The 111,588-nt window shown below is 37.1% G+C and overlaps 15 protein-coding genes and 2 pseudogenes across 15 annotated transcripts; 9 read left to right on the forward strand and 8 right to left on the reverse strand.

Annotated features, from left to right (window-relative positions):
• The first annotated feature begins 2,089 nt into the window (after positions 1-2,089).
• Positions 2,090-4,818, forward strand: LOC103941020 (bidirectional sugar transporter N3). The gene is made up of 6 exons (XM_009351206.3): positions 2,090-2,368; positions 3,165-3,201; positions 3,305-3,515; positions 3,614-3,775; positions 3,999-4,118; positions 4,210-4,818. The coding sequence occupies exons 1-6, from the start codon at positions 2,314-2,316 to the stop codon at positions 4,540-4,542; spliced, it is 918 nt and encodes a 305-aa protein (XP_009349481.2). The 5' UTR covers positions 2,090-2,313; the 3' UTR covers positions 4,543-4,818.
• A 4,767-nt stretch (positions 4,819-9,585) lies between these two features.
• LOC103941019 (serine/threonine-protein kinase PBS1) lies at positions 9,586-13,058 on the reverse strand. Its single transcript, XM_009351204.3, has 5 exons — positions 12,872-13,058; positions 12,025-12,242; positions 11,369-11,558; positions 10,462-10,853; positions 9,586-10,324 (listed from the first exon to the last, which is right to left on the reverse strand). Exons 1-5 carry the CDS (start codon positions 12,993-12,995, stop codon positions 9,860-9,862), a joined length of 1,389 nt encoding a protein of 462 aa, XP_009349479.2. The 5' UTR covers positions 12,996-13,058; the 3' UTR covers positions 9,586-9,859.
• A 6,500-nt stretch (positions 13,059-19,558) lies between these two features.
• On the forward strand, positions 19,559-22,474 carry LOC103941024 (annotated as a pseudogene).
• A 6,500-nt stretch (positions 22,475-28,974) lies between these two features.
• On the forward strand, positions 28,975-29,610 carry LOC103941018 (glutaredoxin-C1-like). The gene has a single exon (XM_009351203.3). The coding sequence runs from the start codon at positions 29,115-29,117 to the stop codon at positions 29,496-29,498; it is 384 nt and encodes a 127-aa protein (XP_009349478.2). The 5' UTR covers positions 28,975-29,114; the 3' UTR covers positions 29,499-29,610.
• A 6,418-nt stretch (positions 29,611-36,028) lies between these two features.
• Positions 36,029-36,601, forward strand: LOC125472822 (formin-2-like). The gene has a single exon (XM_048574709.1). The coding sequence runs from the start codon at positions 36,029-36,031 to the stop codon at positions 36,599-36,601; it is 573 nt and encodes a 190-aa protein (XP_048430666.1).
• A 156-nt stretch (positions 36,602-36,757) lies between these two features.
• Positions 36,758-40,079, reverse strand: LOC108866746 (annotated as a pseudogene).
• Positions 40,080-42,757: 2,678 nt separating this feature from the next.
• LOC103941017 (indole-3-acetic acid-induced protein ARG7-like) lies at positions 42,758-43,922 on the forward strand. The gene has a single exon (XM_009351202.3). It carries the CDS (start codon positions 43,210-43,212, stop codon positions 43,669-43,671), a length of 462 nt encoding a protein of 153 aa, XP_009349477.2. The 5' UTR covers positions 42,758-43,209; the 3' UTR covers positions 43,672-43,922.
• Positions 43,923-48,220: 4,298 nt separating this feature from the next.
• LOC125472834 (5-methylthioadenosine/S-adenosylhomocysteine deaminase-like) lies at positions 48,221-52,512 on the forward strand. The gene is made up of 10 exons (XM_048574747.1): positions 48,221-49,675; positions 49,783-49,955; positions 50,081-50,239; positions 50,333-50,482; positions 50,577-50,720; positions 50,919-51,075; positions 51,185-51,357; positions 51,517-51,572; positions 51,927-52,029; positions 52,140-52,512. The coding sequence occupies exons 1-10, from the start codon at positions 49,462-49,464 to the stop codon at positions 52,227-52,229; spliced, it is 1,419 nt and encodes a 472-aa protein (XP_048430704.1). The 5' UTR covers positions 48,221-49,461; the 3' UTR covers positions 52,230-52,512.
• A 326-nt stretch (positions 52,513-52,838) lies between these two features.
• On the reverse strand, positions 52,839-53,366 carry LOC125472823 (pre-rRNA-processing protein ESF2-like). Its single transcript, XM_048574710.1, has one exon. The coding sequence runs from the start codon at positions 53,364-53,366 to the stop codon at positions 52,839-52,841; it is 528 nt and encodes a 175-aa protein (XP_048430667.1).
• A 3,273-nt stretch (positions 53,367-56,639) lies between these two features.
• On the forward strand, positions 56,640-57,562 carry LOC125472827 (BAG family molecular chaperone regulator 5, mitochondrial-like). Its single transcript, XM_048574725.1, has one exon. The coding sequence runs from the start codon at positions 56,762-56,764 to the stop codon at positions 57,458-57,460; it is 699 nt and encodes a 232-aa protein (XP_048430682.1). The 5' UTR covers positions 56,640-56,761; the 3' UTR covers positions 57,461-57,562.
• A 719-nt stretch (positions 57,563-58,281) lies between these two features.
• On the forward strand, positions 58,282-65,684 carry LOC125472828 (protein ESSENTIAL FOR POTEXVIRUS ACCUMULATION 1-like). The gene is made up of 11 exons (XM_048574727.1): positions 58,282-58,563; positions 59,529-59,591; positions 59,730-59,800; positions 60,114-60,962; positions 61,060-61,153; positions 61,234-61,383; positions 61,486-62,241; positions 62,336-64,504; positions 64,614-64,674; positions 64,792-64,934; positions 65,121-65,684. The coding sequence occupies exons 1-11, from the start codon at positions 58,488-58,490 to the stop codon at positions 65,447-65,449; spliced, it is 4,761 nt and encodes a 1,586-aa protein (XP_048430684.1). The 5' UTR covers positions 58,282-58,487; the 3' UTR covers positions 65,450-65,684.
• LOC103961499 lies at positions 65,605-68,245 on the reverse strand. Its single transcript, XM_048574726.1, has 10 exons — positions 68,021-68,245; positions 67,843-67,914; positions 67,658-67,737; positions 67,096-67,195; positions 66,949-67,002; positions 66,754-66,831; positions 66,498-66,595; positions 66,348-66,405; positions 66,004-66,125; positions 65,605-65,900 (listed from the first exon to the last, which is right to left on the reverse strand). The coding sequence occupies exons 1-10, from the start codon at positions 68,228-68,230 to the stop codon at positions 65,747-65,749; spliced, it is 1,026 nt and encodes a 341-aa protein (XP_048430683.1). The 5' UTR covers positions 68,231-68,245; the 3' UTR covers positions 65,605-65,746.
• Positions 68,246-68,892: 647 nt separating this feature from the next.
• LOC103961426 (photosynthetic NDH subunit of lumenal location 5, chloroplastic) lies at positions 68,893-71,567 on the forward strand. The gene is made up of 7 exons (XM_009373967.3): positions 68,893-69,054; positions 69,155-69,376; positions 69,490-69,640; positions 69,744-69,832; positions 70,597-70,651; positions 70,887-70,972; positions 71,203-71,567. The coding sequence occupies exons 1-7, from the start codon at positions 69,031-69,033 to the stop codon at positions 71,353-71,355; spliced, it is 780 nt and encodes a 259-aa protein (XP_009372242.1). The 5' UTR covers positions 68,893-69,030; the 3' UTR covers positions 71,356-71,567.
• A 3,013-nt stretch (positions 71,568-74,580) lies between these two features.
• LOC103961427 (ACT domain-containing protein ACR4) lies at positions 74,581-77,383 on the reverse strand. The gene is made up of 7 exons (XM_009373968.3): positions 77,129-77,383; positions 76,908-76,953; positions 76,667-76,781; positions 76,501-76,568; positions 75,430-76,029; positions 75,188-75,292; positions 74,581-75,101 (listed from the first exon to the last, which is right to left on the reverse strand). The coding sequence occupies exons 1-7, from the start codon at positions 77,200-77,202 to the stop codon at positions 74,757-74,759; spliced, it is 1,353 nt and encodes a 450-aa protein (XP_009372243.1). The 5' UTR covers positions 77,203-77,383; the 3' UTR covers positions 74,581-74,756.
• Positions 77,384-83,748: 6,365 nt separating this feature from the next.
• Positions 83,749-86,874, reverse strand: LOC103961428 (glucose-6-phosphate 1-dehydrogenase, chloroplastic). Its single transcript, XM_009373969.3, has 8 exons — positions 86,567-86,874; positions 86,180-86,403; positions 85,989-86,083; positions 85,714-85,828; positions 85,017-85,493; positions 84,697-84,926; positions 84,404-84,601; positions 83,749-84,229 (listed from the first exon to the last, which is right to left on the reverse strand). Exons 1-8 carry the CDS (start codon positions 86,772-86,774, stop codon positions 83,980-83,982), a joined length of 1,797 nt encoding a protein of 598 aa, XP_009372244.2. The 5' UTR covers positions 86,775-86,874; the 3' UTR covers positions 83,749-83,979.
• Positions 86,875-90,657: 3,783 nt separating this feature from the next.
• Positions 90,658-91,596, reverse strand: LOC103961430 (X-linked retinitis pigmentosa GTPase regulator-interacting protein 1-like). The gene is made up of 2 exons (XM_048574764.1): positions 91,450-91,596; positions 90,658-91,263 (listed from the first exon to the last, which is right to left on the reverse strand). Exons 1-2 carry the CDS (start codon positions 91,517-91,519, stop codon positions 90,794-90,796), a joined length of 540 nt encoding a protein of 179 aa, XP_048430721.1. The 5' UTR covers positions 91,520-91,596; the 3' UTR covers positions 90,658-90,793.
• Positions 91,597-105,952: 14,356 nt separating this feature from the next.
• LOC103961431 lies at positions 105,953-108,695 on the reverse strand. The gene is made up of 4 exons (XM_009373971.3): positions 107,933-108,695; positions 107,315-107,555; positions 106,557-106,674; positions 105,953-106,449 (listed from the first exon to the last, which is right to left on the reverse strand). The coding sequence occupies exons 1-4, from the start codon at positions 108,547-108,549 to the stop codon at positions 106,358-106,360; spliced, it is 1,068 nt and encodes a 355-aa protein (XP_009372246.1). The 5' UTR covers positions 108,550-108,695; the 3' UTR covers positions 105,953-106,357.
• Positions 108,696-111,588: the final 2,893 nt, after the last annotated feature.

Here is a 111,588-nt window from a genome sequence, read left to right on the forward strand (position 1 = left end):
ATTGATGTAATTTAACCATCACCGTTCAAATAGGAGGGAAGGAAAGAAGAGAAAACAAAAGATAGGAGAGAATCATACTTTCCTTTCAATGATCATGAAATAGAAAGCCCAAATCATTTCAGGAGGGCTAAGGACTATAACGTCATAAAGTCAGCACACTCTCCTATACTTGGCTTTTGGGTGATATAAAGAAGAGAATTTAAAGAAAAGTTTGTGATACTATTTATTTTAACGAAAAATCATATTTTTATACTAAAAATTAATTTTGATAGTATTTATTTTTTCTTTTACTTTGTCTTTATCGTTAAAACTCAAAGTTTTCAAGCCATTTTCATCAGTTTTCCTTAAAAAGAAAGGGGTGTGTCATCCACACACCCGTTCATACACACCCTCTTAATTTGCGACCATTGAATCGACTGAATTAAAAAAGATCAAAATAAAAAAATTAACAAAATATGTGTGAGAAGTGAAAAATGATGTGTGGATAACACACTCCAAAAAAAACTTCTCTTTCTCGAATTTGGCAAAATATCAATATCTAGCTAGATTACTAATCAAACACAATTTTGTTTACGGCTCAAATTAAAAGTTTGAAAACTTAACGTACATACTAACTAGCTTTTAGTTTAGTTGAATTTTTCTTTCTAAAATTAGAAGGTGGCATTTCTTTTTATTTTCTCATTCATCAATGACGAGTTGCTGCAATTATAAAACTTGTTCCAATTTTATTGCACGTACAACGCGTTTTCACTGATGAATGACGAGTTGTTAGTCTAATATTTTTAAAATAACATAGCTTATAAAGGATGTGAACTCCAAAAAAGAAAAGATGCCAATCAAATCACATATAATGAACGTCGTTGGAACTTGGAAATGGCCATGTACATGGCAATCTGTCCAAAGGCTCCCATTGTATCCACCTAGCATTCTTGAATCCCAACCAATAATAGAGACAAGAACGAGCAACAACATCATGATTGTCTTGTGGCTCATATTTAATTAAATTCTTTTGTCCGAACTTATTAGTTCCCTCCCTCTTCCCATCTCATAACCGCAAAAAATATAAAAAAAAGGTGGCCAGCCTGCTTGGATTGTGGAATTTGATTACTTGAAGAAGAAAAAAGTCAGTGAGACGATCCCCCGATGCACACGAGACCCTGTAAATATTGCATGAAAAGTTAAGCACTACCAAACAAATATTCAACGGCATGGAACATAAGCTTTGTGAATGTGAATACTTTTTTGTTAGGCTTGAAGATTTTGTTCGTTGTATGTATAATACCGCATGTCATATTATTATTCTATTAAAATTATGACATGTGTATTTATTTTTTAGATTTAATCATATCAATATTGTCATATACTCTTATGTAACACGTCAAATGTTACACTTTGTGGGAAGTGTTCAGCGTACATATGCAAATTAATTTCTTATCTGTGTGACTCGTGAGAATTTACAAGTTACAACTAGGGCTGACGCGGCAAGGCGTGTTTCATTTAGGGCTTTTGAAGATGGAGAGAAACGGCTCGAATCGCCAATGGCCATAAAGCATGCAGTAGTGCTTGGAATTAGAGATAGAGAAATCACGTGAATCGGGCTCTACTATCATCAGGACGGCTTTGCGTTGCGAGAAAGAGTAACGTAAAAATCATACTCATATTTTAGTAGGAAGAAGCCGCTAGTTTTTTTAAGGAGCGTGGAATCCATGTTTTATTAGAAAAACTCATAAAACATTTAGTAAATTACTGCCGATTAACCATAACTAAGCTATAACTCTTTCTAATTCGTTTTATGGTGAGATTAATTATTTGATTAATTATGGTGATGATTTGGATCCTAATTCTTATCCAAAGTAGTGTCAAGAAGTATGGTGAATGCTCTAGCTTTTTTTTTATTGCCGTTGGACGGAGGTAACGGGCACGCGATGGTGGGGCACGTGGGACTTAAAATTTGTGGCTCAGTGAATGAGTTTATGGTACACCACCTACTAATCCTCCATCTGTCATGCAACATGAATGAGTTCAATACGCACACCCTAATTCTTTTTCTCACACTTTGTGTATATAAATTAACACGCTGCGTAAACCCATCGACCATCCTCGGCTAGTCTTCCTTTAATTTTCTCTGCATGATAAGTTGAGAGGAAGAGATAGAGAGAGCTCTAGGGTTTCTCATCACCAACTGAGTCCTCCTCCTTAGCTTCTTCTACATAAATATCACCCTCTTAATTTCCGTTGAGAGAGAGAGAGAGAGAGAGAGAGATATTATCAGTTTGAGTTTTCTTAGTTAGGGTTTACAGATCTAGAGAGATTATGGCTATAGTAGCAGACAGTCACCATCCCTTGGCATTTACATTTGGAATTCTAGGTAAACAAAAGATGCATATGTAGGTGTACATTACTCATTGAGATTTTTTTTTTTTTTTTTTAATTTTTGTTACATTAGAGAGTTTCGAACTCTGTACTTAACATACATCTACCGATCACCCTATTCATCCTTTCCACTAAATTAACTGCGAGTGGCTTGTTAAATACTAGTTGTTTCCATGAAATTTTTTATTTGAAGAAGGTGAGTTATTGTGATGGGAACTAGCTAGCTGGGTGTACCAAATGAAAGAGCAGAACAAACACGATATAGTGCCACATACGTGTAGTGTCATTTTTGGTGTTCGATCATATGTATTTGTTTGAGTGCCACATACGTGATCTTGTTTGTTATTGTCATATTCTTCTCTCAGTTATGACACCTTTGAAACCTAGTTGGCCCGCATTTGTTATCTAATCTTGGTCATCATCTTGGCCATATTCTTTTTCGGATCCGTTTGTGAATTGTCTGAAATGACCACTTTTTCTTTACAGAAAAGCCTAGCTAAATACATATATTTACAAACCATGCGACAATAAATTTTCTTTGTATGTACACTATTCAAAGATTAGTTGTCCAATTTTTACTTGTTAATTTGTAGGTAAGTTTTTATGTTAAGTAACATTGTAAATCAGTGTGATCTTTGATGATCAACCTTCCTCACCACTATATATTATGTTACCCACTAATAAATATATAGAGAATGAAAGTGTTATTTATTTTAATTAAAAGTTTTTGGTAGTTAAGAAAGTTCCATCTGAATGACCACTACTAATATTATTTCTTTTGATGATGCCAGGAAATCTAATATCAGCCATGGTTTACTTATCCCCAGTGTAAGTGATACACACATTTTTTTTTATTTTTGATAAAAGGAATATATATATTGTGTGTGTGTATAGAGAGACATATAACCAACTTGTTAATTATTAAATGCAGGCCGACATTTTATCGAATTTACAGGAAAAAATCAACGGAAGGATTCCACTCGGTGCCATATCTGGTAGCATTGTTCAGTTCCATGCTTTGGTTCTACTATGCGTTGGTAAAAACGAATGCTATGATGCTCATCACCATTAACTCATTCGGAAGTTTTGTAGAGATCATCTACATCGTCATGTTCGTTGTTTATGCACCAAAGGAAGCTAGGGTTCGTATATTTCATGTTTAATATTTATTTTTCTCTCTATATATGCATATATATATATATATATTTATGTTCTAATTCCATAAATTTACTGAGTGCAGAAGTTGACAGTGAAACTATTTGGTATTATGAATGTGGGACTTTTCACCATGATCCTTATCGTTTCTCACTTTCTAGTGGGGAGTGCATACCGGGTCCCAATTCTTGGATGGATTAATGTTGCCATTTCTACCGGTGTTTTTGTTGCGCCCTTAAGCATTGTGGTAAGTGAATCAATCATGCATACACATGACCCTATTGTTTGTTAGTGTTCCTTTTCTTCACATTCTCAGTTTATTATTTTATATTATTTTTTAAGTGTATTAAGATAATAAAATACTAAATTTAGGTGCAATATGAACCGTAACAGTTTATAATTAATTTTACTTGCATCCCTAGCGCATATCTATAACTACATATTCATTCAATTTATTATTTGTATTGCAGGCACAGGTTATCCGAACAAGAAGTGTGGAATTTATGCCATTTGGCTTGTCATTTTTCCTCACATTGAGTGCCGTTATGTGGTTTGCATATGGATTGCTCCTCAAGGACATATGTGTTGTAGTAAGTATACGTACACTAAATTAAATCCTTTTTCAAATCAATCATCCCTATATAATAACAGTATTAACCACAATTAATTTGTCACTTGTAGATTCCAAACGTTCTGGGTTTTGTGTTGGGACTGCTTCAGATTCTGCTGTATGGGATATGCCGAAACCGAGAACAGGTGATAATAGACGATCATGAGAAAAAGCTACCGGCTGCTACACATGAGAACGTGAAAAACATTGTGATCATAGCCACATTAGCAGCTTCCGAGGTTCATCCGGTGGATGATCAACCGAACAATTGTAACAATGACACCGATGTTAATAATAACGCCGCCGTTAGAGACGCAAAGGAGCATGAACGAACGGATGATCATCGTCATGTGGAAAATGCTTCCGTCGAGCTTCAGCCTAATGAAACATCATCTGCAGTGTGATGCTGGCAAAGTCGTATGTCGTACTTCTCGGAAAGAAAAAAACTACGATCAATCGAGCGCCGTTTGATGTGTAGCAGCAGCAGACGCTTTATCACGCCAAGATGTTATCTGATCTTGTTATATTATGTTTTTTGGTTAATTGTCCCTTAATTAATTATTAAATGGCAGTTCCATGCGTGGGGACTCTGGCGGTTCTCAGCGATGTAAAGTAATTGTGGGCTGGAAAGCTACATCTATCTGCGCTTGGCTTTGAATAATACTCATTATTAATATCAATTGACGTATGCTTAATTTATGTCCTTTATTTCCCTGGTAATATTTGGGTTTATTTGAAATACTGTTTCACACAAATTATTACACGTATATTTATTTATATTAGTAGTCTTAAAAGTGAAACATATATCAAGTCCACTCATATTATAATACTTGAAATAGTCAAGTATTAAGAATATACAGAGTCTCACATATCAAAATTCACAAAATAAATTACAATTTAATTGAATGATTCAACTTCTAATTGTACAAAGACATTTTGTGAAAAAAAATCCGACAAGACGATTAGTAGTTGGTCACTAGCTCGAATATGAAATCTTGACTTAGACGATGGGCGAGTGTTGAAGAATAGATTTCCACATTGAAAACTTCATAGAATATATTACAAATTATATCAAATGATTCCACTTTTAATTGTACCAATGCCTTTATGATAAAACCTAATATTGTTAGATATATAACTCTTTAAAATATAAGTGTTTAGGTTGAGGTAATGTTAGTGTAATTAAGAATGATCATAAACCGATTCTAAAATCTTGACATGACAATGTTCCCAATACACATAATAGGTTTCTCATATTTCTTATATGTTAATTTCGTATTTTCCTAATTAATTGATTGCCGCAATCGATCGAAATAATTGGGCTCAAAGTTGAGATATGAGCGCCAGATTGCAGTTGGAGAAGCCAATGGTGGAGTTTGCGTGAAGGCCTTTGACACAATTATCTCACGGGTTGTGAGGGTGCATATATATTTCCGAATATCCTGCGGATTGGCAAGAAACTTTGTTGCTTACGCGTTAAGATTGATATTAAGTTTGAAATTTAGTGCATAGATCGGTAAAGTGAGGATGTCAAACATCATAGGACAACAGAAACCATGCTCTACGGTTCACATTTTTAGAACATTATTATCAAATTATGCAATAGATGATGTATCAATTTCCAGCTTGTCACACAATAATTGATATGTAATAAGCAAGTAGGCTACTTCTATGTATGATATTGGTTACTGTTCGGGCAAAGATTTCTCCGGAGAGGGCTCATCGTCTCTCAGCACAACTCCCCAAGGGACTGGCACTTTGGATGTGTAGTCGGGCTCTTGCCTGCTGATGTGCTGCAAGAAGAGGACAAAGTTAGTTTTGAAAGGTGCCTTTGTGGGGCCTTAGGTGTAGGCCTTGAGGCTCGCAATCAAAATTAACTAAGTGCTAGGCATGCCACTGCTATCTCAGTATAGCAGATGTAGAACACAATTGTGTTTGGTCGATTACTTGCGCCCCAAGTTACTCAGACTTCTTGTTATCAAAGGATTGTCGTGGATGGGTTAAGTCCACATTAAGTTCCTTTTCTTGCCTTGTGACCAAGGACTTTCAATTCATAGTCTTGTATATTTGAATGAGGGGAGTCCAGATCCCTTAAGTCATTTGTTTGGTTCTTGATTGGTTTTAAATGAAAGCATGTCCGTTAAGCTGACCAGATCCAGATACAAATAAGGCTTTTTAAAGTAGGAAAACAGGCGGAAATTACTTGAATACATGCTGGAGAATACATTAAGCAGTAGATCTATTATCTTAGAAAACACACAAAGAACTTTAAGCAAGATTTCACCTTATCGGGCAAGGTTGAACTTCTTGCAATCAAATCTCTTTGAGTTTATAGAGGTTTTTATGCCAAAAAGGGATGGTAAACCAGTTTACACGAGGGAATCGATATTACGCCATTAAGGGTGATAGCAAAGCTTCTAAACAAGACAAAAGATAGCTTTTGTAAGGGAGATACCTGAAAATGACTGAGAACTGGGCTGATTATAGCTTTTAGATGCAAATTTGGCTTAAGGGTAAAGTTTGTATGTTTGTTTGTTTGATTGGTTGAGTGTCTTTATCTCTGGGGCCTCTTCCTCCTTTTATAGGCAGATTAGCCCAATTGTAATAACTTTGCTCTTACCCGAAAACGCTTAGATGGTAGTGAGTCATTAGGTTTTTACTTGTATTGCCATTGAAAAGTGTTTTTTGGCTGATTGTGAGTTAGTCCCCATCACTTGACATTTAAATCATAGACACATGGCCTATGCATTAATGGGAAGACGCCAATTTGTCTCTGGGCTTGATGCTGGACTTCGGGCAAGTCTTCTCTTAATTGGCACCTCTAAGCTTTCACACACTTGCAGCCCAACGTTCAAATATTAACCCAAACAGTTACGGTACGATTTACTATACCAAAATCATGCTTTAATAAACAGACTACAATTGTGTTGATCAATATGAGAGAGATGTGAACATGAATGTCTTATAACTATGGAGAAATTTAAATAAGGAGTTAGAAAATATATTTTACTTCAATATGAGTTATATTAAATCGTTGTAAACCTTATAATGTAATAGGGTAATTATAAATTTGCCTCATTAACTTTTTACCGCACAGAATTTTTATTAAGAGCTTGTTATCATAGACTATGATGACAATGCACCAAAACCAACCGTAAAGAAGATAAATCAACACACAAGCAAAAATAACAATCATAAGAACTCAAGTGATAAGATTTTTACCACCGGCATAATTAGGTTAAAATAACATAGAAATATTTAGAAGAGAACAAGGCAATTATAGTATAAACGACTCAAGTAAGGTCGTTCTCCTCAATGACTATTATGAAAAATAATAAGTGCAAATAAGTAAAAGTATTGATACCAACAATAATGAAAATAAGAAAACAAATTTATAAAAATCAATTTTAGAGAATTAAGACTAAGAAGCACTAAGGTTTTACCGTCACCATTAACAATTATATATAGTTCTTTGAGTTAACACATACGAGCTTTGAAGGTTAGATTTTCCTAGTGCATACTGGTAGAAAAATCTGAAATTTTGACACAATCATCTTGAAAGACACACGAACATTCTCCAATTGGAATTACTCTAAAATTTGTCTGTTTGAATACTTTTTACTCAAGAGGATGTCGAGTGTCCTACATTGAAAATATACTTAAAAGTATCAAAATTCTACCAAAATAACCAATAAATTATAACTAAGAATAAGGTAAAATATATATATATATATATATATATAGCATAACATCGACTCATCACATATTCTACTTTTGATATTCAAGCTAGAACGTATATCTAACATGCAATCTGTCCGTGATATTCAGATCAAATATAAACATGCAAGAATAATTAAGTTTTGTGAAAACCCTTTGAAAAATAATGTAACCCTTAAGAGCTTGATATTCGCCTTAAGTGACTTACAGTTCCCAACGACAAGAAGCTTTAACCAATTTCAGGGTGATATTCCAACAAAAATTACATACAGTTACTTGTCTAAACATCCTAATGGTAGCTAAGCATTAAGACATAGATAATTTAAAATCAGTGATTGACAATTCAAAGCAAGTATGCATAACATCATAAGCAAATTGAAAGAAAAAAAACTACATATCCATTTTAAGGCTTGCGGCCTCACCGTGGTAAATGAAAATTATTTATGCCTAGTCATAATTGAATATCAAAATATTATTAAGATGAAAAGTTAAGGAAAAACACCCTTGTGAAATCAAGTATAAATCGTCAAGTCTCAAAACCGAGTTCTCCCAAGCAAAGCTGTTCCTGAGAAACTCTATGGCTGAAATCGGTGCAGTGTCTTTCTCTCTTGTATATCCCTGCACTGCTCGGTTTTATGTGACTTGCTTGTTGTTTGCCTCGATGTAGGCTTTTAGTGTTTTATTGACATCTTTGCTCAGTAATGAATTTCCAGTTTCTAAAAAATAAATAAATAACTAAATCGTCTGTAAATAGTAGATCAATTCAAATCCTATCTAAAATAGGTCTCCCAACAAATCTGGAAAACCAAATAAAACAATAAAATAAAGATTTCTAATCTAATGCGGATTTGGACTGCTCAAAAAATTAACCTTTTGACCGACCAAATCAGTATGAATTCGGTCCAGAGATATCAATGGAAAGCTTGAAACGTCATTTTCAACTTCGTAGAAGGAACGTTTCTCCAAACATAATCTTTACTGATCTAATGTCCAAACACTCTCAAAACATCAATCTACCAACTGCACAATCTGCCTTCATTTAATTGCCACGATCGAACGGCTAAAAATTAACGGTGGACAATTTGATACAACCAACTTGAACGACTTGCGAATCTACCCCAATTTTTGACACTTCAAAATTCCATCATTTCATCACTTTTCAAGCAAAGTAAATTTCACATGTCTTAAATCAAAACGTAAAAGAAATATCAAAATTCTCCCAAAATCAACAAGTATATATATAGTGATCCAGCTAACTGTGCTTGCATCCAATTTGGTGATCTTCTTTGAAAAATTTCACTAGAAAATAGTAAAAATAACTATGGGTACAACAATAACCCCCTAACCCCTTCAAACCATAGGTCTTAAATCTCTCTCACATCCTTCGGCTCAAAACACTTTGATGCCCCTTCTCTGTTCGTTCCAATTTTATAGGACGTCCCGAAGTGACCACTTTGATCTTGATGCCCCTTAAACTTAATCAAGAGAAATAATTTGATGAGTGGACGAGAAAGACACCCCATTTTGCAGCAGGAAAAAAGGGCAAACCGCAAGTTGATCCCGTTTCCTTGATAACGAAAGAGAAAGTACTCGAACATGTATGAACACGTTACCAAAGAAACGTGTGAAAACACTCGATAATAATAAGGTTGAATAAGACAGGAGCAGGGACAACAGATTTTTTTGTTTTGTTCCAAATATGCTAAAGTACAGCAGGCAGAAGAATCGTATAGCATTTAACCAGACGTTTTTACTCTCAAAAATTTTCAATACATCCACTTTCTTCTGTTCTCCTTCAATCTTCTAGAAGATAATGTACAATTTCCATTTATGGATTCTTCTTCTTCAGTGTTCGGAGAAGAGGAAAAGAAAAAAGGTTAAATCACGACACACGTTCGTCTGCACCAACTCTCCGTTACATTGGACACCCCAAACAAACCAGTCTGCGAAAAAACGAGGGTAGGAGCTGAGGTTGAAGAAGACGGTGCATTGTGCACTACAGCACTAGTTGGTGCCATCAAAACTGCCTTGTGCACTCTGTCGTCTTTTCTCTCGCCAATTCTCTCCCCACATCTTGGCCTCAGCAACCGCTCGTTCCCTATCCAACATCCTTGCAGTTTCCTTTGGGGAATCGTCCTTCTCGGAACCATCTAACCCCCAGCTCCGTCCGGATCCTCCCCCTTCCTCATTCTTCAATATCCTTCCACCATCCCTGTGCCTTTTCTCATTTTTTTCTCCCGAACCTCTGTGGCCATTACCTGAAGCTGAGTTAGGGTCATAAGAGTGGTTGGCTAGGTACGACAGAGCAGTAACCACATCCCCAATGAGAGGTCGTGTGGCAGCCTGTTCGTGGATGCACATGGATGCCACGGCTAGAGCTTGGTAGAGACCCCGCATTGGATACCGACCCTGCAGTCTTGGGTCTGCCAATTTCGCGACCTTCCTTCGATCATTGAACAATGGACGTGCCTGCATAGACATAAAACCACTGCCATTTAATTATTGCACAAACATAGAACCCATGCTTGCGAGACCCACAAGGCCTGCACAACAAGAAGATAAGTTTCTTAGAGCATTTCTACTACAAGAAACAAAGTGAAAATTACCCAAGTTATAAGGTTCTGTTCTCCATGGGGCCGGTTGCTATCTATGGCCTTACGTCCAGTAATCAGCTCCAGAAACACTACCCCAAAACTGTATACGTCTGACTTTACCGTCAATTGACCAGTCATTGCATATTCAGGAGCACAATAACCGTAAGTGCCCATAACTCTTGTGGACACATGGGACTTGTCTCCGGTGGGACCAAGCTTTGCAAGCCCAAAATCTGAAAGCTTAGGGTGAAATTCTTCTTCCAGCAATATGTTGGATGATTTGAAGTCCCTGTAAATAACCGGAGGGTTTGCCTTGTCGTGCAGGTATTCCAATCCTTTGGCTGCACCGGAAGCTATTTTCATTCGTGTGTTCCAATCCAATGGTTCCTTATCAGGTGGAAGATCTGCAGAGGGATCAACAAACCATTATAGGTGATTCATTAACGATCACTTGGATTAACTGTTAGGGAAACTAACGGTCCAATAACACAGGAAAAACAGAAGTTGCGTGCACTGTGTTTATAATTTATTAAGTCATCAAATTTTATTTGGAGACAACGCCCCCGAAAGGAAATGTTTCTTTTTCCTTTTCTCCATTTTACCATGGGTTTTTTTTGATATAAGAAAATACTTCTATTACCGTATGCAAAACATCAAACTTCATCATTCATTCCAATTCTGTAAATATATCCCTTCAAGGTTGAAAAATCACTTCAGCATAGCATGCATCAAATGTATTTGTCATATTTGCAGAACAGGAAGTGTTCATATATAACATAACTGAAAACTACAAGGTGATTTTCCATGATCACTATCCACTAGCTGACATTAATGGAAGAAATTATAAAGTAAAAAGTTCCTAATTAGAGAAACAGACAATAAGACAAGAGAAGAAGGGGAAACGAAGAGGAAAAGTTACCGTGAAGGTGATCTTCCAATGATCCTAAGGGCATAAATTCATAAACAAGAAGCCGCTGGTCTCCATCAGCACAGTACCCAATAAGATTCACTAGATTAGGGTGATGCAGAAGACTGAGCATGAGAACCTCAACAAGAAATTCTCTGTTGCCCTGAAGTCCATTCCTATCCAATTGTTTAACAGCAACCACCTGTGAATGGCGATACAAAGTCAAGAATTCAAAATCGCCTCAACCATGCCTGAAGTTAGTTCTGCGAAATCGTTCTGCAGAGCAATGACCTTTTCGAAATGTAATAATTAACAATGGATATCATAAACATCCTATAACCTTATAACCTTGATGTCTTACATGGAGAGATGGACTGGAAAGTACGATACAGAATCAAGAATTATTACACTCTAAATACTGTATGGACTTTAACAACCATCATTATGAGTAATGATGTTGATATGTAAGTCTACAATTCTCGCTCACGATATAGCAGTGCCGTTATTTAGTTCTCATTATTGTTGAAATCACAAAACAAAATATAGCATTCTTGATAGCTATACAGTTACAGCATCTAATATGCTAATATTCGTTTCAATTCAAATACTCATCCTGTAATTCCTGTTCTCTGTATAAATAATAGATCGTGCAACAGCAAAAGAACTACCTGACCAGTGCTTTCGAGTCGCCCCTTGTATACACGCCCAAATCCCCCTTCCCCTATGAAAGACTCTGGCCTGAAGTTCTTTGTTGCAGTCGCGAGTTCACGGAAAGTGAAAGTTTGAGCAGCAATTTGCCCCCCCGGTACAACATCTTTGGGCTCAGGCAATTTGGGCAGCTCCCCCCTGGACCCTCCATTGCTTCTTGATCTCAGTCTGTCTACTCCTGCATATACGACCATATCAAATTACTACAGATCACCAAGTATCAATGATCATCAACCATCTCCGTCTCAACTCCAAATCCTTGATCAAATAGGACCTTGAGTTAAGCTAAACACCGGAAACCGAAAATCAATTGGATTTGCAAAAAAACTCAATAAACCATAACCCCAATACGAAAAAACCTATTACGCATACTCGAAATTGACATCTTCTAAACTATAGAAAGCACAACTGTACTAAATTCAGTTATACTGTAATCAGTTGGATCAAATTATGTATATCTATCTTAGTTCTTCAATTAATTATGAAACAATCCACAGCTTTGGACACCATTGATTATCAATCAGATTGATCTTGAGAAATCAAAGTTATCATGAGATCAATTTTTACAAAAGAAAGACACATTCTTTTATGTCAATGAATTGTGGGGTCTACCTAAAACCTCTCAAATTTAGAGCTCACAAACTCAATGAAGTAATCAATCATGTAGTAACACACACACCCAAATGACTAAAACAAACAATTAAGTTTAAATTCGGAAAAAAAAAAAAAACCAGATCAGATCGAGCAATAACACATTTAAATTACCAAACAATAAGGATTGATAAACAGAAGCAATCAAGAACTCACCAGAAGGCAATCTTGAAATGTTATTAGAGACCGTTGGTTGAACCTGCTTTCTGTCATCAATTTCTGCCGCTGGATTGTTCAGCTTCTCCTCCTCCTTCGAATCGAAACAAGGAAAACAACCCATTTCCCCAAATCCAATTAAAACCTTATTTTAATTGTTTACCAATACAAAAGATTGAAACTTTATTAAAATCCCAGATGAACCCAAAGCTCAATCAGAGGAGAGGAGGCTGCTCTTCCAATCTTCCAATCCCAGTTTTTACAACCACCTCATCATCTGAGGGCCATCCAAACGGCAACTCTCTCGCCTCCCTCTCTCTCTTGGCGTTTGTTGAAGCGATCAGGGCAAGCAGATGCAGACGATATAACTAAAGGGGACAAAAGCAAAACGAATCCAAGTCCACAAACACCATAAACGATAACAAAGAGGAAGCAAAAAGAAATATCCTTTTGGGTGCCAAAAAAGAATCTGTGATTAAATGGGGCAGTGAACCGGAGCAGCTCAAATAAAAGAGAGCCGGCTTTGCCTTCCTCTCTCTCTCCTCTTCTCTCTCTAACTTTGGAAAGACTTTGACCAAAAATTTAAAGGGATAACTTGATATAGATCCAATTTTGTGAGCCATTAGTAGAATTAGTCCACTTCATTGAAATATGTCCAATAATTGAGATTCCATGTATGTTTATTTATGGTTTGTACCATATTTACCCCTTAGGCTTACGAATTGTAGTAAATACACAAAATTTCTTAATTATGAGATAATTTGTGGTTTAACTAATCCCTTAATTGTAGGATTAGTTATAGCCGTATAATCACCTCAACCCCCAGTCTGTTTCATCCCTCCTTTTTTCCTTCTTCCAAACAATTCCTTCTATCAATCCTCCTCTTTTTTGTCTCTTCTTTTCATGTGTGATATTTTTGTGTTATTCCCTCTAAATCCGTTCCTTTAATGGAGGTATATTATATCATATTTATATTTTTATGTTCCGCCATGTAGGTTGCCAGCATTTTTCTTCCAATACAATAGGTAGTTTATTTTTGTTTTGCAGGTAGATTATATCTACTTTGTAGGTATAAAACATTTTCTTCCTATACAATAGGTAGGTAGTTACTAGATTATATCGGTCTTGTTTTCTTCATAAATAGTAGGTAGTTACTAGATAATATTTAAGTTTGAGTATTTAAATATTCAAAATTTAAAAACTGAATAAATGATAAAAAAAATTAAAGAATTTAAATATTTTTATCTGAAAGAGTAAAATTGATATCAAAATATGTAATTGGATAACTGGACTCGGTCCCAAAAACTATCTATGTTTTTGGACCTAGATCCAAAAGCCCCAAATTTAAATGGCAACTCTGTATTAGAGTTTAGCAAAAAGTCTGATTTTTAACCGAGTGAGGTAAATCCAACGTTTCTGTACCTTTTTAACTTCTCACGCTCGGATGTTAAGTTTTATTCGTTAAATTTATTCAATTCTTTTAATCTGATGTCAAAAAACAAAAAAATATATGAAAAGTAAAAATAAACGAGTAGCACCATCCGAGTTGAAAAATGTGATTGGACAAGTGGTGTGGAATGAAAAGAGATATTTTTCAAATCTCTTTCACCAAAATCACCGGATCAAATGATTCAGATTTTTAAAGTTTCATCCAACTGTCCACTTGTTTTGATCCCTTAAAAGGTGTAAAAAAATTTTATCGTTTGATGAAACTTCAAATACCCGAATCACTTAATTCGGTAGCCTTTAGTGGAAGAGATCCGGAGAGTATCTTGGGATAATGGGATTGAACCGGTAAGCACAAAAACGTGTCAAACAGCGGGATTGGCGGACCATACGAAGGAGGAGGGAGGACTGGAGGGAGGCCCTGTGCACCAAATGGGTCCGGTCGTGGATTGGCCCACCCTACGTGGCACTATGCTTGTCCTCCGTGGATATATATAATGCTACGCACCAAAGTACCAACTTGAGGTTTTCACCCAATGCCATTTGAGCAATTAAAACATGTTGAACTCTATTCAATTTTTGTAACAACTTGTTACTTTTGGGAATGTGTTGTTTAAACGATCAACTTGAAGTTTTTAATTTTGTTCTAAGTTTTTGGTGTTTGTTTTAAGTTTTAATTTTAAGTAAGCATATTGGATTTGTAGTGGCATAAATGATATTTTATGTCTGATAAACGAAGAAAGACATTGTATTTCGTAAGCTATTGATTTAACCTCTTATACATTTTTAATGAGTATTCAATTAGGGCTGATGGTGGATCAAATTGGACAAGAATGGGTTCATATGTTACATGGTTTTAACAAATTATTGCATGAGTTGTTATAGAAGTTCTTAGCATCTTGGGATTTAGCAACGTGGCAATTCATGATATTTACTAAGTAGTTATCTTTTGATACTAAAATACCCTATACATTTCATTTGAGAGGTTTTATTAGCACTCTAACATAGTCATTTTGAAATCTCTTAATTCACTAATGAACTGTATAAGATGACTATTTCAAAGTGCATTTAACAACTCCTTTTCGTTTTCTGATCAATACTTCGGGAACTTGCATAGTTTACTACTCAATGTACTCATATCTCCATTAGTCTTCATTAATGTCACTGCATATCTATAATTAAATACCTTAATGATAGCACTTCAACAAATACAAAATCTTAATCTCCACTTATACATGTGCTAATGGAAATGGGAGACTAGTTTGGCCAAGTTGGAGTTTTATATTTTCTTGAAGTCTCTTTGGATTGAGAACTTCTTGGATTTTTTTCAAAAGATCTTTGTTAATATTTGTGTAAGTTTTTATTATTATAATAAAACCGCTATCTTTTCGTTAAAAAAAAAAATAGAATCTAGGGCAGATCGATTATTTGATCGTTCATGGTTGTAGTTGAGATTACATCTAGAAAATACTTAAGTGTGTGGAGAGTAATTTTTCTTCAATCTTTCATACACGAGAGTTTGAGTTATTGGAAATAGCTAGCGTTAGCACCGACGATATTCCAAAGCCATGCATTGCAGACCCAAAAATGGGGGTGGAGATCAGAGATTGGAGGCAGGCAGCCTTTAACTAGATTCTAAAACTTTGATATTCCAATTTTTGCCGTGCTTGTCAGACTCTACAGCGAAGGTTCCTTTGCGACGTTGTCACTCTACAGTGGAGATTCCTTTGCGACGTTGTGACCAATACATTGGTTCGGCGTTTTACTTTTCGGTTCGGTTTATAGACAAAAGCATTTTTCTTTCGGGATTAACGTTAGGACAAAAACTTTAGTATGCTCAGATATATAGCATGTATCGAAGTAGTTAAATGTCAAGTAAATGACTCAACGATTTCAACGTTTGAGGATTTTAACGTACAATATACACCAGTGCATACTTAAACATTCTTCAATAAGATACTTTCACCAATAAGTCAAACATGTTACTTATTTTTCGGTTAAATGCATCACTGGATTGCGACGCGTATCATTGGCAGCCCTAGGATTATTGCAGGTGCAGATTTGACAATACAATGTTATTTCGGGAACCCAGTGTGGCTGAGAACTCCAAACAGAGATCCAAATTGCAGTTTCAGATATTAGCCCAGGCCCTCAGGCCTTCAATTTGTGCATTGGGCCTATGCTTCATAACTGAACCAATATGTAAATAGTATGGTTTGGTTGGAGTTTGCTTGGCAGGAAATCGTTTACATAATTTCTTTTTTTTTTTTTTCTTTCAACAAAAAAAAACAAAAATTTATCAGTTTTTGGCACTTTGATATTTTCTTATGGGTAATCACTAGGATAATAATTGTATTGGAGAACTTACTTGTCCCTTTACTTATGATTAACATATCTTCACTATATGAACTTCATGGATGGGCTGAGTGCACCTGCCCGGTGGCCCCAGTCCTGTTTTCTTGTCAAGCCACTTGCCACTTCTCTCATGTGTAATTCATGCACCGGGTAGAAAAAATATAAAAAGGTGGCAGACGCTAGGCTGACGATAGATCCACTCAGTATGTAGATTAGGCAATTCTAGCCCATGTGTGGAGTCGAGCTCTCCTAGAGCCCAATTAATTGGGTAAGGCTGGAGTGGTTTTCAAGAGGTTGGGGGATTGAATTGCCTAATAGGCGAAGCTATTTTCTTGGGGTGGAATTGCTCTAAACAAAATGAGATAATGACATTCATAATGATGGAAGAAGTTGAGGTGGCAAAGCTTAAAATTAGTGGTGGGCACGGACTGGCCGAGTTCAAAATTAGAGGCAGTTCAATATTGGTGCGCATCGGTGGTCGATATAATGCATTAGCGTTACTATTGCTCATAGGATAAGTCACATAGTTGTAAGACTTCTTCATAAAGCACGAAAGAAGCTTTTTTCTCATCAGTCATATTCGCAAACTACCCATTACTTGTTCCCAGTGATAAAGCCACATGAGGGCGAGGAGTGGTAGCCGCCACTCCCCTCGTCCAAAAAATATGCCTGAAGGGTTGGTTCAGCCCCTCCCCTTGACGGAAACTCGACTAGTTTTCACCCCATCCTTTTTTTTTTTTTTTTTTAACATCAAGGCCAAAACGACGTCGTTTTAGACCTAGTTAAAAAAAAACAAAACAAAACCAAAACGGCGCCGTTTTGATAAGTTTGAAAGAAGAAAAAAAATATATAGGGGGAATGCGTGTCCCTCTTCTCTCCTCAGACACTTTGCCTTTGCCAATCAGAGAGCAAAGCGGTGTTCAAAAAAAAAAAAAAAAAAAAAAAATCAGAGAGCAAAGCTTGCCCCACCAACCCCCCCCCCCCCCCCCCCAAAAAAAATCCCAGCAGTTGCGCAGCAACTTGGCAGCCAGCGGACGGAAAACCAGCCACTCTCCAAGCTCTAATCAATCTCCAGCCACTCTCCAGCAACGTCTTGCAGCCTTCAAAGCCATTCTTTAGTAAATTTTTTAATTCCTAAATTTATAATCCTTAACCCTAATTAATTATTTAATACGAATGAGTTTTAATTGGTATAGAATCATATGGTAATGCACTAATATGGTTATTGGTTATTGATTATTGATATGATTCTATGATTATTTATATTAAATTATGAAATTATTTTTTAGGGTGAAAATTAAAATTTGAATTCTTGATTCTTGATTAATTAATTGAATTATTCCATAATGTATACAATTATTCTCATTCACATGCTTAGTTGAATTCAATTTTTATTTATTGAATAATTTGTATGCTTATTGAGTTATTGGTATTGATTAATTGAATTCTTGGTTGGATTAGTTATTCTGCATATTAGGGGTAATTATTTGGAGCTTATGCAATTGGTTGGATTGGTTGAAGTGTTGATTGGATTGGTTATTATGCATATTAGTGTAGTGTACTCTAGGATTAAGAGTTTAAGATTTTTTTTCTTTCCATTTTATAGTTACGTAATGGAACAAACGATACTATAAGAGGCTAATCTTCCTGCAGACCCTGGACATAGACGTCGAATGCTTGATTATCCACCTAATAATCGTAAAGCAATTCGTAGACACTATCTCCAAAATGATCCTTGTCAACCTAGAGACCACATCATGGAAGACATTAATTATGGAAGACATTACTATATAAAAAAAATTTAGTCGTTGCCATTTTTCTTTAATCTTGCATGCTTTTAAGTTCGCTCCTGCCCCCGAGAAATTCTGGCTTCGCCACTGCTTATTCCATAATTAGTTTAAATCGAACCAAACTGCACCGCTTAATGGTTGATTAACTTAATCAAGATTTGAGAGCTGAATCAAACTAAACTTATGCTTTGAATTCAAAGGCTACTATGTGACAAACATTTTTTTAACCTTTGTGTTTGAAACATGTGACAAACATTGAAAATTAGAAAACAACACAACGTGACCACTCCTCTCCAATTAAACAATCAGATTTAGCGCCAAATTAAACATGAGGATGCACGATTGGATTGCTCTCATGATCTTCATATACAAAGCCTCAATTATATAGTTGTGTTGCAGAAAGAGTGGAATAGTCGTGGGAAGCACAAATGACAGGTCAACGGTCAACAAGCCAATCTCCACCTCCCCAAAGAAGATAAACGTCCCAAACAACAAAACTAGGGTGCAGGTTGACTGATGTTTCCAATTTAGATGGTAAAACTTTCGAATCAGACCAAAAACTTCCGAATTTGAATATTTTTCGAAATTAGGAATGTAAATTAGAAGGTGTTTAGAGATTTCGAAAATTAGAAATTTTCAATTGATGATCATGTTTTCGAAGTGGTCCGAACTTATTCTAATAAAAAACTTTCAAAATATTCTCATCTTTATAGTTGTTTACTCAAACTATATAATTTGTGGTGAACTTTTGTATTTTTATTGTTAGTTTTTTATGTATTTTGTGCATATTTTTTATATTAGATGTCCACTTATATAATAAAAAATTATAAACATAACAAAATTAATTAAATTTATACATAAGCATATATCAAATATTAAGAAAAAATAATAATTTCATATGTGAAAAAGTTAGAAGAATATTAGAAAACTTATAAAATACATGATTTCGAATTATGTTTACGAGATTTGAAATTTTCAAGATTACCTGATTTCAAGACCTTTGAATATGTGAAAACACGTTGTTTTTTTTTTTTTTGTCAAATAATAGATTTTAATAGATTAGTTGTTAGATTAGTCACCGACTGCATTTTGAACTCACGCCGTCATTTAAGGGCTCAACAATTTTCCAACACTATGGTAAATGCCACTTTCGAATATGTGAAAACTTTCAAATTAAAAATTTGTGATCAATTCTTTGTCCAAAAAACCAAAAAAAAAAGTGATCAAATTTGATTGCAAATTTAAAACAAAATTAGAAACGTTGTTTCCGATCCTGTTCTTCCAAAAACACCCTGACACAAAACAAATCAAAATTAGCTCAAAACAAAAATACTGAAAAACAAAATCAAAATCCGTTCCTATCGTCCCTTTCATTTTCCCATCTCCCTCGGAAAAATTCTCCTTCACTCGTTTCCCTTCCCCGTTGTGGATCCCCTCATTCTTCCACTTTCTCCCATTTCCCGAAATTCCTCATTTTCTTGCCCGGAAAAATTAATTAACTTTTTCTTTTTGCTTGAAATTTGATTAGAGGTTAACTAAATTGATCAAGGGCTAATCGAAAGTGAGTACTGGGAGGAACGGAACGGACTTGATGGAGAAAAACGCGGCAGCGCCTGAAAAGTCCGTCAGCTTTCAAAGACGTTCCAGCAACAAGAATCTCTTCTCGAGTCCCGCCACCCCAAGGCAGCGATACGAGACCATCGATGAGGATGCCCCACCAGAATCCGGCGCCCAGGATCGTCCCGATGGCCCCAACAATTCCTCCAATCCTGCGGCAGAGTTGAGCTTTCAGGAAATTCTGGACGACGTCGATCGCTTCCTAGAAACCTTTTCCGAATCTAAAGAAAAATGGACTCCGCCGGAGGTGGTCCCCGCATCGGTGGAGTCGCTATCCAAAGCCGTCGACTCCATGACAGCAAAATACGGCAGGGGCCTGGCCCGGTTCGGCGAGAACGAGGAAGACGACGCGCCGTTCGTCGAATCCGTGACGCGCATTTCCAAAATTGCTACGGTGTTGGAGGAATTCCCGTCCAATTCCACGACCACCACAGGGTTCAATCGCACCAGCACCGTCCTGCAACGTGCCATGGCCTTGTTGGACGAGGAGTTCCGCAACCTTCTCAGCCTCGATCAACAGGATCCGAGCACTGCCAAGCCGGATAATAACCCGGACCAGAGCTTTTCGAGTCGGATCACCTCGAAGCTCTCCTCCTTCAACAGCAACAGCAGCTCCGCTCACGATTCGTGTCTGTTCATACAAACACAGCCACCCGAATCCGAACCCGACAAATTATACAAGTTTCCTTCGTTTTCGGATGAAAGCATCACCATTATGAACAAAATCGCCTCCACGATGATCGCCGCCGGCTACGAGAACGAGTGCTGCATGGTCTACAGCATTTCGCGGCGGAACGCGTTCAAATTGGCGCTCAACAATCTCGGATACGAGAACATTTCCATCGACGAGGTCCAGAGAATGCAGTGGGAGTCTCTGGAAGGGGAGATCGCCACGTGGATCAGCGTCGTCAAGCTATGCTCCTCCGTCCACTTCTCCGGCGAGCGGAAGCTCTGCGACGCCGTGTTCGCCGGCCACAGGTCGTTGTCCGAGTCCCTGTTCTGCAACCTCGGCCCGCGCCGTCGCGATCCAGCTCTTCAACTTCGCCGACGCCGTCGTCTTGACGAAGCGGTCGCCGGAGAAGCTGTTCAAGATGCTCGACATGTACGAGACGCTTCGGGATCTGGTCCCGGCAATCCGCGACTCGTACCCAGAGGAGATCGGAAAAGAGCTAGTGATGGAAGCCGAGGCAGCACGGAACCGCATCGGCCAGACCGCAGTCAGCATCTTCTGCGATCTCGAAAACTCGATCAAAAGCGACAATGGAAAAACCCCGGTCCCCAGTGGCGCGGTGCACCCGTTGACGCGCTATGTCATGAATTATCTAAAATACGCCTGCGAGTACAAGGACTCGTTGGAGCAAGTGTTCCTGGAGTACGAAAAAACGAACGGCATGCCTGGAACGATGTCGTCGCCGTTCCAAATTCAGTTACTAACCGTTATGGACATGTTGGATGCCAACCTGGACATGAGGTCCAAGCTGTACAGGGACCCGGCGTTGCGGTTTATCTTCTTGATGAACAACGGGCGGTACATCATGCAGAAAGTGAAGGGGTCCACAGAGATTCACCAACTGATGGGCGACACGTGGTGCAGGAAGCGGTCGACGGACTTGAGGGGGTACCATAAGAACTACCAGCGGGAGACGTGGGGTAGGATTTTGCATTGCCTGAACCACGAGGGTTTGCAGGTGAACGGGAAGGTCTCGAAGACGGTGATCAAGGAGCGGTTTAAGTGCTTCAACACGTTGTTCGACGAGATACACAAGACGCAGAGCACGTGGGTGGTGAGCGACGAGCAACTTCAGTCGGAGCTTAGGGTTTCCTTGTCGGCGGTGATGATTCCGGCGTACCGGTCGTTCTGGGGGAGGTTCAAGCAGTACTTGGAGGGAGGGAAGCAGGCCGAGAAGTATATAAAGTACCAACCGGAGGACATTGAGAATTTGATCGATGATTTGTTTGATGGGAACTCTACTTCTATGTCAAAGAGGAAGACATGACGAATAATATGTATTTTGATCGAGCTACGTGATCATTCTTGCATGCATGGTGGGAAATGTTTCAATCGCTCGATTCTGATGACAAAGATTTTTCTGTTGTTTTCCTTCTTTTTTTTTTTTTTTTTTTTTTCGGTTCAGTTTTGCAGATGAATAATATGTTTTGTAAACTATATTTTGGATTTATTTTGATTTTGATCATAGAAAATCTTATAACAGAACGTTAATCTGTTTGTATGTGTGTGCGCGCGCGCGCGCGTTTTGTGTCAGTTCATGAGAATTACCCTGTGAGCATTTAAGTGTTTTTTGGTCAAAATGATCATTAAGATTTGTATAACTCATCACTTTAATCACTAACAATGAAAATCCATAGAAATGGTTCATGATTTGTTCACCGTAAATTATTTTGTTCATTTTAGAAGGAAACAATCTATCAATAGCCTCATTAAATAGAGTTGTTTGTTTGACAAAAATACCCTTAAAAAGGTTGTCATGTGGACTTCTGGTCGTTCACGCAACAATTTAACAAGGATATTGACAGATTTTCACGAACGACCAAATGATATTTGGTGAACAAACTCAGATCACTTCTATCAACCTTCATTGTTAGAGACCAAATTGAAGAGTTATGCCAACCTCAGTTCCATTTTGGCTAGAAAAGAGCATTTTATATGTGAGTAATGCTAGACCAACTTTTTAGACCAAATTTGCAAACTATGTAATGTGTCACCTAAAGCAATAGCCAATAGGTAATAAGTAAGTTAATCAACACTTAAGTAATAATTTAATCATCAACAACCACATCATCATATGGTTTATAAAATTTGGTCTAAATAGTTAGTCTCGCTAACATTACTCTTTATATGTATCCTAGATTTCTGTATTTGCAAAATATCATAAAGATAAGTGGGCTCAAATATATGGAAGAAATTTTATGTTATTGATAAGTTAATTATAAAGAAAAAAACTTATGTGGGGCTTTACTTGTCACTGTACCTTACTGAATGACACTATAATTCAATCAAAACTCGTTACATGGCAAGTCTTAAATATTATTATTTTTTTTTAAAACTCTCACAGTTATTTTTCCTACTAATTAATCTAATGGTTCAATTTTATTTTTTCCTCTCTTTTCTCTCTCTCATCTGTTTTTCTTCCCAAATTTTCTCCATCGTCTTCAACTATCATGGACATCATAAAAGAATGGTTAATGACAACAGATAAATATAAAAGATCTGTTTTTCCAGTTTTAGAATTAGATCTGTGATGCTTTTGTTTTGGGAATTATTATTCAAAAGATTTTGCAGATGCGAGGTTTGTGATCATTTTTTTTTTTTCTGTTTGGGCCTTTGGACATCATATTTTGCAAATTTCTTTTGTATTATCTACATCACGTATGACTAAATATAAAAAGCTCCACAATGTTGTATGGTTTATTATTGGATCTAATTTTTTATTTGTGAAACTAATGAGTATTAAGTAATTTGTAGCTACATTCATCATTTTTTTAATGTGAAATTAGAATTAGTCCTTAAACTTTTATCATAGTGTGTATATATTTCTTCTTTGAACACAAATATCAGTTAAATTTGGTCTTTGAACATCATTTCAAGAAGGATATCAAACATGCTTTCAGTTATTTACCAAATGCATGCATGATGATCATATTTATAAGAGACTCTATGCCTAACTAAACCGACTTGGTGGTGTCACTAGCTGAATTTAGCTAAGTGGAGAGAAAATTTGAATTGAATATCTAAACATATAAAAAATATTAAAACTCTCGTTGTTGGTGAACTCTCTCCTAGTTTCTTACTCATGTTCTGAGTTTGGAGTTGGCTCCTCGACTTGTCTCGAGTGTTGATCCTGCTCTTTCTGTGGTTACTCTAACTACGGCTCAACGGCTGTACTGCACAAACCAGATTCTGTTCTTAAAACCGGTCCAGTTTCAACATCTGAGAGAAGAGAGAATCCCATAGATAGTACGTAGCTACAGTACTATTTGTGCTGAAAAAGCCAAAAACAAAAGTCTCTGGTCGGACCTATACACCCAAACCGTCAACTAAATTAAACCCAGATTTGTATAGATGGAGTAAAGATTCCTCACATCCTGCCGCTGCATGCAACTGTGCCCGCCGCCCGATTTCTTCTGTATTATATTGCACGCCACGCCTTCCCTTTTCTTCTTTCTCTGTAATCGATCCAACATCCAAGTCAACTGTTTGCTTTGTTATTGCTTTTGCTGCTACACGTTACTAGATTCCACCTTTTTTTTTGTTTGTTGTTATTTCCCATTGTTTTTATACATAAATATATATATATTTTATGAATCCCTAATCGACCTTAATCTAGTTTTTACATGTACATATAATAAACCAAGTTAAAGCTTAGAAAAAAGGGGCATTTTGGTCTGGATACTTTGGTTTGAATTTCTTAGGCTAAACATCTAAGGGCTAATTGGGGTTGTGGTGCTTCTAAAAAAAAGTAGCTTATTAAAAAAATCTGAAACACCAAATGTGTTTGATAAAACAATATTTTTTTTTTTTTTTGAAAAACTGCTGCTAATGACAATAGAAAAGCATTGCTTCCAAGAAAAGTGCCTTTTTTTTTCAAATGAAGTGAACAGTGCCCATTTAATGAAATTTTCAAATGGCAAATACAGCCTCACATATTTTACAAAATTACAATCTTTACCTCTGCATTATTCTCTTCGCCAATTATTAACATTCATACTATATTCTTTTAAGTCATTTAACATATTTACAACAGTTTTATATAAAAGTTTACCAAACACTCATACATTTTTTTTTGTTAAAAGCACTTTTACAAAAAAAAAATAAAAAAAAATAAAAAAGTTTACTAAACACTCAATAACTTTATTTTACAGTTATTTATTCTCATAGCGCAGTAGAAACAATTTTTCTATAAAGCACGACAATACCAAACTAGTCTTAAGTCTTTCACAGATTTTGATCAAACTACTTTCTACAATTTTAATTAATTTACTAATTAATTTCAAATTACACAAATTGTTATTATAATTAATTTACTAATTAAATCCTATATATAACAAGTTTCTAAAATCTTGCAAAAGAAGATATTGTTAATTAATTTATGTCCATTAATTCAATATACTTCAAATAAATAAAATAAAATAAAATATTTATAATAACAAAAAACTTTTGAATTGTGGGTGTAAAAAAGACGATGATTTTTTAACCAAAAAAAAAAGTGTTATTTTAAACGTACTAATTTACTCCAAATGATAGTACATACATTATATATATGCATGCCCGTATATATTAAAAAAGAGCGTACCAATAATTTGGTGCATAATTGGTACATTATTGGTACATTATGTAATCCAAATTTATATATCAATTAGTATTTGATATGTTATTTACTTTTTGTTTAGATACATACCTAGGTATTGATACGTTTATATTATCATAATTTTGGTATGTAAAATATAAGATTCCACATTGCACAGGGGTGAGGATCATGTAAGCCTTATATGTATATTTCCATCTCTACCTAGCACGAGGCCTTTTGGGAGCTCACTGGCTTCGGGTTCCATCGGAACTTCAAAATTAAGCGAGTTCGGGCGAGAACATTCCGAGGATGGGTGACCCACAGGGAAGTTCTTGTGTGAGTTCCCAAAAACAAAATCGTGAGGGCATAAGCGGGGCCCAAAACGGACAATATCGTGCTACGGTGGAGTTGAGCCCGGGATGTGACAATTTGGTATCAGAGCCAATCCCTGGTCAGAAGTGTGCCGACAAGGACGTCGGGCCCCTAAGGGGTGGATTGTAAGATCCCACATCACTCAGGGGTGAGGATCCTGTAAGCCTTATATGTATATTTTCATATCTACTTAGCATGAGGCCTTTTGGGAGCTCACTGGCTTCAAGTTCCATCGAAACTTCGAAATTAAGCGAGTTCAGGCGAGAGCATTCCCTGAATGGGTGACCCACTGGGAAGTTCTTGTGTGAGTGCCTAGAAATAAAACCGTGAGGGCATGATCGGAACCCAAAGCGGACAATATCTACGGTGGAGTCGAGCCCGGGATGTGGTGGGGGCTAGGGGCCGGGTTGTGACATAAAAGCTAACATCAAGTTATGTGTAGCTGTAAAACTTGTTGGTACACTTCAAGCTAATATGGGTAAATTTCAATTTAGTAAGCATACATTTTTATTCGGTATGAATACATTTTAATTTAGTAAAGGTACTTTTCAATGTGAGAATAAATTGTCTTGGTACATGTCAATGTTTATTTTTAAAGAACGATGGTACATTTTAGTTCAATTAGACTTGAATTTCTAAAAATGAAAATAAAGAATGAAAAATAACCATCAACAACAATAATTACAGTAATAAAGAAAAAAGTTACAAACACTTTTTGTATAAAGCAAGGTTACAAGTGATTTATAGCTTGTTTGGATATGCTTTCAAAATGACTGAAAGCGCTTTTAATGAAGATATTTTTAGAAACAATTCTTAGTAAAAATGCTAGTTAATCTTGAAAAAAGTATATCCAAAAGAGCTCTTGGATATCTTGAAATTTCTTAAATAATTTAGACATATATTGATTATTAAATTAATCTCAACCCTCACTAAATGTAATTGAATCCTTAAATTGAGGAAGGGATGAGATTCCATAAAGATAACAATAAATTAATTAGTATTATTGAGTAGATTTTTGACATAGTAATGAATTTAAAATGAATTTGAAAAACATTTAAATTAAGAATATACCTGAAATATATAGTTTAATCAAAGAACACTACTTAACCTCAATACAAATGGACACGTGTCCAATCTGGGTTTCCAATTTCAATATTTGGACACGTGTCCATTAGTGATTGGGTTTTAGCAGTAGCTGGTGCTATTCTTTCAAAAACGAAGTAGTGTTCTTAATAAAAGTGAAAACACTTTAATCTGAAGTTGGAAAGTAACAAATATTTGATCTAGAAAAGTATAAAATGAGGCATCTCATTCTAATTTTTTTCTTAAAAAATAGATATATAAGACAGTCGTCAATTACATACACTACTAATTTAGAAAACTAACATGAATATATAGGACGTCCAAGCCATACTTCGGAGAAAATCTAATTTGTCATGTGCGATATATATGTCTATTCATATATACCACATGATAAGAGATGTAGATATTAAGAGATATACTTCAATTGTTGGAGAAAATCTGCTTATCACCAATTATATTTAATTAAGCGTCTTTCTCACTCATTAAGTTCTCTCATCGATCTCACAATATCAATAACATGACGAGAGAAATAGACATATAATTGCACCTACAATTGGTACGACATGATAAGAGCTATAGAAATTAACTAAGAGATATAACCCCGTTGTAAGAGAAAATTTGCCCTTTTACAGACTATATACACTCATGTTGCTTTTTCTAATCATGTTACTAGTTATGTGATAGAATTAGAGAAACAGGCGCACACTTGCACACGTTCAGTAGAGGTTAAAGAATTTGTCTAATTGTAGGACAACTTCTCAACGTACGAAATTAATAGTGAAGTGCAATATATACACTACTCTAATAAACTAACGCACGAGGGTTTTAGTGTTTGGAGTTCCATGCGTTAAGTAGTGGGAGAAATTTTTCAATGTGACTGGTACGCGAGGTGGTACATCACGTGTCATTATACAAATGATAGGATATGTGTGTTAAAAAATTAATAATTTAAAAAATAAAATTTCCTATTACTTATATAAAAACACATAATGTATCTTCTGTATTTCGGTCACAATAAAAAATCTCTTAATTAGTAGAACCTTGTGAACAGTGAACACTAAAGTAAACTAACCATATGGAGCTTATTTACTATGGTCAATTAGCTTAGAAAAAGTAAAAAGTAGTTAATTTAGCAGGAAGACACGACTCTACAGACAACAAAAACATGAAAATAATTCAAACACCAGCATGCATGCATGGCAATGTGGCATGCTGCTAGATGTCGCAGTTCTACTTTTCCATGGGATGGGAGTTGTGTGGGGGTCAAATTGCAAAACTCAAGAAAGAAAAACCGTTGATCATCACGATCATGTTCTTTGTTTCAAGAAATTTTTAATTATGACGAGAATATAGATAATATATCACGTATTTTTATGCAAATGGTAAAAAATTTTAATTTTTAAGTTATTAACCTTTTAACACACATAATCGACATTTTTTATAAAAACACATGATGTACCACTTTATGTGACGGTTTACATTAAAAAATCTCGCCTTTGTTCCCACCAATCTCTGGCCAATGGCCAATGGCCATTCCAATACTGTATCTGCTGATGGAACCAAAATCCAAAACCCCAAAAAACCAAAAAAGAAGAAAAAGATTAGAGACATGCGCGTAAGGGTCACGTCAGAATTTGCAAACAGAAGTTTTTGGTCATACATAACAACGCTCTCGACAACTAGGACCAGCGCAGCCGTCTAATCCCTCCCTCTGCCTCGTTTGCCCCCTTTTATTAAAGCCTGCTTCAATTCCAACATAATCTGAATAAAGCACTAAATTTCAGCTTAAAATTGAGCTGACACAGTACCCCTCCCTAACTTCCGTAGACAAAAATACCCCATTCGCCGCCTTCCACCTCCTGACACCGCCGCATCCGCCAGTGACCACCAGAGAATACGAGTATGTATTTTGTCCACGTGTACGCTCCTCTCCCCTCCTTGTACATTGTAGTACAGACAACAATCCTTTTAAAGCAAAAACCACGACATCCTCTTCGCACGCCCTGCGACAACACACAGGCAACCCCCTTGACCCCTCCCAACCCTTCATTATTACCAATTTACCCCTCACATACATCCCTATAAAATCCGCACCTCACTCTCACTTTTTTCAAATTCCAATTTCAATTTTCAAACCATAAACAACTTCTCTTCACTTCTCTCCTCTCAGTTGCAATCTACGATTTTACTTAGTGGGGTTTTTTGTTCGTTTTTGGGTCCAATTAATTAATAATTAAGAGGAGAGATTAGGATTGTATTAGTGCATTGTTAATCATGATGCATTACCAGGCAGCTGCTGAGTCATGGGGGTACTACGTGCCGGTGAGGATGAGCATGGGGGATCCACTAGAGCGGGTGGCAAGGCTGGCCTCGAAGAGCGCGGTGGTGATATTCAGCGTGAGCAGCTGCTGCATGTGCCATGCCGTCAAGAGGCTCTTCTGCGGGATGGGGGTGAACACAACGGTGTACGAGCTGGATCAGGACCCCAGAGGGAAGGAGATCGAGAGGGCACTCATGAGGTTGCTCGGCAACTCGTCGGCGGTTCCGGTGGTCTTCATTGGTGGCAAGCTTGTCGGCGCCATGGATAGAGTCATGGCTTCCCATATCAATGGGTCCCTGGTCCCACTTCTTAAGGAGGCTGGGGCCCTCTGGCTCTGATCGTCATCGTCGAATTATTACATGCATGTCAGGGAAAAAAAAAAGGGAAAAGAAAAGAGTGAGAGTGTATGTTCAGTTTTAACTACGTTGGAATATATTTATGTTAATTTCACTTTCATTTTCTTACTTGCTCTGCTTCTTCATGTTATTCACCTCTAGCCATGTTGCACGGATACGAATACGGATACAAGTTAGGTATCTGGTATGATAATGTATGTCGATACAAAAATTTCTAAAAAATAAGCATACAATAGTAAAAATATGGAAATTAAAATAATACATCTTTTCTAAAATATATTCCATATGTTCATAATTCATTATATAAGTTAAATCACTATCGAGTGAATGAAACATTCATTTTATCTTATAGCATTAACAAAATAGAACACTGCTTAGTGTTTAATTCTTTATTGAGAATATCGCGTTTAAGAATGAGAAAAAATATAACAAACTTCGGAAATTGAAAACAAATAAACATGATAAATAACATCAAGAATTTACGTGGTTCGGCAATATGTGCTTACGTTCACCGGACATTAACAATAATCTTTCACTATATCAATAATGAGTACAACCAATAATCTTGCCAAATCTCTAGAACTAGGACTTGACGAAAAATCTGAAAGAACAAGAACAAGAAATACACTATCTATTTTCTTTCCTCTCGCACACACTTTACAATGTTCTCCTCACTCTAATCCCTTGAGTGGTATACAATTTATTGTTTTGCTTCCTCCTAATTCAAAACTACAATAGCCCCTTTATATAGACATAATAAAGGTCTTGTTTAATAACGATTATTAATCCTAATTGGAATATAGTTATAAATCATACTCCAATTAAGAAACTAACTCCAATTGGGAAAACAATTTAATCATCTAAGACTATAATCCTTATAGACTTATGACAACTTATCATAGGCTGGAAAAACCTAACATTCTTGAGATTGATCCTTGCCTCTCCCAGGACCAAAATGATTATCCTTTCTGATGGGGCGACATCCATCTCTAAATGTCCTGGCGAGTCTCCCAAATCCACAACGGAATTTAAAAACTACAACAACCCAAATTCCTAACTTAATTCAAGATCAATGTTTTAGGAGTATCTTGACCATATTCTAGAGTATTTCGATGGTATCCTCAGAGTATTTGAGAAGTATCTGATAGTCAACTACACAAAAAGTCAACGATACTTCTAATGAAGTATCCGATATGTATCGAAAGGTATCGTGGGATGTAGGTATCCGATACTCACCCTTGTCCAAATTTGAAGTACTGGTGCAACATAGCCTCCAGCTAATTAACTAGTTTATATATATATTAACAAACAATAGCGTTAGGGACCGATTAAATGATTAATTGTTAGGAGGAGGATGATTAGTAGGAAGTCGAACCCTCACCAGAACGGATAGGCATAATTTATTTCTCGCACTGCGTTGAAGCGTCATTTACAATTACCTAGTTAATAATACTCAGACATAATTACCAAGATTTATCTGGCGTTTTGAAGTGTAACAGTAAGAAGCTATATAAAACTGGTTGCAGCATAAACAATGACAAGTTGGCAACACTGTTTTTTAATTATCTCAATCGTTTACTGAAAGTTAATCGAGTTGAAATACAACGGTGGACAGAAAAACAAATCTTCAGCTCTCTCTCTCTCTCTCTCTCATGCCATCCCCACCGCTCCCTTCTCTCCGTCTCTCCCCTTTCACGAGAAACCCCAAATGAGACAAGCAGAGCAAAAGGCATAAGGTCGGGATCCGATTCATGCTACTAATAATAGCTCGAAACAAATATGATCGAGCAATTTCCAGAATTGCAGCAGCAGCGGTAGCTCATTTTCGATTTCAGTTTCAGATATCTTTAGCTTCTTTGGGGTTTCCGTAGAAGAAGGGGAGAGAGAGAGTTTTTCTGACGGGGAAGGAGGAGAGAGAGAATGGTGATACCGAAGGAAGATAGAGGGTGAGAGAGAATTAAAAAACAAAATTCTTTTTTCTGTGCGAATAATCGCGGATCACCTACGAGTCGGAACCACCTAATGTGGTCTGTACGACAGGACTATGCAACTAACTTGGATCCAAGCTGAGCGTGTGGTGCGGGAGGTGAACATCACGTGAAGGACTGTGCCCTACTCTGGGCGGGAGCACTAACACCGGGAGTGCAGGTTATGAGCTCTCTAAGCATCTCAAACCACTACTGAATGCAAATATGAAATAACGCTTACCTGGCACTTACCTGTGCATCCACAGCACCCGAATATGCATATGTACATGTATGCAACTAATAATGCACGTAATGATGCATAAACAATAATAATATGGTGCATGGCATAAAACAATTAACCCTTTTTAACAATTTCTGGGAAAATATAGGTATATACGGAAAACCAAAAGCTCACTCACTGGTATGTGGAAGGGTCGTAACCCCCCTGCCTCGAGTGACCACGCTCGTCCTCGGGATACGTCTCACCTATATGCGAAAATACTATAAAAACGTTAATTTTAAAACACATAACCTTCCTTTCGTAATAACTTCTCATACATTGCTCAAAATGGACAATTGAATATACCAACGTGCTCTACACAACCTCAGGATCACACCCATAATTTTAGAAAAATTTTCCACAGCCGCACGCGCCCCCACGCGTCGGCCAAGGCACGGCCACATGCGCCGGCCACGCACAGGCACGTGCCTGGCACGCTGACGGCGTCAACTGACGCCGTTAGGAATATTCCGTTAGTTCTAACGGATTCCGTTAACGGCGTCAGGAATATTCCGTCAGAATTGACGGAATATTCCGTCTCCTTCTCCGGCGAGACTCCGGCGACGTCGCCGGCGCCGGAAAATCGCGAAAACTTCAAACGTTCATATCTCACTCATTTTTCGTCCAATTTTCATGAAATTACTACCAAAACGAAGCTTAGACCTAGGAGAATCACGATGTACCACTTTTAAAGGCTAAAATTCACGAAATCTTACCTGTCACCAAACTCCAAATCCGGCCAACTTCGAACACGGTGATCCCGACGTCTAAATTCTTCAAACGAGCTACTCCGAGACTCCTGGGGACCTCACCAAGCTACCTACGAGTTCCATTTTCCCTAAAACGTAAGCATTTACGTTTGCATGAATAGTATCCAAAACGGACCTCGTCGAATCGACGTGAAAACGGTGATAAACTTACCTGAAAATGGTATGGTTGCACTCGCACGAGCCTCACGAGTTTGAAGGTGTACTTGGTTCCCTCGATCTGTAAAGGTTTGAGGGGTTTTGGGTGTGTGCCGTACGTTTTCAATGGAAAATGAGAGGAGAGGGAACTCGGGGGAACTCACAGGGAAAGGGACAGGGACAGGTGCAGGTGTGGGAGTGTGTGTGTGGCCCAAAGACATGCCAACACAACACAAAAACAACCAAAATACGTAACAAAATCGAACTAGAGGCAAAACAGTCTTTTCACACATACGTTTTCGATAATTTCGGGACGGGATGTCACAATTTTTCTTACACAAAGAAATCTGATTATTTAAAGAGTTTTTCTTCTTCTCATTTATCATTTTTAAATTCAATTTTAGTGATGTGGGATGAAGTTCCTAATATACCCTTAAGTTTACCGGAAAAATAGACGGCGTTACGGAAAATGACCAATAGTACAAGACATTGTTAAGTTCGATGACTAAAGAAATTAATATGAAGGTTCAGAGATTAAAATAATACTAGGGGTAAAGTATAGACACCATAATAATCCAACAGGATCCTGTCTTAATCCTTTTGGTGAGGATCATGGGGATCTGTAAATCATGTCCGTTCATCGTATATCGTGCAGTCAATTTTTGTTAGGTACTGTTTGTATTTAATTTTAAATAAAAATATTTAAAATGATTTATGACCGTACGATATACAATGAACCAATGACGGATCCTCATAGGGATCTGGGAGGTCCCAAGACCCGTCGGCGATCCTAAATCACTGCTATAAATTTTCCGAGGACCCCTCGTACTTGAGCATGAGGTTTGTGTAGGTTGTAGGTTGCATGTTGCAGTGGCTGTCTTTTTCTCGGAGAAGATGACCACGCATGGAGAAAAGAAAATAGGGACCCTTCCTGCCTCTCTCCTCCTTGCTTCTGCCATGGTCTCATCCGTCGGTGCCACCCACTTCTCCTCCAACCTTTCTCTGTCGTCTGGCGGGGGCAGTACATGAGCCCAAATTTCCCCAAATTATTTCAACCATCTTAGTAATTTTTCTTATGGGTGAAATTTCCTTCATAAGGTTAGTAAGATGGATATGATTTGTCATGGGTTGGTGAAATTTAGGGGTGGAGCTGCCATGGCTTCTGGAGAATGGGGAGGGAGGCGGTTGGTGGAGGTATGACAGCTTTGTTCTTAGTAAGAGAGAATGTGGATGTTTGGTAACTGGTAAAATAGAAAAATGGTGTGTTTGATTAGAAAGATAGTGGGAGTTTGGGGACTTTTATTTGACCGGTGTTTTAAATTTAGTGGTTCATATTAGATAATCAATAACTTAGGTACTCCATAGTAACTTATGAAACCTCGTAATGCCTGAATTATGATTTTATAATTTGTACTATTGTTTTGCATATGATTTTTTAATGAAATGTATTATATGTAAATTTTCAATGTTATTTTTGTCTATAAATTTTTTGACCTTTATAATTGGGACCCTCCGAGTATAAAATCCTGGATCCGCCATTGCAATGAACAGATATAATTCACATATTCTCAGAATCCTCACAAAGAGGATCTGGTGAGAATCCAGATTCCATTGTAATAATTAAGCCTAATATTATTTATTAATAAAATTCTCTTTTTCAATTAAAAATTTAAGGAAATATTATTATATTTTTTCATGCATAATTAAGAAAAACATTTTTAAATTAATGGGTATTGAAGTAATTTTGCACAAATTTTTTTTTTTTCTCACCCACACATCATCAAAACAACCAAAACGCAAAAAATATGTTTCAAATAGATAAAGATAACTTCCCTCTCCCGTTCTTTACTTTTTTAACTTCTCACTCTATAAATTTCTCACACGGACATAGTGTAAGGACCAGTGCTAGCAGATATATGGAGAGTTGTGCATGACAAAGAAATTTCCTTCAAATTGAATCATCTAGTGGTCTTCAAACAATGTGGGGGAGGAGTCCAAGAGAAAATGATCCCCAAGCCCCAAATGCAAAATGTCAAAAACAAAAAAGGGCGAAAAACCCCATATCTAGTTACAACTTGTTTCGTCCAGAATTCACAACAGAAGTTAAAGCCCTACTATCCCAACAATAAACCCTCACGAACTTACATGTAATAGGAACGTCAAGTTGTCAATATTCCAAAACTAATTATACAATATCATAAGTGCAAGTTAAAATATATAGTAACTCGTGAAGTGTTTGGAATACTGTCACTTTAGCATTTGCATGTAATTTTTCTCGTCTATCCCTCCCTCTTCCCTGACAATCATGCCAACAGGGTTCTTCACATGTCTTTGTTTTGTTCTGAATATATAAAGCATTTCATCTCTCTGATTACAGTTGGTCTTAACACCAAATACTCATGGGCTCCATTAAACGGAGAGCTTGAATCCTCCAGCTACATAACACAGACCAGCTAGCAACAAACACTCATGGATTCAATTATTTCATTTCTTCTGCTTCTTGCATCTCTTGCCATCCTCTCTCCTGCTCTGGCTGCTAGATCCACACCACCAACAGCTCAGATCACTGTCGTGGGAGCTATTTACTGTGATACCTGTTTAAGCAACTGTTTCTCTAGGAGCAGCTACTTTCTCCCAGATATATAATCTCTGAAATACAGCATAGTTTGATTTAGAATCTATAAATACGCGTTTTTGCTTGTAAGCACTTTTGTTAAAAGCAGAGCAAATGTTTATAATGGTATGCTTAGGAGTGCACTGTAAAAATATATTGGAGAGATTTCAAATGATACATTTCAAGGTATGATTTGAACTTAAAAGTAGTGCATTTTGTAGTGAATTAGCAGTAGATTTGTAGTGTTTGAGTAATTCATTGATTGTATTTATTGCATTTTTAATAATTTAGTCTAAAGCTCATTGATACTTTAAAATTGCTTGTCTAAATATAACACAGAAGTTCAAGTATTTTCTGAAAATACACAGTGAAAATACTTTCTAACTTCTAAGTTTTTTTGTCAAACATTATAAAATGCGCACTTTCTAGACTTTTTAGGTTTTGAAAGTTTTGTCATTCTAAAGCACTTTAGGATTTTTTTTTTTTTTTTTTGTTTAAATGATGAATGTAGCTAATTTACTTACTACTTATTAGTTTCAAAACAAAATTTGAATCTAAGACCCTTGATTTTTTGACTGATCAGGTGCGGATGTCCTCATAAAATGCAAATTCGGAGCAAAATCCCTCAAGTCAGCATCACTGATGAACTTCCAGGTCAACAAAACCACATACAAGTGCGGAGTCTATAAACTTGAAATCCCCTCTGTCGATGGAGTCAATTGCATCAGTGGCTTTGCCCTGAGTCAATGTGCCAGGCAACCTTAATAGGCAGCTCCTCCTCCTCCTGCAATGTCCCCTCCTTAAGAACCACCGCAGACGAAATCTCAGTCAAATCGAAACAAGACAACCTCTGCATCTACAACATGAACGCCTTGAGTTTCCTGTCACCTAAGAAAAATCTCACATTGTGTGGAAACAGGAAGGTGGAGGGTGAACTGGTAACTTCGTTCAATTCCTCCAAATTCTTCCTACCTTACTTCCCACCGTATGGGTTCTTCCCTTGGCCTCAACTGCCGCCATTTTCTTCCCTGCCCTTTCCTCCTCTGCCTGCTTTGCCATTTTTGCCCCCATTCCCATTCCGGGGCCCACCGTCTTTGCCTTTCCGATTCCCACAATTCCCTCCGGCACCGAACCCTTCTGCCCCAAATGCTCCGCCAGCGTTTAACTTGGGGGATCCCAGGACTTGGATTCCTTATATCCCCTCAGTTTATCCTCCTCCTCCTCCGCTGCCTGCGTTCAGCCTTGGAGACCCCAGAACTTGGATACCATATGTTCCTCCTCCGTCCCCTCATAGGACCCAACAAAACCAGAATCCTTAGTTTTCAGACATCTAAATAATTATGATCCATATGTATGATTGTTTATCATGGTCAAAAAAGCTTATTTGCCATGGTAGCAAAAAGAGATTCTGTTCATGTATGAGATGAAAAACATTTGGATATAACAATTAAGACATATTTCACATCAATCCTCCGTCCACGAATATTTCTGTGCTCTGTTAGCTTGTGATTTGTAATTGTTTAGGGTTTAAGACAACTTTGAACTGGTCCTAAAGTGGCTAAGGGTTTTTATCAGAAATGGTCTACCAATATTTTCCCACACAAAAGTCCTCCCCATTGCGTTAACATTTAGCTACATGTTAAAACAAGCCCGGACGCTCGTGCATGTGCCTCATTCACACGCAACTTTAGGGTTTAGTAGCTTCTTTCCTTCTAGCTCTTTCAAGTTTCACCTTCTCAAGCAACTTACCGACGGTGTTAGAAACCCCCTGCAGCCAGAGGAAAAAAAAATCTTAAACAATGGACACGTGAAGATGCTAAGAGAGGTTGGTGGTAAATCCTCACCTATAGGTTTTTCCTTCGTCTTTCCCCCTCTTGTTCCCTCTCAGCCTTTTCTTGCACTATTATTTCAAGGAAAGTCGATTGCTCTTTCTCCAACTCTTTTATTTTTTGTTTTGCCCAGCTCAAGCTGATTTAAACGAAGAGTGAAAAACATGAGTATTGAAATTTAATGTTGTAATATAACGTACAAATTCAAGATAGATGTTAAAATCAAGCACGCTGACTTCATTTCCAAGAGATTTACACCTTTCACAAATTGCGCTCGTTTAGCAATTTAGCCATTGTTGGATTGACAATCTTCTTCAAACTGCAAAAAGAAGAAGACAACAGTGAAATGGTAAGTTTTGGATAAAAGGACGATTCCCACAATCAAAGAAGGTAAAGAGCTCAATTTCACAGAACCTTTCTGTCGCTTCATGATAATCCTCCTGCGATTTGGTTGAACACTCAGCATTGCAATCTGTAGAAACTTGCCCCACTCCATTTGTAGCGGATGTCTGCTAGTGGGAGCAAATATAAGCAGTGAGAAAACTTGTGGTGGTGGTTAGCAAAATTTTAGTGAACACAACTTTCTATTAACCGTCCAATTCTCGATGGTTAACCATAAGGTCCACAAGAATCTTTTAACTCTTTTGCGTTTGCTATAAGCATAAGTGAGAAGTAAAGGTAAAATAAAATGCCTTTGACTGAACGCGTAAGCATTTGAGGGACTCTTTCATCTGAAGCAGGATCGTGCTGGGGTTCAATAGAAGAGTGTAATTCCTCATAACAGATCCCATCTTCACTTGAAGCATTTACGGGTGACGATCCCTTTTCAAGTTTGTTGCTGAACTTAGAACCATGGCAATTCTGATTTACGAGACAGGATTTGCCTCTACCAGACGCTAAGGGTTCTCTTTCTGGAAAATCAGTAGTACGTCTTCTTGGAGCATAACCAACAGTCTGGCAATTTTTGCCCCTAGAAAAAAATGGCTCACAGTAAGTTAGATACATGTAACCTCAAGTACTTAAGCGGTATTTAGGAAAAGAACAAACCAGTAATCCTTTTGAATTTTAACCAATTTTACCTCTGGTCTTGAAAGCACAGTTGTCTGCTCAAATCCCTGTTTGTCGTGAGCTGGTTCAACAAAATTAGCTTCCAAAACACCTGTCAAGGAGAAAGATGACAAGAGTGGGTAACAGAACTAATCCACATTACAATTAGTCTCTGCAACACCGAGAGAAACACAAGAACTACTCTGCCTGAGAAGTATACAAAATACCTATAACGCCACGACCATCACTGCCAGCAGGATTCCATAGCCTCCAAAACGGCTGCTAAGGACGTTTTTTCAGGCAAAATAAGAGAAGAAAACAGAATATACCGTACAAGAATGCAAGTCATTATTGTCCCTTATTCTAGCAAAGTACCACCAACAATTTAAATGAGACATTCTAAGACAAAAAACACTGACAACTAACCTTAATCAGTCGATTTTTATGATATATGCTGAACCCTTGGACATCAATATGATATTTACAAAACCAAGCGTCACATTTAAACGGTCATCTGTAAAATGCTATTTCAAGATTTAGTCTCGAAGGTATTACATTTTCATCTTTTGACGACATTCCTTCTGGAAGTTGCAAGGTCTGTACGTTACCTCCTTAGTTAACATCATGTCATTCACTATATTATGATGTTCAACATCTTTTCCATGAGGAATAATTCTAAAGTTCTATCTGATGTAAGATCATATGTGAAACTGTCTTCTTCGAGAATTACGGTTTCTGTCACAGTGAATGTTGACATTCATTGAAGTGAGTGAGTTCTTCAAACATACCCTAAACAAATGCCGACAGTTAAGTAGTGTCTAAAGCTGGGATAGCGTTTTGCCATCTGAATGTTCTTCTCATCCTCATTGACTCCTCTAATTAATTTGAATATCCTGTCATTTCATCCACGAAAGATAAGAACTCAAATCTGAACGTGCAGTGCAGGTACCCAATAATTACAAGACTTCGGATAAAAAACAACGATCAAATGAAAAAGAGTCAAAAGGATCAGTGTCCAAATCGAGTTCCAGTTTTCCTTCATCATCCTCCCAAAGGTTGTAAATTATTATACGCGCACCATGCTCTTTAAGGAATTACCTGCTGAAGAAGATCCTCTCCGCTTAAATAAGCATGGCTAAATAAGAAGGATCTTCTTCCTGAGAAATGCCATGTTCTCCAGAGTTACGGTACAAAATTATAAACCCAAAAGAATAAGAATCAGGGACGGCTAAAATGTAGTTGTCATTATTTACCACCATAAAAGAAAAAGAAATTTTGGGGGGAACCACAAAGTCTTCCTTTCCAGTACCCCTCAAAAAGGTGTAGGATAGCAATCCAATGGTCTGCGTCGGCCTAAGAGAGAACAATATGAGTCGGTTGCTTTTCAATTTGACAAAAAGATGTGACAAAAAGTTTGCGCCGTTTCTGCAGGTCCTTGTACTACAATCATGTAAACTACAGCTTCTAAGACCAAGAGAATCAAGTTTCCAAGCTACGGTTTAACAGAGAGAGAGAAACAAACGTTCTCCCATCCTTCCCAACACAACGAGAAAACACTATTACGTCTGCTCCAAGCCTCATAGTATTCAGTCTTAAAGCCTTTGCCATCTAAGAAAGAAATTTCATTTATTTTGACATCAAATATTGGTACGATTTTACTCTTAAGAGGAAATTATGTATTAGACACGCATTTAACAGCAAAGTGGATGAACTTTCATCGAATTTGACGGTGATAGATTAATTGACTAATTTCAAATAGTTCAAGGGGTTATTTACCAAAAAATAATTAAGAGGTCAATTTCAACTGAAATAATAGTTCATAAGGTCAAACAACAGTTTAGTCTACTATTATTTTTCTTTTTTTGAACAAACAATATTCTCTACACTGAGACCATCTCCAACCCATGGGATAAAACTTTAAATATAAACTTTAAACCAACCCCACCCCCCCCCCCCAAAAAAAAAAAAAAAAAAACCATCTCCAACCATGGCCTTATATAAGCTATGGGAAGAAAATATATATCTGGGCTAGATTTCCCCCGAATTTAAGTCTGGCTTAAATTATTTTGAACCCACCAAACTATCATATTTCAAACCTTTTTTCACTTATAATCTAACGACTATGATCAAACGAGATCAAATGTAATGGTAAAAAAAAATAATAATAAAAAAAAAATCACGGCCCAAAATTAAATCTAACGTCTAAAATAATTTAAATCAAATTTAACTTAAACTTTATAAATACTTATACATTTGTATGATTTTTAATTACTAATAGGAATTTAAATATTTTTAGACTATAATGTTCATAAAAATAAATTAGGATAATCTACATAAATTTTATTTTCAAAAATGTTATCATAAAGTTTGGCTAAAATCATTGTTTAATAATCTCGAGCTAAAATTTTAAGCCTTATGTTGGAGGAGAAAAGCAGTTTTTGGGATATGACTTATTAAAATTTTCTGGCTTAAATTTTTAAGCTTTATCCCCAAGGGTTGGAGATAGTATAAGGGTTGAGGAGTGAGCTAAGCCTCACAATGAGCTTGCAATAATGTGGTTTAAATTCGCTTTTGGCGAGAATCAAACCTAAGACTTCTTACTTACAAGTGAAGAGAAATACCGCTATATCATAGTACTAAATGGCACTATTAAAATTGTTATTCTATATCTACTTAACAAGCATGATTGCAACGCATGATCTATATCTGTCCCTCAGATTATTTGTCTACTTAATGAGAAATCATTTTGAATATGTTTTACGTAGCTAAATTTGAAGATATAATATATTATAAGATGCGGCAAGTATTTAATCATCTAACTCGACAAGTGGCACTTTATCGTAATTTATAAACGTGATAATGTTTGATGCATTAGTCATCGTGATCTCTTCAGTAATCGTAATTAGTCTGTTACTTAGGTTAGTCGCATCATTTTTATAGACAATAATTTGGCTTTTCAGTTTTCAGACCGACGAATAAATTTTATAAACAATCAATTAAGCTCTTGGTGATGTCACATGCTAGAAGGGTTTTCGACTTATTTTGGTCGCTCGTGGAGATTTCCAGCAGCTTCACTTATTGTTGTGTTGGAATTAAAAACCTCTAAGCTAATTGGGAGATGTTTGGAACATATATATTGGTTGTTACCTTTCTAATAAGATAAAACATGTACTCTTATCAAGGGTGAGAGGTTTGGGTGAAGCCTACAAAATAGGTTACCCCTATTATATATAAGTCAAGTATCGAATTTAAGATCTCTCACAATTACAAATGGAGTCTATGAAAAAGGATTTGTATTAGAGATTGTAAAAACAAAATTGATATTCTTACCACAGTTTACATACCACATTCGTACCACTTCTCTAATAGAGATGAAATCCATATGTGTTGGCGGGGTCAACCTCTATTAGAGATGTGATACAAATAGAGTGTGAAAAATATGATAAATGTAAGATTACTCTGTTAAAAAGCCTGAATTATTGCTCGCCTCTTTTGGTTAACCAATTAGCAGGTATTGCATAAATATGTATATTAATCAAAGCCAAGGTATACACTTTATTGGCCACTTGACAATATATAGTTGGCTAAGCCTGGTTCATCGAACATATAAGGTGAGCCTAAGTTTGTATACTTACTGATTTATTCACGTGATACATAGAATGGATTAGGGTTTATCGAAGGGAGGTATATATATTTTCTGCTTGGAGCTTTCTTCTGAGCCGTCATCATATATAGATTTACTAACTCAAATGCTAGCTTTCTTAACTGTCAACAAATGAATAATGAATACGCGTACTTAATATTGAGAACCTTTGCTTTTACATACCACTACCAGCAAATGATCATCTGCCATATATGAACACTGAATAGGTAGTCAATCCGAATTGAGATTTCGTCTCAAATTTAGTGTAAATATATTATTGTATTAAAAAAAATTGTTACCACCGTCAGTAATGGTGTAGACTCTAACTAGCTCACACCCACACAATTTCAAGTGTATTTTGACGTAGCCCACCATTAATTTTTTTTGTCCTTGAAATCTTAAATTCAAACTATCACATAGATATAATATTTGTAATCAGTTCTAGAATTAAAAATTAGAATACCGAGAAATGAACGAATTTCAAAAACTAAAGTATATTACTCAAAATGAAAGAAAACACTACAAATTTGACAAGAGGACATGATTCTTAAGATTACATTGTGACTAACTTATAAGCTATATTTGTAGAGGCTTAAACTTAAGATACCTAATACGAAAAATACCAAATTTATCCGAACAATACAATTCATGATTGTAGTTAGAGATCATGTGGCAAATTATTTGTACAGGTAGTAATAATAATATGAGTAAATTCGTACGTATTCCTATATCTATATATTTGGGAGGACTCACTTACATTTTCAATACGTCATTAAGATATCTTAAACTAACAATATTAAACACATAATATTACGCTATTGGCTGAAGATATAACTTGATGTATTCACATATAGAAAAATAGGCATGCCTACCGTTGACAAGTGGTTACATTTATGAATAAACAATGATGCATGTGGGCTTTATATACTACCCTCTCCATGCCAAGATTGCCCCATCAAAGACGCAAATTGTACCTAGATAGCTTATCTTTCTGCTTCCTCTCCCCTTTGTATCCTCCCTCGCCCTCCTGGCATTCCTGAAAACCAAGCACAACCACCAGTACTTGAATCCTTGTGATTCTTTTCCGATCGCTTCATTCATATTTTGCATGATCCTTCACTTGTTTATTCATTGAAAAAGTATGAGTAACACAGTGATTCCAAGAGTGAAAGTCATGGTTTATTTGGTCTACGACAGGGGTTGATTCCACACATATCCGATCCTGTAATTTCACAATTTTTTCGTGCCCTTTGTTTATATTGTTCATATTACAAAGTTCTCGTTTCTCCTTCAAACTAAATTGATGGAGGGTGGTGTTGTGTGTTGTTTTTGAAACCCAACATCAGCATATAAATCTTTTTTCTATCCGTTGTTCAGTTTCAATAATTCTTGTTCACGAAAAGGTAAGATGGGCTTGATAACCGAAACCTGGAAGCGATGCAAATCAATAGGCCGGGGTCGTCCTACTAATATTCATGGAATGGTGCCTGCTCTGACCACCAAGAGCAAGTCATGCCCGAACATCAACCTCGGGATACCTGAGAAAAAGCGTGCGAGCAAGCGCCAAGTGGCTCCTGAAGGCTGCTTTACAGTCTATGTCGGTTCCCAAAAGCAAAGGTTTGTGGTCAAAACGGAACACGCAAACCATCCTCTCTTCAAGATGCTACTTGAAGAAGCCGAGTCTGAATTTGGGTATGACAGTCGAGGTCCTCTTGTGCTTCCTTGTAATGTTGAGATATTCTACAAGGTTTTGATGGAAATGGACGATTGTGGTGACCAAAAGGTTCCTCAAGGGTGTGGCTTGGCTAAGCGTTATGGCTCATACCATCATCTTACCCCGTCTAGGATGGTTGCCATCAACCAGTTCTAGTTATAATGCATATTTAGCACTTTACAAAACTGATAGCTTGCTTGGTTGATGATAAAATATATGGGTTTGATGTATAATTTGTGGGATTTTAGATTTCTTGAGTCTTGCAATATGTCAATAACTTTAATTGTTAAATATTAGGATCGGAGAGAATAAGGAGATGAAAGAAATTCAAGCTATCTTTGTAATATATAAATCTTTTGTTATGTTTTGTATTTTGAATATCTATTAATTAAATCTCTTCTCGGTCACCTGCTTAATTAGTTGCTCTTAGCTTTTAATCAGCAAGTACTCTCTTTGGCAGGCTAAAATCTACAAACAACTAAGCTTACAAATTGTTATTTGCAATGATCACTAGAAGTACAAACCATGCATCATGTTCATGGGTACGTAATATATCTTGTAAAATAAGGCTGGAATTTATATTTTAGTAAGAATACGATATAAATTTCAATATTTCTTGATAAGGTTGGTAGCAACTTGCAAACAAACTAAGGGGCGAAAATTGACCCCAAAAAGAATAATTCAAGGGGCGAATATGCATAAGCATTTGCAGTCCAAATGATTAATTAATTTCAACTATGTAATCCGAAAACAAAAGGCTGTTTTTAAATTTGATTAGCCACCTAAGCAGACCGTTAAGCATAACGGTTTAAGGTCGGTAGATATATGGGTGGCCTGGCTGATAGTAACATTTCATTATCTTCTTTGGCTGATAGTCATGAGACTATACCTAAACACATTTGATCACGTAATTTAGCAACAAAACAGCATATCTAATGTAATTAATACTAAACCGTTGTTTTTTTTTTTCCCTTTCATCGAAATACTATTTGTATGGTCGAAATATTAAACCATGTTTATTAGTTTGTGAAGCAGCAGTCGGGACTGTACTGGAAAGGAAGTAGCTGCCGTTTTTCCTGACTGCACACTATCTTTGTTAGTTTTTTGTAGTTTGTTTTGGATTGGTGAAACGAATGATGAATGCATGAGAGGATACAAATGAAGTATACATAACTTCATTGTAGACTTGCACTTTGACGCAAGTCGGCTAAAGTAGCATCTCTTCTCTTCGGTATTTGAGTTTAAATCTCCCTTTGTTGTCTCCTTCTTTTTTTTTTTTTTAAGGAACTCTTCGCTAAATGAATGCTGCAAATGTTAAATTTGAAGCTTTTCTTATAAATTAACAAGCTTTAAATCTTTGTTTAATATGAATTATACGCTTGATTTTAATTTAGTTGGATAAAAGCTTGTCTTATGAATTCTTAATCAGCAATAATAGCTGGTTAGTTAATTTAGCAATATATGGACCTTTCACAGTTGACATTAGCCATTAGGCCACTACCACCACGCATTCCATTTTCATCAAAGTTGACATTGGAGTTTTTAATTTCGTCCTCATTTTGTTAATTTGGTTTTCATATAATATTTATTTGGAGTTCGTCAGTCATTGGAATTGTTATAGACTCGGTTTTTTAATACAACTAGACTTCAATCATGCTTTTGTTTTTCCGTCAAAATTCATATAACAAATACATTTTAATTAATTTACTAATTTTTCAGACCAAAACAATAGACAACTAGTGTTTTTTTTTTTTTTTTAAATATATTCCTTTGCTTGCAGAGCATTGACATTTTGAAATTTTAATGCCCTACGGGAAAGGGAGTGTTACATCCGTCAACTAAATTGATATCGATATGTTTGGATGTTTCACCATCACCTAAAACTTGTATGTGCAATGCATCCAAGATTTTCTTTTTCTTTTTTTTGGTTTTTTCAGAGCTATTGGAATCGAAAGATATGAGAAACTGACTACTTCCATGCAAAGTTTGAATGCTCGTTATTGACTGCATTCGAGGCCAAGGCCGGAGTGGAATTCTTTTCAAGCTTCTCTCATATTTTACGGAAAGCTGATTTTGCTGTGAAGCCACCTCTATTGGTCATCTAAAGGCTGTTTATTATTACCTTGTATGGGCCTCTTAGACCAACTTCAATGGTGGGCTAAAAGCTGAATTACTCCCCAAAATTTCCCCCCAAACTCACTCCAACCAAAGGGGAAATTTTGGGTTAAATGTTAAATGCTAAACCAATGCCAAATTTCCCCCAAAATTTAGCCCAAAAATCGGAGTGGACTCCACCCAATATTTATCGGAATTTAAATTTTTTTAGATTAAAATGTTCATAAAATTAATTTACGATAGTCTACATATTTATTTAAAAAAAAAATTAATTTACCAAAAAAAAATAGCCTAAGTTCATTCTTTAATAATCCTGGACTAAAATTTTAGGCTAGAATGGTTGAAGCAGAAAAGCTGTTTCTAGGCTAAAAACTAAATTTTTCGGACTAAAAAATTTAGCTTTTAGCCCAACCGTTGGAGATGGTCTTAGGATTAGGTCCTTCATCCCACTCCACTAACCCAAACAACATTGACTTGGGATAAGGTACTTTAGTCTTTTTAGCGCTATCTACATTTATTTGTGGTGTCATTTTGCTCACACTTTATTTCTCTCTTTACACATATTTGATAACCTTTTGTTTTTAGATTGAATACATAAAAAGTTTAGTGTAAGAGAAGAAAAAAGGTGTTTGAAAACCATTTCTCATTTATTTTCGCTTGTAAATTGTAAACGGAATATCATAAATATAAATAACGAGTTTGACGTTGAATTATGACTGACACATTATGTAACTCAGCTCAAAATTTCATTTCAACAGCTTTGCAAGCAAGATGAAAATGGGTCTTTCTTAGATACTATGTTACAAGATGTAGAGCACGTGGTGATTTAGATGGTAACTTTGGAGTTTTCTAATATATCTTTTTGAAGTGATTCTCTCTACATTGTTTCTGCTTTGTATAGTTCGGGCCCCTTTTTGTCCTTCTACGGACATATTATTGAGGACGGGAATGTAGTGTTACTTTAAATCACCGGAGATGGCTTTACATGCGTGCATCAGCACGCCAACAATGTTTCACATCGCCTTGCTCGATTTGTACTTCACATAAGATTATAAAAGACGATTTGAAGAGCCTCTTGCTTTTATTTCTGATATAATTCGAAGATTGTAATTTGTGGTTTGACGAGGAGGTGGCGAGTCTAGTAGTTTCCAATTGCACCGAACTACATTTGATGTAACAAAATAGTATCACTTTGAGTTAAAAAAAAGAAGAAGGAAGAAGATAGGATCATTATCAAGGGGAAGAATGATAAAACGTCATTAACAAAAAATAAAATGTGAGGGAGACCATACTTTTAAACTACATTGGTGTACAATATCTGATGTGGTAAGTTTTAACATTAACCACTTTTAGGCCCAAAGATAAGTACCAGATTGGGAAAAAGCCCTAAAAAGAAACCCAAGGGCTAGGAAACTTGTAAAAGGGCGTGTTCGCGCACGATGAACACTGACCTATTGGGTTGAACGTTGAGTGGCCGCCAACTTGAGCACGTGGGCTGACTGACAATATTACGATACGGATTTCAAGAGAAATGTCCACTAAGATGACATTCAAGCCACACGGCGACTTGTAAACAACAATGAAGACCAAGGATGGGACACGAAGTGGGTCGGAGCGACATTCGGGGAGATTGGGTTAAGTAACCAAGGCCGATTAGGGGAAATAGGCTACTTTATTTTGGGCCGACATGCATTCGACTGGACACCAGTCACTTCATGCCCGAATGTCGGGTTGACAGGTAAAATGGTGTTAGCTAGCTAGTCTATGTGGAGTGGCACATAAATACTCAGTGGGAAGGACCCAATAAATGGGTTTTACAGGAGGTCTATATAAAGGAGTGAGAACCCCCAATGTTGGGGTTGGACAATTTGAGAGAGTGAAATTGATGTATTAGCTGACCGCTATTTTTAGTCTTCTAATCAACAAAATTCAAGCAACACAGTGAATGTAACACAAGTTTTATGAAGTGAACCACTTATATTTTTGTTCATTTTAATCCAGTACATATCCAAAAGCCCATCAAGGGTTATATTTTTTCGATTGTTGGGTTTATAGTCTGTTAGTGTCCACATGGATTCATCTGGGTTTGGCATGCAAATTTTGCGCATTAATAGTAAGTGATATGTACATGTCACGCTAATAATGAATTTCTCTCATTAAATGTTGGTATAAATCACTTGCAACATGAGATTGTATACTATATGATAATTATGTGGTCTCCCTAGTTTATTGGAAGAAAAAATGATGATTTTGTTTTAAATAATGACATATGAAGAGTTGTTATCAACTTATCTATATAAATAAAGAAAGCACCCTAAATGGTGAGACATTCAAAATACCATATATTGTTCTTTGAAAATTAAAAAAAAAATTACAATTGAACCAAAAAGAGATAAAGTAATTCACCACATTTTAATTTTAAAACTTTATGAAAAAATTAAAAACTCTCACAGGGGTGACTTTATGTTTTTGCTTCATTTCATTTCTTTTTTTTTTAATAAAAATATAAATTAGTAATTTAAATAAAAATTGAAAAAACATACTCTAATATAGAAAGGCCAATTGTCATGCGCGTATGTGTGTGGGCTTGGGCTAGTACAATAATTTTTTTTTTTTTTCCACCACGGCAGTTCATCTTTTTAGGAGCCCAATCTCTTATTAATCATCATCGTGTGATTCATCAGCACTTGAAATCAAACCCAAACGTAACAGTAGAATACGGACCTAAAATTTATCCCAACCACTGGCTATCCCGTGATAGTTAGGCTAGTATAATAATTAAACAACGTTGAAACTTTATTATAAAAATCAAACCCAATATCATGCACTTACAAATAAAATATCACTAAACAGTGCTGACGAGGTGAAGGTCGGTGGCAACCCATTATTCTTCTGCTTTTCCTGGTTTTCCCCTCTGTTTCCCAACCCTTGTTCTTCCATTTTAACCCTTCCTTGCTCCGATCATAAAATTTCTTTTTCCGATCTCCCTTATCTTCTTCCCCCCACTGCCTTTCTCCATGCGTTCACTATTTTCTTCTTCTTTCTCTCCCACTTGGTTCGGCCTCTCTCGATTTCACTTTTGAACCGATCTGCTTCCACCTTGTTCCACCGTTTTCAACGGCTTTATCAGAAGGTGTGTAGATCTTCTGCTCGGGTGTTCGCACCACCACCTTCCACCCATGTGTTGGTCTCGACACTGTTGTCAGTGGATCCACTGACTTCCTCCCATGTTTTCTACCATTGGTGGCGACAAATTGATTCTTTGTGGAGCTTGATTAAGGACGGCGTCTTCTCTTTTTGTTGGGGCTTGGTTGGATTTCATCTCCGATGTTGGTTGGGAAGCTGGCTTGTGGTCACCATGGAGTACTTTGGCCACGACGGGGGTACCAAGAGGCTAGGGTTTAGTTCATATAGTTTATGTGCTTTTCCTTTTTGGGCATGACCCTCGGGTTCGGTTGTTTGGTTGTTGTCTTGGAGGCCCATCTTTTGTTCGGTTTTGTTGTGTTTATGGGCTTTTGTTTATGTTTGTTATCAACAAATTTTACCTTTCATAAAAATAAAAATAAAATAAAAATAAAAAATAAAAAAAACAAACAAACAAACAAACTAGATAGTCTAACAGTAACAGTAACAGCATCCAACTGAAAACCCCGCCAGCCAGCAACAAGCTAACGGCTGACATCCAATTCATTAATAAATAAATCGATTCAAGAACGTGTTTATTGAGGAATAAAAAAATTTATCTTTATCCAATTCCTTTCCGAAGTTGCAGACCTTCAGATTACTGATCAGATTCAACGAATTCAAAAGCGACGGAAGATTGAGAAAACGATGTCGTCTCCGACCAACTCCGCCTCAGCAGTGACTATACTTCACAACGCTACCATCGTCACTATGGATTCCGACAGCCACGTCTTCCGCAACGGCGGGATCGTCATCGAGCGAGACGCGATCAGAGCCGTCGGTCAGTCTTCCGATATACTCCGCCAGTTCTCCGCTCTCGCCCACCGGGTTGTCGATCTCAACGGCCAAATCGTCCTCCCTGGTCAGCTGCTCCACTCTCCGATCCCCAATTTCTCTGCTTATTTATTTACTTCCAAGTTTTGAAAAGCAATGTTAGACGGGAATAATTGGAAATGTTGAAAATAATAGGACTGATCAATACGCACGTGCACACGTCGCAGCAACTGGGAAGAGGGATCGCAGATGATGTGGATTTGATGACGTGGCTGCACGATCGGATTTGGCCCTACGAGTCCAACATGAGCGAGGAAGATTCATACATTTCCACCTTGCTTTGTGGCATAGAGCTCATCCACTCTGGTGTAAGTTTTTTCTTTCTAACTAGGCGATATTCTAAATTATTTTAATTTATAAGCGAGGAGGATTTGAACTCGGGCGAGCAACTGGCCTAATCCACGTATGCGGAATTGGTTTTTTGTTTGTACAGGTAACTTGCTTTGCTGAAGCAGGAGGGCAACATGTGTCGGGAATGGCGAGGGCGGTGGAGTTGCTGGGGTTAAGGGCGTGTTTGGCTGAGTCCACCATGGACTCAGGTGATGGCCTGCCCAAGTCTTGGGCAGGCCGGAGCGCCGGTGATTGCATCCAGGTAACTTGAGTTCTAAGCTCTTTCATACTTTTTTGTTGGTTTTGTTAAGTTAATGTCCTCACACACTCACTGCTCGCACACATTTAAGGACAGTCTCAGAAAGAGCTTTACAAGAAGCACCATAACACCGGAAACGGGCGCATCAGAGTGTGGCTAGGAATTAGGCAGATTATGAATGCAACTGATGATTTGCTGCTTGCAACAAGAGACACTGCCAAGGAACTGAAAACTGGAATCCACATGGTATAATACTCAACTAACTCTACCAGCATTTTGGACTTGTTCAAAGATATTTTGAAGTTTAACATAGATTTAGTTCAAGTTTTCAATTGTTTAGCATGTTGCAGAGATAGCATACGAGAATCAATTTGTGACAGAGACGCGAAAAGTTGACCATGGAACGGTAACACACTTGGAGAGTATACAGTTTCTCCAGAACAATTTGCTAGCTGCCCACACAGTTTGGGTTAATCCTTCTCAGGTGAGTTGCAGTTTTTCTTGCTCGTGCTATTTTATATACAGAATAGGAGTAGATGCAGCTGTGTGTGTTTAATAGTAAGATATCATGAGTTTTTTAGCCTCTGGAGTGTTATGTATGTTATTGTATTACTTGTTCATCAATAACTTTGGTGGTTCAAAACTTGTTAGTTGGTATGGAGCCGTTATTCTGTATTTTCAGATTGATTGTCTTTCAAGGGGCGGGGTCAAAGTTTCTCATTGCCCTGCTGCTGCGATGCGAATGCTTGGATTTGCACCTATTAGAGAGATGCTGGATGCTGGCATCTGTGTCTCTTTGGGAACAGATGGGGCACCCTCGAATAATAGAATGAGCATAGGTGGAAATTCTGATCGCCCACTCTTGCATTTTTTCCTTATTTGGGGGTTTGCACATTGAAAAATTGATGGTTGGACCTCGAAATTTATGGATAGTTTACTTCCTTGCAGTTGATGAGATGTACCTGGCTTCTCTGATTAACAAAGGACGGCAAGTTCATACAAATGGAACTACTGATCCTACTGCTCTTCCTGCTGAAACAGTTCTTGAGTTGGCGACCATAAATGGTGCAAAATCAGTACTTTGGGATAATGAAATAGGATCCCTTGAGGTCGGGAAAAAGGTTGGACTTTTGGCTAGCTCCAATTAGTTTATCTTGTCAATCTGCTTCATCTCTTATACAGCGTTCTCTTTAAGTAAAGGCATACCATACACATTTGTGCATATCTCAACGAATTTTAAACACGAGGCTGATTAGCTTCCTTCTCCCATGATTTGGCAGGCTGACTTGGTTGTTATCAATCCTTCCTCTTGGACCATGGTTCCTCTCCATGACAGGTAAGAACCATCCCCGAAGGAATCATATGCAGTAATTTTATTTCAATCAAACACCCTTAAACTTTAAATATGAAGAAGGATCAACTACATCTGTATCCATGCCACATTTTGTTATGAAAAGTCATGCTGATCTTCTTTTTTGACAGTTTCCATGAGCAGTGGCATAGATATTGATTTGTAAATGTATGGCAATTTGTTGGAACCATGATTATCTAAGGCAGTTTTTGGCTTTTCAGCGGATCTGGTTCCAATCTAATCTGTATTAAAAAAAAAAAAAAACAAAATTCATGTTGTTTGTCTGCAACGTAGCCATTTATTCAGGTAGATTAATCTTTTCCTTTTGCTACAATGCAGCATTTCCAGCCTTGTGTACAGTATGCGAACCGAAAATGTAGTCTCTGTAATGTGCAATGGTCTGTGGATTATGAAGGATAAGAAGATTTTGAACGTGGATGAGGTATTCTGTCATACTTTTCGCTTGTTAGACATACATATGAAGACTAATAGCAGATAGCCAGGCCCTAAAATTTCATTGTTTACTGACGGGTGCCAATTATAACTGGACAGGAAGAAGTTCTTGCAAAGGCAAAGCAAGCTTCCGCAGAAATTCTGAAGCGGGCAGGGATCAAAATACCAAGTAGAATGAACTTTCTTTAGGCTCAACGCTCAAGATACGCCACACGCGAGGCAATGGATAAAGAGGTCACTTCACGACAGTATGCTGCTATGCTAGAAGTAGGAGATGTCGGTTTATTGAACATAGGAGGGAAGAGAAACGAGAGACACGAATGCCATAAACGATATCAGTTTGTCCATCAGGGAAATAAGTTTGAAACTTTGAAGTGTTGTAAGTGCCCGTTGATTGAATAAAATTGGCATTTGAAAAGAGAAACACAGGTTTGTAACACGAGAACTGATTTATGCATTTTTTTAGGCCTAATTGGATAAATGGTCCTCGTTATTAAGTATACAAGTTAGCAATACAGTTAGTAAGTTGGTTAGAGTAGTTAGGCTCTCCCTTATAAAAACAGTTGTGTAACCTTCATTCCATCAATCAATACAAAAAGCATATTTCTCTCTCTAAATCTATCTCTCTGTGTTGATCTTTCTTCTCTTCAGCTTTCTTCTTGATTTTCTTTCAATTTCCAAACATTACAATGTAGCTAATATGGTATCAGAGCCACTAGGCTCACGCCATTGATTTTGGTGGTTCCATTTCCTATTAGTTTTCATCTGTATATAGCTTAATTTCTTTCCAAATTTTCATTAGATTTTCGGTGCTTCTGTGATTGTTCCTGGGTTCTTTCTCCGTTTCTTGCTTCGAATGCCAGAAATACTTTCGTTCCGGGTTTTCTTGAATCTGATTCTTAGCATGGGCTGAATCCTCAGAGAACAAGATGTTGAGGGTGTTCCGAAATCCGAAAATTTGTCACCAGATACAAATCGGACAGAGTCTTGGTGTGCTTGTTGTCCAACGAAACCCGGAATAGTCTCAGCAAGTGCTGCTCTTACATCCTCGAAATCAAAATTCTTTTCCCCTGCGGTTTCTCCTACACTGGAAGCCGGTGTATTCATAGGAGTTGGTGGTACTGGCTCGCTGGATTCGGTGTTTTCCTCAGAATCTTCTGCTGCTTCGCTGGGATCTGGGCTTTCAGAATTTGGTGCTGCTTCCCCAGAATCTTGTGCTTCTTCTCCGCTGGAATCTGGCAATTGCGCAGAACTTGGTGCTGTTTGTTCATCGGAATCGGAAACTTGCCCGGACATTGTTGCCCCTTGTTCACCGGAATCTGACATTTTCCCAGAAAATTTTCTTTCCCAAAACTCTATCGACTTAAAGGGTTGATTACGCAATGCAAGAAGCATTAATCTCACAGAGACTTCTCTCCGTCTTTCACCACCATCTTCGCGTATTTCTTCATATTTTCGGGTTCCAGAACGATAGAGATTTCTGGTTTTCTCTCTCTCTTAATTTCTTGAAAGATTTGATGGGTGAATGGGGATGCAGAGCTCACGGACCTCTCGCCATCCATGGTTCATATATAAAATTTCAATTTTGATATGTGCTCTGTTCTCTGGTATGGAAGAATGTTTAGACCTATTTGCAGCCCAAGTGTTTGACGAAATGCCAAGCTCAGAATTTTCGAGAAGTTCTTTCTCTGCTTCACTGATAGTCTGCAAAGTTATTGGGTTTGATCTTTCTGCAACTCTTGATATATTTGGAAAAATGCGTTTGAATTCTTGCATTCTGGTATGTACAATTTTGTGGTTGTTCCGATTATGGTTTGTGTCAAAATTCAGAAATGTAATGTCTAAGAAGATTGTTCAGCAGCTAACTGAGGAGTGGTGCAGTATTTTCCTTATTACAGCCTATAATGTCGAGTCTAACCAACTCAATTGTTAGCATGAATCTACAGTAAGTCCGGTTATACGATGAAGTTTGATGAAGTTGTAAACGGTAAATCCCACGAAGGGTAATTCCGTGATGTAAGTAGGTAAATCCCACGAAGGGTAATCCTACCTAGATGTTGATTTTCTGTTGTTGAAATTGTGAAGGCCGATGCCACTGTTAAGAGTAGTTGTATTTTGGTAAAATCCACAAAGGGCGATCTCGTGGTGCTATAGTTAAGGCCGATGCCACACTATAGTTTGTTATTTTTTTGTTTAAAGGCCGAAGCCAATGTTAAATGAAGTTGTTGACGGTAAATCCCACGAAGGGTAATCCCGCAAGAAGTTGTTATAACCGGCCTGAGGGTGTGTTACAATTTTATAAGAAGCTGTTCTTCGATTGAAACTCCTGCGAGAGGCAGATGGATTCGAATGCCCAGCAATAAGCTACCGAAAGGCCTGCATTTGGTTGGCAATAACGTGGTTTACGATGTGGACGTTAGGTTGCAGGGTGAGGTTCAACCTCAGCTCGAAGTTACACCCATAACCAAGTATGGTTCGGATCCTCAGCTTGTGCTTGGCCGCCAAATTGCGGTTAATAAGTCGTATATATGCTATGGATTGTAGCAGGGCAACATTCGGGTGTTGAATATACACACTGCATTGAGATCTTTGTTTCGAGCTCATACACAGAGGGTCACAGACATGGCTTTCTTTGCCGAGGATGTTCACCTTTTGGCTAGTGTTAGTGTAGATGGACGACTCTTTGTATGGAAAATTTCAAAAGGTCCAGATGAAGAAGGTACGCCACAAATCACTGGAAAGGTTGTGATTGCTATTCAAATAGTTGGAGAGGGGGAAGCTGTTCATCCACGAGTTTGTTGGCACTGTCATAAACAAGAGGTTTTGGTGGTTGGGTTTGGAAAGCGTGTACTAAGAATTGATACTACTAAAGTTGTGAAGGGTGAACCCCCTTCTGCTGATGAGCCTCTCAAATGTCCTGTTGAAAAGCTGATTGATGGAGTCCAGTTTGTCGGTAAACATGATGGAATTTGGTGTGTCAAAAGAGTTGCTCATGAGACTTTGGTGTGGGATTGCAAGATTGCAGATGGTTCAACATTGTGTTCAGTGATTGTAGATGTTCTTCCAATCTCAAACTGGGTTTCCCCAGTTGAGATTGAGGGGGAGTATTAAGTATACAAGTTAGCAATACAGTTAGTAAGTTGGTTAGAGTAGTTAGGCTCTCCCTTATAAAAACAGTTGTGTAACCTTCATTCCATCAATCAATACAAAAGCATATTTCTCTCTCTAAATCTATCTCTCTGTAAAACTCTCTGTGTTGATCTTTCTCTCTTCAGCTTTGTTCTTGATTTTCTTTCAATTTCCAAACATTACAATGTAGCTAATACTCGTGGTGATAGGATATTCAGAAGATAGCATGTGATAAAAAAATTCGGATTTAAACCCTTGTGGTGAAGTTCGTTAGGAATTAAACCCAAAATCAAAATTTTCGTTTAGTTTTTCCGTTAAGTTTCTTTTTTTTGAAAGGGGTTAGGATCATGAATCTCTTCATTTGGGCTTCATGCATTTTCCTGCATTTCGCTATGTTTAAGTCATTATGTGCCGTTAGGTTTTGTTCCCCTTCATCAGTTGTTACTTTCGTGCATTTTCATCGTGTTCCTCCTTCGCTGGTGTTCCTTCTCCTGTTTGTGGCTCACTGGAAATTCACTCATGGATGAAAGAATCTTCAAATTCAATCAAGTAATCATTGCGCCTATTTTTCCGAGGAGGAGGGCCTTACTGGTTGTTCAATGTCATCTCACATCATGAGAAAGAACACAGAAATGAGGAGATCATAGAGACAAGGAGGGCCTTACAAACTGATGCAGAGCCTCCTTCCTCTCCAAAACATGCACGAAATCAATTTAGGAATAAAGAAAACACAAGGGATCAATATAGAATTACATTTTTACTTGATTAGATTAATCATTGAAGCATTTATATTGAGCCACAATCAAGGGAGTGCATAAATTCACAGCAATATGAAGTTTTGATTTTGGGGTTAACACAAAGATAACGGAAATTTGTTTTTTAGGTTTAAATCTTAACGGAATTCACTACAAGGGTTTAAATCCGATTTTTTTTTTTTTTTTTTACCACCACGGGAGCTATTTTCCAAATGCCCTATCACCAAGAGAACTATTTATCCAATTAGACATTTTTCTATGTTCTGTATGGTCCTTTTAATTTTGACCGTTGATTCTTCTTTGATTTGTCAGTTTAATAGGTAATAAAATAAATAAAAATAAGGGTAGGCAAGAGGCCAAACAAAGTGTGCAGAATGGTAACTAACTCACCATTCACTCTAGATTTAGCTCTTTTATTTGCGAATTCCTTTGTTTGATCTAAAAATACATATTTTTATTTTCTTGGATTTACTGCTCTTGTTTTTTTTAATTATATTCAATATGTCGGGTACACGTACACTAAATATCATAGTGCAATTAATTAAATTTTTTTATATTTTCAAATATGATAGATGGTGTACCGAAATGTTAGCATATTCAAAAAAAGGGAGCGTTTCCCACACTTTATACAAATATACGTCAGCATGCCAAGTTTATTACTTGAAACTTCTGGAACTTTCGCGCCCTTCCTCGATCAAATTTGCCCTTTTCTATATAAATATCCCAAACCCTTCTTTTCTCAATCATCAAATTAGAATAGTTTCCCGATTAATTTTGTTCGTCAAAACAGTCAAATCGTCGTCGTTTTCATTCAAGGTTTCGAGATTCTCGTCATCCATGGATCCATTCTTAAGAAGGCATTGGCACAATTTCGCCCCGCAACATCAGTACCCGCAGACCAATTTCGCGTCACAACATCAGAACGCGAGGCAAGTCCCGGTCCAGCGCCGAGCGGAACCGTCGCCGAAGGTAGTCTCAATCCCGGTCCACTACGTCGGGTCGGAGCGCAGCCGGTCGGATTCCGCGCTGAAAATCCAGAAGGCGTTCAGAGGATTTCTGGTGAGGAAAAGCGTGAGGAAGATCGCCGCCATCAGAGTCGAGGTCGTTGAGATCGAGAAGCGGATTTCGAAGCGAGAGGCGGTGGAATTGATAAGGAGGGACGCCAAGGAGCGGCTGAGGGTGAACGAGACGCTGATGAACTTGCTGTTGAAGTTGGATTCGGTGAAGGGCGTCGATTCTGGAGTTAGGGATCTCAGGAGGGCCGTGATAAAAAAGGCGATTGCTTTGCAGGAGAGAGTGGACAGCGCTGTTGCTGAAAGTCCCCAAATCGACCAAAACCTAGAATTGCAATCCGAATCCCCTGTAAATTCGGATGAGACTCCGAATTTGCAGTCTTCAGAATTGGAATCGGCAGCCGAAGCCCACATCGAAACTGTTCCACACGGAAATGCGAGGGTGTGCAGAGAGGAAGAAGGCGCTGTGCGGAAGAAGGCATGCTGCTGCGACTACAGATGTCGTGTCCAAGTACCAAGTTAAGAATGCAAGGATTCCTATTTACATTTTGGCTTTTGTTGTAAAGCATTCGGAAACTGAATTATTTGATTGATGAAATTTGATGCTTTTGGTGTTTTAGCGACATTGATTTTGTAAGTTGGTTGGGCTTCCGTTCTCAACGCTCTCATTCTCATGTGTTTTTATCATTTGATTCGTCTATTTGATCAAAAATTAAAAAAAGTTGGTTTATTTTGTACCTAAAAAACATATATCTACTTTGTCTAAGTGGATAATATCGTTTACTTAAAAAAAAAAAAAAAAAAAAAAAAAAAATTTCGTTTGTATAAATAAAAATAAAAACAAAATTATAACTCATGGGCCGTGTTGTGGTTAGTTTTGGGATGGATAGAATGCAAGACTCGAACCAAGCCCAACGTATTCACTTTGCGACGACACTGCGTTTCAGTCCATTTCGCAGTTGACTTGACGGCCATTAAACGCAAAAGCAAAAAATAAATAAAAAATAAAAAATTCGTTGGCTTTTTGACAGTTTTGTCATGGAACCTTTCTTTTGCGCCTTTTCCCCAGAAGCTGAAAATCCAAAAGAGAAATATTTAATATTATATTTAAGAAAAACTAATAGTACTAGAATTGATATTTTAGTGTAATAATATGATTGTTCGTTTAAGTAAACAATGTCGGAAGTTTTTCGTTAAATTTTTTTATTATGTAATTCAAAACATTGTTTAATTTTAAATAAACTATTATTTATTCTACTAAACAAGCAACCTGAAATCGTTTACTTGATTAGTTGATTTGGCTGTTCTGACTACCACCCAAAACACTCACCCTTTTCTTCTCTCACCTCTCTCTCTCTCTCCTCTCTCTCTCTCCGCTCTCAGTGTCGTTGTACAAAACTCTTCTGCGAAACCCTAGATTCTCTGAATTTCAAAAATTCAATCCTGAACTCACAATCTCCCTCTCTCTCTATTGGAGCTCCAATCCACTGCGCGCTTCTTCTCCTTCTCTCGATCTCCTCTCCCCCTCCCTCCAACTTCCTCACTTTTCGATGGCGGAGGGCAAGCTCGATCTGCCCGACGATCTCCTCTCCTCCAAACCCTCCGATCAGTCCTGGACCTCCAAAGGTACTTCCGCCGTTTCAGTTTTCTTCTGCAATTTTATTTCTTTAGCAATTCAATTTTTTTTCCATTTGGGTATTCATTGGATTTGATCGATGTGAAGCTAATGTGAGGTGAGTGGTTACTGATCTGGAGCGTTTAAGTATATATTGGACCAGTTCATTTTCGATTTCCCTCGGCATCAGCTTCCTTAATTTCGGCTTCCTGCATCTTGAGCTATTCGAATTTTTACGTTTTAGTTGAATGTTTCGTGTATTGGATTTTGTTCAAATCAGTTTTTCTTCTCTCATTTTTTTGTTGTAATTTTAGCATTCGAACTCGTTCAACACTAATGTATTGTAATCCTTCGTGTTTTTACTATCGCCGTATTGAATTATCCTATTGATTCTGTGTTCTTTATTTCATTGATCTTTATGTTTTAAGATCAAGTAAAGAAATTTGCACGTGCTACAGTCCTTAGATTAGGCTCCAATTTGTTTTTAAATTTATTTATCAAATATTCAATAGTTGATTGTTATCGCCTCTTTCGATGACAAAGTTTTTACGCTTAAATTTTTTCGTTGAATCAATGAAAGATAGAACTTATATTTTTCTGATCAACTGTAGTGCAATCATGGATGTCAAGAATTCTTGAGATTTATTCTGGTGTGCAATGAAAAAGCAAATCTAGGGAGTTAGTATTCGTAGTAGTTCAAGTGGTTACTATTATTAAGCTCTCACAGTTTTTATTTTTTTTGTTGGAGTTCACTAATGGCTGCTATAGTTCTCTCCTCGACAGAAACACTATTTGAATTGCAGTTCCACTATTATATCTTTATTTGCAGTTAACAAAAATGTACAGTTCCCTTATGGTTCATCTAGTGTTACGGGGTCAGCGACTTTATTACTGGATTAGTGTGGAACATTGAGTGGCTTTGTAATGAGAGCATAAACATAGATTTGTGTGTTAATATGTGTTCGTGTTTTGGCAGTTGAAGCCTCTGGAGGAAATGATGAAGAAAAGGTGCTTATTGGGTCATCTGATGACTTGAAAGGTGAGCTTTGTTCAAGTTTTTAGCATTAATTTCATGAGCTGTAGAGTCGATTAAGTAATATATTTTGCTTCCCCTATTTGTTGTTTGTTTTGTCTTACTTTCATCTGATTTTGTATTGCTAATTTATAAATTTTGCAGATCCAGCTGCCTCAGAGAGCATACCTTTGTCCCCCCAGTGGCTTTATGCCAAACCCAGTGAGTCTAAGTTGGTATGTGTTCTAGAGATTGAATTTCTTTTAGTGTTAATTGACTTTTTTTTGGGTATATGTTCTTCTGTTATCTCCCTGAATCAGGATGAGTTGTAGTTAATTCAATCCTCTAGACGTATTGAAAGACTTTGTACTTGTTACCGAAAAAAAAAAGACTTTGTACTTGGAATTGTGCAGCTGCTTTCTTCATACTCTGATTTTATCTGCATATAGTGGAAACTCAACATATAATCAATCTACTGCCATTTAAACCTGGATTACTTGGAAATTCACAACTTAGCTGACTAGTCATTAAATTTGCTGTATATTACAGGAAATGCGCGGCCCAAGTTCCCTTGGAAACTCTACTGATAGCAACCAGAAGGAAGGTTGGCGTTTGGAAGGATCTGATGACAAAAAAGATTGGAGGCGGCCTGCCACTGAAAGTGAAAGTAGCCGTCGCTGGCGTGAAGAGGAAAGAGAAACTAGCTTGCTTGGTGGCAGAAAAGACCGAAGGAAACCAGAACGCCGTGTCGACAGTGTTCCAGTGAGAGACACAACTGACAATAGGGCACTGCCTGCATCTGAAAGGTGGAATGATGGCCGTACTTCTGCACATGAAGCACGGCGTGATAGCAAATGGTCATCAAGGTGGGGTCCTGAAGACAAAGAAAAGGAGACTCGAACTGAAAAGAAAACAGATATGGAGAAGGAATATGCTCACAGTAACAGTGACAATCAATCCCTTGGAGGTAACAACCGTTCAGCTTCTGAGCGTGAGTCAGATTCTCGGGATAAATGGAGGCCACGCCATAGGGATCTTCACTCTGGTGGGTCAAATGCTTACCGTGCTGCACCAGGATTTGGACTTGAAAAAGGACGGGTGGAGGGTTCAAATTTGGGATTTACCATTGGAAGAGGGAGGGCATCTGGTGTCGGGAGATCATCTGCAGGTGTTATTGGCTCTGCTCCTTCTGGAAAAAGTGAAAGTGTTCCTGGGAAACCTAGGCACTCAGCTGATAGTTTTTGCTACCCAAGGGGAAAGCTTCTTGACATTTATCGCCAGCGAAAGCTTGATCTATCTTTTGCTACCATGCCAGATGAGATGGAAGAATCGCCTCCTACAACTCAAGTGGGCTTTGTGGAGCCATTAGCTTTTCTTGCCCCCGATGGTGAAGAGGAGGTAAGAGATAGGATTGGGCATCTTGTGAATGTGGATTATTTTTCTTTAATGTACTGATTCTTTTATGGTTTTTAATTGGTTCGTGTATTGCTAATAGGCCATCCTCAGTGATATATGGAAGGGAAAGATTACAAGTAGCGGGGTAATATACAATTCATTTAGAAAGGGAAGATCAACTGAAAACAATACAGGTATTTTCAGCTCAATAGTTCCCAATTTGCGTCCATTTTTGGAACTGGGATGTCTAATTTGTAAAACACTCATTCTCTAGGTGGCGGAGACTTGGAAGCTGTTGATGGAGTTCTGGGTATTTTGCCCTCGAGCATCACCGAAGAGACGAACAATATCTTGCAGGATTCTGCAAATGCTGATGATTATGGGACTTCATGGAATTCTGGTGCACAAAGGAATGTGGTAGATGGTGAGTTGCATTTCATTTCTGATTTGGCATGTTGTCTGTTGTATTGAACTGTATGCAGGTATTGTTGACTGGAACATCTGAACAGTACTTATTTTATTGCAGAAAAAGATGTCAATCATAAAGAATGGGAAACCAAATCTAGCGCAGAAAAGGACCTTGATGGATTTTCTCAAACATTTCGGAAAAGTAATGGTATCTGCAGTGACGTTGAGACTGATGGTGGCAGTAGGAAAAATGAAGATTCTTTTTTATACGGCCATTCTTTGTCGAATGACATTGAGTTTGCAACTTCTGACTTAAGATCAAAACTTCACGATGGTTCAAATACTCTCTACGCTTTTGGCTCGTCTGAGCAGAATCTGAATAATAATTCTCGGGTGAAAGAGTTAGAAAGGGATGTCCCTCCTGAGGATTTATGTTTGTATTACCTTGATCCTCAAGGGGCGGTTCAGGGACCATATTTGGGGGTAGACATTATTTCATGGTTTGAACAAGGGTTTTTTGGGACAGACTTGCCTGTTCGATTGGCGGATACTCCTGAAGGAACACCTTTCATGGAATTGGGGGAGGTCATGCCGCATCTGAAAGTTTGGGATGCGCAAGGGAATATTGTAAATCCAACTTCTCATATAGAAGAATCAAGTGGCTCCTTAGGGAATATAGAGTCTAGCTTACCTTCTTCCGCTCCAGTTTCAGAAATGACTACATTAGTGGTGAATGACTTACGGCGGCCATTGACTGATCTAAATAGCCTTTCAACTCTGCATATTCAACCTAGAAATTCTGATCCTGAAGCTCCACTACAACTGCCACATTCAACGGCTCAAAGCTTTAATGATTTTTATGCAGAAGATGAAGGTTTGTCTGTAATAATAAATTCTTTTTGGTCTGTTTATTGTGCTGACAGATGGTATTTCCCTTATCTCATCCTATTTCATCTTTAATTTTCCAGATATTGTGTTTCCAGGAATACCTGGAACCACCGGCTATTCTACTGCAAGATCTTCTGGAACCATTCATGATTCTATTGAAAATTCTATTGGCCACCTTCCTTCTCCAACTGAGCTGACAGAATCTGGTGTGCCTATTCAGAATGATGACAAGTTGCACCCCTTTGGCTTGCTTTGGTCTGAGTTAGAAGGCGGTCAAACAAAACAAGTCAAGCCAGCCAATAGGCCTTCGAACATGGGGAGGGCTGTTCCATTTAGTGGAATTTCTGATACAGCGATTCTTGCTGAGACATGGTCTGATGTTCATAGAAAAAATGCAGTCTCTGATTCAAACCTGTATCAAGACATGGTAGCCCCTCGTCAATTGGCACACATGGAACAGGAACCCAGTCATTATGATTTAGCGGAGCAGCTTATGTCACAGCAAATTCGACAGCAGCAGCTCCAACAGCGGAATATGTTGTCTAGCTTTGGACACTTGAATGATGCAGCATTAGAGCATTTGCCAAGTCAGAATCTTATCCACCAACAGTTAGCCAACCATTCTTCAGCAGATCTGGATCATCTTTTGGCACTTAAGATGCAACAGCACCGGGAGGCTCAGCTCCAGCAACATCAGCAACTGCAACAGCAGCAGTTTCATCAACAGCAGAAGCTTTTACAGGAGCAACAGCAGTCCCAAGTGCAACAGGTGCTTCTTGAACAACTACTGCGTGGTCAAATGCATGATCCTGCGCTTAGGCAGCCACACGTTGATCCTGTCAGAGCAAACAACGTTCTTGAACAGGTTCTATTAGAGCAGCGCCTTATGCATGAACTCCAACAAAGGTCTCACCATTTTCCGAGGCATGTTGATCCATCTTTGGAGCAGCTTGTCCAAGCGAAGTTTGGTCAGTCACCACCACAAGCAGATTTTCTTGATCTACTGTCTCGTGCGCAGCATGAACAAATTCAATCACTGGAACATCAGATGCAAGCCAGGCAGTTACCAACGGGGATGAGACAGAGGATGGAAGACGACAGACATGGTGGTTCTGTCTGGCCAGCCGATGAATCAAATCAGTTTTTGAGGACCCATGCTGGTGCTCAGCGAGCTCACTCTTCCGGATTTAGTCCTTTAGATTTTTATCAGAGGCAACAGAGGCCATCCCATGAGGAGCAGCTTAGCCAACTCGACCGTAATCTTTCATTGCAGGATCGACTTCAGCAAGGGTTTTATGAGCCTGGCTCTCATCCGTTTGAGCGGTCTATGTCACTGCCTGGGGCACAAGGGATGAACTTGGATGCTATAAATGCCATGGCTCGTGCTCAGGGCTTGGATATGCAGGATTCCCTTGGACGGATGCCATCGGGTGGTCAATTGGGAACATTTTCATCTGGCATCCATTCTCATAATCCTCATCACCCTCTTCCTAACCAATTTCATGCTTCACATTTGGATGCAATTGAGGGTCACTGGCCCGAGAAGAATGAACAGCTAGAAAATGATTGGATGGACTCTCGGTTTCAGCAGTTGCATATTAATGCTGAGCGGCAGAAAAGGGAGTCAGAGATCAATATTCCTTCTCAGGATCGAGGTTTATGGATGTCAGATGGATTGAATGAAGAGCATTCAAAGAGACTATTGATGGAGTTACTCCATAAAAAATCAGCCCATCAACCTGCTGAGTCATTGAATGTCAACAATGGCTTGTTCTCTGATAAAAGGCCTTCATCTGGCATGTACTCTGGTTCAAGCTCTTCAAGTCACCCATTCAGTCTTCATTCAGACCAAGAAGCAGGTCTAAATAATTCATTTCGAGTAGGATCGTACGGTTCAAATCATATGGAGCTCCCACTGGAAGAGCGGGCCAGCAGCATGGAAAGCAATGAAAAGTTGGTGTATAGATCTGATTCTGGAGCATTGGTTGAGAGAGAGTCATTCTTGGCTGGCATCAATGCTACGAGTCAGCCGATTTACACAAATTCTAACATGATTAGTAAGTCTTCTATCAGTAAAGAGGTTTCGGAGTTGGAGGGAAGGAAGCGTGGGATGAAGAATGAGGGGATCATTAGGGGACAAGGGTTTGACACTCAAGAACGAATGGTTGAACAAGCAGGGTTGGCTGCTCCAGATTATGAGGAGAGGTCAGCAAATTCCCTTAACATGCGTTCGTCATCTGGTGTTTCAGGTATTTCTTGTTGCTTCTTTTTAATATTGACGCAGTGCATAATGCTCAAAATTGTTCATGTAAGAGTTTTGGTTTTCTAAATTTTGCTTGTTCCCATGGGGGAATGTAGGCTTTCATAGCGACAAGATTGGCCGAAGTAATTCATTTGCCGAAGAAACAACCAGGGATCGGTACATAAATGACCTTGCTCTTATTGGTCCCTTGTCTTGATCATCCAAATTCTTATGTAAATTCTTCAGAGCATGTATAGAAGTAATTCCTTTTCTTTTTCCGGTACAATGCCACAGGGTTCCAGCCCCATCCAAAACTCAAGATAATATTCTGCTGAGACGACCTCCTGTCTCAAGCGCTTCAGCATCCCACGAAGGATTGTCAGAACTGATCTCTAATCCAGTCTTCCGAGGAAAAAGTGCAAGTGCCGCTCCAGATGGTATGTACATCTAGCTCTCTAGTTATTTCTTATCTTAGCACGACCGGTTTGAGGTCTGTCTAGTTGCTTATATCAAAGGTTAACAACTTTATAGCTCCACCTACGTTGTTCTAACACTTTGTGGCAATGTGGGAAGATTCTCAATTACAATCAGATTGACAAATACTTTTTTTCTGAAATCTACAGGGGGGAGGCAAGACCCCGTTGTTCATCCAGTAAACCAAGGTCCAGATGCCTTGCCGTCATCTTCAAAGAAAGAAATGCAATTTCGCCGTACTTCATCCGCCAGCGATTCTGATGTGTCAGAGGCTTCATTTATGGATATGCTTAAGAGTAATACCAAGAAGCTGGCTCCGACGGATGCCCATGCAACGGCGGGAGAAGATGCAATGCAAGGGAACCGGAGTGGCAAAAAGAAGGGAAAGAAAGGGAGGCAAATCGATCCTGCCCTCCTTGGTTTTAAAGTTACCAGCAACCGGATAATGATGGGCGAAATCCATCGCATAGATGAGTAGGCCCGTTTATTGTGTAATTTATGTGTAAATCTCCGTTTCATCATAGTCTCGTATAGGTTTAGAACACTCGATGTAAAGCATCTCCGGGTGAAAATTCTTTTATTTTTTCTCCCCGTCCATAAAGATCGATTGATCAGCGATCTGGATTTCAAGGATGGCGATCCAATGATACATCTGTATAAATGGAAATTAAAACGTAGTCGAAGTTGGGATAATATCAGTATGATTACCGTCACACTCATCGGCCTGTCACACTTATCGGCCTTTCACGGCCACATATTTGCTTACATTTTGAACTTAGGAAAGCCATTGATTTCGGAAGAGTTGCAACGCCGTTCTTCCCATGATCCACTCCAACTCCGAAGATGATAGCGGCACTCGATTGACAATGAGAGAAACGGCTTCTTTGGCCCCTTTATAGCCACACTCGGGAACAACAAATGGAAAATCACTGCAATGAAGACTATTAGTTTTAGAATCTGCTTCCTGCCCGATCAAGAAGGAAGCAATTTGTTTCAAATTTCAACCCAAAGAAACAAGTGAAACACGGCTACCTGCCCCACATGACGCGGTTAGCACCAAAGCTCGACACGACTTGGGACAGCGAGTGAGATAAATCCTCGTATGGAAATGGCATTCTCGACACCCGGAACAGCGCGCTGAATTTTACATAGACCTGGCCACGAAAATATCACGTTATGCTTAAGAATCAGACTATCAATGTAGGTGAACTATAAGTTGGGGAACAAAGAGAAGTGAACAGGCATTGGACAGAGATGCCAAAGTGGTTGCAAGGATTCGTGACTCTGTTTTATACCCGATCTGATAATCTAGTCGTTTTCACTCTCCTCAGTAAGCAGATATGTAACTACGAGAAGGTATTCTGGAGCCTTTTTACCTGTGGGAATCTGGATAGCTGTAAAAGTGCAGAGAAAGCAAGCTTTTCCTCATCGTTTCTGCAAGAAAAGAACTTTAAAGTAAGAAGAGTTGCAAATGGTCTGCAGAAACATTGATTCTTTATAGCAAGGTAAATTATGGGAAAACTCACATTGGTGGTTTGCAGAAAGCCAAATGATCAAGCAATACAGCTGTTGATGGAAACTCTGTGCACAGCTCCTCAATTTCTGATATATGCAAACCGAGGCCCTGAATTACCCATTTTTTTTAGTAAATAAACACGTCTGAAACTCCAATAGCATCCAACTCTTCCCTGCCCTCTCCCACAGACGCGCGCACACAGAGAGTAATAGAACAAAAAGTTGCAAACCAATTTTCCAAAGATAATAAGAAAGGATAAGGAATACCTTCATACACATGAAACCAACTGGTACTCCAAGTTCTCCTGCCTTAGAGAACATTGCCTTTCCTACTTCATTGGTCATCTGCAGAAGCCCTCAAATGTTATCACTTTAGGAGGAACTTACTCCATATTCTGTGGCGTTTCACCGGGATATGTACATCTTAAAACATGTAAAGAAGTCCAAAAATAATTAAATTACCTGTTGACCAGAAGGCCACAAATATGGATTGAAGCGAACAGCACGATAGTTATCCTAGCATAAGAGAAAATTTTGTCAAGGTAATTCCTTAAAGACATTAGAGAAAAACCCAATTAACATTAAAATTATAGGAAATTATCCAAATACCTTCAAAATGAGATTTTCAAGCTGCTTAATCCCACTTCCATCTTCAGCTGGATTTGCTAGACAACAACCGACAAATTTAGAAGGGTACTTCTTCAACACACTGTCCCAAGATAAAAGCAATCAGGTTTAGGCTATAACCTTAAATGATATGTTGTAAAGAACTATAAATGTGGAAGATACAACTTAGATGGAGCATGACTAAGAAGTGTCGGACATGGCGTGATGAACTTCTGACCATTAGCCTTAGTTGATTAGTTGTGAAATTCAAGTCTACAGGGAACGCAAAGTTCACTAGGTGGGAATTGGGATACAAACTTTGATTCTGTGAGACATGACAGTAATAATGTTGATGCTGCGATTTGGCAGTTGAGCCGTCAAGATATTACAGTCGAAACATAAGATCGAGTACCATACAGATATTTTTCACATGTCAACTAAAGCTTCATGATTTTGTTGTAAACGTGACCGACATTATTTCACGTAATCTATCTTACTATAGTAGGAGAAATCGGAGAAGAATAACTTCGACATCGGAATGAAGAAAGATCAAACGGAAACAGACCTTGTCACCAAAGAATGATCAAATTTGTGATTAATGGGCTGCACAATCAGTGCACCGTCAACACCTGCTTCTTCCATACACTGGAATGGAAAAAAATCAATCATATAATTTCAACTAAAATATCATTAGATCAAACAAGAAATACACACAGAAGAGACAGCTTGATGAAAGTCATATGATCACACCTGAAGCAAGAAATCGACATCTCCAGGCAAAGTGGGTTCTTGGCCAGGAAAGTAAGGGTATTTATCCGCAGCCTACAAAATCCGAAATTCCAAATACCATATTAACTTGAGAAAAATCAACGAAAAATTAGTAGAGACTTGCAGAGCAGTTCAAAACTTTGGTGGGTTTTACTCTTACCTCTTGAGGGGATGCCCACACATGCAGATGTGAATCTATGATTTTGGGTTTACTGGCAGTGGAAGCCATTGAAGCACCAGCAGAAGCAGAGGCAATGAGCCGGGTCTTTGTTGAAATGTGGGCAAATGGTCGCGTACGTTTAGGTCGTACCAAAGGGAGTGCAGCTGGAGGTGAAAGCAGAAGAAATGTGACCCTCGCTGCCGTTGCCATTGGATTATGGCTATAAACTGTTTCTCTACTCCAGTATCACATATATGATACGCACCCGGCCCAATCTGGGCCCGATTATCAGCAATCCACAAAATATATTTAAACTTTTTTTTTTTTTTTTTTTTTCAGTTTAATGCAACAACAATTAAAAAAAAATTGTTGCAATTAATCACCTAAAGCTTCAAATTCTGTTACAGTTTACTATATATTTCTATTTCTGTCTACTTTCCGTCAAAAAGTGACACGCGACAAGAATATATACACGATTTTCAATGCCAGTTCCATCATTTACTCTAAAGAATACAAATTTGACGAGTATTAGAGAAAAAAATGTTATAGCTTTTTATAAAGAAAAAGAGCCTACATAATAAATCTTTCGCCGCAATAAAATGTACGTTGGATAACAGGTTTCAGGTACCCAATAACATGCAAAAATGCCCTTGAAAAAGAGTGGTAATGAAGAGTATGGAGGCCAATTTGTGCAACACAACATAAGCTTGAGTGAAAATTGTAAAACAATATAGTTGTCTAGTAAATTAGTAATTGCACAAAATTGAAAATTTCAAAATATCAAGAGGATCCAATTGGCATTTTTGGAAAAGTTGAGCATTAAATTTGTAATTTTGGAGCCATTGCATTGGTGTTGGTGGTGAGTCGGTGGCCTTCTGGCTTCACTCTCGAATTCATCGCTTCTTTGCAACAAAGAAGGAATATACCATCCATAAAATTAGAACAGCCGCATTGAGCCTTATCACCACACTGCACAGAAAAGCTTCAGCAGCAGCAGCAAGGTAGCTTCAATGGCGGCTCCGTTGGCCACCCTGGTAAAAACCCATCTTCTCTCTTCCCCTGTTTGATTACCGAGAAAGCCCAAATGGAAAATTAAGTAAAAAGTTTTACTCTTTTGTGCTTTTTCTTTCGCAGTCAAATATTGGTTCCCTTCCGGCTTCTCGCAGCGTGTGTCAGATCAGAGTTTTGACCCCTACCTGTTCTTCGGTCACAATCCCATCGTCGCCTAACAAAACGGCGTCGTTGTCCTCCAGCTTATTCTCCAGGTCGTCGCGCTTGTCCTCTCTGACATTCTCTTCGAACCCTAGTTCCCGGAAAAGGACCAGTCTTGCTGGCTCAGTCCGCGCCAGTGCTGAGGTTAACATCGAAAGCTCCGATTTTTTTTTATTTATTTTAGATTTTGTAAAAATTCCAAGTTACTGCTTTCGGTAAGCTTAGAACGTAATTTGAGTTTCTTTTGGTAATTGTAGGAAGCAACTTTGCAATCAAAAGTGACCCATAAGGTGTATTTTGATATTAGCATTGGGAACCCAGTTGGGAAGCTTGCTGGAAGGATTGTGATTGGATTGTATGGCGATGATGTGCCTCAAACCGTGGAGAATTTCCGTGCGCTTTGCACAGGTTTTACGATTTTCCTGGGTTTTGTTTATGGCTTTATGTAGTGTCATTAATATAAGTGACATCTTGATTGAATGTGCTTTCATATGAATTGTGTCTTTATTAGGTGATAAAGGCTTCGGGTTCAAGGGGTCCGCGTTCCATCGTGTGATCAAGGATTTCATGATTCAAGGAGGGGACTTCGATAAAGGCAATGTGAGCGCTCTTCCCGGTCTTGTAAACTCGTAGTTTCTGGTTTATTTTTATGGATTGCCACATTGGTTGACTACATTTAACAGTGATATATGCTATAGGTTTTTTAGTTCCATATTGGCTTGATATAAGGTTTCGATATTACTTGGAAAACCAGTCTATCAATCATAAGGAAATGATAATGGCTCACTTTAAACCAAACAACGTTTGCAAGGTTAAGTTAATATATATCAAAACAGAGAAACAATTTGGGATTTGCTAGAACTGTTTTGAACTTATGATAGTTTGAATAGGTCTCTTTTCTAATTCGGGATTTGCTTTGCACATAAATGGCTGGTTGACCATTTTGGTTATCCAGTATTAGTTATAGCTACTTCTTCCCATATGTATTGACTCATGTTCTCAAAGGTACGTAGGTTAGATAAATGCTCGTAAGCAAAGTTACTTTCTCCCTGCTAGTAAAAAAGGAGCTTGAATTACTGAGAATTGGAAGCAGTTGACTAAACTAGGGAAGTAGCTAGACCGGGGTTGTTTGAAGTACCCATTTGGCCTTTCAATCGTATCTAACAGCCTCATATGCATTTCCAAAGACTTGCCTTGCATCTTTGTTGGCTATTTCATATTCTTATTAACTGCTTACTTGTAACATTTGCTCATGCTTTTTTTTTTCAATTACTTGGAAGGTTTTCATTTTTTGTTTTTCTTTGAGGTTATCATTTTTTGGTTGGACGTGACAGTGAAATTACAATTCTGGAAACATATTTCAGGGCACTGGAGGTAAAAGCATTTACGGACGTACTTTCAAGGATGAGAACTTCAAGTGTAAGTTGATCTCTACTTCTCATGCCTCATAGTAGTTTATCAATAATCATTCATGTGTTTCTGGATTTTTACGTCAAGGAAAACTCCCGTAATCTATGAACTGCCTTTTATTGGCAAGAGATTTTGTCTCTGATGTAATATGAGATTGAATATGGTCGCGACCCCTTTTGACATTATAAATTATAGATTTTTAAATGTCATTGCAGTCATAATTCTTGAATGCATGATTTTGCAGTATCTCATACTGGACCAGGAGTTGTTAGCATGGCCAATGCAGGGCCCAATACCAATGGGAGCCAGTTCTTCATATGCACGGTCAAGGTAAGAGTCATTCATTCTCTATATCGTACTCGTAGAATCAATTTGGCTAAGAATGCTATGGCATGAAAGTTTGAAGCCTCATTTAATCGTGGTTCAACGCAATTCCCTAGCCTGGGAAATTAAGTAGATTTATTAGTTTATTCTCAGAAGGTGGTTGTGTGGTTGTAGGCTTAGAGAAGAGGTGGCATTTTGTAACTTGATATATGCTTATATGTAATTATCTGTTCCAGACACCGTGGCTAGACAACAGGCATGTCGTTTTTGGGCAAGTGGTGGAAGGCCTGGACGTTGTTAAACTGATCGAGTCTCAAGAGACAGACAGAGGTGATCGTCCTACAAAGAAGGTGGTGATTGCCGACTGCGGAGAGCTGCCGGTGGCCTGATTCGGATTTCTCTGAGTTTTAGTTATTCGCGTTTTCCCTCGAATCATTTCTCCTTTTTGGAAATGTGGGCTTTTGTAAGAGGATTCAGTTTGTTTGGTGGATTAGTCCTGCAGGCTGCAGCACCAAATGTCGCCTTTTTTTCCATGAATATCTATCAATATTAGAGCCATAATATTTTGTTGATGAATGCTAAAGGATTGATCTTCTCTTTACTCTAATGATGTTAGGTTGGGCCTTGATGTGGGCTCGGGTATATATGGGTAGGTGTTGCTGTGTCGGAGTTAAACGGGCCTTGAAATTGTTGGGCTCAGGACGGGCTTGGGCCTGGCTTTATCGGCCCTAAACATAAATTGGTAGTCGTATCTATGCTTTGGGAAGTCTAAAGTGACCGTTGTAATCAAGTACAGGGCATGGTTGAGAAGTACACGTACAAATATGCAATAAGTTGTGGCATACCTACGGTTGGGTTCGTACATGACTAGGCCGCCTCCGTTTTAGCAAAAAAATAAATTGGTTTGAAATCGTTTTTGGTGAAAATCAAACCTAAGACCTTTGACTTACAAGTGAACAAAAAAAATAGTATTAACCGTTGTACTAAACGGTTCAATTGCTGATTTGTATATAGAAACTGGATGTATCTGCTAATGACTTTGGAAAAACAATATAGGACATGAACTCGGATGCAGCCTGCAGAGATAAATTTTAATTACGTGAACCACACATCTCTTACCACCATAAGAAATCATGCGATGCTTCCTATTTTCATCCCAACGTTCCATACATAATTCGAGTTTAGTTTCGTGTATGTAGACATAAGTTGCATTACTCATGGACTAGTTTATTTCAGACGATACTTTGAGTGATTTTTTGTTGATAATTTGGAGGGAAAGCATCCCGACGAAAAAGCGAACTACTATCATTCAAGATTTCATAGATATTAATGGGTCCAAAGTAACTAAAAAATGGATCTATTTCAAAAGTCAAAAAGTCACTAAAAATTAGACCTATTTTAAAAGGTGGCCTATAAAATTGGACATATTTCAAATTTTTTGCCATGTTTAAAACGTGGCTAAATGCAGGCATTTGCTTCTAATTTGAAGGACAAAACACGTGGAAGGCCAGAGCAAAGGTGGCCCTTTTCTTTAAAGCAAACATTCCCATTGCAACCGCGATTGATGTGTGATTTTATTTTATTTTATTTATTTATTTTTTTTTTTTGAAAACAAGGAATTCACATTCTAGGGCTAAAAAGCCAAACAAGGACTCGAAAGCCTACCAAGAGGCAAACACCAAGACCAAGGCAGTGAGCAGGGATACAAGCAACAGACACTTCAACCAAGTAAAAGTGTCACCCCAAACACCACCACAGCTAAGCTAATGAGGACACGGAAGATTATCATTACACAAAACATGAACTAACGAAGATGTATGAATTATGATACTACTCAAATTAGTGGTGAGTGCAGTTAAAATCTTCGCCCCCGAAATGGACTTAGACAAATATGTCCTCTAACGAAATTCAGCAAAAGGAAAAGGAAAAACTCAAATTAATAATATAACCATATGTATAATGGTAGGTGGAAAAAAAAGGGTTGTCATTTTTTTACCTTTTTATAATGTGTAAGAACATAATATAGGTGGCGAGATTAGACAATGAAATGCGCCTAGCAGCACTATATGAATAAAGGAAATGGATTATCTCCGGATCCTTTCCACCAAATCTTCTAAATCAATTAATTCGGATTCTTAAAATTTGATTCAACAGTTACAAATAGAAATCCCTTTAAAAGTTATAATAATTTTAATCGTTGAATCAAATTTTAAAAATCTAGATTAATTAATTGAGAAAATTTGATAGAAGGGATCCGAGATTATCATTTTTCTTGAATGGTCTCTCTGCCCATACTATTCACAACTTGAGGCGGATTCGATACAATCCCGATCACGTGACTCCGTTTCAATTTAAATTTTTTTTCTTGGAGGGCCCATTCCCTGCGTGCATGGCCCCTCGCCAGTGGTCCACGGCAACAAAATACAGCAACGGGGTCCCACATGTACCGGCAGCCCTCTGCCCGGCCACGACCGCGCCACGTCGCAGGAAGAGTCCGAAACCATCACCAGCATAAACAGCTATAAAAAAGATGCTAAAAACGACAGTAAAATTGGAAAGCGACGGATCATACGGGCGTGGAGATTCGTGACGCGCCCCCGTTGAGATTCTGTCGGTGTTGGACTTTTCATTCATTCAATTAAGGTCATGTCGTTTTAATTCCCACGACAGAATAATTATGCTCATCATAATCATCATCCACCCAATCAATCAGTCTTGATTGCGTCTTAATTACTTCATCATGACGTTTGATGTCCCTTATCATTTGCCTCCCCTCCTTCCATAAATATTCACAATTTCCTTTTCAATGGGTTTATTCCCCCTTTTTTCTTTTTTTCTTTTTTTCTTTTTGTCATTCTCATTTTTCTTCTTCATTGTTATTATGAAGCATATTATAATTGGAGAATGGTATAACAAGGAGCAAGCAGGATCACACTGCATCAACGGTCCGAATATGACCGCTCATTCATGTACAATCTTGGATATTTGACAAAGTACAAACAAGAGAAACTTCAATTAGATTGTTTGAATAGAATAATTTTCACAACTAATAGCTGCACATGGTCTAGTGAGACCATAATACCGGAAATCTCACGCTTTATGAGAGATACCTTACAGATAACTTATCAGAAATTCTAACCCCAAAAGAATTTCATGCGACAGTAATTATTAAATAGTGATTGATGTTTATCCCACATTATTGTAGCCGTTGAGGCCAGATATTGGTTGATTCTTGAAAGGGAAAATGTTCCCACAGTGACCTTACGGTCCTACTCAAAGCACTATGTGGCCCACCCACAAAATGCCCTGAGTGAAAACAACTTTCGGAGGCACACCTGCCACTGCAGCAATTAACTAAAAGCCCCTGTTCCTGTTGGTGTTCGTTCAAGGTGAATTACCTACCATGCCCAAATGCGCAGTGTCACAAAAGCACTTATTTAATCAAAATAACAACAACCGGTCAATCTTGTCGGCTCACAAAAGCACTTATTCAGTTATAGAGGCAATAAAACATACCAGGTTTGAGATTCTGCTGTAGCAGAATAGGTCATATATGTGTTTACCATACCTTTAGGCTTTAGAGAGCAAAGGATTAAGAGCAGGGGAAATGTATGTACACGAAACTGTACAAGTCGGAATTCTGATTTACAAGCTCCAGGGCGGACTTTATGTCAACGAATGGATTGACCTGAAGCTTTGCATTGCACTTTCGGACAGCACGATTTACAACCGACAAGCATCCTAATATACACAGACAGACGACAGGACCTAAGTTTACCTAATGAGACACTCAAGAACACGACTTTATCAAACCCAGGTTGTAAAGGAACTTCTCCGACCTAATGCGAAGGAGATTACCCAAAGAGAATCTCCCACTCTCCTGTGGTGGAGATTTTGAAAAGAAGTCGTCTTGCACATGCAGGAATGTCAAGCCAATCTCTTGCCGAACTGCTTCTATTGTCTCGCTCTTGACTTGATTTCCAGATGCATCAGTCACGTAGAACACATTCACGGCTTGGGAGCCCCTGGTTGCAACCTCAGCTCGGGTGACTGAAAGACCATTTTCTCTAAATATGCGAGTCACATCAGAAAGAAGGCCGGCTCTGTCATCACCACAAAGCTCTAGTCTTATACCCTGCATTAGAAATGTTGCATTAACTTCAAATTACTTTGTGAAATTGGGAAGAGTATATTCAAATAAAAATTCCAGTGTGTTCGTACCTCAGAAGTCCGTCTTCGAATAGCAGCTTCCAAACAATGAATAACCCTCTGCCTTTCTCCTTCAGAACTAATAGGGCAGCCGTCGGTATGCCTTATATAATATTCCTATCACACAAGTTTACAGTGTTAGAACAAATTATATATTTGCGTTGATTGCAATACGCTTTTTTTTTAAGATTTAAATAACATAACTAATCCAATCAGGAAAACAACTAACACAACTTGAGGGAAATAAGGAAAACCTGATAAGCCTCTGGTCCTTCAGCAATCACAGTTGCATGATATACCACATACTCCATATCTGTTAAGGTGCACACCGTGTCAAAGAGCAACTTAGGACGGTCCGGACACCTCAAGTTCACAACAGTATATCCTTTATCGACACAATTTTCAACAGTGACAAGTGGTTTGCTTCGATCACTGGCTGATCCACAATCAGCATCATCCATGTCGTAATCACGATCAGCATACATCATCTGGTGAAGCCTCCTCTCCTTATGTGTGGAACCAACAGAAACAGCGGTGTTGGCACTGCGCTTATCTCTGTTCCCCTTAAGCACATAAAGGAGAAGCTGTTTGATCTTGGCAAGATGTTCGGGATCATCAATGGGTCTCCCAGTTGCCTCGTCAGTGATGTACACAACTGATGCCATTCTTGAATTGTGAGTCCAGACTTCTCCGGCAACCACGTTGCATTTAAGGTCCGAAAGAACAGCAAAAACTTCAGAAAGCAAGCCTGGCCTGTCCCTTCCAGTCAATTCAATAGTAGTGTGTTCTGTGGCAGCTTGGACACCCACAGACCTTCTCAAGGAAGGGAAGCTTCGTCCTCTTGGTCCCAGTGACTGCAAAATTTGAATTCGATAATCCAAATGACTTAGAACTACATGGTTCCACTCCACAGATAATTTTGCTAACTATTTCGAGTACAGACCCAAAAAAAAAAGCACCATTTCTTCTTTGTCATCCGCCAACAATGTGAACCATGCTTTAAAATGCAAACATTTGCAAATCGATGCTAATACTTAAACCTAGTTGATACATGAGCAGATCAAGAGGCACATAAAACCACACAAAAGCTGAAAAAAGCAAGCTTCCTAAATCCAGCAAGACTCGGGCAAATACTACCACAATACAGCTTGAAGACACATCGTTTAATCAAGTTTATTTTTAAGTTCCATCTATTAAATGTCAGTCTAAACTCCATTCTCAATTTCGCCATTACACCGGAACCCTCAGCGAAATGTCTCTTCTGTGTAACTAAATTCCATATCTGGTAAACTAGAAGAAAAGAGCAATTAATTTCTGGGATCTACCTGTTGAATGCATTCAGCGATTCCGTCATCAGAGAGCTTATTCCCCTGTTGATCAGTGACATGAAAAACTGCAAAAATTCCATTAAAAACGAGAAATTCAGTCACAAATAATAAAAATTTGAGATAACACGGCACGTGAAAATAAAAATTAAAAAGAGAAGCTCACCATCCATGAACCATTCCCCATCAGAAGAAATATAAGCTCTTCTTATAATGAGGTTCAAATCATTCAGAACCTGAACCAATTCCAGCAAACTCCCACGCTTATTTGCACTGTCCACCTACAAATTTCTCAAATGAAACAAAAAGACAAAAACAATTGTTCAAAATTATATGAAATTTTTTTTTAAAAAATTGACCCTTTTGGATTCCTTGCAGAATACAATTCAAGAAATTCAGCCAGATACCTTAATCAGAGTGGCTTTCCCGCTTGATGCATTATCAACTGTAACCCTACAAATCCCATATCAACATGAAAACATATCAGAGAAACAGTAAAAAATGGAAAATTTCAGCTCAAGAAACATTGATATTCAGGAAAACAAGGGAAACCCAATCTTTTTATATCAAAAACCAACAACAATTCGACCCCGGAAAATCCCAGAAACGAAAAGGAGAGCGAATTCACCTCGGGGGGTTAATTCTCAAGGCGAGCTTCTCGAACTCGTCGTCGACGGCGAGAGAAGGGGACCAACAATCCATTGGGGAGAAGAAAATGAGAGACGTAACTCAGTGATTGGGTTTCCAGAGCGGTAAAAAACTGATGAGAAAAAGGAGAAAAGGTTGGAGCTTTTCGTTCTTTCTTCTCTCCGCTCGCAGTCTCGCAGTCTCTGGGGGTTTCTGGGTAGCTTCGTGGGATGTGTGCGGCTCTGTGTTAAGAGTTAGTTGCGTTACAATATTTAAATATGATTAACTAAACAAGCATGCAAACAAAATAAATTAATAAAATAAAAAATTAGAGGCGCATGCGAGTATTAAGTCACTGCCAAGTGGGGCCCATCTCACCCTCTTAAAACTTGGTCTGCCCTCTTTTGTGTGATTTTCTCTCTCGTTCAAGAAAACAAGGCGGCTAATTTTTCTCTCTTCCTTGTATTTTTATCTTTTACTATTTCTTGACATGACTGTATTCTATGACTCTCTACTACATGGAAAGAGATGTTCAATTTCGAATTGTCAAGGGAAAGAAGATTGAAATTCAAAATCGAGTGTAAAGTGACGAGAATGTTGGTCCAATATTGAGGTGTCAAAATTCATCTAATTTATCATTTTAGTCAGAGAATGAACGTTTATATTTTGATATCATACTCGTCGTACAAATAAAACCGTAGCTACTTATTTTAAACCGATTAGGGTTAGGCTCTTTTGGTTTTAATGTATGGATGATTATTGATTAATGTAGTACCTTATCCTTAGTTTTGTCTATGCAAGTTGGTGCTGCAATCTTATATAACAAATGCCGTATTTAATGGCACACATGGCTTTTTTGTTCTCTCTCGCTCTGATAATATGGAAATCTAGTAGGATTACGCTGTGCTTTACGCAACTTTAAGGGATTCCTCCGAGTTGGGGAAGCTTCTCATCAATCATAATTATTCGAAATCTTGGAGGATTTTGTTGGGCTTTTTGGCCACCCTATTTGGATTTTTCATTTTTTATTTTACATTTTTCCAATCTAGAAGGATTTTGTTGGGCTTTATTGGTTTAATAAATCTCACTTACAAAAATAAAGAGAAATATCATTAAATCGTATTACTAAATGACTAAAGAAAAAAAAAATAGAATTAAATGAAGAGCTTTCTATTTATAGTAGGGCTGTCCTAAGCTGGAGGGAACCCCTTTTGTTCCTCTATTTGGCCAGTAAGCATCTGCCCTTTTCGGATTTGATTTGATTGCCTACTTTCGAACCCATCTCACTACCCAATTTGACATTTAGTATGAGAAAGAACATTGGTTCAAAGCATTTCTCATGTGTTAAATAAAAGATCTTAAGTTTGAATATTATGAATGACGAGTTTGATACAAATTTTTTTCCTCTCTCACATCTTATCATTGTATTTAAAAAATATTTGTCGGTAGGTTTAGTGACATGTACAAGTACTATAAAGTTAAAATGTCTCGTATGTTAAACACTGCCTGATATAAATAAAAACTATAACGCATTATGACTTCTTAATTTCCTGTATGTTGTAAATTTTGAGAGTATTAAATCTTTCTCGAAGTACCTTTATGAATTTCAAAAATATCCTAAAATGCTTTTGTAATTTATTTTCTTTCTCTATTATGCAATGGACAAATCACCGATAATGCTGACACTAAATGACGTCAACATCGGTGCAGGAGTCAAGTCGGCGAGCACCCAGGTGTGAACAAATGTGCAAGCGACAGTCAAGGTGGCATGAAAATCAACGTCAGCTGTCGGTATCGAAAATTATTATTTAGTCATTAGTTTTTTGCGCTTAAAGTGATAAATAGGCGAGTTATGCAGTATCTTTTTCGTGTAATGGAGGTCGAAGCTTAAGAAAGAGAATAGTAAACCAAAGTAGCATGCTTCTACCCCCATTTTACTTTTGTTTGACACCATAGTATCTTTTTCGTGTAATGGTAAATTATAATGGCTTCTCTTTTCATGTAATGGCGAGCTATAATGGCTTTCCTTTGACACTACTTCTGAAATGACTGACAACGCTTGCTTCTAACTTATAGGCATCTTCCCCCCACCCCTACAACATTGGCATAAGAAATATACCAACAGTGGGATGGAAATAATTGCCAAACTTGTTCATATTCCGTGCAGTATACACCGTTGGATCAGATTCTATCTGGAGACCTTGACGGCTAGGAACTTCAGCTGCCTAGGAGGACCCCATCCTTAATTTAATGGTGGCGATTAAACATGGATAATCTGAACCAACCCACCATATCTCTTATCTATGATTATATATATTTGCAGTGCAAGTGCAAGATATTATTTGTGTAACTAAAGACTGTAAAGTCAAACAAATGAGAATCACAGGGACACACTGAAACATGCCGCTTTTCATAACTACTGTTCTGCAGGATCTGCACATGATACACACATGGAACAAGCACAACATGAGGAAAACAAACACTTAAATCAACCTAGTGGGCCTAAACTCTCATTACTTGTGCAATTTTCAAGCCCTACTTGTGACATTTCATGTCGTTCTCAATCATTATCGTTTTCATTGATATATTTTTCTTTGGGTGCATTGGCTTTGTTTTAATGCTTGTATTTCTTCATTCTTCTTTTTTATTGATAGACGTTCTAGGTGGAGAAGGTCGGTCAAGAGTATTCAATTGACAAGAATAATAGTTGTCTTCCTTACAATATAGATAAATACCTCGCACACGAATACATAATGATTGTCGAAGAGAGTCTCTCACTTAATCTTCTTAACTTATAAAAACAAAAAAATAGAGCTTGAAATCTCTAGTAATATGAGGTTACATATATATATTCCTTATGTATTAATTTGTTGGTTAGCACTATTAGTTGAAAAGAAAATCATAGAGGGGACAGCATGTCCATACCAGGATGTTGTGAAAGGGTTAAAAGAGAGCCACCTGTCGTGCCAGTATCGGCATGTCTTTGGTCCATTTTTACAACACAATAGAGAGCAAGCTAGACTCAAAGAAGCATGGGATGTGATGGGATGTCCCATGCCAAATTAAAATACACAAATGGATTAGCTTAGCTAGGAATCTTATCATGGTACACGTTGCACTCATCAACAGTAACAATGCATTAGATAATAGATAATGCTGTTCACATACTTATTTTTACTTATGATACACTTTTCTTAATTTTTGGTCATCAAACTAAATGAATTCAAAACGATCGGTGATAAAAAATTAATAAGAGTGTGTGAGAGATAAAAATCTATATGTGGATAACACTTTCTTAGATAGTTATCCCCAATACAACAATCACACAAACTTTTTTTTTTTTAATAAATAATATTATCTACATGACGTAATTAATGACACTTAATAAGGAAATCATCATCTCATGAATTGAGTGCAACTTTCTTTCTTATGTTTTAAGAGTTTACAGCATAAAGTGACGATTGGTTTTCCAATTAGGTTTTCTTGGAGTAAAATTCTTATGTCTATTTACACATGTTTACTTACTTGACCTAATAGAATTCATGATTGATACGTGATTGTTCATGTATGAGATAAGCAACTTTCTTGGTGATTCCATATTTGGTTGTTTTGATAACTTGCCTAATTTTAACACAAGACTCAACGACTTTTCATTCATTATGTGATAGTAAACTTACAATGTATAAAAAATATTGAGAATGATACTCGTAATTTATATATTCTATTCATGGCAACAAACGTGTCCGAAGATGGAAATCAAAGATTTTAATTATGTGTTTGGAAACGTTAGGAAATGACTAATGAGATATTTTCAAGTAGATTTAGCGAAAGGGTGATGATATTATTCAAGTGAAGTTAAACATGCATCACCACTCACCAGAGCTCATCCAATTCCATTGCCCCAGGGTTGTGCAAATCCACTCAGCACAGTGAAACTCTAATTCCTTTCGGCCTCTATCATTATCTCAGTGGTCCACTTGCATCGCATGCATCTTCATAAGTCCGAGACTCCGGAAGGGTGCTTAGCAGCGACAAAACAAATTAGCATATAAGCAAATTATGCCGTTGGCTGATTAGCCAACTTATGCTTAATTAAATAATATACTCACATACTTTTTCTTTAGTATAATACATAAAATTACGGTTGTTATTATAATACTTCGTGACTTTAAATAGAGTATAACGAAATTTGTAAATTTTTCCAAATTTATGATTTGATCATGTAAACTTTTTTAGCCAAAGAAAACTTAGAAATGGGTGAATGTGAGGGGGGGGCGGATCTACATTGAGACCAAAATGGTCTCAGGATCACCAGAGTTCGAAAAATATACATGTGAAGGTCTACTGAGGACTCTCCGAATGTTTGGTATGGTCCTTTTTTGTGCCCACCAAGTGTATGATGTAATGCTTGGTAGGCGTATCTTAATAGGTTGTGTCGACAACCCTCGATAAATTCTCTCGATACCCTTCATCAGATTGCTTCGCATATGTCGATATCTGCTGACATGTGTGCAACATGGTTTGGCTGACGACATCAAGCTCATCAAGTGTTCGACGAAATGTCTCAGTGAATAAACTTTTTTTTTTGTTGCGCTCTTTGCGCTCTGTTTTCAACTAAAAACTTGAATCTTTACCACCTGAACCCTAGGGTTCGAATCTTGAATCCACCGCTGTATGTAATTATGATGACTGATAAGCAAATATTGATTTCCGGTTATGAACTGAATGGTATTATGTTTACAGTCCGTACAGTTTTACGAGGATACTCTATTTGGTTAGTGTCTTTTTTTAGAGCACTGGATGCAGCTGGAACCGATCCAGTATTTGATTTCGATGTTGGAGTGGTCCTAGAAGTCACTTGGAGAGGACCACCTATCATTTGTCTATGGTTACTAATCAATTAAGCTTACTGGCACTATTGCAACGTATTGTCAGTATTTGTGAAGCTTTTACACGTCAATATGTTCTGTAAAACTTTAGTAGAAGTGTCCGACCACGTTATCCGTTAAATACTATTTTACAATATCGTAAAATTCTGTATTTTAGTTTTATTCGTCATTACTTGGTGGGAAAACTGCCATAACTAAGCAACTCTACTATTGTGAACAAAAAAAAAAAAAATTAGCAACTCTGCTAAAATATCTCCATGTGAGCATGAGAAACAACGTTATATTATGCTGTCAAGGAGTTTCTTTGTTGTTGCTGCAACGTCATGCTCAATGTTTGAAATGGGTTTGTGTTGGGCTGAAAGGAGAAAACGGGACTCTAACTTGGGTTGATGGCCTGCTATTGCCTGCTTCTTTTTTAAGACAACGGGCCATTTGCTTTAATTTTAAACGAGGCTTCTCTTCTCTATTGCACATGCCAAAATGCACATGTTATTTACACAGATTTTTCTGGGCCGCTATCAATGTCAAAGATGTTATAAATAGGTAAAAGTGAAGGAGAGAGAACTTTTTCTAGAGATCGAAATAGAACCGGTGTGATATACCATACTGTTTATTTTATTAACTATATCACACAAAAAATGCAGGTAAAGAGAGGAAAGGGAGATTTGTATTCACTTTCTGCCTTTTTGATCCGACAACACCTTACATGCATGAAGAAAAATTTTCACCACCTTAATAAATTTTTTCACTTAAAACTTTTAATTATTGACATCAAAGTCTATTTTAGTTTGCTTCCTCATACATTCATATGTGTGACATTCACACTATATTTCACAACAAACGGCTGTTTCAAGTTTCTCCTCTCTCCCTGTCGCTTGAAGTCACCTCTCTCTCTCTCTCTCTCTCTCTCTCCAACGGATGCAATGGCCACCGGCATCCCCTGTATAGTTTCTCCCTCTATTCACATTTTATTATCCTTTTATCTATGCCACCGGGCTAATGGTGATCGGTGGCTCCTCCCACCTCCGTGTCAGCGGAATCGCAGATGGCGATTTTTCAGTGTGGAGAAATCTTTTGAGTGTGACAATTACATTATTATATCACATGTTACAATATGAGCATATATAGTTCATATTTCATAGACCTAATTCATAGCGTGCAGGTTTTCGTGATTTTTTACAAATTAATTGGGTTTGTGAATTTTGACATATTTATCGATAGATCAACTTTGTTGTTGATGAGTTGGCTAACTTTATTTTATTGAAAAATCTTGATCCTCCTAACTTCATGATGTATTATCACGTATTATAACATAAATAAATTAATAAAAACACGTAGCAGCAATTTGGAACAAGAGAGAGGGAGTCTGGAACGTCCTGTCCATGCCCACTGCACCACCAACAAAGAACTGGACTGGTTGTATAAGCTGGGAGGATTCATTTGGCTATCCTACATGCCGCGAGGGTGGTTTCAACCGGAATCCGATCAGTCGTTGAACGGGTGTAGCGTTCTGGAGGCTTCAATTGGAAGTGATCTCCCAGACTTGATGTGCAAAAGTGTAGACTTCATCTCGTCTATCACCGCGACGAGGAAGAGTTTGAACAGATCATAATGCATTGGATGACCTCTTTGTTGGTGTCCCGACAACGTTTGCAGTTGCAAAGATTTCAATAGATTTCCTTCGTTTTACAATTGTCTGTATTTTATCACTTGTCTGTTAACTTCGTTACGGTTTGTAAACAGTGGTCTGTTCTCGATCAATAAATTTGGATTCGAGCTTTCGCTTCGGACAAAGAGAAGAATTAGCAAGAACTCGACGGATAATTCAATCCTAGTTCTAATTTCTTGTTATTGGAAACAAAACACCCCTGATCTACGATGAACAAATTACAAAGCAAAAATTTCGATAAGTTTACCCTGTTTGACTATGATAGCAATGGCAATGAGGCCAGCCTTCTCAAATTCACGGCTCCAAGCCAACATCACCCCACCGGACTTTGTATCTTGCTGCAAGATAGTGTGCCCCGACAGGACCTCTGCTTCCGTAAGGATAGTATTCGGGAATAACCTTCTTCTCTTCGATCTCCTTCAACAAGGGTGTGAAGAGTGCCCAAGCTGCATCAAGTTCATCACTCCGGATAAACAGCCTCCTTTCCCCTTCAATAGCATCCAGCAGAAGCCTCTCATAAGCATCCGGAATCTCCTTTGAATATCTACAAATAACATAACAAACAAATTTGGTTAAGTTTTTCATGATTTGTTTGAAGGGAAAAAGAATACAATACTGTTCGGTACGTGTAATATTACAATTACGATTATTTATTGCAAACACAGGATCATATTCCTTCGTCCTATTAATAAATAAACTTCCACATTTTAAACCTTACCTGGCTGCGTAGTGAAGATTTAGATTGCTCCTGTCCAACCTCATTCCCAAACCAGGGACTTTGTTATTGATCCTCAGGACAATAGCTTCATCAGGCTGTACTCGGATAACAAGCTCATTTGTTGCGTGATCAAGCTCCGTTCCAATATCTCGATACAAATTTCCAGGCACGTGCCGAAACTGTACCCTTATCTCAGCCCTGGACGAAGAATTTAAGAAGCAAATATGAATTAGTATTATCCGAAACCATGACTGGTGAACGAGAATGAGGATCTTTTCTCTAATTGAACAAACCTCTTATTATGTAATGCTTTCCCAGCCTTCATTAAGAAAGGCACCCCATCCCATCTTGCGTTGTCTATGAAGAGAGCAGCTGCGGCAAACGTTGGAGTCAAGCTGTCTTTGGGTACCGTCTTGTCATCAGTGTATGCTGGGTAAGTAATACCACCTCTAACATGACTCTTGTATTGCCCTGTGACCACATTTTCAAGTTGTAGTGGCCTCATAGAACGTAAAACTTTAACCTGGCACCAAGCAAGCAAAATAAATACTGGAATAACGTGGAAAGCAATACAAAGTACTAAAAGCAGCTTCAGTTCAGGTATTCGTGAAACCTTCTCGTTTCTGATATCTTCTGCATCCAAACTGACAGGAGTTTCCATTGCAAAGAGTGCCAGTATCTGAAGCAAGTGATTCTGCATTATATCTCTTATAATCCCATAGTTGTCAAAATACCCTCCACGTCCTTCAGTGCCAAAATCTTCAGAGAATATTAACTGTACATTTCTTATATACTGCCTTGACCACAAGGGCTCAAAAATAAGGTTGGAGAAGCGGAGAACTGATAGGTTTTCCACAAGCTCCTTGCCCAGATAGTGGTCTATCCTGAAAATTTGGTCCTCTTCTAGGTACTGCTTGAGGGCCTTGGTCAAAGCAGCAGATGACTCTGAATCTCGGCCAAAGGGTTTCTCAACAATAACCCTAGTCCAGCCATTACCAGATGAGGCAGATGAGCTAGCACAGCGAACAGCGTCAATGAATATGTTTGGAGGGATAGAAAGATAGAACAGGCGATTAGGAACTCTTCCCGCCTACACATGCAGTTGCTTGTCAATCTAAATGGAAATAGAATCAAGATGCAGAAAAAGCTTACATGATCGTCATTCAAATGGGCAATAACAAGACATACACAGAGAAAGCTGAAAGTTTGCCCAAACAACAGCACCACGACAACTTGAACAGAATGCACAGTATAAAGTTGTATTCAACACTCTATCTCTCACTAAGCTCAGAATACACTCAAATTATTACCTCATGTTCCTTTAGCTTCTTGTCCAGCTCTGCGAAATGATCTTGTGAATCATACTGACCAGAATGATAGAAACATCTTTGAAGAAATTGGTCCATTTTTTCCCCGCAATTCTCCCTGAAGTTCCAACAAAACAATTCGTCACACATCAATCAACTTCACCCTTTCCATATCCAGCAAGAAAAAACCAGTGAAATAACATTTCCATCTTCTCAAGCAACGCATTATAAGCAAAAGCAACCACATTTCACAAAAAAGGCCAAGGCTTTTGACTCACCTCTTGTCAATTCGGCAAGTAAGCGTCTTGCTAACCATGTCCCTGAGCTCGGCATCGGTCATCTTACTCCGAGCATAACCGTAAATAGTGAAGTGCTGCAACAAAACATTTACGTACTCATGTATCACCGATCATTCAAAGTCTAAGAAATAATGTAATCAAACGAAAGAAAAAGAACAAAAATTGCAAACCTTCGGGAGGAAATCCTCGTAAAAAAGTGCGAAAAGTGCAGGGAATATCTTCTTCTTGGCAAGGTCCCCGGAGGCTCCAACCACCGTGATACTGACAGTAGATTCACTTTCATTGACATTAAAGACGGTCGTGTCTTTAGATTCCTTCGAAGACGGAGCTGAATACAACCCATCTTTCAGTTTCTTGAAATGAGCTTCGTTCTCAATCGGGTTCGCCGCCGGGCCTGCATTAATGGGAAGAAAAAGAAAAAAAAACCAAAATTAAAACGACTGCAATTTTCCTTAAAAAAAACGACTGTAATTTAAAACCAAAATAAAAACAAATATTCTGACTTCGGATGACATTTAAACCAGTGAAATTAAGATTACAAGACTGAAGGAGCTAACCATCTTGCATGCCGAGAGCATTCTGCTGAGAAACCTTAGCTGAAACAAAACGCTTGGGAATCGAGGAAATTGAAACGCGTTGCAGGCGTCCGTGTACAGATGAATAAACACGTAAATACGAAACTGATGACGACGACGACGACGACGACGATGACGGCGGCAGCGGCGAGTAGGTGTGGCAGCAATGGGTGGAAGGAAGAGTCGCCATCTCTCTCTCTCTCTCTCTGTTTCGTTTGTCGGTTTTCGGAACTCAGAGGAGAAATGGGGTGTGGGGTTTTGGGGTGAGGAGGTCGGAGAAGGAAGAGGAGGAGTTAACAAGGAAGATACATGGGAAGCATCGAAGGGGTCGGAGCAAAGAGGACCCTTGAGATCTCCGAAAGGCTGTTTTGTCTCTTGGGTCGGAGCAAAGAGGACCCTTGATGTGAAACACCAGAACACCGTACAGCTTTACCAAGACAAGTTTTGCCTGCCCCTTGATTCCATCTCTAATTAGGTTTTAACTTCGTGATTAAATAATAATAATTACAGTTTAGCAATGAAAGTGCTAAATACAAAGTTGATGACAAAAACGACGTTGGCCCGAGTCTTAAATGGCCCAACTCTTTTGTCGGCCCGTAAATAGTAGTGGACCGAACTTTAGTTTACCTAATGGACTCAATTCCTTTTCAAGAAAAATTTTCATCCATAGGGACATGAAGCAAAGAACGAGGAAATATATCATGTTTGAAACTTTTTTATAAACGAAATATTTAAACTAAGGGTAGAGGATAAATTAATATCGAACTCAACATTTACGAGATTTAAATAATTGCAAATTTCATCATTTTAGCTCAAGAAAACATATGTTTGGCCCTTTAATTACTAAACTGAGGGCGTTGGAGTTTTTAAAATCACACATATCCCTGAGGAAGAGGGATTTTAATTGTTTAATTGCTCATATAAGATTACGGACATTTTTTTAGGCCTCACTTTGTATTTTTTTTCAATGATCCGAATTATTTAGTTTTAGGTCTCAAAGATCACTGTTACAGAACTTTACTCAAATCTAAAATCATTTAACACTCAATCTAAAGTTAAACATCTTAGTCATTTTAAATTTGTCAAATTTTCAAACAAGAGCACTGTTCTAAAAATCTCTGCCTAGGCGCTAGGCAGTTGGTCACCGTCTCAATTAATGTCTAGACGTTTGAAAATTAAGAAATGACGCCTAGACCTGCTGAGGCACTCACCTAGACCGCTTAGGCACTAGCCTAGGTTGAATCTCACTTAGACAGAAAATATATAATTAACTTTCATTTTGCATTTTTTTTTCAATAACTTGTAAGAGACTTGTTCAATACCTAAATGAATACATATTATATGCATGTTCTCCATGTTTTCATTATGTTCCAATACTTTCTAATATATATGTCATTCTATTTTGTAGTTTATAATATGAAATTATATATATTTTACGTTTAAAAAGACACTTAGTTACACGAAATATAATAGATTTACTTAAATCCATCTAATCCGCCTAGCGCTAGGCCCCAGCTCGCTGCTCGACTAGCGCCTATTATCTTGTAGAACCTTGAACAAGAGTAATCATTTACAAAAGATTATAAAATAGACAATTCAAGTCACTAACATAAAATGTGTGACCAAAGGTATCTCTCAAATATCAGCAAAAGAAAATCTGCTTACGAGTGATGCTTTCATTTCTAACTTTAGTTTCTTTTAATTTTCTTGCTAAAGTTTCTTTGTTTTAGTGGTGGATTCTACTTCCCACTTTCTCCCTCTTCCTCTCCCTCTCCCTCTCCCTCTCCCTCTCCCGCTTTGGAACATATATAGTTATTAAATTTTGATGCCTTTTGCCTAAATAAAAGTGTTAGTCATTTCAGTCAATTTTAAAACATACATGTCCAGTAAGTGCTCTTTGATTGTAAATATATATTACTGTTATTCAGTCGGGCTTGGCAATTACAACTTTAAAGTTTAGATGCATTATTTATCCACGAGCACATGATGCTTAATCATATGTTGATTAGGTATTTGACAATGTCAAATAAGTAAAGGGATTATATATTAAGAAAGAGGGTAGGCAACTTTCAGCTGTTCACAATTTGGTTTTGGTATATTCATCTTTTTCCTCTCTTCGGAGCTAAGGAAGGAATTTCAGCCCTTGACATGGGCGTCAAAATCAAACCCATGCATATATATTGGTGCTGAGTGCCGACTGGTGTGGACTGGTGTGGTAGGGTATATTGCTACTTTCTACTCGCCACCCTCAAACCTGCAAAGTTCCTGAATCTAATACAATATTATTCACTCCAAATTAGAATGAGCGCACACAGGAAGTATGACTTGTCTGAGTGTTTTCTCCTCCTTTTTAGGGTTAGGGCAATGTGAAAAGTATTTAGATATTTAATGTCAAGAAATTTAAGAATCTCAACTACAAAATTATTAATAAACATGTCGGTATTGAGGGGAAAAAATTGCAACAAACAATTATAATTCAAATAAAACGGACAACAAAGATATATCATCAACTTGGTGTTTATTTAGTCTCAAGAAAGCATTTAGTTATCAAATAACTAATAGGAAAAGTAATTTTGTTTATGAGAACATTATGTGTTAATTCATAGGTTAGGTCTACACCTTTTTTTAATACATTCGATATTATCTACCCTAAGGGGTGGATGAATAAGCTAAAGAAGGGCTAGCCATAATAATTTGATTTGAATTTGTTTTTGGTAAAAATCGAATTTGAGACCTCTCACTTACAATCAGCTAAGCATTAAAAAAAAATGATTTGGAGTGGAATAGATCACACCAAATCACCTTTAGATCGATACATGTAATTGATCTCTATCAAAAAAATATACATAGAAAATAATTGAACAAAACATAAATTCTTTTTAAATTAATAAGCATTCATCAGTATAATGATAAACTCTCTCAGACAATAATTTTCTTAGTCCATAGTATTTAATTATAGAAGTTTTACTACATATATCTTTAGTTGTTAGTTTTTAATTTTTCAGCTATAAATGAAGAAAAATGAATGACAAAATGAAGAAATGATGGCAAAAGAAACGTGAAAAGAATGTGTATGGAATGACACAAAGTAAAAACTACAAACAAAAAAAAAAATGGAACAGATAGTTTCAAGTTTTTGATTTCATATAATCTTCATTTATTTATCTCCCCCTCCCCCGACGCCACATCCCTTCATTCTTCTTTCATCTCCACTACAATAAGTAAAAAACTAAAAATAACTAGTTATTTTTGTCACTGACAAAAATACTTGGAGTAAAACGGGCAAAAATGTCAGGGAAAATAGTTGAACCGTACTTTTTTCTTTATAATGCATTTCCCCATTTCATTTTCTTTGGTTTCTCTAATAACTAAATATACATGACAGCAAATGGCATTATATATGGCAATTACCATTAGAAAATTGTTATTGTAAATTGTAATCCGTAACTAATATCACAAATTAAGTACCAAAAAGAAAGGAATAAAAAAAACCCCTCTTGTCAAGAATCATGCTTCAAGCTACAAATGTCATAGAATAACTACACCAACTGTTGGAGCAATATTAAAAAATATGAAAAATAACAATATAATTCCAATGATAATAATCATAAAGAAATTCACAACATCAATTATATATGAGATTAATATAAACAACTAGAGAGAAAGTTAGAATAATTGACAAACTTGGAGATTGAGTCTTGCATAAATGCAATGTCCTAAAGATAAAATTTCGCCCTACTCTTGTGCTTGTAGTTCGGTAGGCGTCTATCTTCAGGATTCAACAATCTATAATCTGAAGTCAAAGCACTTCAATCTTCAGACTCTGCCGAACTTTATATATGTCGTACTCTCAAGACACGACTCAGAATTTGACACACAAAGCATGAGAGAAACAAAGTGGGAAAACCCTATTTCTCAAGAGGAAAAATTAACTCTAATTTTCTATATATAATACCAATGGTTTCATGGGTTTATATAAAATCCAATTTCTGCTTATTAAAGAGATGTAACTTTTCATCTATAAGTATACATCACTTATCAAGGGAATACACCTAAACAACATAACCTTTCTAAGAAATTGGTTAACAATATTTTTCATTCAATTATTAAAATTATATATTACAATATTTCAGATTATAATATATAATTTCCAACACCTACTAATTTATTAAATCTGTTTTCAATGATCGGGTACCCAACATATATTAATCATGCTTTACAACAAACCAAATTTCTAGCTTCAAGCCACCTTTGCTTATTAACCCTTGCAATGAAGTCTTCAACTCTTTTGTTTAGTTCCTCAGCAGGCATTAAAGCCTCATCTTCTTCTCGTTCTTCCTTTTCCTCCTTTTTTCCCTCCATTTTTTCTTCTTCTTTTTCTTCTTCCTTTTCTTCTTCAGCGTTTTCCCCACATTCTTTAAAGTCTTCCTCGTCATGACCATGATCATGCTTGTCATCTTGTTTACCTTCATCAACTTCTTTATCTTCAATACTCTCCGCATTGCCCTCGTTTATCGGATTCAACATTTCCGGCAAGGTCCTCTCCTCTTTCTTCTCTTGAAACGTGGAGAGTGGTCTCCTGAGATTCCGACTTCTCTCAACATACTCGTTGTACATCTCAGTGACTGGAGACGATTGCTTGCTGCTGCTGAGCCTTGATTCTCCAATAAGGAATACGACTATAAAATTCACCACAATGAAGAGGCACTTGGGGTTGTTAAACCCCGACCAAGAATTTGGAAGGGAAATAAATAACAAATGTTTGATGGTGTAGAGAGAAGGAAACGAATAAGAGTATGAACAAAGCAAACTGCATGTCACCGCAATAAGAGCATGAACAATAAGACTGTAAAGAAATTGATTACTCTTGTTGTAGTTCTGCTTCTTCTTGTAGCATTTCATGGCTCCAAGCTTTTCGGCCTTGATTTGATCCATTAATTCCTCAAATGGAAGTATGAGGAATTTAGAGGGATAAGTTGTATATATTCTGATATATACCGTGAGGAATTGTATTCACATCTGACTGAACGTAAATAAGGTAAAACGAGGAGTTATATATAGTGAAGTGGGGGTGGGGGGTGGGGGAGGTGTTATTTTGGTTAATTTGTGGAATTCAAGGCATGCATGCAACTTTATAAAATTATTGTTAATGTTTCTTATTAGTTTTGAGTGTGGGGGTATGTATTACTTTATGAAAAGCCATGGCAGATTTTGAGAATGTCTTGAAAAATGCTAAAGAAATTCTCTAAAAATAAGACTCTTTTTAGATTCTCTGCCACCTCATATTTTTACATAATATTTGTAATGTTGGCATATAAATTAAAGTTAATTTGTAAGGTGACACATAATTTATTAAAAGTTCTACTTTCAAAGAGTCTTATTAGCATTTCTCGTGCGTTGATTTGGGTGCTCTTGTTTTCCAGCCTCCGAATAGCCTTTCAAAATTCCTTTTCTGGAGTGGTGTGGTGTTTGATGGTTTTCAACTTTTCTCTTCTGAGGTAAGAAACGTACATTTGCATCAGCAACGATTTATAAAAGTTAGCTACTGGTTTTGCAATTCGATGGGTGGTTTTGTCGCACTCGTACGTCCATGTTACATCAGCCCTATTTTATTCTTTATAATTAGGGTTTATAGAAATTAGAGAACAACAATATAGCTTCCTTCCTGAGCATTAACCATTTTCTTAATCTATGCTGCAAAATAAATGTAACTAAATACACAGTATACACACACACACACACACACTATGCGTATGCATGTACGCAAGCATGTCATGACTCGAGGTGGCTTTTCTCTTTATACATTAGCCCATCCTTGATCTTTTTATAAAGTACAACGGAGGACCTCAAAAACAAAACGAAGCATAAATTTAATAAATCAAAACATGGCTTTTTCTCTTTAAATATGCTCATCGATTTTTGTATAACATTTACAAAAAAATTAATGCGTTATTTTTGTATATTGGTTAGTATCGTACAGTGATTTAAAAGGTAGTAAGCACTTGGAGTACTTAGACTTTTGCCATAAAAAAAGAGCTTGCCATTCCCTAATTAATTATATAGGGTAGGCGCTGGGCACTGAGGAGAGATCAATATATACGACATTAATATACCCTAGTATATGCCCCAAAGGCCTTTTTTTGTTGCTTTTTTGCCCTAAAAAGTTGATATGCCAACGGCACATGTGTTGAACGAAGAGAAAAAGCACTTTGTAAAGGAGCTCGGGGACGACGTCGTAGTCAATAACTCAAAACAAAGGAGTTCAAAGATTGACGAAATGGAACTGGAAGGTATAGTTTAGTCATGACATTAACAAGAATTAGCATGATCAATTAGCTTAGTTTGATCAAATTGTTCTCTGTATGGTTCCAGATATATGGAGCCCTGTAGAAAATTAATTATGAATATTCTTGAAGCGGCTAGTGCTCTAAAAAAAATAAGGGTAAAAGGAAATCACCAAAGTCCAAACCTACATTCCACAAAGAGGGTAGGAGAGAGTTATTGAGGTGAAACGCTTTATAGTGATTAGAAGGAAGTCGACATTCATTTTGAAACTAATTGATAAACATTCATACATGTCTCTTAATTTTTCGATATGAGACAATACTATTTTAAATTTTACACGATCATCACATACGATCAGCGTTTGAAATATCCTGGATATGCTCGATATTTCCACAAAAATATCCAAAAATTCAAGGAACGATATGGAAAGAGGGGGTGAAGACTTTACACTATACATCCACGATATTTCCGGAAATCAGTCAATTTCCTAGATATTTTCGATATTTACAGAAAATATCTAGTGTTTGAAGACAATTTGCAAAAAGTTCACAGGAAATATCCATGAGCCTATCCATTCTTTATTTATTTTATTTTTTTATAGAAAACTTCATTTTAATCCTTAAAAAAGATGAGTTTTAGACTATAACCTTGTGTAAGATTAAAATCCAATTTTAGTCCCTAGTACATTTAATCATATCATTTATTAGTTATATTTTGATGTTTTATTTATCTTTTTATTTTTATTTTAATGTATTAATTACATTTAAATATAATTTTTATTTCATTCATCATAATATATTTTAATGTCTACATTTAGGGAACTAATTTTTTTATAATATATATTCCAATAACAATTTTTTATGTTCTTCATTTAGGTACATTAATACATTTGAATATTTTGGTATATCCATCGGTACAAACATATAATTACATTGATTCAATACAATGCATTTCGTTACGTACATTTTGATGCACACATTTGAGTATTGACTTTTAGGTACACTAATTCAATGTATTATATTTCGGTACATACATTTAGGTATGTACATTTTGGTACATACATTTAGGTACGTACATTTTGGTACATACATTTTAGTATTGACATTTAGGTACATACATTTCGGTATTGACATTTAGGTACATACATTTCGGTATTGACATTTAGGTACATTAATTCAATATAATACATTTAGGTTCATTATATTATATTTCGGTACAATCATGTAGGTACAAATATTTCAGTACGAAAAAGTCAATTATATATTTCGGCACAATCATTTCTGTACACTTATGTATTTATATATTTTTGTATCACAAATTTCTTTTAATATTTTCTCATTTACATTCATTCATAATTAAAAAAAAACTAAATATGTGCATATTAATAAAATTAAAATTTAATGTGGAGAGATTAAATAAAAATACACATTAAATAACAAATATTGAATGTAAATTTTGATAAAAGTACACTTCAAGGGATTAAATTGAATATGTAATCTAGCACTAGGTTTTTTTTTTAAATTTTAATCTCTTACAAGTACTAATGTTCAAAAACCCCTTTTTTTTTAATTTCTTTCTTTATGGTATTAGTTTACTTCAATAAAACTTGTACTACTTCATGACAAAAATTTCAATTAAGTTATGTATAATTTATTCTTTCTAGTGAAATGCTTTATTTTATTACTTGTCATTATAAGGATGTTTTTCTTCTCACATATCGCATACTTATTGTTTACACAATATATAATCATTAATTCTTGATTCATAGGTGTGTTGTGGTTTCATATGACATTCCCTAAAAAATAACTTTAAATTTTCATGTTTTTGAGCAAATTTCCATCATTTCCATCGAAGGCAATCGATATCGATATAGATATACGATATATCCATCAATATTTCCACAAATTTGCCCACTAATATTTCTACTGATACTAATATTTTAAATACTGCATACGACAACACTCAAGTCAAATATATGATCAATACATATTGGATGATGTGAAGTATGTGTGCTAGCTAGTTGTCGAACTTTCACAAGTGGATCGATCGATCAACTTGTTCTTATACCACAGAGGGCTAGTTTGGTATTGTTGTGCTTAAAAAAAAAAAAAACAAAAAAAAAAAAACAGTTTTTATTGTGCTGTAAGAATTAACAGCTGTAAAATAACGTTATTGAGTGTTTGGTAAACACCTTTTTGTAAAAGTGCTTTTAACAAAAAAAAAAAGTGTATAAGTGTTTGGTAAATTTTTATATAAATTGCTTTGAGTATGTTAAATGACTAAAAATGATATGGCCATTAATGTGATATAATAATTGTCAACAAGAATAATGTGAGGGGCAATGATTGTAATTTTGTAAAATATGGGGGGGTATACTTAATATTTGAAAATTTCGTTAAATGGGTAAAAATATCTTTTTAGAATCATGGTAAACCCTGCTTCTGTTTTTTTATACTTTTCTACTGTCATTGACCACAATTTATAATATAAAAAAAAACACTTTCTTTGTTTTATCAAATATATATTTGATGTTTTAAATTTTTTCATAAGTTGTTTCTTTTTTTTAAGTTCCAAATCAGCCCAGAATTTGAGATTTCAACCCAAAATTAATTGAAAAAGGAAATTTACTTTTCTACAGAGAATAGCACCCTGCAGACTCTCACGGCATGGAGAGTGGCGGGTTGTAAAGCAAGGCCATATAGGTAACTTGCGTTTGAATCTAATTAAGCACGCTTTCTAATATTTTATTTCAACATTATTCAGTAGCACCCTTCCCTTTTTCCAAATTTTGAATTCTCCATGTACCATATTTGATTGTTGACCCATATATCTGGCAATGCATATTCATATAGAGCAAGTATATGCTTGTTGCTCCTTTTTTATCGTCTTTTGGAACCCAAATGTTCAATGCATAGGCATCTGCTTTTTACAAAATGGACGGCTTAGAGATTCTCCTAGACTCCTACAAAATAACTTCCACTTCTTACCAGAGAGAGAGAGAGACACACACACACAAACACACACACACAAAGTGGAGTCCATATGTATTTGGACGTGAATGAAGCTTCACAGAAGGACTCAAAAGCATTGCTTTTGTCTCCACAACTAGAACCATGCATAGTATTTTGCAGCAAACCAAACAGGGGTGTTAAAATTACTTTCTTCTATCAACGTGGAACATATAATTGTAACATGTGATCGAATAATGAGCTAGCTAGATATCTTTTCCATTTTATATTGTGGCAGATATTTATAGACCGACTTTAATAGTATAAGAAAATATACTGATGCTGTTGTATCCTTGATATTTATTACTAGATGTGAAACAACTTTTGTAACCCGAATTCTTGACTAAGAAATATTCAGTCCTTGAAAAAAAAATAATTGGTAACAACGAAACAAATTTGCCTTAAGGATTAAGAAGTCTCCAAACGTGGGTTTATTTGGCACTTCAGGCCCTCAAAGCTCGAGCAATCAAGCAAAGCAGTTCCGGCACCGATGATTTAATTTGAAAGATTAATTTGAAGAGTTAAAAGATAAACACACTGTATAGAATTGAAAACAAGGTAGGTTTTGAGAATGTATTCATTTGGGTGCTTTTGTTTTAGGGTTTAGGGTTTCAATTTTCCTCTTCTGAAATAAGAAACATACATTTGCATCACCAAACGACTTTATGAAGGCAAGCTGCTGGTTTCTGCAATAGCATAGGTGGTATGATCGTACATGTGTACTCCGTGTGACATCAGCACTTTTAATTTATTTTTTAATTATTAGGGTTATTGAATCAAAGAAGAACAACGTAGCTTCCTTCCCTATGCTGAAATCATTTTCTTCCCAGTTCCCTCCCAGAACCACCATGCTTAGCTCCAGATTGTTATATTTCTGAATAACTTGGTGCCAGAAATATGGAGTCCTGCAGGAATATAATTTGAAATTCTTCAAAGAGTGTGAAGAAGCTAACTAGTAAGGTGAATGCTTTTGCATGTGGAATATTAATTAGTGGTGGTGTCTGTAAAAGCAAGGCTACTCAGGCAAAACCCAACATTGATTGTTGACCCATATATCTGTCATGCATATTGATGTACATATCCAAATTAATAAGCTAACTGTTGTAAAATTGATGGTGTATGCAGTGAAATAAATAAACAAGACACAAAATTTACGAAATTCCTCTAAGTCAGGATGACTGGAGTACGTCCTCTGGGCAGTAGTGGTGCTTTCATTATAATATGAAATAAGAAGATTACAAATATAACTCTCTCTCTCTATTCTCTCCTCTCTTTTTCCTCTCTCTACCATGAGCCTTCTGGCTTCTCTCTTCCGTTTTTTTTTCTTCTATCTTTTTTATTCTCTTCGTATCTCCTTTGATTTATAGGCAAAGCAGGAGCACCAAAAGCAAGCAGTGGCAGCTTCTAGTGGAAGGACATGTAGAGTGGGATGAGTGGGATGTAATGGGTTGGCCATCCACACATTGAATGACTCATAATATTATAACACTCCCCCTTGGATGGCCATAAGTCTTCGATTGACTCGTTAAAACCTTGATCTGTTTTTAGATGCTCCCCTTGATGAGTAGTAACACATCTGTTATACTTGTTGATTTTCCACAGGCTTGTTCTTGAAATGGGCTGGAGGGCCTTCTGGTTTCCTCCAAATGTCTGAATTTACTTTATTTATCTAGAGCTAAATTTGATTCAAGGGTGGTGGACATTTGATCTTGAATCGGACTTGTGATTTCTTCAAGATCCTTGGGACTTGTCCTTGAATGAAATGGAACCACGAGCAGCTCCACTTAACAAGTGATCTTTGGCTCCGTCGGGGATGAATCAGTTCGTGTTTTGTTGTGCTTGTCTCCAGATGCTTCAATGTATCATTTTCACTTGTCTTATATGTTCTCCTTGCAGAAGTGGTATTTTCCTATGTAGGTTTGGCATCTTCTCTTGCAGTATTTGTCCTCTGATGCAGGAGTAGAATGCAAACCTTGCATTTGAAAGGTCTTTCACAACATCACTTCTCAGTGACTGATTATGCTTAGCAGGTTCAGTGTAAATAGCCAACATCATATCAATAATTGAAGATGAGTACTCGAGAGCAATGCAAGGTAAGCAACTAGGCAGAGGTTTCGGGCAATCAGTTCCAGATCGGGAGCTTGATTCCATGTGGCGACTGATTGCTCACTTTCTCGTTGTCCTGCAGGTGAGAACAATGATAAAGGAAATGACATGGAGATTGCATGATATAAGATACTCTTACTCTCGTCCCTGATGATATGAAATACTCTTGCTGTGGTGTGACTTGTTTGAAGATGTATCCTCGGAGAGGAAGAAAACTGAGTATTTTGATAGGATTAAAAACACACCACAAAGTAGCACACAAATGTCCTATTAATTTTCCTTATTAACAATAATATTTGTCAATTGTAGCATATGAAAATAAGGGTTTTTCCCGCAGAAGATTGTTTTATCTAACTACTTAAAATGTCACAAAAACTGGGCTGCTGTCCCTACTGACCAGCCACCGAAAAATAATTATTAGAACGACTTACACTTATCTAAAGTCTACGAAATTTTATATGTAGATACTAGACACACAGAGCTACACTCACACAAATTTTTGGGATTTTTGGAGTTGATTTGATATTTAAATTAAATCGAACAAAAACAAGACAGAGACAGATTTTTAAGTAGTTCACAAATTAAGAAAAACGAGTTAGGGGAATTGCTATCCACCACCAAATAATCATGCAAACATGTTATGTTTCATTCAAATTCCTTTCATTTTTGGATGAAGATGCTCAAGTTGGCTCAATGTTAGAACTCAACCTATTACTCTTTCTTATGTAGTATGTTAAGAGAATGGCGTTTTCAACTTAACTTAGTCCCTAACATGCAATCTCGAATGGTGTGTTCATAGATTTAACAAGTAGAAATCATTAAGAACGAAAAGAGTTTGAGTCATCACAAGGCATCGTAAGTACTAGTGTTGTCTTACTTATCCTAGAAATTGATTCACATGTTAATCGCAATTAACAAGTACTACTCTAGAACATATGTAGGTCCTCATTCGACAAGGGCAGGCACACACATATTCATAGCATTAGAATCCTAGATATGCTTACTAAGTATGCATCCATAGAAAACACATAAAGAATTCATCAATGAGACAAGTAGTGAACCAATTTTCATCCATTCGTAAAAGTAATTCAAACGAAATGTCATAACAAACTTGCAATCATATTAGGGGCTTCAAAACAGCCCCTAACTACTAAAAATTAGTTACACATAATTCTCAAATTAAACCAAAAGAAAGACATGAGTTTGAGAAGATAAAACCGAGAGAAGAGAATGCCAAGATTTCCTCCTTCCTTTCCTTCCTTCCCCAACGCAGCAGCCTTGCCTTTTTCCCTTGCTTTGCTTCTTTTTTTTCTATCTTTTTTTTCACACTTTTTCTCCCCCTTTGTTGCTGCAACCTGTAGGTATTTTCTTCTTTTCTGCTGCCACAGTTTTTTCTCCATAACTCACCCCACTAACAGCCATTTAGTGATGACAATAAGTGGGAGGAAATGCCAAAACAATTGTAACTCTTTAGGCAGCCTTTATGCCCATTACTCTCACTTAATTTTTCATTTCCTCTGATATTTGAATAGGTGTTAGCTGGCTTGTTCTTGGCTGCATCAGTTTTGGCTGTTAGTTTTATGGGATTTATTGCTTTCAATGCTTCTTTGTCAGTTACAAACTGCTCAGCCTCCTGGGAACCTTTCAGTGTTTGAACGGCCATAACTTTTTCTAGAAAAATGATATTAACAATCTGTAAAATGTTCCAGAAAATAGACATCCGTAGCTTTCCAAACATATAAGGCTCATTCTCTAATTCATTCTGAGCTGTCCGCAACTGGCTTCCAAAGTCAGCTGACCTGCACAGGCAGTTTTGACGAATTTATTACTTAACATTCCACTTGTGTTATTTTTCTTTTCTTTACTTGACAAATCCTAAAAAACACAAAAACAAGGTAAATAACTCAAAAATATAAGGAACTAACTAAGAAAAAACAAATGAATTTGATATAAAATATATATAAATATGAGCTTATCATATTTCAAGATGCTTTGTTCAAGATGCATTCTCGGAGAGGAATAAGAGTTAGATATTTTTGTAGGTCTACCTTTTTATGGAAGATAAAGGTCGACATATATAGGGATTTCCCAATAACAGGTAGTGGTTCTGTGCCTTTACTCTTGTCAACAACTGTGGTGTAATTAGAACAGTAAGATTCACGCGTTTTCAACTTTATCAGAGATCTTTGACAAAGTTGCACGTGATATCCAAAAGCTGAGATTGTGTCTAAGAAATGTTGATGAACTTTTATCTTGAAAATCTGGCTTTTGAAATTCGGAGAGCGGTGTCTCTTCGATTTTTGAACAGGTGACCCTATTACCTCTTTTTTTATAGATATATCAATTTTGTTCATATACACTTAGAAAATTGTTACCAGCAGGAATTTCCTCTTCTTGCACTTATGAGATTTTATCTGACCTCCTTTTTCCTTCATCATTTCTAAAAAAATGGCTTGCCTATCTAACATTTGTTTAGATTGAGTCTTAGGAATGATACAGACGAGCCGCGTCAAGATAATATATGGCGCCCGTCTTTCTTATCTTCTAATGGTCTTCTTACAGTTGGGGACTCTGTGATGAAGAATGACCTAACCGCTACAGTGGTAGCTAGGAATCTTCTCACTCCCAAGGATAACAGAATCCTTTCAAACCAGTCTGATGAGTTGGCCGTTCAAGACTTCTTGGCTCTCAGTATTCAGTATGCGGGATCTGTTTCTAATATAGGCCAACGCCTACTTGCTCAAACTCACCAAGTTGAATCATTGATGACTGAGGTGGCAAGTCTTAAATGAGATATTAGAGGGATCAAGCATAAGAATAGAGTGTTAGACATGCTTGCAAATAATTACTCGACGAGCATGAAAAGAAATCTCGACCAGCTATTGGAATTCGAAGGTCAGACTCAAAAGGACAATCAGGGGTTCGAGTCTTTATTCCAAAGATACACATTGTCTCAGCCGTCTGGAGTTTCACCAAGTACTGAGGCTCCAAATAATCAACCTTTGGTGTCTTCCCCTTCTGGGGTATTTTCGAGTACCGAGGCTTCACATGAGCAACTTTTGTGAAGGTTTCCTCCTGTTTGTTTGTTTTAACTCATGTGTATGTAACTTCTCGAAAATATTAATAGATAAGCTTTATTTCATTCAATGTATTATGCCAAATACAATAAAGCATATACTTCACCAAGATGTGATACTTCTGGACCAAATATCAATTTATCTTTACCTTCACAAAGATAAATGATCATTCTTAGTGTCTGAATAATTTGAGTATTCAACTCATAATTTTCAATCCATATGATTCTTTATAAACATCATGGATAAGATTCGTGTTGGCATATTGTTAGATTCTGCAGTTCGAAACAATATCTCTCTCAACACTTTATAAACTTTCTAGACTCTTCAAGAGTCTAAATCTAATATTAACGAATCTTGTAAGAGATTTTAGTATGTTACAACAATATCGTAATGATAGTACTCACTAAGGCAATTTATATCATCCATTGGTATTTAAGTACATATTTTATGCTTTACCCTTCCAGGGTTTTCTTCAAGCAATCTGAATCTTTCAGTGATTTTCTACACTTCATGACACATTTTCCTTTGGAATTTATACAGAGCAACTTGCTTCTATGTATATTTAAGGGATTTACTTATGGAGATATATGGTGGGCGACTGATAACCCTTCGTATATAATTCTCCATTCATATGAATTTGTTTATAAGAGCATAATTTCAGGTTTCAATTAGTAACCTTGTGTCATATTATGTGAGTGTAATTCACTGTATTACAAATGCCCATATGTAACCTCATTTGGTTCAACATCTTTTGGCTATTTGTATTATATACATATATATATGTCCATTTTTCCATGTTCTTACAAGATTGTAATGGAATTGCCTTTCTCCATTTTTGGCAAATAATGTTTCCTTTCGTCGACGAACAAAAGAACGTGACTCAATATCAATACAGCTCATTGATGAATTTAGTAGTTACTTGTAAAAACCAAAATTACCATTGGTTGTCATCAATCATTGATCCCATATTCTCATGTGCATGCACATGCATAAAAACTTTTAATTTCTTTGGATATCCATTGCCTCTTCAAGGCAATATAATATTTCTTCCAAGATAGTCATAATTTAAATAATGCGGATCATAACTTCCTCTTGAGCGTTATAGAGCTGAGATTTTAATCTCCAATTCCGGGAGTTGAGTCATTGGAACCTATATGTCTCTCATGCTTCATGCATGAGACATCAACATTCTCATGTCCGCGAATTGTCCTTTTTAGGGACATGTATCCATACGGCGACTGTCATGCTTCCGGTATGCAACAGTTATGCTTTGGGAATGCAATAGTTCAGTAGTGTCATATTCTTCTTCTTTCGAAGTACTGAACCTTTTGAATCTAAGGGTCTGCCATGCTTCAGGCGTGTAACAGATTTGCTACCACATTATTTTGTCCAACAGGAACATCAATTCATGTAGGCACATTCGCTGCAAGTATTTGTGATTTTATTACTTTCGTTGCATCATTAAATGCATCTAGCATTTGATTTGCATATCATTGTATCATTCAATTATTCGCACTTCGTTTTTATATTGATTGTTTCATGAATCAAAATAAGACAAATTCTCATCGTTCTTCTGGAACGGTCTTTTTTCATCATTCTTCTGGAATGATATTTTCTTATCATTCTTCTGGAATGATGTTATTTTCTTTCCCTAACGGCAGGAAAACTGTCTTATCAAAATCATAGTCTGCAAGTCGTGCGGTAAACATATCCCCAGTCAAGGATTCCAAATGTTGAATGATAGATGGTGAATCAAATTCAACATAAATTTCTAGTTTGCTTCAGACCTCATTTTTAGTACATTGTGGCAGTGAAATAGGTACTTAGATAACATAATAAAAAACTCATACATATGTAATGTTTGGCTGGTGCCCAAACACGAGTTGTACTGAGAAATATTGATGGTTGGTAACTGGTCTCAACCAAACTTAATAGTGAATTATGTATAATGATATGTTCACATGTAGAAAACTTGCAATCTTGTTTTCATGAGCAGAGTGCAGGTAATCAATTTCATCTGCTTAATAAATGTCTTTGCTAAATCATTTTGAGTATGAACATGAGGAACATGGTGTTCAACATCAATGCCCGATGACATGCAATAATCATCAAAACTTCGAGATGTAAACTCTCCAGCAAAATGTATCATACATCAAGGAACTTCTGGTCTTTATTTAATAGCCTATGAATTGGGACTCTCATGGCCTTACAATTAAGTTGTGGCACTTTGGCTCTTCAAACTTAAGGTATTTATCAAAAAACTTCATGTCCGATCTTGAGGATCTAGGGACTTCATTCCTGATCTTTTTGCATGATGGAACTTCAGGTCTAATCATTTTATGTGATAAGGATCAAGAAACTTCAGGTTCTTATCTGATCAAGGAACTTTGGGTCCAGTATGTACTCATCGTAACAAAAAATAAATTAAAGCAATATGTAATTCCAACCATGGTAAATAAATTGTTTTTAAGTAAATAAGGCTTGTGACAAGGGCTTTGATTCAGCACCGTTCACATAAATATCAAAGCTTTAAAGCAAAGGGTAATAATTCTACCCACTGTAAATAAACTGCTTTAAATAAATAAAACTTGTGATAGGGCTTTAAACCAACATCATGTACATAAATAAGCCAAAACAGAAAATGCAATGATTAAGTCCTTATCTTTTGCTTTTTTCTTTTTCTTGGTCTGCCATTTTCTTTTATTTCATCCCTTTTACTTTTATTATTATTTCACAGTTCGAAGTCATTTTAGTTATCCAAGAAATAATAGTAAAACTAAGTTCCAATTGGTGTTCCTCCTTTGGTGAGTTTCAAAAAAATTGAAATGGTTCCCATAAATTTTGGAGCCAAGAGTGTTTGTAACTCAGTAGTACAAAGATTTTATGATGAAATGAAAAGATTTTCTTATCTGTGAGATTCCAGGCAACATAGGTGAACAGGATTTGTGGCATTGTGCTTTCCATTGACACGAGAACTTCTCGTGCTGATAACGTGTTGTAAAATTGACGGTGTGTGCAATGAAATAAATAAACAAGACACAAAATTTACGAGGTTCCTCTACAGTCAGTATGATTGGAGTACGTCCTCGGGGCAGTAGTGGTGCTTTCATTATAATCTGAAATAATAAGATTACAAATATAACTCTCTCTATTCTCTCCTCTATTTTTCCTCTCTCTGCCATAAGCCTTCTGGCTTCTTTCTTCCATTTTTTTTTCTTCTATCTTTTTTATTCTCTTCGTATCTCCTTTGATTTATAGGCAAAGTAGGAGCACCAAAAGCAAGCAGTGGCAGCTCCTAGTGGAAGGACATGTTGAGTGGGATGAGTGGAATGTAGTGGGTTGGCCATCCACACATTGAATGGCTCATAATATTATAACACTAACTGATTTCTTTACACCTTTTTTTATCTATATATGCACACTATTTATTTATAATCTTCTAAATTGAATAAAACTTTTACTTGAAAGTGAGAGATTTTTTAGTATACTCCAAAATATTTAACCGTTAAATGTTTGATCAATGATACAATAAATAAGATTTAATTGCGAAACATATAGAATACTTCATAACACCAAAAAATATTCCAAGAAAGCAAATGCAATAAAGGCAGTTGTTTTTTTACCAAATGGACTATCTAACAGATTTCCCTATAAAAGAAGGACAATATTATCCACATACTTATTTTTAGTTCTCTCACACACCTTCTCAATTTCCGGCCATCGATTTAGATGAATTGAAAAAGATCAATGGCAAAAAATTTACAAAAATGTACGAGAGGTAAAAATAAATGTGTAACCATCAATATCCTAAAAGAACTTCCACTTGTTACCTCTCAAACACGGAGAGTGAGAAGGAGAGAGTGGAGATTATGCAGCATGCAGCAAACTTAACAAGGGTCTTAATTGTTTTCTTCTATCAACTTGGAATATAATAACATGTATTTGATCAAACTTAAGCTGTTTTCCATCATCTTTTCATATGTAGTTTGTACCGACTTACGTTTTGTTGCAAATGCATCCGACACAGAGATTGATAAAAACTTTAATAACTCTAATTCTTCACCAACCATGTCCTTAGTTTAATAATCACTTAAATGAAAAAGGGGTACCATATTACTTTTTTACTTCAATAAATCTAAAGACCATATTACCTTTTTACTTCAATAAATCTAAGAAACTACTCACTATAAAAGAAAATCTTCATAGCAATGAGTTTGTAGCTCAACTAGTTAAGAGCATTCTATTTTAAGCAAGAGGCACTGAAGTCTTGAGTTTAGGGGGCTTGAGGTCCTAAGATTTCGAGTTTGAATCTCCTCGCCCCAAAAATATCTCCATAATATTGAACAAACCAAACTAAAATTTGTGATGTAAAAGAAAATTGAAATGAGTGATGAGTCGAACATCGAAAAATTTCGTACTTCCTCACATTTTTTATTAAAACCTCTTGTTATCTTATTCCTGACTGCATTTTGGAAATCGTTATCTTTAATTCACTTATACCTATGTGTGACAAATGAACAAAAAAGAAAATCGAGTTCAAAGACGAAAATCATTTCACTAGAGATAAATCTGATTAAAATCCCTAACCTTTTACACCAAACAAGTAAACTACCTTCACCTCAGAATTAATATAAAATACTCACATTATTTTCGTGTTGCACTACATCACCATCACTTTTATGAAAAAAGCCATGGGAACTGAGAACTCTTTTCTTTTGTCATTCTTTGGTCACAAGAAATCACGTTAAACAAATTTGCGCAAAAAGGTTCCGAATTCTTTAAACGCGTGCTTAATGGCACAAAAGGCTCCTCAAAGCAGAGTTGCATAGAGAACTACATTTTCTCAGAATTTTTGAAGCATTAAAGTAAACCCAGAAAGAAGAGAGAACAAATGGGAGTCAATTCTTTCATTCAAATGATAAAAGCCAGCTTAAGATACAACAGAAAGGGACTACTACTTCAGCTTGGACGAAATAGCGTCGAGCTAAATATCCACCCGAAAGGAAATGAAAACACTCAACTACGACAACAACAAAAGCCGGTAAAACCATTGCGAATGCTACTAGAGGGTGGCTCAAATGCAGGAACAAAGCCTGCAACTTGCAGTCGAAGATAACCGATTGATTCTAGCTAACAAAAAATTGAATGCTAAGCAATCAAATTCTCCTTGTGACGATTCAGAGAAGAATCGGGAGAGTTAGATTGCATGCCAAACACTAAGGGAACGAATAAATAGAACAACTACTTCTAGCCAATCTCTCTAAAGCCACAAAACTGCAGGACGGCCCTGGCCCTCATCAGAGTACCACCGCGACCTTCTCCTGGGAAATTAATGACAAAGGATGGGCAATGAGGGGTTCGTAGTGATCAGCTCCGGCGCCACACCAACCTGTACAATAAATGTTCAGAATTATAGGTAGGCTGAGAGTGGCAATGAACAAAATTAATCAACTGCCTAGAAATGTATTTTCAGCCAAAGATCCTTCTTTTCTTTACCTGTTCCTTTCATGAAAAGAAAGAAGGGAAGTTCACAAATTTGACTCCTTGGTCGGTGGGGAAGGAAGAAAACGCAATTCTCTTCATCAACCATCGCATCCGAACCATGTGCTTGAACCTGTAAGAAGATGAGTTTCAGACAAGAATGCTTCGTAAGACGATGAATAATCTGGTTCATGCTCAAAAACTTCACCAATCTATACTCGCCAGTATCCCGATGTTGACATAAAATGGAAAAATTATCAAGGGCATAAAAAACAGGTTTAGCCAGTGTACTAATACTAGAACCGAGAATAACTATCTTTTACTGCCTACAGCAGCATATAGAACACCAACAAGGCGGGCGGTAGCTTTTGGACTCAAAACAGAAACAAGTGTTGATGATTCCACGCTAAAATCTTAAAAATTAAGATGTAGGAAAATGCAGAGTCTTCAAATATCAACTCAGCTTTCCCAGGAATTGGTGCAATAAATCTTAATACAGTTGTACTTTTGAAATAATCATTTACTCAATGATTTTAGAGTGAGACTATTTTAGACACTCATGCTTTCGAACTCAGCATTTACTCAATATTACGTTTAGAAACTAAGAGTAACTCCCACTACTTCGAAAAATTCAACAAAATTAACATCATAAGAGAAGAGGTGATATACAAACACGTATAAAATTATACCAATAATGATGTGAAATTGCACTCATACACATTGCAAAATAAAAAAAATGAAGAGCAACAATCAAAATCATTCCTTGTCCTTACCACATAAATCTCTCGCTTAAACTCTGTGGCAAGACACTCAATTGCAATGTCATCTCCGAAAGCTGCAGCATGACCTACTCTGTTTTCGTCGATGGTTAATAAACCTTCCTCTGTGTATTGCAATGTGATGATGTCGTATTCATCATCCGGTGAACCAGAGATCGACATGTATTTGGCCCAACTTTGTCCATCAATCACCGGGATACATCTCTCCTTGTAAATGGACTCTGCTGCCAGCTCCCTACATTCAACAAAAACGAGAACAAAACACAAGAAATAATAAGACAATCGAACCCGACAACATAAATCTTTCCAAGAACTGAAATTTAACAAGAACATACCAATGTCTGTTAATCAACCTTAATATACAGTCATGTGTTCATTATTTTCCCACAAAAAATCAAACTTTCAGACAAGAAATCAAATTTTCAGATCTAAACGTAGGGAAATCAAACTCTTGTATTTAATCTGAATAAAATGTATTAAATTTTAAGAATAAATCAAATTTTTGTTCTTACGCCTCTAAAGAAATGAATTTTTATTTTATTTTATTAAATTTCAAGATTAAAAATTTAGATTTCAAGGTAATGAAAAAGAACAGATCTGCGGAACTGTTACCTCTGCATGCCGAGCTGAAGAAGCTCGTCAATGGCGGAGTCCAGACTCACGCGCTCGTCTTTCTTGGCCAGCAACTTGACCTCCTGAATCACATGTATCCCCCACCCCGCCTTCAGATCAGGCGCGTACATATGTCGAATGGCGTCGTCTATCACCCGCTTCTCCTCCGCGGCCGCAGATCCATAGTCCTCCGTGAACCTCCGCACCGTCAGCCTCCTCAGCTCCCGCGCATCCAGCTCACGCGCCACCCTCATCGCCTTCTGCGACGCCGTGAACAGGCAATTTCCGTCGGACGACACCTCGCCGCCGTGCGAGAGTCTGAAGACCATCGACTTCTGCGGCATTATAGAGTCGGATTTCGACGAGTCGTGATCCTCCGGGAGCTTCCAGAGCACCCCCTTCGTATGCAGCCTCTGGAGGTGCCGTCTCTGCTGCTCCTCCAGGCCCACCACACTGTCCCATGCGGCGTCGTCGGTCGACTGCTCAACCAGATCTACGGCCGAGATTGTGTCCTCGTCAAGCGGCGACGCCTTGGGTGGGTCCCTCCACGGCACCGTCGGCGAAGGGCTTTGAAATGTCTCCGCGACGGCGGTCGAATCGCACAATAGTTTCCCCATTTCCTAACTTCTCCCTTTTCTTTTTGAAAAAAATTTCAATCTTTTTTCTTTATTTTTATTTACTTATTTTTTGCGATCCTCTTTCTCTTCCTCTCCAACGGAAGTTGCAGACGAAAGAGAGAGAGAGAGAGGAGAAAGAAGAGAGAGAGAGAGACAGGATGGTTAACGGATAGATTTATGAAGCGCGGGACAATTCCAACACGTGGAAAAATCTGACGCGTTCAAGGGATATGCTGACCGAGGGTGAGGTACTAACGTGAGCCGGTGCGTGAACGTGCGCCAAGCCCAAGCATGATCCAGATTTAATTTTATATGGAAATATAAATTATAATTTATATGGAAATATTCGCCCGCTAGACGTTGGTGTTAGGTGGCATATGCTGCTCCGAAATTCCAATGTTTATTGGGGTTGGTGTAATCGTGTGGATGACCAATGAGGTCCCCGTCATTGTGGTCCAACCACTAATATTTCGCCAACTCAGCTTACAGTTTAGTGGGACCCAGTAGACTTGTTCATCTTGATAGTAACGGTCCATTAACGACGTGGCATAGCTCTGTTCGTGTTTTTACAACGGTTATTATTTCGGAGTACAAATCCTCTCCAAATCTTAAAAAATGGAGTTTAAAGATGAAATGATCTGGATCGTTAAAATTTGATCAAACGAGTTATAAATATAAGGTTTATTTAAAAATTATAATAATAATAACCGTTGAATCAAATTTAAACGGTTCAGATTATTTAATCCTTAAGTTTCACTTTTTTAGATCCGAAAAGGACCTGTATTCATTATTTCGTCCATTGCCTGCCTCTCCTTTATTATTTTATTTTTACTTTTATATTTTTTTATAACACCGTTGCTTGGCGCGGTTGGTGACTGTGATGGGTTGGTGGCGCAAGAACGGTAAATAAGTTGGGCAATCAAATTTTATCAATTATGGTATCAAATTTCAATTTTTGTTGCTTACCATTTTATCAAGAACATTTCTGGTAAATTTTTTATGGTAACCTTTATAACACTGACCAAAAAAATTCTGATTCTGATTAATGTATATTAAGTTTTTCAGTGCGTTAGCCATACCGTTATTTGATAATTATTTCTTATGTTGCGTTTATATTTCAGCGTAAAATTGTATGACATTAGTAATATATAAAAAAGAATGAAGAAGTTAACATTTATGAAATTATTTAATGAGGAAATTGTAACAATGGTCCCTCAACTTTAACTCAATTCGAGTAATGGTCCCTCAATTAAAAATTCATAATCATTGGTCTCTTAACTCCTCAAAACGTGCAGCTATAGTCATTTTCTTTAACTCTATTAGAACTTCTGTCAAAATGAGTCATGTGTCACATGCATGAGGCTGAATCAAGGGGAAAATATAGAAAACTAAATGAGAAAATTTGTAGCAATGATCCATCAACTTTAACCCAACTGCAAAAATAGTCACTTAACTTTAACTCAATTGGAGTAATGGTCCCTCAACTGTAATTCAATTGTAGCAATGGTCCTTTCAACATAACTTATATTGACAATATCCTGACAAAGTTAACGAACATGACTATAGCTGCACATTTTTATGAATTAAGGGACCAATGATAATAGATATTTAATTCAAAGACTATTTCTTTAATTAAGTTAAAGTTAATATATTATTGTTACAATTTTCTCTTATTTAATCCATCTCAATTATAATCTTGAAAAGTTTTACATAATGGAACATGCAAAAGGGTTATCATCACTAAACGATTGGGATAAATATATTGCGCTGAGAACTGGGGAGGATATTAGAATAGGACAAGAATTGTTTGCCCTTCCACTTCCAGTGCTCTCTCGTGTTCTCTTATTTGTGTGGTCACGATTAAGCCAAATTATTATTCATTTTTGTCTTATTATCTTTATAAAAAAAAACAATATAAAACGTTGACGTGGCTTAACTGTGACCACACAAAACAGAAGTGCACAGGAGAGCACCGAAAGTAGAAGGGCAGACAATCCTTCTCCATTAGAATATACTTTCCCTTTCTATTTTTTTTTATTATTATTTTTTCTTGCCCTTGTCCCTCAGTTCTTGCTTCACTTTTTAATGTATTCTAGCAGCTTTGGTGGATCAACTGTTCCCCTCTCTGTCAACGAATTTCAAGAGAAATAAGAATCACATTAGGATGTTTATTGGAAATTTTAACGAAAAGTTTTCGGTACTGTTTACTTTAATGAAAAATTATATTTTTATATTAAAAAGTCAATTCTAATATTTTTCATTTTACTTTTTATTATGTCATTATCATTAAAACTCAAAATTTTAAACAATTTTCGTTAGTTTTCCTTATTTTTTGCCCCTGCATTTTCGCCAAGTCTTTCTTAATATCATTTGCGCAATCTTCAATGCATCAACATTTTCAACACCACAACTTCCACCTGAGCCTGCACTAATTTGCAATACCAACACTAGGATTGATGTCATGGCAAGAAATGAAAATGCTTAATGTAACGGTTTTTTCACTCACATGTTAAAATAATATGCATTCGAAACTGAATATTTTACAAATTTTTTGTGCACTAACGCGAAGAATGCATGACCGTAATAACATACCTTTTCTCGCTTTTGGGGCTCTTTTTTCTCTTTGTTTTCAGGCTTCGATTTTGGGGAGATAAGTTCAACACAACTGCTGTACTTCTTCTGCAATCTCTCTAAAACCTTCAAGGGGTCGGCCCTTTTTCCCCTTAACAAGCACTCTATGATTCGCGTAATCAACCACAACATCTTCGATGCCTAACGAATTTACAAAAATTATATATGCATGTAAACATTAAAGATGTATCCAACCAAACACCTACAAGAAATAATTGGAAATTACCTTCAAGACCTCTGAAGCATTTGATAACCTTACCTTTGCATCCTTCACAATGCGTAAGTGCTTTCAGTACAATTTCTTTGCTGGACTGAGTATTATTATTCTTCTCATTTTCTTTCTTTCCCTTTTTTTCTCCATTAAGCTCTGCCTCGCCTTGGTTTTTCTGTTCATTTTGGATGTTCTGA

The sequence above is a fragment of a genome, unplaced genomic scaffold (genome assembly GCF_019419815.1).
Source record: "Pyrus x bretschneideri cultivar Hongxiangsu unplaced genomic scaffold, Pyrus_bretschneideri_v1 Contig74, whole genome shotgun sequence".
NCBI classification, from domain to species: domain Eukaryota; kingdom Viridiplantae; phylum Streptophyta; class Magnoliopsida; order Rosales; family Rosaceae; genus Pyrus; species Pyrus x bretschneideri.

Excerpts from the sequence above, each read along its gene's own strand:
- LOC103941020 (XM_009351206.3), top strand. The coding sequence starts at position 2,314 with ATGGCTATAGTAGCAGACAGTCACCATCCCTTGGCATTTACATTTGGA. Across the intron at positions 2,369-3,164 it reads ATTTACATTTGGAATTCTAG|GAAATCTAATATCAGCCATG; the intron begins GTAAACAAAAGA and ends TGATGATGCCAG. Across the intron at positions 3,516-3,613 it reads ATGCACCAAAGGAAGCTAGG|AAGTTGACAGTGAAACTATT; the intron begins GTTCGTATATTT and ends TACTGAGTGCAG.
- LOC103941019 (XM_009351204.3), bottom strand. The coding sequence starts at position 12,995 with ATGGGTTGTTTTCCTTGTTTCGATTCGAAGGAGGAGGAGAAGCTGAAC. Across the intron at positions 11,559-12,024 it reads GACTCGAAAGCACTGGTCAG|GTGGTTGCTGTTAAACAATT; the intron begins GTAGTTCTTTTG and ends CGCCATTCACAG. Across the intron at positions 10,854-11,368 it reads ATTGGAAGATCACCTTCACG|ATCTTCCACCTGATAAGGAA; the intron begins GTAACTTTTCCT and ends ATCCCTCTGCAG.
- LOC103941018 (XM_009351203.3), top strand. The coding sequence starts at position 29,115 with ATGATGCATTACCAGGCAGCTGCTGAGTCATGGGGGTACTACGTGCCG.
- LOC125472822 (XM_048574709.1), top strand. The coding sequence starts at position 36,029 with ATGTGCCAGGCAACCTTAATAGGCAGCTCCTCCTCCTCCTGCAATGTC.
- LOC103941017 (XM_009351202.3), top strand. The coding sequence starts at position 43,210 with ATGGGCTTGATAACCGAAACCTGGAAGCGATGCAAATCAATAGGCCGG.
- LOC125472834 (XM_048574747.1), top strand. The coding sequence starts at position 49,462 with ATGTCGTCTCCGACCAACTCCGCCTCAGCAGTGACTATACTTCACAAC. Across the intron at positions 50,721-50,918 it reads TTTGGGTTAATCCTTCTCAG|ATTGATTGTCTTTCAAGGGG; the intron begins GTGAGTTGCAGT and ends CTGTATTTTCAG. Across the intron at positions 51,076-51,184 it reads GAATAATAGAATGAGCATAG|TTGATGAGATGTACCTGGCT; the intron begins GTGGAAATTCTG and ends ACTTCCTTGCAG.
- LOC125472823 (XM_048574710.1), bottom strand. The coding sequence starts at position 53,366 with ATGTCAGATTCCGGTGAACAAGGGGCAACAATGTCCGGGCAAGTTTCC.
- LOC125472827 (XM_048574725.1), top strand. The coding sequence starts at position 56,762 with ATGGATCCATTCTTAAGAAGGCATTGGCACAATTTCGCCCCGCAACAT.
- LOC125472828 (XM_048574727.1), top strand. The coding sequence starts at position 58,488 with ATGGCGGAGGGCAAGCTCGATCTGCCCGACGATCTCCTCTCCTCCAAA. Across the intron at positions 62,242-62,335 it reads TTTTTATGCAGAAGATGAAG|ATATTGTGTTTCCAGGAATA; the intron begins GTTTGTCTGTAA and ends TTAATTTTCCAG. Across the intron at positions 64,505-64,613 it reads TTCGTCATCTGGTGTTTCAG|GCTTTCATAGCGACAAGATT; the intron begins GTATTTCTTGTT and ends GGGGGAATGTAG.
- LOC103961499 (XM_048574726.1), bottom strand. The coding sequence starts at position 68,230 with ATGGCAACGGCAGCGAGGGTCACATTTCTTCTGCTTTCACCTCCAGCT. Across the intron at positions 67,915-68,020 it reads TGTGGGCATCCCCTCAAGAG|GCTGCGGATAAATACCCTTA; the intron begins GTAAGAGTAAAA and ends CGGATTTTGTAG. Across the intron at positions 66,832-66,948 it reads TGTGGCCTTCTGGTCAACAG|ATGACCAATGAAGTAGGAAA; the intron begins GTAATTTAATTA and ends GGGCTTCTGCAG.
- LOC103961426 (XM_009373967.3), top strand. The coding sequence starts at position 69,031 with ATGGCGGCTCCGTTGGCCACCCTG. Across the intron at positions 69,641-69,743 it reads TTTCCGTGCGCTTTGCACAG|GTGATAAAGGCTTCGGGTTC; the intron begins GTTTTACGATTT and ends TGTCTTTATTAG. Across the intron at positions 70,973-71,202 it reads TCTTCATATGCACGGTCAAG|ACACCGTGGCTAGACAACAG; the intron begins GTAAGAGTCATT and ends TATCTGTTCCAG.
- LOC103961427 (XM_009373968.3), bottom strand. The coding sequence starts at position 77,202 with ATGGATTGTTGGTCCCCTTCTCTCGCCGTCGACGACGAGTTCGAGAAG. Across the intron at positions 76,569-76,666 it reads TGGGGAATGGTTCATGGATG|TTTTTCATGTCACTGATCAA; the intron begins GTGAGCTTCTCT and ends GAATTTTTGCAG. Across the intron at positions 75,102-75,187 it reads TTCGAAGACGGACTTCTGAG|GGTATAAGACTAGAGCTTTG; the intron begins GTACGAACACAC and ends TTTCTAATGCAG.
- LOC103961428 (XM_009373969.3), bottom strand. The coding sequence starts at position 86,774 with ATGGCGACTCTTCCTTCCACCCATTGCTGCCACACCTACTCGCCGCTG. Across the intron at positions 86,404-86,566 it reads TGCTCTCGGCATGCAAGATG|GCCCGGCGGCGAACCCGATT; the intron begins GTTAGCTCCTTC and ends CCATTAATGCAG. Across the intron at positions 85,494-85,713 it reads AGAAGCTAAAGGAACATGAG|GCGGGAAGAGTTCCTAATCG; the intron begins GTAATAATTTGA and ends CTGCATGTGTAG.
- LOC103961430 (XM_048574764.1), bottom strand. The coding sequence starts at position 91,519 with ATGGATCAAATCAAGGCCGAAAAGCTTGGAGCCATGAAATGCTACAAG. Across the intron at positions 91,264-91,449 it reads GAAGCAGAACTACAACAAGA|TCGTATTCCTTATTGGAGAA; the intron begins GTAATCAATTTC and ends TGAATTTTATAG.
- LOC103961431 (XM_009373971.3), bottom strand. The coding sequence starts at position 108,549 with ATGGGGAAACTATTGTGCGATTCGACCGCCGTCGCGGAGACATTTCAA. Across the intron at positions 107,556-107,932 it reads CTTCAGCTCGGCATGCAGAG|GGAGCTGGCAGCAGAGTCCA; the intron begins GTAACAGTTCCG and ends TGTTGAATGTAG. Across the intron at positions 106,675-107,314 it reads TTAAGCGAGAGATTTATGTG|GTTCAAGCACATGGTTCGGA; the intron begins GTAAGGACAAGG and ends ATCTTCTTACAG.